This window comes from Silurus aristotelis (genome assembly GCF_946808225.1).
Source record: "Silurus aristotelis genome assembly, chromosome: 8".
Lineage (NCBI taxonomy): Eukaryota > Metazoa > Chordata > Actinopteri > Siluriformes > Siluridae > Silurus > Silurus aristotelis.
The window spans coordinates 22,454,705-22,598,883 of record NC_139581.1 but is presented as its reverse complement, the minus strand read 5'-3'; the positions used below and the strand labels follow the sequence as shown (position 1 = coordinate 22,598,883).

The following is a 144,179-nucleotide window of genomic DNA, read 5'->3' as shown; positions in this document are numbered from 1 at the left end:
CCGACTCCTTGTTTGCGTACCAGTGGGAAAGGTCCAAGTCTAGCACTTTTGGAAGACGAAATGCGAACTTATGTAACATATATGGTCAGCTTACATAAAAAGATATCCACATATGTTTTTGACAGGCAGAGGAAAGACGAGGCGCAGCAGAAACTTGATGAGCAAAAGAGCACCACAGTGCAACCCGGAGACAAGGTGTTTGTGAAAGTGTTTAGAAGAAAGTGGTATAACGAACGTCGGGAAGGACCATTTGAAGTGGTCCGCAGTACTGGAACAGCGGTCCAGGTCAAAGGGTCTCCAACGTGGTATCATTTATCACATTGTGTTAAAGCACCAAAAGAGGATATAACGTGTTCCCAGAGTCAGGATGTTGAAGGTTCAAGAGAATTGGAAGAAGGTATGGGTGAGCATGCAGCAGGAGAAGAGATGCATGACAATAACCAGAGTCAAATCCCAGAAGGGGAGATTGTCCGTGATATGGGCAATGGTGATGATGATGTGTACGCTTTTGATGATGTCGGAAATGACAGTACAGTTAACGGACAGGAAAGAACATTTGGGGACATTGATTTCCAGCAGATTCCCGAATCAGCAGAGCCTGTGGCGGTGGAGAGAAATGCGTCACAGGTTAAGAAGGACTGTAACTCAACTGCAGGAGAATCAAGAGAGACAGCTGACAGAAGGAGTCCGAGACTGGCTCTGAGAAGGGTTAGACCAAAACGATACGAGAACTAGAGCCCATGTGGCTATAGTTCCTCAGCAGATCGCTACAACACCCTCTCCTCCGAAGGTTGTTATCAGAGCTAAGTTAGGGAAAGCGGTTGTTCTTCCTTGTCAATGTGGAAGATGGAATGTTGGTAGTACTAATCCTCCTAAGTGGAGGAATAATCGTGGTGAAGATGTGTTGTTGACAGGACCTGAATTTGAAAGTGTGCCTCGCGATCAAAGAAAATTTTTTTTGTACAATGACATGAAGTTGGTGAAGATGCAGACGGATTGTTCACTAGTCTTGCGTAATGCTACATGGGAAGATGAAGGTGAATATGTGTGTACTTATTTAGAACCAGCATTTAAATTTGTGCCAATTCTTAATTATTGGGAGGATGATTATGTAACGCGTAAAGTGACACTTGTGATAAAAGGTTTGGAACCTAGTGGAAATGTCGCGGATATTACAAAGGTTCAAGATCAATCTAATGCAATGACTACTCCGAGAACGAATAATTCTCAAACGGAGCTTGTTACAGTAGTGCTGGGTACAACTAAGAATGTTGATACATCAACCCAGACTACTACTTTGTCACAGATAAAGCTTGTCACTACAGCTCTGGATACAACTACGAGTGTTATTACATTAACCCAGACTACTCCTACTTTATCTACGATTGTAAAAGAGTATAATGATACAATAGTGCCAATACCTTTGATGCCTGTGAAGTTTGTAAACGTAACACAGGCGCCGGACATAGTGACCTTAGAGTCGACAGAAGTGTTAAATATGACTCAGGAACCCATGTTAAAAACAAAGCCTACAGTAAATGGTAGTGAAGAGACCTTTGAAGCCGGGAAACAGATGTGGGATGAGCATGTTGTAGCCTCAGCTGAGATAACTCAGGAAAATATATCAGAAACAATGAGTGACTATTTTAATTCTACTCAAGTTCGTATTTTGCAAAAGAGAGACAGTGACTGGAAAGCATATGGTTTCGATTCATCGGTGTTACAGATTGCTGACCCCTGGGCAAGTAGGAACTTATGGTTCCAGCAGATAACTCATTCTGTTAGATCAGTTAGAAATTTGAATTGTCCATGTGTGGTGAAAGTTTCATCACCAGGCACATGGCCTTCAATTTTAGAAACGGTGCCAGAACCACTAACTATTAGGTGTCAGTCCTTTGCATTATCATGGTTGTTGTTTCAGCAGCAGGCATTGACGGATATAATAATGGCTTTGTCAAGTAGTCTGTTTAGGCCTAAATATGATTGTTCATGGTTGAAAGAATTACCTTATGTGAATCTACTGGATCAACATGAAAATATATTAACAGCAGTCCCTGAGCCGATGGAAGTGACACCTGTGAAAGCTGCTGGTTGTTTCTGTTCAAATGAAACGTATACTGGTTCGGGGATGTTTATGGGAGTATCTGATCGTGACAGCTATTTGATGAATTTGGGCCAACATGATAATAAAAATATTAGTAAGTTGTATGAAGTAAAGTTTTGTGCGCCACATCAGAAATATAGTAAAACTTTGATGGTAAGGAATCAAGATTTGCCTGGAAATGTGACAATAGGAAATTTTAGAGATATTTGGTGGGTTTGTGGTGATAAGGCATATATATTTCTGCCTTATGGATGGATAGGATTCTGTTACATGGCAAAACTGAAGCTCCCATATGAGGTTTTTACAGTACAGAAGGGAGACGGTCCTGATACAAATCAGTCAAATGTTGTTTCTGCTAATAGGAGGAAAAGAGCATTGGCACAGTTCCATAATTTGGAGTCATACCATTGGAGAATAAGCCTAGGAGAAAAGTGGGGTATAGGACTGTTCCCATGGTATGGTGTGACATTTTTAGCTGATCATATTGATAACATCACTTATACATTACAGGGTTTCGCCAATGAGACATTAAGGGGATTTGATTTTCTGTCTAATACTCAAAGGAGTCACAGATTGACCCTGCTAAAGCATGACATGGCGTTAGATTATATATTGGCCAAGCAAGGTGGCCTATGTGTGGCTTTGAACTTAACTGGTGACGCATGTTACACCTTGATCCCCAATTCTTCTGATAATATGACTAGTGTTATAGAGGCATTGCAAAACATACGAGATGCCTTCGGTCCAGCTGAAGGAGCCGGATGGTCTGCTAATTCTTGGCTGCAAGACAAATTAGTTCTTATTGTGATTCTTCATGTTATTTGGCTATAGGCTTACTTTTTAATAGTTTCCCCCTGTACTGTGTTCGGGTGAAAGGGGGGAATGGAATGTGATATGATTCATTTGTTGCCTGAGAAGACGATACTGGTTGTTTTTTTTTTCTTTTCTTCTCTCCAAGGAAACAATATTGGGGGAGATTTGAAGGCTCGGAACAAGGAATGCTGTGATTCTACACATCGGCGACCCCATACTGAGAATCAACGTAGCCGCGGATGGACATTTTCCCCCATACACACATATATATGTTTATTATAGGATTTTATGTGTTACAGTATATCCAGTGACATTGATAGAAAATGTTTATACTAGTAGTAATCATAGTATGTCATGATAGTTTTTAAGTTTCTTCTGATACATAACCAATGCATACGTATTACTTCTTGTTAAAATCTTGATTGGGCTGGAGTACAATTTGTGGCCACCTGGGGCAGAGGGGCCGTGAGAGCGGTTTTCCTGTCTTGATTGTTTGAAGGATATCTAAGGAGAAACGGCTGCCTGACAGGTTTTTTCTCTCTCACACTCAATAAATTCATTATATTGTTAAGGTTCTGTGACAGAATGTATTATTACTATTTCTGTAACCAATGATAACCATGTATGCTATATTTTTTTGTTTATCGTGGGATTATTGATCCCCCGAAGGGGGGAAATATGTAGTGTCTTAAACGTATAGTATCTTAAATGTGTAATATCTAAAAGCCTTAACTCATATAATTCTACAAATGGTGACAGTCCTGGAAAGGCCAAAGTTAATTACTGAACCATCTGGCCAGATGTTTTCCTTTAAGCCAAATGTATGAAAGGCCCATAGTGCTTATCTTATGAGCCGTGACTGGGAAAATGAGACGGGTGGTCGTCCTTAAATCAGTATAAGCCGAAGTATAGAATATGATCCAGGATGCATGTCCTCTTGGGAAAAGACCTCTGACCCGTTCTCACTGTATGTTAAGATGAATGGTCTGGGAAAGTGAGCGCTGGTACATTTGAGATATATTAAATCTGGACAAAGACAGGTTTTCTCTTTAAGATAAACATTATTGCACAGTAGGCTCATATACATCTGTTATACATTAAGAGGCGGACCCAGAGAATTATCAGAATATATAATGAGTGTGCAGCCATGGATCGGGAGTCAGACTTTGAATCAGAGCGTGCTGACTCCAGGCTTGACCGGAAGGCCTGTAAAGATGCTATATTTCTGTGCTGAATAAAAATCATTATTTACACGAAATAACTGCGTCTACGGAGATTCCTTCCAACCGACAGCTACACTCCATCAAGACGACGAAATACACAACACATGCTGGGCCCATAACCCAGAGGTTGATGGATCGAAACCATCCTCTGCTAACTGTAACCATTTTAATACCTCAGTCACATTCCTCAATGGCAATCTGAAGACATAATACCATTGAGGTATCAGAATTCTGTGTTCAACATCTTCCTATCTGCATGTGATGAGAACATGGGTGAAAAGGACAAATGCTGGATTCGAATGACCTGCCAACTTTGTGCACCAAACAGAAAGATTCCCATTGGATTCATTTTAATGCAGGCAAGCACCAGTTGACTCAATGATGAATGTGCAGGGGTCATGGAAAACCTTCCATAATCAAGACTGAGAGGATAAGGTGACGGACCTAATATCCGTTGGTGTCTCCCTGCGCCATGTTAAAATCATGCCTACTACATTAGTGATCTTAGTGTCTTACAAATTCCCCACAGATTGTTCCGTCAGAACACAGCTCTTTAACACTGCAGCAGAACTATTTAAAGTCATCCGCATAGATAATTAAACCGCGAACGAAAAACGTCTTCTACATTTGCGTGTTCAACAATGGTCACCAAGGCAAGAGGCATCAACCCCTGGCTGTCAGGATGGCCAAACGGTCTAAGGCGCTGCGTTCAGGTCACAGTCTCCACTGGAGGCGTGGGTTCGAATCCAACTTCTGACCGATGTTTACCTTGTTGGTCAGTTTTTCTGAACTGAGCCCGTGCAGGGGAGACTTGTTGAGTTGATACTGATACTGAGTTGATACTGAAGAAACATGAGAGAAAACTATTCAACATGCTGACTCTGTTCGATTCTACAGTTTGCTTGGATAATGCTCAAGTCCTCTGCTGCTTGTTTGATATTGAAATATTTTGGCAAAATTTCACTGAATATCGAAGACTCATCCGGATGCTTGAGCATGTCTTTGGACAAAAATAGTTGAAACCTCGCTGTGACACACCAGTCTAGCTTTCATTTGACATCACTGGCTTGAACACTTGTTTTGGTATCATGATAGCTAGGCATGGGCTCTCATTTGAACAGAATCTGGTTCCAGGAATGGCACAAAAGTGTGCAACTGTGTGGCTAAATCTGTGTGTAAATAAAGTGCAAAGGGAAAAGAATGCAATGTCTAATCTGCTAGTATCCTCAGATTCCTTCTTTTTTCGTTTCTATAGTGGCATTTTATCTTGATAATTCAATTAGGAGATGGATCATTGATGAACCATGACACTCTCTGATTTACAGCATTTGTGAAAGAAAAGGTGTCACCTACAAGTAAATCAGTGTATTGCAAAATGTGAACAAGTGAAAAGGACAGATATCACAACAATGCTGTACAGAGTACACTGATCTGCATAATCCAGTCCTTTATAGTTTTCTGAAAATAAGCTTAGTATGTGTGTTTTGGACCTATCTGGTTGTACGGAGGAATAAATACAAATCATTACTTTTTGACTAAAAAAGGCTAAACTTGACAAACTGAAAGAAAAACTGTGTGCAGTGCAGGATAACCTTTGTATTCTATTTGACAAGAGCTCGTGAGACTGTTTAACATAGAGCTAAAACGAGCACTTTTTGACTAGCATTTACAGCGACCCTGGATCTCGACGGATCTAGGCTTTGGACCCGCTGATCAACATCTGCAGTATTAACGGAAGGAGATCTACTGTATTTGACCAAAATTATAGAGTGGCAGCGGTGGGATTCGAACCCACGCCTCCAAAGAGACTGGAGCCTTAATCCAGCGCCTTAGACCGCTCGGCCACGCTACCAGTAGCAAAGCCGGGACATGAGACCGCCAGCTTGTGGAGGAGATGCTGTCGCAGCCGGCCATAACGTCAGCGGCATGCACGAAACACGCTTAACAAAAGACTTTTGCTCGAGATCAAAGAGATTTTAATCCAATTCTTCACAAAATCCCATGAAAGCGATTTCTTGTCTTTAATATACTGAGGCCATAATTGCCTGACAACCTTTAAATTACTCTGGTTTTAAGATGAACTTTCTGTAAATAGATTACAAAGAAACAAAAAGAACCTTGGACCTCAGGCTGTTTGGATTTCGCTTTCCGTCTGCTGCAGTGTTAAAGAGCTGTGTTCTGGTGAAACAATCTGCAGGGACTTTGTAAGAAACTAAGATCACAAACAGTGTAGGCAAGATTTTAACACAGCGCAGGGAGACCCAAACGGATTTCAGGTCCGTTGCCTTATCCACTCAGCCATGACTACGCAAGGATCTGCCTGAAGTCTGCACATCCATCAATGAGTCAGAGGCAGAGAGGAAAAAAACAGTTAATACAGACAAGCAGGCAGTCAGAAAAAAAATATAAGACTGACAGACAGATAGATAAAGACAAAAAAGCGGACAAATAGATGGTCTGATGGACAGACAGACAGACAGACAGATAGACAGATAGATAGATAGATAGATAGATAGATAGATAGATAGATAGATAGATAGATAGATAGATAGATAGATAGATAGATAGACAGACAGACAGACAGACAGACAGACAGACAGACAGACAGACAGACAGACAGGCAGGCAGACAGCCTTCATTTAACACTGTGATTAGAATTTTATAGTGCCTTCATCCTGTACAAACAACTGATGTTTTTTGGGAGTGTGGATGAGAGAGCTGGTCTCATATTGCTCCAGAAAATTATTATTAAGTTACTGAAAATAATTTGCATTGTTTAGTGTCTGTTCCTCTGATGTAGTGACTGACAGAGTAATGAAAATACTCCACCATGTACAGTAATTGGGTGACAGTAGGTGGCGCAATAATGGTCTTGTTTATTTATGACAATAAAATTAATGGTGCCAACTTTATGAAAAAAAAAAACACAAAGGTGAATGAGAGAGATCTCAAAGTGAGCTACCTAGTAGCTGAACTCGTAGCCTAATCTATAAAAAGCCCCACACTGTGGCAGAGACATTAATGCTACCTGCCTGCAAAGCCGCTGTCAACAAGATGCTCGGCCCTGACGCAGTTAAAGAAATAGCTAAAATTCCTCTCAGATTACACAATTACCAGACGTATTGATGAAACAAAAAACAGGGAGACACTGAGAGCTGCTGAGCAAAAGCTTTGTAAAGAAAATAAATTAAAAAACAGTTAAAATTAAAAAAGGGTAAAACAATTATTTTATGTTGTATATATGTAATGTAATGTTATTTAAAAAAGAGGAAAAATGTTTAAGATATTTTCTGACATTTTTCCCGTTGTTTACGCAAAATAATTTATCAATACATAAAAATACATAAATAAATAATTAATTCAGGCACGGATGCAAGGAAAAAAAAAAAAAAAACACCAACTGTACAGGACCTTGTTAAACACAGTAAACCGGTTATGACGTCAATCAAAAGGCCCCTACAGACACTATACAAGTCCAATGATTGGATAGAACCTTAAACCACCCCTGCATTGATTGGTCAGTTTACAGACATAATGGGCGTGGTCAACAAACAGCAGGCAATCTATCAACTCACTCTGGACTTTTTGTGTTGTGTATCTTAGCAACCGTATTAAACAAACCAGCGGCTAATATTCACGAGGCGAAAGGTTTATTCATTTTGATAAACCGTTCTCTCTCTCCTATAGATAGATAGATAGATAGATAGATAGATAGATAGATAGATAGATAGATAGATAGATAGATAGATAGATAGATAGATAGATAGATAGATAGATAGATAGATAGATAGATAGATGTTAAGTGTTAGATTTCAGTAAGTGTATTTAAGGGTTTTTATTTTTTCATGACGGCCCCTGGAACCCTACAGTAGAAAGGCATGTACGTGTGTGTGTGTGTGTGTGTGTGTGTGTGTGTGTGTGTGTGTGTGTGTGTGTGTGTGTGTGTGTGTGTGTTGACTACATGTGTATTATTTTAACAAAACCTTAGTTCCTTACCATCTCTCTCTCTCTCTCTCTCTCTCTCTCTCTCTCTCTCTCTCTCTCTCTCTCTCTCTATCTATCTTTCTCATAATACCCAGAAGGATAAATGAAATGGGAGATGCTCCCAGAATTAACAGAATTAAGGTTGATGCCATCAGACACAATAATATCATTGGACCCCCTCAGAATCCAGAACGAAGTTAGTTTCTCTTCAAATCAGATGCTGTTACAGAACCACTGTAAGCGAGTGTGTAAACGAGTGTGTGAATGAACGTGTTAGAAATCACACACTAAATGAGCTTGTAATCATGTATCATTTCATCATGTTGGAATTTATACATTTTAATTGTTTGTGTTAAATGCATTGTTTCTTTCTTTGCAGATAATGTTGTTCCTGTCAGGATCATTCAGAACAGACTTTAGAGTCCAGACACATGTACTTCTTCTTTCATTTTAATAGATTGTTCTAAGCATTCAGTCTTTTCAATTAATCATTTATTATGGTCCTGGAGACGCTTAGAACCTTGTGCTCGGCTAACTATACCTGCTCACGGAGGTAAACTAATATTCTTTAAGACGGCCGCTTAATGCTTGCTCATTCATAAAGAATCAGAAGTTCCCAGACGTGCTCTGTGCTCCATCCGTTCATAAGCCTTCAGTTTGTACAGATTTGTGGTAACGCCAGACTACATAATCAACTAGGTATAAATGATTTCAGGAAATTTTAGAGTTAATCAAGAATTTTACATTTATTTGCCAGGCAATAATCAATAAACAAATGTTACATATAAAACAAATAATAGAAAAAGTTACATAACATGATCAGCATAAAACTAAATATTTTAGCAATACAGTTTACTAAGGAAATGTTAAAGAAACACTATACCTGGCAATAGAGACACACAGAGACTGTGTGGGAAGTTCTGACTATTGAATGCTTCCCTGAGTGTTTCGCCAAATTTCCTTAAATACCCCAACCATCGTAAACACTTGTAAATTCAAAGTGATAAAAGCTTTGCACACCCTTTCTTGGGACAGGATGTGACCTAAAAACCAAATGTCACATAGACCACCTGATAAGGATCTTTTCCGGGGCAACCCTTATGTCAGTAGGACAGAATATCTCCAAACCTGGGTTCTGTTCTACTGATATGGGACTGAGATCATATTTCCAATCACACTGAGACCTTTAAAATGATACTAAACATGTGAAGGTAAAATGTATACATTCCTAAATTGTAATTATTACATTCCGGGATCTTCTCAGTCCCCAGGAGGGAAAGAGGGGGGCTCAAGGGTGGGTGACTGGGCAGCTAAACAAATAGCTTTCTCTCCTCAGATCAAAGAGATCCTCTCCTCAGATTAGAAGGTTTATTGTTTTGTTGCATGGTAGTTCTCGGGGTCTGGCCTCATGAAGTTGCATTGTAGTTCTCGGGGTCTGGTACAATGAACAGATCTGACCATCGCTACAGTTGGATGAATGGATGGATGGATGGATGAATGAATGGATGGACAGACAGACAGCATGGTAAATAGAAAAGACAAGTGTAATGGGTCAAAAAAGAAAAAAAAATGTAATTTATAAGTTTGATTCCCCAACTATTAATACGTGAATACATTTCCTCATGTTTATTTTTATTTATTATTACATTTACAAAATTAGAGCTTTCAGTAAAACATCTGTCATTACCCCGCCACACCACTAGATGGTGGATTGTGTACACATGAAACACGCGAGAGAGATACTTCCCCCTGTTCGGCGCGCTCAGTATTAAACGGACTGCCGCTGTGGAAACATCTAACTTTGGTTCTCTTGTGTTTCTCTCAGGTACGAACATAAATAACTCAAATCTTCATTTCATTGTACTTGGGTAAATCGGCAGATGTTATACAAAGAGTTTGAGTTTGTTTAGAATTATATTTTAACTCACAGAGGATTATAAAAACCAAATCATGAGTTTAATCGTGTTTCATGTATGGTTTGTGTTGTATGACATTAGAAAAATGTTTAAAATACTGAAATACTGAGTTTATGTTAGATATATATTGTTTAAAAGTGTTTTAGAAGCGTTTAAGAATTTAATTGCTTAGTGTATGTTGCATTCTAATTTCAATCGCCATTTTGGGATGTTTAGCACGTGTATTTTTTTCAGTGTGTGCACATGCATGAGTGAAATAGAGTGACAGACAAATTATATCAAGTGTAATGAAATCTAAAGCATTTCCCCAGAAATCTGGTCTTGAAGGTTTTCTGGTAAATGATAAATGTTTTTGTGCAGTTTTGACGCACTCTTTTTGTACTGTCATTGTAAATTCTAATTATTGTGAATTGATGTAAACTTCCAAATGTATATAAGGTGTACTTGCACATAACTGTATATGTATGTTTACACCTACAAGTATACATAATATATAGAATATGAGAATATTACATACCATGGAATGTTTTGCATACACTTAGCAAGTGTTTTAATGAATTAGTTTTTTCTGTTAAATTTCTGCCAAATGCACTTGAAGTTTAAAAAGTGTAATCTTTTTCAGAAGTTAACGCATTTAAAGAAAAAGTATTGCAGTAATAAACTGACTGCCGCTGTGGAAACATCTAACTTTGGTTCTCTTGAGTTTCTCTCAGTTTGTTCTCTGATCCACAGTGCACACTGCCTGTGTATCATTTGCTGCCAGCACAGATATCCCCTAGGTCTGAGGCCGGTAACAATTGGGGGCTCGTCCGGGATCCAGCACATCTCTTTTGGGAAGGTTGTCATAGTAACCGTGGTATCCTGTGACCAGTGTTTCAGGGAAGACTGCAGTGTCAAGGGTCATCCAGAGAACAGCTGCCACAGGTGATGCATCAAGATGACTACCTTAAGCCAAAGCCGAGTTCTGGTCTTCCTGATCCAAAAGAAACTTTCAGATTTAATCTTAGTCAGCTGCAGACTGTTGCCAGTTCAATAGATGATGGCTACGAAACTTACCGTGTTGCTGATCTCGGGGAACCCGAACTGTATGACCTAATCGTCGACTACATCAGAAGTGAGAAGCTAAAAGCTGCTGAAGATGAAGGCATGTTTCAACTTCTCCTCCTTTTCGACTTGCTCAATGATGTGTCATCAGCTTCAGATACCCAAGCCACTGAATCTGGTACTGTTGCACCTGACTTGGCTGTGGATTCACCAACACACCACCGTCGTCACACTCCGACCAATGATGATGGAGAAGATCGTCTACCATCATCCTCTATGGACAGAGTTACTCTTACACCAACATTACACATGAACAAAGACACTCGCTTGCACTCATCATCCCAGGGCAGAGACAGCTGTGTACTTACCAGGGAAGTCACTTCATCAGCACCAGGTATGCCCTTCCACGTCGGCGCTGCTCCTTTGGGTAGGATGAACTCATCATCTAACATTTCTGATCATGTTGTAAGATTGTCAGATGTTTCAGCTTTGTTACCACACAGAGAATTTAAGTTACATGGTGGTCAAATCTGTGATGCAGGGTGTGACATGTCTTTCAATTGTCTCTGTAAACAAATGGATGAAGGATTGCAGGAGGGTTTCAGTGAGTCTGAGATTATCAGAGCTGTCCTTTAAATAACAAAACCTGGTACATTCAAAGAGATGTTGGTTAATAAGCATGATCTCACTATTAATGGGTTGAAGAGATCCCACATTAGAGACAAAAATGTAACTGAACTTTTTCAAGAAATTGTTGTGGGCTTTCTTTGTCATTTTGTCTAGCACTAGCTAGACAAAATGACAAAGAAAGCCCACAACAATTTCTTTACAGAATAATGGGTCTATAGCAGCGTGTTCTCTTTGAGTCACAACAACCTGGTGTAGGTTTCAGCCATAACAAAGAGCTTGTTCAGGGCACTTTCCTTCACACACTTTACCAGGGGTTAAACGAAAGAAACAGCCATGTTAGACATGATCTTAAACACTTTCTCTCAGACATGCAGGTTAGCGATGACTTACTCTTGGAACAAATAACAAAATCAACAACTGCAGAAGAAAGGCGATTAAAAAGACTGGGTTCAGTAGGTAGACACAGACCAGTTACTGTAAATGCAGCTCAGCACTCCCAAAGTGAACTAAACACCCCGTCAAAAGTTGATGCTGATTTACAAGCAAACCGTGATGCTATCAAAGAATTAACTGTTCAAGTTTCTTCTCTAACCAAGCACCCAGCCCAGATGTCCACCTCCACTGAGACTGTGAACTTGAAAGACAGCCGCTCATCTACTGATCGCGCCCAACCACCATTATCTGAGACGAGGTAAATGCAAAAAACTATACAAACTGTGTTCACTGCTTTGTTTATGGCCAGGCAGGACATCGCGCCATTGGCTGTCTCCAACGAAAGATGTCGGGAAACGGAAGGAGGTCGCTGGAAAGGGGCAGCCAGCGATCCTAAACAGTGATAAGCCCCAATAAAAGGTCATAACACCTTAATGCTCACAGTTAAACTCGCAGTGCCAGTCGGATCCAAAGATAAGAGTAGCTCAACTCATTGGTAAGCGATATCTGGTCCCATGCTCAATCAATGGCACACCTCTTCAGATGCTCCTTGACTCAGGGACACAAGTGACAATGGTGAGCAAATCATGGATTGAACAAACACTTCCACACATCAAAATACAGCCATTTGGATTGTTGTTTCCTGATCAATCCCTTGACATTTCTTCTGATAATAACACTGGAGTTCCTCTTGATGGATGGGCTGAGATTGATCTTCAGATACATAGTCAGCATCATGGGCATGTAATGATCAGAGTGCCACTTCTTATCAGTCAAGACTGTAACTACCCCTTCTTAGGTAGTAATGTCATAGCAGAGATCATTAAAGAAAATGCCAATCAGAAAGAAAAAGTCGATGTCTCTACTATTCTGGAAGAAGCTTTAGGTGTCAGTGTATCTACGGTAGAAGCATTAGTGTTGGCCCTCCAGGAAGAAACTTTTACGGAGACACCACAGCTCTACGTTCGCATTGGTAAGAGAGGTGTAACCATACCTGCTGGACAGATTCGAGAAGTTAAGAGTCGGGTTCGAGGGTGGTCCGGTAATGGAACCCTGCTGTTTCAGCCTATTGCTGGAAATTACTGCATTGAGGGTTTAAAGCTGTTACCAGCATTAGTGGATGTTCCTGGTGGATTGTCAAAATGTGTCAAAATCCCAGTCCAGAACCCCACTAAACATGCTATTTATCTGCCACAGAGGACAATTCTTGGAAATCTCAAAGATATTGTCGAGCTCAGACCCGTCCAGCATTCCATTGTTTGCCCTGAGTCCAGATACCAAGATACTCCCCGATCATGTTCAGCTCAGTTGAGGACTGATGATCTGAAAAAAACAGAAAAAGACAGGAATCTTTCTGTGCATTCAAATAAAGAAAAACTTCTTGATCATGGGTGGATTCGGAAGTCTACATCACCTTACTTCTCCCCTGTGGTCTGTGTTAGTAAAAAAGATAAGAGCCTTCGACTTTGTGTTGACTTTCGCGGACTAAACAGTAAAACCATCCCGACCGCCATCGCCTGCCACGTATACAAGATCTATTAGAGAACCTTGGAGGTTACTCGTGGTTCTCCATACTAGACCAAGGCAGTGCATGTCACCAGGGCTTCGTTGAGGAGAACTCCAGGCACCTGACAGCTTTCAGCACGCCTTGGGGATTGTATGAGTGGATTCGCCTTCCCTTTGGCCTGACTAATGCGCCAGCAGCTTTCCAAAGATGCATGGAAGGTGTGCTAAATGGTTTGAGGGATGAATGCTGTTTTCCATACTTAGACGATGTTCTCTGTTTTTCGAAAACCTTTCAGGACCACGTCAAAGACCTGCAGAGGGCTCCGCTTACGGGAGCATAGTGTGAAATTACGTCCAAAAAAGTGTGAATTGTGTAAACATCAGGTGAGGTATGTGGGACGTCTAGTTTCAAGCGAGGGTATCCTGGTTGATCCCAAGGATCTGGAAGCAGTGCTGCAATGGAAGGAACAGAAACCATAGAATGTGGGAGAACTGGGCCAACCAAACAGAGTGTTAAAAAAAAGGTCAGTTGCCATCTAAGACACCAGTTCAGTGGACCCCCGAACACAGCGCTGTTGTTGCTCGCCTTGTTGACATGTTAACCTCCTCTCCTATCCTGGCCTACCCAGACTTTGATTTACCTTTTGTCCTCCACACCGATGCATCCAATGAAGGTCTGGGGGCTGTACTCTATCAGGAACAGAGGGGTAAACACGCTTTCTCGGTTCCCAGTGCAGCTTCATGACCAGATCAGAGTCTTTACCTCCAGATGTTATTTCTGCCATATGGCAGGGAGATAAAGCAGAGAGAGAAAAAGAAGTACCGTGGGTTGCGGCCCTTCAGCTTTGTTCCAGTGATGATGTTTTTGCTGCCAACCCACCCGTTATCACTCCTGAAGACATTCCAGCTGCCCAAAAAAAAAAGACGCTTCCATCTGTGACGTAATTACAATGAAGGAGAAAGGATGGAACCCCAATAACAAAGACAAGAGACAAATGGATCCAACCACACGACAACTGATACATGAATGGAACAGACTTAGACTTGACAAGGGAATTTTATACAGACAGACAGGGCAACGTAGACAGCTGGTTCTCCCTAACTCCCTCCGGTCTCTCGTGCTCAAACACCTTCATGATGACATGGGGCATATCGGGGCTGACAAAGTTATCCAGCTGGCAAGGCAAAGATTTTATTGGCCTTTCATGCAGCGTGACATAGAAGATTGTCATTCGTCAATTGCCATGTATCAAACAAAAGCGACCTGTTTCTCAGAAGGCACCAATGGGCTTGATTACAACTAGTGCCCCATTTGAGTTATTGCCTGTAGATAATTTGCACCAACGACTTGAGCAACTGGCTGGCATTACTCATTCTCGAACAACCCCCTATCGCCCACAGGGGAACCCTGTTGAGCGTCTGAATAGAGCATTGCTTCAAATGCTCAGAACACTCGCAGAGGAAAAGAAATCAGAGTGGAAATAACATTTACCACACATTGTCCATGCGTACAATTGTTCAAAGCACGAAGCTACGGGCTTTTTTCCACATTTTCTACTCTTTGTAGAAATGCATGAGCTACGCATGAACAGCCAGCATCAAATGTCTGACACCCTCGAGCCTGAAACCAGTGATTCTGGGGATGAGGAAGGATATGCATGTAATCCCAGATGAGTAATTCTCAAACAGTTCCAGGGTGAGCCACACAGTCATCTTCGTGTCGTAGCACCAGAGTTTCACCCTGTACACTACAGGGCAGAGTCAGATAACCTTGAGACATATGAGCAGCACCCTCAGGTTGTGACATCAGAACCATCGCAAGCACTGACAGACTCTTTGCCATATGGGGAACCTCAGGAACAATCGGATGACTGCATGGTTGGTAGTGATGAGGATACTGATCTGGGAGCACAGCAGGGTGCAATCCAGTGAATGACGAGGACGTCATCCTGCGCAGGTTTACCCGTGCAGTTAAGCCAAAGGAGATTTTAACGTACAATCAGATGGGCCAACCTAAATATCAAACTTGGAGGCCAACACGATGCATGCTTGTGTCCTTTACCCTGTCCAGACTTACCTTGTGCTACCTGACATACACCACTACCCAGTGGCAGCAGTATGGGCATTGGAAAAAAAAAGAGTCATGAAAGAATAGAAGATACTGGTCATTCTTAAACATGCATAAAAAACTCATACATTCTTTAAGTGGTAATCTCAGTTCTAGATGTCCGGAGACATCTCTAAAAGCAGGGGAGAGTGTAATGGGTCAAAAAAAAAAAAGAAAAAAAAAAAATTTATTTATAAGTTTGATTATATCGAGTGAATATATCAAGTGTAATAAAATCTAAAGCATTTCCCCAGAAATCTGGTCTTGAAGGTTTTCTGGTAAATGATAAATGTTTTTGTGCAGTTTTGACGCACTCTTTTTGTACTGTCATTGTAAATTCTAATTATTGTGAATTGATGAAAACTTCCAAATGTATATAAGGTGTACTTGCACATAACTGTATATGTATGTTTACACCAAGTATACATAATATATAGAATATGAGAATAGTACATACCATGGAATGTTTTGCATACACTTAGCAAGTGTTTTAATGAATTAGTTTTTTCTGTTAAATTGTATTTCACCAAATGCACTTTTAGAAAGTGTAATCTTTTTCAGAAGTTAACGCATTTAAAGAAAAAGTATTGCAGTAATAAACTGACTGCTGCTGTGGAAACATCTAACTTTGGTTTTCTTGTGTTTCTCTCAGTTTGTTCTCTGATCCACAGTGCACACTGCCTGTGTATCACCCTTGCCTTCACTGGAAACTCACACCAGGCCACGCAGGCGTCCCTCTATTTTGAGTTCGACCGAGAATCATCCTGAGTAAGTATATATTTTGTATTTTCTTAAATTATATTTAGTTTAAATCATTATTGCATTGTATGGCATATGCAAACAACTTTGACACAATGACACAATTAGTGATGTTCATGTGTCTGTGTGTGTGTGTGTTTCATAAACAGATGTGATCAAGCCCCTGCTCCAAAAAGGGCAAAGGCAGCACACAGACAGTCCACCATGTCATGGAAGGATCAGACAGATAACGACACAGTTCCACAGACTCTGCGATTCCTGTCCGCACATGAACCTGGACCTCAACTGAGGTCTTCTGACTCTCATTCTCCATTTAGTCTATTTAAAATGTTTTTCCCGGAGAGTGTTGTGTCAACTCTGTGCCACAACACACATGCTCAAGCTGCCAAGTCAATAGCCAAGGGACGCAAATACAAATGGAGAGATGTAACCGTGAGTGAAATGTATCGCTACATTGGGCTCTTATTTTACATGGCAATGGTAAAGTTGCCCTCCATCATAGACTACTGGCGACAGAGCAGTATTTTCACAGTTCCCTTTCCAGCAACAATTATGTCAAGGGACAGATACAGGACAATTTCGTGGAATGTACACGAGTCACCCAGATGCAGACAAAGAAAACGACAGAAAGAGGGGCACAACTGAACATGACCGTCTGTTCAGAGTGAAACCGCTTTTATGGACACAATCCGTAAGACATGCAAAGCAATTTATCATCCTAGAAGACATTTAGCCGTGGATGAGAGGATGGTAGCATGCAAAGCTAACACTGGGATGACACAGTACATGAAAGCCAAGCCAACTAAGTGGGGGTTCAAGTTTTGTTCTTGCCGATTCCTCAAATGGATACCCTATTATTATTATTTAATGCATAGTATTGTAGCCCTACAGGCTAGGATTTGCGGTACCCTACTGTAGTGTATTGTGTTATTGTTTTTGTTGCACTCTTTATTTTTTATACATACTGTACTGTATTGTTTTATTGTTACACAATTCCCTTTTTAATGCTGTCCCTGCTAATGTGTATTTTAAATAAACCACAAAGGAAACGCATTCCTTCTTGTAGTACTGTACTTCTCACTCAGATCCTGGCTCAGTGATCCACAGCTCATTATGTAATCGACAGCTCATTATGCGACCCATTGTCTACAAAGCTGTCAGTCACAGCATGTCGACGCCTCTTCACATATGGCCTTTCAAAGTAGAAAGGGTCTTTTAAATTTTAAATCAAAGTATTGTTTAATGTGAATGAGCAGGCAGGATGATTTTCACATGATTTAAAAAAAAAAAAGAAAAAATAAACCTACATTAGGTTTATTATTATTAAAGGTTATAAAACTACATCTATTCTCAAAAAGTCTTGTGAAAACATGTTTACTATAGGTTTTGTGGCCTTATTTTAGTGAGGGTTTTTTTTTTTTTTTTTTTTTTTTGCTTTTTCACAAACCACGCATAAACCTTATTTAGTCAAAAATGCAAACACACACATATACGTTGTTTACATATTATGGTAGCCCAGTTTGTGCTGAATACAGTGTAATAAGTCTTTTGTCAATAATATATTTTAAAAGAAACTAAAAAGAACCAAATGTAAGCGCATGTCAAACTCTCTCAAGGGGCCAAAAACACCGACTCCAGAGGGTTAAGCATTCTTTTGCTGCAGCAAAGAAACAGTTACAAAATGCTTTTAGACAGAAAGATGTTATTGCTTTTTTCCAAACATTTCCTAATTCATGCCATAAACTGCCAAATGAAGCTATGGAGGTGTATGCTGCAGACATTTGTAGGCTTGTCAAAGAGGCTTTTCCTGAATTTGAACAAAATGCCTCTGAATACATGAAACTGTCAAGATTTCTGGCTGGTCTGGATCAAGAACTCCAAATTAAGTGCCATGAGAGAGGAGTCAAAACATTTGAAGTTGCTGCTCAAGCAGAACATGCTCGACAAGCAGCCAGACTGGTACATCCAATTTCAGCTGCTAACACTGCCAGAGATGTTTCTGCAATGCAAACAGTCAATGCTGTGTCCAACACTGACAATCTTTTTCTAAAGCAAGCTGTACGCGAGTAAAGATTTGACCGCATTGAAATTACAATTTCATGATCAGTATGGTTGATCAAAGAGACCCTCATCACCATATCAACAAAGTCCAGCTGGACATGCCACTGCATGGAACACAGCTTTTGAATGTTCACCACCTAGGCATTCAGGTTCTCGACATTCGTCACCTGACCAGTCCCTCAACCATAGCAGAGATCATGACAGACATGGCAGAGACACATACTGGCAACGTGATCGAGGTGATTTTTCTACACACCGCAGGAAGGGGTCCAGGCCCTTTCATTCCTCAAGATATTCAGCTGATGACAGCCCATAATTGCTATGATGATGGCATGCAGAGACCACAGTATGTCACCAGGCCATACAATAGCTCTCCACTTCGACGCCGGAGCTAGAGTTCTTATCAGAAGCGCGTCGCCTTTGAGGAGTGCCAGAAACCTCAATACAGACATCGGCAACGCAGAATGGATCAACAGAATGGTTCACGGGTTATCTACAAAGATCATCACAGCCAGGACCAGGGAAACTTCCATTAGCTCGTGCTGCGGGGCACTCATCAGCTATTTCCCCATCTGATAACCTTGCTGAGGATGAACATTCATTTTCTGGTGACTGTAAGGACACTTTCACTTCACACATTTCCGGTATTGTTAAAGGTACTCATATGCACATACTGTTGGATACAGGCTCTAGTATTTCATTCATTAATGAAGCTATACGTATGTCAATTCCTTCATTGTGTAAGACACCTTTAAAAAGTAATTTCATTTTGTCAAAATCTGTGACTGGTTAGAGTTTTTTAGACAGTTTAGGGACTATGTCTGTCTCTATAAGACTGAGTTCTTTTACATTTCAACATGAAATGCAGGTTGTTAGAAATGCTAGTCAGGGTATCATACTTGGCTGGGATTCCTGAAGCAGCATTAGGTGGTTTTGGATCTAGGCAGAGGATTTTGTTGCCTCTAACCTTACCACTACTAAGCACAGCCCAGCTTGTCCCTGCTCACTGTACAGCCCAAATTTCGGTGGCTACAACCATTCCCCCTCAATGTGAAATGCATTGTACAGCCACGCTTATATCTTCTGCCCTAAAGCAGGTTTAGCAGATGGGTATAATGGATTACTTGAACCTTACTCATTTAAACTGGATGGTGTTGTTGTAGCACGCCCCCTTACAGTTGCTAAAAATGGTCTCACGGTGGTGCGTGTCATGAATCCTACTAACAGCCCTTTTGTGCTACAGCCTGGTATGCAACTAGGAAAATTCACCCCTATAGGCCAGGATGATGTTTTTGACAGCTCAGGTTCTGTGTGTAATGTTTCTACCCCACCGGCAGTGTCTCCTGCAATTGTGCTGGAGGTTAATAGTGGGCACCTATCTGATTCTCAGCTCTCTGAGATAAAATCACTGCTGCTTCGAAACAGTGACATATTTAGCACTAGTAACACAGATTATGGTAGGACGAACCTTGTCACCCACAAAATCAATACTTCCCATGCAGCCCCAGTTCGAAAACGGGCCTACCGCACCTCATCACAAATGCAGGATGTGATTTAATCACATGTAGATCTCACATTTTGACACCCACTGAGAAACGATGGTCAGCCTACGATAGGGAGTTTTGGGCCATTGTGTGGTCCATTCGTCATTTTCGCCAGTATCTGACGGGCAATTCTTTTCGCATTATTACAGACCAAAGGCCCCCGCTTAGTCTTAGGCAGATGGTTTTGGATGGTGATCCCTCAGGGTGGGCTCTGGAAATGTACTTGTACAATTGGACGATTGAGCACAGACACGGTCACAAACATGCAAATGCAGAAGCAATGTCTCGTCGGCCTGTCAGAAATGTTCCGATTGACTCTACACCTAAGGTTTAATGTGTGAACTTTGTTTCGGCTTGCACCCAGACTGATGTAGTTGAGTCACAGCTTACCATGCCTCCACCCGCGAACCAGTTGGCTAACACTGATACCACATCTCAACAGGTCTCACCCACTACAGCTTTTATGGCGAGGGTGGAACCGAATTGCTCAATCTCTGTTTTCCCTAACATTTCACTTTTGGAAATGGATAGGGAGGATATTGCTCAGGAACAAAAAGCTGACCCTTTATTGAGCACAGTGATTGATAGGGTGTTAGCTAAGTGCAGACCACCATATTCTGAGCTAAAAGGCGCCTTACCTTTGATTAAGCAATTTTGGAAAGAATTTCCCAGACTTGTGTTGGTTGGTTCTATTCTTTCCCACAAAGTTAGAGCCCCACCAGGTGATGTACATTTTCAAGTTGTGGTTCCACAGAACCTTCAGCTGAAGGTATTTGAGAATTTACATGGACACTCTCTCACTGGTCATTTCAGTGCACAGAAAACCTTCAGCGGGCCCAGGTTAGATGCTTCTGGCCTTACATGTCTAGAGACATTACAAAATGGTGTCTGCAGTGCCAGGCTTGTAAAGCAAGAGGGCTACAAACACCAAATCAGCAGGCCCCTATGCAAAACATAGTTACAAGCATGCCTTTTGAGAAAGTGGCAGCTGATTTGACAGAGTTGCCTGTTACACAACGAGGTAACCGGTACATTCTTATGTTAATGGATTATTTTACAAAGTTTTTGAATGTATATGCACTTTCTGATCAGCGAGCGACTACCGTGGCTAAATGTTTGTTTGAGGATTATATAAGCTGTCATGGTTTACCCCAAAAATTTGCACACAGAACAGGGTCGCGAATTTGACTCTGATCTAGTTAAAGAATTGTGCTCTCTGCTTGGAGTAAGCAAAACACGTACTTCACCCTATCATCCTATGTCTGACGGGCATGGTAGTACGTGCCAACAGGTCTGTCAAAGATCAACTTGCTTAATATCTGTACACAAAAGGTGGTGAATGGGATGAACACTTGAGGCAAGTTGAGTTTGCATACAATACAAGTGCACACTCTTCCACTAAAGATTCACCATTCTTTTTGGTTCATGGACGAGAAGCTCGTCTCCCTGCTGATTTTCTTCTTGGGGACTGATGTATATTTCGGGTTGTGTAGGAGTGTAGCTGTTGCTTGGAAGAAATCTCTGGCGACACCGTCTTTCTTGCAAACCAGGTTTATTCACAGAAGGTTCAGCATCTTGATACGAGCATCCAGGATCTGCTCGGAGGGGTTCAAAACCAAACGAACCGTCCTCCCGATCTAACGTCCTGTCTCGTCTATATATATCTAAACCGTTGCTATTGACCGCATCTCAAAACATGCAAGATGTAAGTGAGCTCATTTCTCCACAATGTTTAGCATAAGGAACATCACCACATATGGACAGTTGCTATTGTCTTGTTATACAGTCAGCTCGTAAGGGATTTCAGAAGCTGCACGTACACCCTCCAACATTAACTTTTGGCCCAGACTCTGCTATAAACACTATGGTCTTTCAACATCGTCTTGTAGGGAAAAGATCTGGCCTGCATTCCCGCAATACAGAATAAAGTCGAATAAAGGTACTACATATTTCAGATATTACATATTTCAGATACTACAGGACACTCCAACATTTTCCAAAGCTATGCCTGGATCCCCAAATGAGTATGCACATTCTATGCTCATGCGATTGCGCTCTGCCTTTAATTCAGTGGCAGACAATATAGAGACAGCAGGAGCACAGCAAAAACACTACTATGACCATAACTTAAAGCACACAGCTTATCAACCCAATGATCTTGTATGGGTTGATCTTCCAGATTTAACTAGACACAAACTTGCTCCCAAATGGGCTGGTCCATTTAAAGTTGTGGGAGTAGACTTACCTACAGGTGATATTGGTGTGACCTATGAAGTGCGGGATCAGGTAGATCCTAAGGCCAAGTCAAGAATACTACACTACAACCGTCTTGAGCCTTATCGGTCCATATTGCCACCAAACTCTGAAGGAAACAGTACTAATGTGCAACCCCCATCCATGATTGGAGCCCCACCACTCACTGTGCTTTCAGGCTCTCGTCCTTATGCGTACCAAGAACCTAGCATGCATGAACCTTTGATGCCACCTACACCTACTCAAACAACACCATTTCCTTCACCTGCTCCTAGTGTTGAGTCTCCGGGTCGGTATCGAACGAGGTATGGGCGTTTAGTGCATCTTCCTCAGCGCTTTAGAGTTGGGGTCTAAATGTGGACAATGGCGCTAACACTATTAGAACCATGCTAGTAATGAAGTTGACATATTCCACAGTATGGGTGTTTTATGCAGTTTAAATTATTTCGTTCTTAAAGTGTTAATGTTCACTGCATGATATTTGTTACGGTTGTGTTTACAATGACATGTTTATGATTACAGTTTGTGTAATGTATTTTTTTTTTATTACTCTTCTCTTTGTTTACTTTTTTTCCCCTTCAGTTTTGGAAACGAGGACGTTTCTTTTTCCTAAGATGTAGTGTAAGAGTGAAAATGTATATGCTTTGCCAGGTGCTTTGGGAGCGTGAGTAGAGGAGCACGAGAATTGTTTGGAAAAAAAGAATAAAGTTGGAAAGAAGAGCTCGTCGGTGTCCGTGAATGTTATTAGAGAAATAATATCACTTTAGTTTTGTTAGTGTTAAGATGTTTTTCACACTGTTTCACACACATTTCTTTGTCTGTTCAGTGTCTATAGAATATTTACGATGTTAGTCTGTAAGGTAAACAGGGAGTCCTTATCTGGGCTCACACATCTCCGGCTAGTATATCCTTTTGTCTAAACAGGAAACAAGTTTAGGACAGCCTTTTCTCTGTATGTGTATATATATATATATATATATATATATACGTTCTGTGTCTGCAGTAAACCAGAAGAGGAAGAACATTTGCTGCATTCTGTGTGCTGTGTATTTCTTCTTCTCTGATATCAGAACGGCACCACGGGCATAACAGGTCGTATGGAAAACCTCTCCAAGAACTAAGTTTCATTTGGGCATGATAAAAATCTAACAGTTTTGGTGTCAGAAGTGAGATACTTTCTGGCAATATCCGAAGGGAGATCACGCATCAAGGTAAGTTTTAGGATACTTCCTTGTTTGCAGGGATTGTCCCGTTTGCCAGCCAATAGGGCTGCATGTGTGTTCGTGTCTTGGTTATGCATTAATTGATTAATTAATGATAATGTCCTTTGGTGGGATGATTTCGTAGCGACATTGTTTTCCTCACCTTAGATGTTAAGATGCAAGATTAGAAGAAGTTTTTTACGGTCTGTCTAATATAGGCGATATTGTCTGAAGTCTCCAAAAGAATCCACGATAATTTTTATATGGCCGAAAAAAATAGATAAATTAAAAATTTATTGTTTAAAACAAAACAAAAAAAAAAAAGTGAGAGAAAAGAGAAAAGGAACTAAAGAAAAACTGACATTTTCAAAAGACTTTCAAATTTTTTAAAAGACTTTAATCTTGTTTTGGCTTTATAGTCTATTTTTTTCTCCTAACTTACAAAATTTGTGATCCAATTGGAGAGACTGGATTACCTTTTTTGTTTGAAGACTGCGATCCCCCTGGTGCCTAGCACAGCTGTATTGTCTGAGTGTTAAGTGTTGTGTGTCTGTTCTTTGTCCTGTGTAAAGAAGATGGGTCATGACATTTCTCGCTTACTGCCGGAAGAAAATCCCAAAGATTGGATGTATAGGAATAGTGCTCGTTATTGAACTAATCCTTATTTAGATCATTTGGCATTTTGGAGTGAAATTGTGTCACATCTAGGTTTCTACTATGCTCTAGGTTAAGTTAACCCGTTATGCTCCGCACTGCAACAGGAAGTGGTGCATTCCAGCCTCAGCACAAAACTCAAGGAGAAGGAAAAAGGGGAAGTTCATCTATTAGGGAATAGATAGAGTTCCAATTTCATGTCCTGTAACTCACCTTTTGCTTGTTGTGACACCGACTGGTACAAATTTTTATCATAGCTTTACAATAATTCCAAGTTCGCCTTTAAACCTTTTAGGAAGAGATATAATGCACAAAATGGGAATTGAGATTCTGTTTTTTGAAACCAATGTTTCACTGTCTTTTCCTTCTGTCCTCATGCTCTTAACCGAGCCACAGCCACATCCGGAAGATTTCTTACAGGGTAGTACAGAGGTCCTGCCTGATGAACCAAATTTAGGTGAAGTTAACCCTAAATTATGGGCCTCTCACAAAGATGAGGCAGGTTTAATCCAGGTAAAACCGTATCATGCACTCATGAAAACACACCATCCGATTTTCGTTAAACAATATCCATTGTCGAAAGAGAAGAATGTTGCCATTGCTCCAGTTATTGACAATTTATTGTCACAAGGTGTTTTGATCGAGACACATTCACCTTATAACACACTGATTAATCTCATCTTGAAGGCAGATAAAAAATGCTGGAGGTTAACACAAGATTTACGTGAGATTGATAAAATAGTTATTCCGTTAGCTCCTTAGGAGCCCGATTTAGCTACCATTGTTAACTCTATACCAGCGACTCACAGTTTTTTTTTACTGTGATTGATCTTTGTTCTGCTTTTTTTAGTGACCCTTTGGCCTCAGAGACGCAGACACTTTTCGCGTTTGCCATAAGGGGACGTCAATTCACCTGGACCCGTCTTCTTAGGGTTTCGTTGACTCGTCAGCCGAATTAAACTAAACCTTTTCACCTTCGTGTGCACGAACGTGGTGGTACGGCTGCGGGGATCCTAGCCCAGGAACACGGTGACAGATATCGCCCTGTTGCGTATCTTTCCAAATCTTTAGGCAACATAGCACAAGGGTTGCCTTCGTGCTTGCGTGCAGTGGCTGCTGCGGCTCTGATGGTCCGGGATGCTGAGAAAACGGTGCTGTCACATCCTTTAATACTGTACACCTCACATCAGGTAACAGCTATTTTAAACAACCTCAACACACAAGATATGATAGCACAACATAGATCTGGTTATGAAACCACACTCTTGGCAACGGAAAACTTAACTATTAAGCCTTCTTCTAAGCCACATTCAGCTGTAGTAGCTCTGCGTGATCTGCTAGACAATATTGACTTAGATGGTTTTGACGACGCACATGATTGCCTTAAACACATTGAACAAGAGACCTCTTGTAGGCCTGATCTTTTAGATACGGCCCTGGAAGTGGGGGATTGCCTATATGTACAAGGTTCATGTTCAAAACCTTCTGATGTGTATTTATGTTCAAAACCTTCTGATGTGTATTTATGTGGATATGCGGTTGTAAGATTACCTGATGTAATAGTTAAAGCTAAACCATTACCATACACATCAGTACAAGCTGCAGAGTTGGTGGCACTTACAAGAGCATGTCAGTTGTCTGAAGGTAAAGTAGTGACTATATACACTGATTCTAAGTATGCTTATGGTGTTGGGCATGATTTTGCCGAAACATGAAAGCAAAAAGACTTTAAAACAGCTGATGGAAAGCCCATAGCACATTTTAATCTCATAGGCGACTTTTTAAAAGCTGTTCAACTCCCTGCCAAAGTGGCCATAGTTACACATATGCCACCTGTAGGAAATTTTAGATACCTGTTGGTTATAGTTGACAGATTCAGCAAGTGGCCAGAAGCATTTGCATGTGCGACAGAGAATGCTAAAACGGTTGTCAAAATATTAACGAAAGAGATCATCTCTAGGTTTGGTATTCCTAGTGTGATTGAAAGTGATGACGGCACACCTTTTGCTTCGAAGGTAACACAACTTTTGTCTATAAGCTTAGCATTTTATTATTCCCTATCACCCACAGTCAGCTGGAGTGGTAGAGAGAACAAACAGAACCATTAAGGAACGTGTTACTAAAGCCTGCATTGAAACAGGCCGAAATTGGACTGTTGTTCTCCCGGTAGTACTCACAGAAATGAAAATGACCCCATCTTCAACAAAACTAAACCCTTTGAAAGTTTTATGTTCTAACCTTTCCCAACCCCATCGGTCAGGGGACGCACTGGCATTTCTTCCTTAGGTAACCTGGAAGTGATGGTGGAGGACTAAGTTTCTGCCCTGGTTGAGAAATTTAATTCTATCAGTGCTGATGTCTCACTAACTCTTCCTCTGCCTACAGATAAGCCAACACACCCTTTTGTGCCTAATCAGCAGGTCCTGATAAGAAGTCTGAAGCGTACCGAAGTCGTTGAGCCGAAGTATTTGGGTCCAGTGACTGTTCTAGCTGTAACCAGTACTGGAGTTCTGACTGATTATTAGCCACAGTGAATACACGGAAGCAGGATCAAAACAGCACCCACTTATTCTATGCACTTATTGGTCTGTTGGCCTAAGAAGCCTGCCTAAGTGAGTATTTAGTGCTGAAAAAATTGAGAGCCCACGGAAAGATCCTTTCTTTATAGTAGAAAGGGGGCCACCTCCGGGGTGAAGATCTGACTCACTTGACTGTTTAGCTTACCCTGATACCTGCTCTAGGTCTAAATTCTATAACAATATGTGCATAGTTGTAACTAGACTTATTTTCTTAAACACATCATTCAGAGAGTAAACTGTTACGTATAATTTATAATACTGCTTATAGACATATTGAACAAGCACTGAGAAACAATTGTCTCATGACGTCTTGGAGAACATGAAACAACTGCTGAACAAAGTTTTTTTGAGAAGATTAAGAGTTTGTTTACAAGTGTTGACCACTATTTTATTTTAGGAATGATTCTTTTATTGATTGTTGGAATTGTACTTTGTATGTTGCCATGTTTGATGACGATGGTAAGACAGGCCATAAAGGCCTCGATTGGAGTGGTGATGATGAAGGATTATATGCATGTTGGGAAATAATGAAATGGAATCTGTATGTTTTCTCTGTTCTGGCACCGAGGTGGTGGAATGAACTTCCCCTAAATGTCTGTACAGCATAGTCCCTGATTATCTTTAAGCGACGACTGAAGACCTACCTCTTCCTGAAATACCTAAATTAGCACTTTCCAAGTTTGTAGAATTCAAGTTATATTTATATTAATTTGTAATCTTGCGTACCAGTGTAGATTTATTCATTACTAGAGATTTAAAGCACTTTTGTACGTCGCTCTGGATAAGGGCGTCTGCTTAATGCCACAAATGTAAATGTAAATGTAAATGTTTTGTTTGTCTTTATCTTTTCCATTTGCAGTTTATGTCACCGATTCTATTCCCAGGATGAACATCCTATGTTTTGGTGTGTGATGCTAAATCATAAATGATTTAAAATGGCCATTGTTAGTGTTAAGATGTTTTTCACACTGTTTCACACACATTTCTTTGTCTGTTCAGTGTCTATAGAATATTTACGATGTTAGTCTGTAAGGTAAACAGGGAGTCCTTATCTGAGCTCACACATCTCCGTGTGTATAGTATAGTATATCCTCTTGTCTAAACAGGAAACAAGTTTAGGACAGCCTTTTCTCTGTATGTGTATATATACAGTGAGGAAAATAAGTATTTGAACACCCTGCTATTTTGCAAGTTCTTCCACTTATAAATCATGGAGGGGTCTGAAATTGTCATCGTAGGTGCATGTCCACTGTGAGAGACATAATCTAAAAAAAAAATCCAGAAATCACAATGTATGATTTTTTTAACTATTTATTTGTATGATACAGCTGCAAATAAGTATTTGAACACCTGAGAAAGTCAATGTTAATATTTGGTACAGTAGCCTTTGTTTGCAATTACAGAGGTCAAACGTTTCCTGTAGTTTTTCACCAGGTTTGCACACACTGCAGGAGGGATTTTGGCCCACTGCTCCACACAGATCTTCTCTAGATCAGTCAGGTTTCTGGCCTGTCGCTGAGAAACACGGAGTTTGAGCTCCCTCCAAAGATTCTCTATTGGGTTTAGGTCTGGAGACTGGCTAGGCCATGCCAGAACCTTGATATGCTTGGTTATCCTGGCTGTGTGCTTCGGGTCATTGTCATATTGGAAGACCCAGCCTCGACCCATCTTCAATGCTCTAACTGAGGGAAGGAGGTTGTTCCCCAAAATCTCGCAATACATGGCCGGTCATCCTCTCCTAAATACATTGCAGTCGCCCTGTCCCATGTGCAGGAAAACACCCCCAAAGCATGATGCTACCACCCCCATGCTTCACAGTAGGGATGGTGTTCTTGGGATGGTACTCATCATTCTTCTTCCTCCAAACACGTTTAGTGGAATTATGACCCAAAAGTTCTATTTTGGTCTCATCTGACCACATGACTTTCTCCCATGACTCCTCTGGATCATCCAAATGGAAAATGGCAAATTTAAGACGTGCCTGGACATGTGCTGGTTTAAGCAGGGGAACCTTTCATGCCATGCATGATTTCAAACCATGACGTCTTAGTGTATTACCAACAGTAACCTTGGAAACGGTGGTCCCAGCTCTTTTCAGGTCATTGACCAGCTCCTCCCGTGTAGTTCTGGGCTGATTTCTCACCTTCCTTAGGATCATTGAGACCCCATGAGGTGAGATCTTGCATGGAGCCCCAGTCCGAGGGAGATTGACAGTCATGTTTAGCTTCTTCCATTTTCTAATGATTGCTCCAACAGTGGACCTTTTTTCACCAAGCTGCTTGGCAATTTCCCCGTAGCCCTTTCCAGCCTTGTGGAGGTGTACAATTTTGTCTCTAGTGTCTTTGGACAGCTCTTTGGTCTTGGCAATGTTAGTAGTTGGATTCTTACTGATTGTATGGGATAGACAGGTGTCTTTATGCAGCTAACGACCTTAAACAGGTGCATCTAATTTAGGATAATAAATGTAGTGGAGGTGGACATTTTAAAGGCAGACTAACAAGTCTTTGAGGGTCAGAATTCTAGCTGATAGACATGTGTTTAAATACTTATTTGCAGCTTTATCATACAAATAAATAGTTTAAAAATCATATATTGTGATTTCTGGATTTTTTTTTTAGATTATGTCTCTCACAGTGGACATGCACCTACGATGACAATTTCAGAACCCTCCATGATTTCTAAGTGGGAGAACTTGCAAAAAAGCAGGGTGTTCAAATACTTATTTTCCTCACTGTATATGTTCTGTGTCTGCAATAAACCAGAAGAGGAAGAACATTTGCTGCATTATGTGTGCTGTGTATTTCTTCTTTCCTGATATCAGAAAGGCACCACGGGCATAACAGGTCGTATGGAAAACCTCTCCAAGAATTAAGTTTCGTTTGGGCATGATAAAAATCTAACAAGTATCCACGCACAATTCTTACACTAGCTTTATTGTGGCTGAAGAAATTGCCTGCGCTGCAAAATATTTTTTCAGAGGGTGCATTTTTGAAGCAGTGCATGCTAAAGGTCTGTGAGCAGGTGTGTCCTGACCAGATACAGACTTTTAAAAATGTCAGTTTATCAAGAAACACCATCGTGGACCGAGTTAAGGAACTAGCAGGAAACCTGGCAACACAGCTGGCCGAAGAGACACGCAGCTACATAGCTTTTTCATTAGCTCTTGATGAAAGCACAGACAACATGGATACAGCGTTTATCAGAGGCGTCAAGTCAGATCTTTCTGTCACTGAGGAGCTGTTGGATATAGCTGCCATGCATGGGACATTTTTGATGCGGTGGGGAAGTCCGTAAGTAAAAATGCATTGCCATGGGAAAAGTTGGTGGGATTAACTACAAACGGTGTACCTGCAATGTGTGGAGGAAAAGCGGGCTTTGTTGGACTAATGAAGGAGAAACTGCAAAAAAAGTAACTGTCACACACCTCTGATAACGTATCATTGCATTATCCATCAAGAAGCTTTGTGTGGAAGGGTGCTGGGGATGCATGATATAGTGACCACAGTCAGGAAAACAGTGAACTTCATTCGGTCTTGTGGCCTAAATCATCGTCAGTTTCAAATGTTCTTGCAGGAGATGGGCTTGGAGCATGGCGACGTGCCGTACCATACAGAAGTACGGTGGCTGAGTAGGAGCAAAGTCCTCAAATGATTTTTTTGAGCTTAGGGAAGATATTGCTCTTTTCATGCAGAGTAAAGGAAAACATTTGTCTGAACTGTCAGATCCAAACTGGCTGTGTGACTTTGCTATGTTGTGTGACATAACCAGAGGTGGCAAAAATACACACATCCTTTATTTAAGTAGAAGTACAGATACTCATGTTTTAAAATACTCGGGTAAAAGTTGAAGTACTGATTATACATTTTTACTAAAGTGAAAGTAAAGAAGTTTTGGCTCTGACATGTACTTAAGTAAAAAGTAGTTATTACTTCTACCTGTTTTAGCTGTTAACTGGAGCTCACATCATATTAGATAGATAGATAGATAGATAGATAGATAGATAGATAGATAGATAGATAGATAGATAGATAGATAGATAGATAGATAGATAGATAGATAGATAGATTAAGAATTAGATTTAGAATTAGAATTAGATTTAATTATCACTTTCATTAAAGTCAGAAGTATACATACACCTCCTTAGTACTTGGTGGAATTGCCCCGAAACTGTTTCACTTGGGCCAAACTTTTTGGGTATCCTTCCACAAGCTTTCTACAATAGTTTGCTGGAATTTTGGCCCACTCCTCTTGACAGAACTGGTGTAACTGGGTCAGGTTTGTAGGCCTTCTTGCTCGCACTCGCCTTTTCAGTGCCGTTGGAGTAGCCTTTGTGCCAATACCTTGACTTTGTGGTCCTTAAGCGACTTTGTAACTAATTTGGAGGTATGCTTGGGGTCATTGTCCATTTGGAAGACCCATTTGCACCCAAGCTTTAACTTCCTAGCTGATGTCTTCAGATGTTGCTTTAATATATCCAAATAATTTCCTTTTCTCATAATGCCATCTATTTTGTAAAGTGCACCAGACCCTTCTGCACCAAAGCAGCCCCACAACATTATACTACCAACCCCATACTTGACAGTTGGGATGGTGTTCTGAGGCTTTAAAGCTTCGCCCTTTTTTCTCCAAATATACCGTTTATCATTATGGCCGAACAGATCAATTTTGTTTCGTCAGAAAACAGGACATGTCTCCAAAAATTAAGATTTTTTTCCCTCATGTGCAGTTGCAAACTGTAGTCTGGCTTTTTTATGGTGGTTTTGAGGTAATGGCTTTCTTCTCCCAGAGTAACCTTTCAGCTCATGGCGGTACAGTATTCGTTTTACTGTGGATAATGACACTGTCTTACCAGTTCCAGCCAGCATCTTCACAAGATCTTTTGCTGTTGTCCTGGGGTTGATTTGCACATTTCGAAACAAAAAACGTTCCTCTCTGGGACTCAGAATCCGTCTCCCACCTGAGCGGTATGATGGTTGTACATTCCCATGTTTTTTATACTTGCGTATTATCGTCTGAACGGATGAACGTGGGACCTTCAGGCATCTGGAAATTGCACCTAAGACTGAGCCATGCTTGTGGAGGTCAACAATTCTTTTTCTGATGTCTTGGTGGATTTCTCTTGATTTTCCCATGATGTCAAAGAAAGAGGCTCTGTATTTGAGGTGTGGCTTTATATGCATCCACAGGTGTGCCACCAATTAACTCAAATGGAATCAATTAACCTATCAGAGGCTTCTTAAGCTCAGAATGGAATCATCTGGAGTTTTTTTTTTGTTTAAAGGCACGATAAACTTAGTGTATGTATACTTCTGAATTTGATGAAAGTGATAATAAAAATACATAAAAATTCTCCCTCGCTCGATTCTGACATTCAACAAATGCAAAAAATTTGATTTAAAACAGAAAAGGTTTACTCTGATTTAATGTATGACAGTAAAGATATAAAAGTTTTTGTGTTTTTTTCTGAAGTGTATGTAAATATCTGGTTTCAACTGTAGATAGATAGCCTAGTGGGTTAATGTCAGGGTCCCCACAAGGATGAGTTTGAGAGTTTGATTCCAGGGGGGTATTCCAGAAAGCTTGGTTAACTTACCATTTGATAAATCATAACCTCTGGGTTGATTTACCCCAAACAGGCATACTATGAGTATGTCGGTTCCAAAACACCTGAGAAGAGTTAGTTTAATCAACCTCCAACTGGTTACCCAGAGTTAATGCGCATGCACGGTGCATATATAAAGACATTTTCAATGGATCGCCGATTTCACGAGTCACCATGAAAACTCAAAGCAAAAAAAAGATAGCTGCGTATTTCACAGAGGCGGAGTTGGAGGTTTTAATGCATGCTTATGAGGAGTTATGAGGAGAAGCCAATAATATTAAAAAGAAGCAATACAGCTGCATCGGCTAAAGCAAGAGAGTTGGCTTGGCAAAAAATAACGGACAGAGTAAATGCGTGAGTGTATTAAATTACAAATTTGGTATTGGCTCCCGTTTTATTATAATGCAAAATAATGAAGTATGACTTATACATCCTTTTGAATATGTTATATCACTATGAAAGCATTTACTTTTCCTGCCATTTATTTCTTTAGTTTAAAATAATAATGTATATTTCTTATTTAACAAGGTATAATCCTTCTGGAGCCACAAGAACTTTAAGCCAAGTCAAAATAAAACACAAAAACATTCTGCAAAAAGGTAATATTTGATTACACAATTACTGAACTATTATTATAACAGGATTTAGTATATTCATTCTGTCATGTAGCTAATAGAAAGAAGACTGAAGCCCGTCTAACTGGCGGGGGCCCACCACCACCTCCCCTCACCCCATCTGAGGAGCTGGCTCTGTCCCTTAATAAAGGGCGACCAGTGGTTGCTGGCATTCCAGGGGGCAGTTCATCGCACACACCATGCACCACAAGTGATGGTGAAAAAATGGTGAAATGTAAGTTTACCTCTATGATTTTTTTCATTTTTTGTCCTAATAAATTACTCTCTCTGTCACTTAAAGGCTTTTTGAACAAGATTAATTTTTATGTAGGCTTATTTTATTTAACTGCATATGATGTATAGGCTACTGTGATCTTAGTCTGACATGTTACTCTTTTCATGTATTATTTTCTTTGATAATATTGAGAATTTAATGGGTTGTGTGTTCTTATAGATACTGATGGACGTATTGTATTATTGAACCCTCCAGAAAGAACACTGTCACAGTTGTAAGTGATTTGTTGTCAGGTACCTTTAGTTGCTTTTAGATATTTATTTTTTTTGGTCAGATAATGTATACTTGAATATTTCTCCTGTAGGATGAAGATGATGAAGATGACAATGAAGAGACCACATCTGCTGTGACAGAAGTGGACAATGCTGGTAGATCCACTGAGGTATGATGCATACCATTATAATGTATGGCCCCTTTTTGTATTAGAGTAACAAACTGTCATTGTCCTTTCACAGTACATACCTAGGGATTTGCCCACAGATGAGGGTCCTTCAACCTCAGCACACAATCTAAGCAGGGTAAGAATTTGTGTCCAGGTGTCCATATTTGAATTTTATTGTCTGACCAAACAATCTTATTGATTCAATTTTTTCCACCTTCCTAGTTGCCAGCAAAGGAGCTGTATAAGGTCCATCTTCAAAAACAAATAAGAAAAAGTGACATGGAGATGGACTTATACAGCTTCAAATGGAAGAGAAAAGGCTCCTCATTAAAAAAGCAGCACTTGAAATTGAATTACTGGAGCATCGCCTTAAGGTGACAACTTGTCTGAATATTAATCTGTTGCATGTTAAAAGTGTTGTGTGTGTGTGTGTGTGTGTGTGTGTGTGTGTGTGTGTGTGTGTGTGTATATATATGTATGTGTGTGTATATATATATATATATATATATATATATATATATATATATATATATATATATATATATAAAAATAATATGTTTGTGTGTGTGTGTGTGTGTGTGTGTGTGTGTGTGTGTGTGTGTGTGTGTGTGTAGTATGTGTAAAGCAATATAAAAAAACATTTTATTGAATTTTACTTTTATTGTTTTTCAGGAAATAAAGAAATAAACTGCCTGGCAGACCAGTGCCAAAAAATTTATAAAAGTAATTTTGACAGATCCTGTCTCTCAAAAGTCTTCCGTCTCTGTTGGCCTTTAAAATCTGTAGGTGTTCCTCTGGGCCATCTTCCTCAATACAAAGAGGGTGTCTCTCTCCTCTTATAGTTATATTGTGAAGCACAACACAAGCCACTATAATGTCACATGCCCTCTCTGGACTAACCTGGAGCCCACGCAGACACTGAAACCGAGATTTGAGGATCCCTATAGACATCTCCACCTTGGCCCGTGTTCGGCTGTGAGCCAGGTTAAACCGTGTCTGTGGTCCAGGCTCAGGTTCAGGGTAGGGTGTCATTAAAAAGGGCAGACAAGGGTATCCTCTGTCCCCCAGCAAGTAACCATTGTACTGTCCTGTAATGATTGAAGTGTATAACACAAATATAGTAAAAAGGAAAAAAAAAAACAATTGTATAAAGCAAAACATACCCTGCTGGCTGAAATATCTGGCATAATGATGTCTCGCGGAAAATTCTGGCATCATGCACAGATCCTGGCCATTTTGCCTCGAAATTGGTAATGATTTGGGTTGCCTCACATATTACCTGGTTAGTGGAAAAAGTAATGACTTTAATGATTTTAAGAAGGGAAAAAATTAAGTTGTTACCTGCACATTGATACTATGAATAGATTTCCTATTAACATAGTCTCCCTCATTTATTGGTGGAGCTTTAATAGGAATGTGAGTGCCATCAATGCACCCAATTACATTTGGAAACCCTGAAACAGAAAGTTATGGAAGTATGAAGTGTGTGTGCGCATAATGAATACATGTATAGATATAAATAATATGACTAAATATTAAATATGCGTCATAGATTTTACTACAAAGGACAAACCTGCCACTCTGTGGAATTCGTCTTTAAAAACAAGCAAAAGTTTATGGCCAGGGAACTGTACAAATGTGGGTAAGAACTGTTTAAGTGCCAGACATACTGTACGAACGGCTCTACACACAGTTGCCTTTCCCACATGCTCTAAATCGCCCACACTGTACAAAAAAGGCCAGACACACTCATTACTCATCTCAGCCCATTCCACCATCATCAGTCCTGCTTTCTGTCTGCTAGTTGCGATGTAGGTTATGTTCCTGCTTCCCAAATCTTTCTTTAGCTATATATTCTTGTGTTGATGGTTCAAAGGTAGATAGACCTGCTCTAAACAAACTTCTCAGCCTGTCTTCCCTGATGGTTCAGTGGGTTAAATCAGATTTCTTGCTTTTGGTGGGGTTCAGGGTTCGAATCCTGCTTTCTGCCTGCCAGTCGCGATTAGGATTCACTTCCTACATTTTTTTTAGCGATATATTTTTGTTTTTAATGGGTTGAAAAGAAATATAGACCTGCTCTAAACAAGCTTTCCAGCTTGTCCTTCCTGATGGTTCAGTGGGTTAATGCTGGTGCCTTGCTAATGGTATGAATCAGGATTCAAATCCTACTTTGTTCCTGCTAGTCACGATATGGGTTTGCTTCCTACCTCTGTCGTTAGCATTATATTCTTGTCTTGATGGATTGAAAGAAAAGATAGGACTGCTCTAAACAATCGTCGTAGCCGGTCCTTCCCAATGGTTCAGTGGGTTAAGACTGGTATTCGCTGTTGGTGGGGTTCAGGGTTCGAATCCTGCTGTCTGTGTTTTTGTCTGGTCTGAATTACTTGCTTTGAAGCACGAAACGAAGGATAAACCCCCCAAAAAAAGAAGGTGAGTTGTGGGACTTGATGGCTTTGTGATAAAAGCCTTACCTCTGCGCTCAGAGGTTGCTGTTTCGAATCTGGCTTGTCCCCACACTGGGTAAGTAGTGTGTGGTGATCAATGGAGTGGTTGACTATGAACAAAGGCTGTGAAGACCTGCTGCTTTACAGCCTCAGAAAAAGTCAAGGTGATAGGTTTTTGGCAGACTTTTTCCCTATATATGCAAAACTAAGTCGATACTTTTTTGGACGTTTTTGCTTCATAACCCTCTGTTTTCAGCTTCTCAAGCGCTGGGGGGGGCAGATGCCCGGATATTGCCCCCCTGCTTCAGGATACACCATCGGAAAACGTTCACATCCAACCTTCCACGCAGCCATACCTGACCAGCAGAACCTTCGACACTCTTAACTTTGAGCCCTGGCCGGGGTTTGAACCAGCAACCTCTCAATCCAGAGGTAAAGCTCTTCCATTTGAGCTACAGGATCTCCTGCAAGAGCCTGAATTTTAGGACCTTTTTTGGTTCTTTTTTAAAACTTTTTAAACAATTTAAAGGAAAGCTAAGCGGTAGGAATCGAACCGGGTCAGTCAGATAGCAGCGACCACTTCACTGACCATTACACTAACACAGGAGAGGCAAAGAAGCATTTGCTTATTAGACTCTTGGCTTTTCAATAATTAGGACACCACTGTTTTCTCTTAGATCATAATGGTAGATGGTCAAAACTTCTCCTCCCTGTACATTCTCTCAGTAACCAGAAGTCTATGAGAAGTGACTCAGGTACAAGAACCAGATCTCCAACACCTGCAGCACTACTATACCATGATTTACCAGTCCGATTTACCAACCAATTTTAATGACCTTTCATTGTTCTGTTTTTAAAAACTTCTTATTATGTTCAATATGAAACTAAAGGTAAGAGTCAAACAAGGAAAGTCTTACATTAGAGACCAAGACATTAACCGCTACAAAACCACCGGACAGGTAGCGAAGGGTTTGCTTATTATATATATTCCTTTGCTGCTATTCCAGTTCAACTTTTATCACACTTTATCCACCACTGTAGATGTTCATCCCAAATAAAGCATGAAAGCAAAGAAAAAAAAAAATTAAAGCTTACAGCACCTGGTATTCCCAGGCGGTCTCCCATCCAAGTACTAACCACGTCCGACTCTGCTTAGCTTCCTAGATCAGACGAGATCGAGCGTTCTCAGAGTGGTATGGCCGTAAGCGAGATTCGCTGTTCCAAATTGCCAATTTATTTTTGCTTGTCAGCGTGTTTGTTTGCTTATATGCCTTTCCTGCTATTCCAGTTCAACTTTTATCACACTTTATCCACCACGGTAAATGTTCATCCTTGAATTAAGCATGAAAGCAAAGAAAAAAAAAAAAAAAAGCTTTACAGCACCTGGTATTCCCAGGCGGACTCCCATTCAAGTACTAACCAGGCCCGACCCTGCTTAGTTTCCGAGATCAGACGAGATTGAGCGTTCTCAGAGTGGTATGTCCGTAAGCGAGAATCGCTCTTCCAAATTGGCAATTTATTTTTGCTTGTTTGTTTGCTTATATGCCTTTCCTGCTATTCAAGTTCAACTTTTATCACACTTTATCCACCACTGTAGATGTTCATCCCTAAATAAAGCATGAAAGCAAAGAACAAAAAAGTTAAGCTTACAGCACCTGGTATTCCCAGGTGGTCTCCCATCCAAGTTCTAACCAGGCCCGACCCTGCTTAGCTTCCGAGATCAGACGAGATTGAGCGTTACAAATTGCCAATTTATTTTTGCTTGTCAGCATGTTTGTTTGCTTATATGCCTTTCCTGCTATTCCAGTTCAACTTTTATCACACTTTATCCACCACGGTAAATAGTCATCCTTAAATTAAGCATGAAAGCAAAGAAAAAAAAATGTTAAAGCTTACAGCACCTGGTAGTCCCAGGCGGTCTCCCATCCAAGTACTAACCAGACCCGACCCTGCTTAGCTTCCGAGATCAGACGAGATTGAGCGTTCTTTTTTTTTTTTTTTTTTTTTTAATTGAAAATTGTCAATACAAACAATATACAACAATAACACTTTCCAGGTGATAAAACATCAGGTCAAAAGGTTGTCAAAATCCCAAAGCATAAACACAATAATCATTACATTTTCCTCATGTTTTAAAATGACATTCTTAAACCTGAAACTTCTAAAACATTGGTGACTTCCTGCGTAAAAACTCTGTAGAAATCATCCAAATTTCCATCTTCTTTAAAATAATAAAACAGGCATTTAACATACCTTTCCAATTTCCTTTTAAAAACAAACCAGACATCCATTAAAAATTTGTTCTCTCTTTGCCACCACCCGTCTTTCCCATATTGCACTCTTCATCAACATCACCTGTAAATTCAGAAGCGTTTTGTTTTTACTTTTCCCTTTAAAGCCCAACATCATCACCTTATTCCATTCTATCTCATCATCATCATCATCTTCCCCTCTCAATTGCGAAATCATACTTTTACATTTCCCATTAAAATGCTCTAATTCTTTACAGTATAGAAACAGGTGTAAAAATCCCTCAGCATGATCATTACAAACTTTGCATGAAGCGGACTGTTCCATTCCTATACTGTTTAAAATTGCATCTGTAAAAATAGCCTTATGTCTGATAAAGTATTCTAAGTCCTGCAACTTTGTCTGTATGAGTTTCCCCTTCATATTCGTCCATATGCTGTCTTCCTTTAAACCTTTAAACGTGCGCAACCAATATTCATTTGCAACAGGTCTCTTAAAAACAGCATCTCTAAAAAGGCAATACAACATTTTCACAGAACATGTTTTAAAAGCAAACAATTTTCCCCAAGAGTCACATTCACATCTTTTTCTTCTTTGCCCTCTTCCATGCTATTAATTCCTTCTAGCCATTCTCGAGGTATAGAGTTCTTGATTACATCAAATTTATTTTCTATTTCTTGTATGCCAAAATCCTCCTTTGCCTCCTCCATTATGTCTACAATGTATTGGGGTGGCAAAAACCCCTCCTTGAATTCATATAAAACATCTCTTACTTTCATAATACCCACATCCCACCATTTCTTAAAGAATATCTCGTTCCCCTGATTTAAAATGCCATTGTTTAAGAATAAAGGCTGATTTAAAATGTTCTCTCTTCCTCGTGGATTAAAATGTACATAAGTCAAAAATTTGCCCCAGGCCCTCAACAGTTCTCTATAAAAGCAACCCCTCTGACATCCAATTCTTTGTTCTCATCCACAGTATGTTGTCTCCAAGATTGAAGTTGCTACACTTATTAAAAAGCCCATTGTTGCTTTCCATGCCTTGTTTTCTTCATCCATGTATTTCTTTATCATTTTTACCCTCAGACTGGTTTTTCTTTGTTTCACATCCATTAACCCCAGTCCTCCCTTTTCTATTCCTCCTATTAAGGTGTTGTACGCAATCCTTGCAGGCTTCCCTTCCCATAAAAAATCTAAAAAACATTTTTTCAGCCTTTTTTCTGCCCACAACGGCATAGATGATGTGTACAAAATGTACCATAGTTTAGAAATCAGTAAAACGTTAAGAACTAAAACTTTCCTTTTTAGTGTTAATGTTCTCATTTTCCAAAATGTCAACCTCCTTTCAATCCCTCCTAACATTTCCTCCCACATTGTTTCCTCTGCTTTCTTTTCATCCCGCCCCATTAAAACTCCTAAAATCTTTATTTCTTTTGCTTCCATAAAAGTAAAATGCTCATTTAAAACCGCCGCCCTTCCGCATCTCATGTATACCGTTTTATCCTCGTTTATTTTGTCTCCTGATCCCCTACAAATCTGTTGTATGATTTCCATTGCTTTTTTCACCCCCCCTCCAGATCTTTGACCAATAGCGTTGTGTCATCCGCATACTGAAATATTTTATTCTTTTCTCCCTTGATGCCTAATCCTTTTATTCCTTGCTCTTGTTTTATAGTTAGTCCTAAAGGTTTCGCAACAAGAGAATATAAAAGTGCTGACAGCGGGCATCCTTGTCTTATTGATCTGGTTATTTTAAAACACTTTGTTAAAAACCCATTGCATTTAATTTTTGTTAATGCACCTTTGTATAAGATCCTTATCCATTTAATAAAATGTTCTCCAAATCCAAACCTCTTTAAAACGTCAAATAAGAAACTATGTTTCACCCTGTCGAATTCTTTCTCAAAGTCTAGACTGATAATAAAACCATCTTTATTCTGCTCACGCATGTATCTTATCGTATCTTTTATACCAATTGTTGTGTCTGCTATATCTCTACCCTTTACACCGTACACTTGGTTAGTTTTAATTATGCTCGGCATCACTTCCTTTAGTCTGTATATCAATTTTATTAAGCCCATTCCCATTCTTGGATTCAACTCTCCTTTCTAAAAAATATCTAAATATACTTCTTTTAAAATATCAGATAAAACGTCTTGAAAAACTATATAAAATTCACTCCCCAAACCATCTATTCCAGGACTCTTCTTTTTGTTTAATTCGCTTATTGCTCTTTTTATCTCTTCTTCTCTTATCTCTTCATCACATTCTTTTTTGTCCACTTCCCATACTGTTGTTTTTATTTATTTCAATAGATCCTGTTTTTCTTCATCCCTCACCCCTCCGCTCCAAACAAATTCTCATAGTATAACTTTATTTCTTTTAATATTTCATCATTTGTTCTTGCAACTGTTCCATTTTTTCCTTTTATTTCTTTATTTCTTCCAGATTCAAGAAAAACTTTGTACATTTTTCACCCTCCACAATGTATTTTGCTTTACTTCTTAGTCTTGCTCCATCATATTTCTTCTCTTCTATTTCCTTCAGAATTCCCTCTAATTCTTTTATCCTTTGTATATTGTTCCCATTCTCATTTATCTCCTTTTCCAATTTTGTTCTCATTTCTCTCTCCTTATTCCTCTTGTTTCTTTGTATTAGCTTGCAGTACTTTATAGTAAACTTTTTGATTAAATATTTAAAATTTTCCCTCCAAATTCTTATATCCTCAGTGTACATTTCGTCCTCCTTCTCTTCTTCAATGATTTCTTTGATACTTAAAACATAATCTTCATTCTTTAAAATTTCTGTATTTAAAACCCATACTCCCGGCCCTCTTTTTACAGAACTCCAGTCTATTACCATAAAAATAGGTTTATGATCACTTAAGCTTGATTCTTCGTATTTGATATTACCGATAAAACTTGCAATGTTTCTTGTACATAAGACAAAATCAATCCTAGTTTTGCACATAAAATTCCCTACCAATTGCCTTCTTGAGTATTCTTTTATCTTTTCATTTCTTTCTCTCCATATATCAATCATGTTTCGTTCTTCCATTAATAGCTTCAGTTCTTTTCTTCCTTTATCAGTCTTAAAAAACATTTCCTTACACATTTCAAACTTACTAAAAACAGTATTAAAATCCCGTATTTAACGGTATTAAAATAGTTAATCCTCTAGCATTAAAAGTCACAATTCTTAACAGCATAATGCATATTAGAGTAATAAAGGATCCCATTTTCTCAGCCCATCTCCTCCAAGTCCTTTAACGAGTAAAATCTGTTATCAGTTGTCACTATGTCCTGTTTAGGGACCTTCTCTCTGGCAACATCCACATTGGGGATTGATTTTACTAACCTCCTTCTTTTTGTAGGTTTTGCTTGTTTCTCCTCCTTTTCTTTTCCCTCTCCATCTTCCAATCCCGTTTCTCGTTCCTCGCATACTGGAATGTCTGATTCCATCGTGGCCAGATCAATCTGCAGGCTGTCCGTCAACTTCATTTGATTCCCGGGGTCTCCGTCCTGTTGAACGTCTACTGGTGTCTCTTTCCCTTGGTCCTCCATCTCTACCCCGTCCAAAACGTCTTGCAAACTTTCAGTCAGCGTTAGCTGGGTCCAGATTCCCCCGTCCTGTTGTAAGTGATCGTCCTGGTTGTTCTCTCTTAGTCCTTGTTCCACGCCCTCGTCCACCGATGTCTCTTTTCCTCGGACCTTATTCTCCACCCCATCCACCTGCTGTAAGAGATTGTCCTGTTTATCGTCCTCCATTCGTCCTTGGTCCAAGTCCTTGTTCACTTTTGTTCCCCCTTCTGGTGATAATGTTCCATCCTCTTCCTGCTGTTCACCGTCCCGTTCATGCACCTGCCCATCCACCTGCTGGCCATCCTCCTCCTCATTTCCCATCCAACACTCACACCTATTCAGAGGCAGATTGCAATCCAGGGCACGTTACTGCATTGCGGTCCCTCGCAAAGTGCCCTCTCTTCTCACACTTGAAGCATTTGAAGTCCGGGTAATCCTTCACCACGTGATCCGGGCTCATGCACAGCCGGCAGGTCTTCACCTGATGGCTGTGCATAACACGGAAGTACTGTGGACCTTCTGCCGTTTCCATCTTCGTGCTGTATGGTAGAGAGGCAACTTCTTTCGGGAAACGCGCTTTCACGAATCTTGTCCCATCCTCGATGCTGGTGCCCGGATACACTCTTCTTTTTAGCTTTGAGATAGGGAAAACTCCCCATCCCTCCAACTTTTTAACAATTTCATTGTCCACAATATAGACAGGCAGATGCACAAATGAGACCACATAGTCTCTGTTTTGCAGTCTCTTTACCTCACAGTTGCTACCATGGATCACCAGACCCTCCAAGAGAAACGCTGTGTCTTCTTCTTGTTCCAGGGTGACCTCATACTCCTTGTTCTGCTTAGGGTGCACAGCAAGAATCTTCCCCTCACCAATCCTTTCTGTTATTGCTTTTATCAGGTCAGATACTCTCATCTCGTTTAAATGTCCCGCCTCCACCGTCACTGTTGCTTCCTTCAGGTAAATCCTATCTGTAATTTCATTCCTTGCTTTTTTGTTATTTACTTTAGCAACTCGTCCAAATCAAACGTGCGGAGGATCCGCTGTGGCGACCCCTAACGGGAGAAGCTGAAAGAAAGTTTACTTTAGCAACTCGTTGTCGTTTAAACAGTCCCTCGTCAGTTACCGTGTGAACTTCCTCCGCCATAGCCATTTCCGTCAACGAAGATCCGTCCATTACAAACAAAGAAAAACGCGGAAAAAAACACCAAAAAAACAAAAAAACTAAACAAATAAGGCTAACCCAAAATCCCTCCCAAACAGCCAAAGCTGCTGGGAGGATGAGATCAACCAAAAAAATAAGATACACTGAACAAAATAAAGACAAGCACCAAAAAAACAACACAAACAAAAACAGGGTGTGGTAAGCCTCTCTCACCTACTGCAGCCAAACACTACCTCGAAAAAGCAGCTCTCTAGCGCCTCTCAGAGTGGTATGGCCGTAAGCGAGAATTGCTGTTCCACATTGCCAATTTATTTTTGCCTTTCAATTTGCTTATATGCCTTCTCTGCTATTCCAGTTCAACTTTTATCACACTTTATCCACCACAGTAGATGTTCATCTATAAATGAAGCATGAAAGCTAATAAAAGCCTACCAGCCTATAATTCGTGAAGCCTTCAGCGTTAGAAAAAAAAAAAAAAACTTAATTATCGATATTATTATGTTTTACTTTTTGTCCAAAAGATCTGTGTGCTTATGCTTGTTTTCTTTCCGGAAAGAAAACTGTTCTTTATACAGGAATATACTTTGCTATATGTTCTCTGTGAGTAATCATTTCCCCTCCACTAGTTCTAAACACACACATTTGTTTTTCAGGCGGTTAATCGAGATAAATCCGGAAAAGGGCACTAGGCTGTAGGAGTAACAAAGCGGACGTGTCTCCAGTCTATTTAAAAAATTAATAGATTTTAAGTGGGACTTTATATAAGTAATACACACCACAGACACACACAAACATTGCATACACACACTCACAACACACATCACACACATGCATAATCAATCAAAAATACTGTATATACTTGGGTGTTTTCTGTCATTCACTTTGTCTTTCTTTCCAGAGTAATTTTTTTTTTTTACATTTAGATGTATTTCCATGCATGTAATAAGCTTTGGGCTTTTGGTTGACCATTGTTTTTATTTTATACAAATGTTCTGTAAATAGGAATCTGTGTTATTTTCTTTAATGATATTTAGGTTTTATACTAAGGTTTATTAAAAAATTGTGTTTTGAAACAACTCTCTAAAGCTGATTTACTTCTGTTAAAGAGTACATTTGAACGGTGTTATGTTGTATTTGCAAAAACAGTAGCCAACTGTAAATTTCACCAACACTAAGCCACTGGTAATTTTACAGTAAGTTGCTGGCAACCGTGCTGCCAGTTCTTTACTGTTTTTTAATAAACAGAAGACAACTGTAATTTTACCCTACACTAAGACACTGGTAATTTTACAGTAAAATGCTGGCAACCGTGCTGCCAGTTCGTTACTGTTTTTAACGGAAAACAGTGTAGCCTTCGACAATAATATTGGATCACTGGAGCTGCTGCAGTCGTAAGAAGAATTGAAATTGAAAAATTGAAAAAGAATCAAAATGTGTAGTATGTAGGAGGTTCCATGAAACTGCAGGACATCAACGAATGGCAGATTTACCACCAGATCGAGTTCTACTAGATAAACCACCCTTTACTCATGTTGGAGTAGATTGTTTTGGTCCCTTTGAGATAAAACGGGGAAGAGTCACCCTAAAACGCTACGGGGTTATCTTTACTTGTCTTGCCATTAGAGCTGTTCACATTGAAATGACTGCATCATTAGATACAGATCCATTTACTCATGCATTAAGACGCTTCATTGCACGACTTGGACAAGTGGCTGAAAAATGGGACAAATCTTGTCGGAGCTGAACGTAAATTACGAGATGCAATACAAAATTGGAACCAAAATCAACGACGTTCTTCTTTAAAGGAAGATAAAATGGAGTTTCAATCCACCGACTGGTTCGCACCATGGAGGAATCTTGGAGAGACTTATTCGGCTCAATAAGAAAATTCTGAACGCTATTGTTCAAGGTCAGCGTTTGGATGAAAAAGGTCGTCTTACATTCTTTTGTGAAGTAAAGTCCATATTTAACAATCGACCTATAACAAGAGCTTCTTCTGATCCTAATGATTTAGAAGTTTTAACACCTAATCATCTTCTCCTATTAAAAACTAATTTGACATTACCTCCTGGAACATTCACTAAAGAGGACTTGTATACGCGTAGAAGATGGCGTCAAGTTCAGTACATGTCAAATCTCTTTTGGAAGCGATGGATAACTCTGTTACTTTGTTGATTACTTACACCAAAAAGTAATGCGTTACTGTTAAAAGTAACTTTTTAGTTACTTTTTTAAAGAACGTTCTTTCATGTTCCCATTAATGCCCTTTTATGCGTTATGGTCTACACAAACACAAAACTGACTTAAACACAAAGTAATTTTTAAACACTATTTTATTTAAGTCAGACCAACACAAACTGAATATATCAGTTGAGCTCTTAAAAATGTTCCTTTCACAGCTTAAGTATGAAAACTATCAACAATGTAGAACAGAACAACGGGTTAGCTTCTAGCTACTAGCTCCTTAGGCATGGAGGTCCTGGAGGAGCTTCCACAGATTGGAGTTGCTGTTTATCGCAGTAGATACGAGCTTCGAACAAGAAAGAAACAGCTAACATTTGCCTTAAAAGTTTTTGTCTTTATACTCAACTAAAGTGAAATAATGAGCATATTTCCACTTTGAGAAACTCGTCTTGCTCTGGCCTCGACTCGCCATTACTGCCGCACAGACTTGAATAAACGGATACACGCCCACAGCGCGTCTTCTTCGTGTATACAGAGGGTAATCCACCAATCCTACAATGCATCTTCATCGTGTTTACAGTGGTTTATCCACCAATCCTACAATGCGACGCTGCTGTAAGCAAGTTAGGCTGTAGTCTACACTTCAGCCGAAATTAATTCATTTATAAAAGTAACGGGTAACGCACCATACGGTAACGAAGTTACTTTATTTTTAAAAGTACAGTATTAGTTACTGTAAAAAGTAACGCGTTACTGCCCAACACTGGTAATAGGTTGCCGCTATAGGCCTAACAAAAAAGAAAAGCTTACAGCACCTGGTATTCCCAGGCGGTCTCCCATCCAAGTACTAACCAGGCCCGACCCTGCTTAGCTTCCGAGATCAGATGAGATCGAGCTTTTATTTATTTTTATTTTTTTTTTGAGAATTTTCAATACAAATAATATACAACAAACCATTTTTCAGGTGATAATACATCAGGTTAAAAGGTTTTCAACCTCACATAGCATAAAAACACAATCATTTTTACATTCTTTTCATTTTGTTAAAATTATATTCTTAAACCTGAATCTTCTAAAACATTGGTGACTTCCTGCGTAAAGACTTTGTAAAAATAATCTAAATTTCCATCTTCTTTGAAATAATAAAACAAGCATTCAACATACCTTTCAAATTTCGGCATTTTATCTTGATAATTCAATTAGGAGATGGATCATTGATGAACCATGACACTCTCTGATTTACAGCATTTGTGAAAGAAAAGGTGTCACCTACAAGTAAATCAGTGTATTGCATAATGTGAACAAGTGAAAAGGACAGATATCACAACAATGCTGTACAGAGTACACTGATCTGCATAATCCAGTCCTTTATTGTTTTCTGAAAATAAGCTTAGTATGTGTGTTTTAGACCTGTCTGGTTGTGCAGGTGTCATGGAAAACCTACCATAATCAAGGCTGAGAGGATAAGGTGACGGACCTAATATCCGTTGGTGTCTCCCTGCGCCATGTTAAAATCATGCCTACTATATTAGTGATCTTAGTGTCTTACAAATTCCCCACAGATTGTTCCGTCAGAACACAGCTCTTTAACACTGCAGCTGAACTATTTAAAGTCATCCGCATAGATAATTAAACCGCGAACGAAAAACGTCTTCTACATTTGCGTGTTCAACGTATGACCTAGACAATGGTCACCAAGGCACGAGGCATCAACCCCTGGCTGTCAGGATGGCCGAGCGGTCTAAGGCGCTGCGTTCAGGTCGCAGTCTCCTCTGGAGGCGTGGGTTCGAATCCCACGTCTGACAGATGTTTACCTTGTTGGTCAGTTTTTCTGAACTGAGCCCGTGCAGGGGAGACTTGTTGAGTTGATACTGATACTGAGTTGATACTGAAAAAACATGAGAGAAAACTATTCAACATGCTGACTCTGTTCGATTCTACAGTTTGCTTGGATAATGCTCAAGTCCTCTGCTGCTTGTGTGATATTGAAATATTTTGGCAAAATTTCACTGAATATCGAAGACTCATCCGAATGCTTGAACATGTCTTTGGACAAAAATAGTTGAAACCTCGCTGTGACCAACAGTCTAGCTCAGTCACACGCTTAACAAAAGACTTTTGCTCGAGATCAAAGTGATACAAAAACACACAACAGGCTGTGCAGAATTGGTCGTCATTTGCATTGCCCTCTGATTGTCAACAATCATCCACATATAATAACAGGATTCAGACGCAAGTTTTTTTTGCCACTGTCGTTTTGCCACAGCTGCGACGATCCATCATGGAAACAGACAACCTTTGCAAAATAGACAGCAACAAAAACAGCTTTGGAAATTCCTCTAAAGGTAACGGCACACTTGCGTCTTCTGCCAATGGTAAATTTTGGTTTGTTGTCTCAGGTGGCCTCTTGAGGCCACTGAAGGCATGTACGTGGACAGCAAGAAAGACGGGGGCCACAAGCCCTAGGGAAGCCTTTAGAAGCAAGAAGTCGCAATGCTTAGGCAAACCTAACAGCTTCAGAAATTCCTCTGAACAGTCAAGTATGGCTTTACTGAGTAGCATTATATCCTGAAGCCTTGTGATAGAAATAGCAAAAGAGCCAGAAGTTCTTGCAAATCTGCAACTAAGATACAGCCTTGCGAAGAGGGTGGGACTCGAACCCACGCGTGCAAAACACAATGGATTAGCAGTCCATCGCCTTAACCTCTCGGCCACCTCGTCCGATAAAGATGACTGACGGCACTGCTGAAGAAACGAGGGGCTTTTATTTTATCGCGCACAAAAGGGAGGTGCAGTTTGTTATGAGATGGGCCAAGGTTTATAAATAGCGGCACACTTGTGTCTTCTGCCGATGGTACGTTTTGCTTCTTTGTCTTAGTTGGGCTCTTGAGCCCACTGGAGGCACCTAAGTGGACAGTGAGAAAGAAGGGGAGCCACAATCCCTAGGAAACCTTTGAAGACAAAAAGTCACAATTCACACAACCTTTAAAATACTCCCTGGCAGCCGTGGGTAAACCCAGCACCTTAGTCTACTTGGCCAAGCTACCTGTCGCCCAAGGACCCCTTTGGCCCGTGAAAGAAAAAAAAATTTAACGTCCTTCCTGCTAGCATCCTCAGATTCCATTTTTTTCCATTTTCTACAGTGGCATGTTATCTTGATAATTTAATTAGGAGGTGGAACATTGTCTCCCAAGGTGTGAAGAGCATTATTCGCCATGAACCTTGACCCTTTCTCATGTACAGCCTTTGTAAAAGAAAAAGTGTCACATAAAAGCAAATCAGTGTATGGCTTTACACTGTACACTGCTCTGCATAATCCAGTCTTTTAATGTTTTCTGAAAATAAGCTTAGTATGTGTCATTTGGACCTTTTGAATATACAAAAAAAAATAATAAATCCTACCATTTTATTTCATATTGGTTCGGACAATTTTGCAGATTAAGAAAAAGCTCTACAAGGAAATTGTGAATAAGGATTCCTTCATGGCAATCTGAACACATAATGCCATGAAGGTATCAGATTTTTGTGTGCAATATCTACCTATATGCAAATTTTTAGCTGGCCTAAGAACACTTAGGCCAGAGTCATTTTTAATCATACATTCAATAAATGTCACAATTTTATATGAGCCACCTTTCATTGGGAATAAGTGTAAGAATGTAGTGCTTAAATGTGATTAGCAGAGAGGTGGACATTGATTAAGATCACAGATAAGGATGAGTATCGCTTCAGTGTGAAGAAAAGTAAAACCTATTTCAAAATCCTTTCACTTCAAGATCTGCATGTGGTCAGTACATGGTTGAGGAGAAGAAATGCTGGAACACAGCTCTTTAACACTGCAGCAGCACGTTTTGCAGTCAACCCCGTTGATAATTAAAACGCCAACAAAATACATCCATGACTTTTGAGCGTTCATTATTTGGCCTACACATGGTCACCAAAACAAAAGTCTAGGTTTCATTTGAGATCACTGGCTTGAACACTTGTTTTGTTATCATGATAGCTGAGCATGGTCTCTGACTGAATCCTTTACATTGTAATTAAAATTCAATTAAAACTTCATATGATATTGACAAGAACCCCACTGGGTTTCCCAGCACCGTTTGGAAGCTAGAAGAGTAGATCCGAGCCACTCTTTGCCACAAGATGTGAGTCTCGTCTTGGTTGCTCGCAGTGAGCAGAGTGGCGCAGCGGAAGCGTGCTGGGCCCATAACCCAGAGGTCGATGGATCAAAACCATCCTCTGCTAACTGGAACCTTTTTAATACCTCAGTCACATTCCTCAATGGCAATCTGAACACATAATACCATTGAGGTATCCGAATTCTGTGTTCAACATCTTCCCATATGCACATTTTCAGCTAGCCTAAGGACAGTTAGGCCAAAGTCATTTTTAATCATACATTTAATAAATGCCACATAATTTTATATGTGCCCCATTTCATTGGGAATAGGGGTAAGAATGTTTTGCTTGCATGTGATTAGCAGAGACGTGGACATAGATTGGGATCACATATAAGGATGAGTATCACTTCAGAGTGGGGAAAAGTAAAAACCTATTTCCAAATCCTATTACTTCACTATCTGCATGTGATGAGAACATGGGTGAAAAGGACAAATGCTGGATTCGAATGACCTGCCAACTTTGTGCACCAAACAGAAAGATTCCCATTGGTTTCCTTTTAATGCAGGCAAGCACCAGTTGACTATGGAACCTTCCATAATCAAGGCTGAGAGGATAAGGTGACGGACCTAATATCCGTTGGTGTCTCCCTGCGCCATGTTATAATCATGCCTACTACATTAGTGATCTTAGTGTCTTACAAATTCCCCACAGATTGTTCCGTCAGAACACAGCTCTTTAACACTGCAGCAGAACTATTTAAAGTCTTCCGCATAGATAATTAAACCGCGAACGAAAAACGTCTTCTACATTTGCGTGTTCAACGTATGACCTAGACAATGGTCACCAGGGAACGAGGCATCAACCCCTGGCTGTCAGGATGGCCGAGCGGTCCAAGGCGCTGCGTTCCTCTGGAGACGTGGGTTCGAATCCCACTTCTGACAAATGTTTACCTTGTTGGTCAGTTTTTCTGAACTGAGCCCGTGCAGGGGAGACTTGTTGAGTTGATACTGATACTGAGTTAATACTGAAAAAACATGAGAGAAAACTATTCAACATGCTGACTCTGTTCGATTCTACAGTTTGCTTGGATAATGCTCAAGTCCTCTGCTGCTTGTTTGATATTGAAATATTTTGGCAAAATTTCACTGAATATCGAAGACTCATCCGAATGCTTGAACATGTCTTTGGACAAAAATAGTTGAGACCTCGCTGTGACACACCAGTCTAGCTTTCATTTGACATCACTGGCTTGAACACTTGTTTTGGTATCATGATAGCTAGGCATGGGCTCTCATTTAAACAGAATCTGGTTCCAGTAATGGCACAAAAGTGTGCAACTGTGTGGCTAAATCTGTGTGTAAATAAAGTGCAAAGGGAAAAGAATGCAATGTCTTATCTGCTAGTATCCTCAGATTCCTTCTTTTTTCGTTTCTATAGTGGCATTTTATCTTGATAATTCAATTAGGAGATGGATCATTGATGAACCATGACACTCTCTGATTTACAGCATTTGTGAAAGAAAAGGTGTCACCTACAAGTAAATCAGTGTATTGCATAATGTGAACAAGTGAAAAGGACAGATATCACAACAATGCTGTACAGAGTACACTGAACTGCATAATCCAGTCCTTTATTGTTTTCTGAAAATAAGCTTAGTATGTGTGTTTTAGACCTGTCTGGTTGTGCAGGGGTCATGGAAAACCTTCCATAATCAAGGCTGAGAGGATAAGGTGACGGACCTAATATCCGTTGGTGTCTCCTTGCGCCATGTTAAAATCATGCCTACTACATTAGTGATCTTAGTGTCTTACAAATTCCCCACAGATTGTTCCGTCAGAACACAGCTCTTTAACACTGCAGCAGAACTATTTAAAGTCATCCGCATAGATAATTAAACCTCGAACGAAAAACGTCTTCTACATTTGCGTGTTCAACGTATGACCTAGACAATGGTCACCAAGGCACGAGGCATCAACCCCTGGCTGTCAGGATGGCCGAGCGGTCTAAGGCGCTGCGTTCAGGTCGCAGTCTCCCCTGGAGGCGTGGGTTCGAATCCCACTTCTGAGAGTACCTTGTTGGTCAGTTTTTCTGAACTGAGCCCGTGCAGGGGAGACTTGTTGAGTTGATACTGATACTGAGTTGATACTGAAAAAACATGAGAGAAAACTATTCAACATGCTGACTCTGTTCGATTCTACAGTTTGCTTGGATAATGCTCAAGTCCTCTGCTGCTTGTTTGATATTGAAATATTTTGGCAAAATTTCACTGAATATCGAAGACTCATCCGAATGCTTGAACATGTCTTTGGACAAAAATAGTTGAAACCTCGCTGTGACACACCAGTCTAGCTCAGTCACACGCTTAACAAAAGACTTTTGCTCGAGATCAAAGTGATACAAAAACACACAACAGGCTGTGCAGAATTGGTCGTCATTTGCATTGCCCTCTGATTGTCAACAATCATCCACATATAATAACAGGATTCAGACGCAAGTTTTTTTTGCCACTGTCGTTTTGCCACAGCTGCGACGATCCATCATGGAAACAGACAACCTTTGCAAAATAGACAGCAACAAAAACAGCTTCGGAAATTCCTCTAAAGGTAACGGCACACTTGCGTCTTCTGCCAATGGTAAATTTTGGTTTGTTGTCTCAGGTGGCCTCTTGAGGCCACTGAAGGCATGTACGTGGACAGCAAGAAAGACGGGGGCCACAAGCCCTAGGGAAGCCTTTGGAGGCAAGAAGTCGCAATGCTTAGGCAAACCTCACAGCTTCAGAAATTCCTCTAAACAGTCAAGTATGGCTTTACTGAGTAGCATTATATCCTGAAGCCTTGTGATAGAAATAGCAAAAGAGCCAGAAGTTCTTGCAAATCTGCAACTAAGATACAGCCTTGCGACAAGGGTGGGACTCGAACCCACGCGTGCAAAGCACAATGGATTAGCAGTCCATCGCCTTAACCTCTCGGCCACCTCGTCCGATAAAGATGAATGACGGCACTGCTGAAGAAACGAGGGGCTTTTATTTTATCGCGCACAAAAGGGAGGTGCAGTTTGTTATGAGATGGGCCAAGGTTTATAAATAGCGGCACACTTGTGTCTTCTGCCGATGGTACGTTTTGCTTCTTTGTCTTAGTTGGGCTCTTGAGCCCACTGGAGGCACGTAAGTGGACAGCGAGAAAGAAGGGGAGCCACAATCCCTAGGAAACCTTTGAAGACAAAAAGTCACAATTCACACAACCTTTAAAATACTCCCTGGCAGCCGTGGGTAAACCCAGCACCTTAGTCTACTTGGCCAAGCTACCTGTCGCCCAAGGACCCCTTTGGCCCGTGAAAGAAAAAAAAATTTAACGTCCTTCCTGCTAGCATCCTCAGATTCCATTTTTTTCCATTTTCTACAGTGGCATGTTATCTTGATAATTTAATTAGGAGGTGGAACATTGTCTTCCAAGGTGTGAAGAGCATTATTCGCCATGAACCTTGACACTTTCTCATGTACAGCCTTTGTAAAAGAAAAAGTGTCACATAAAAGCAAATCGGTGTATGGCTTTACACTGTACACTGCTCTGCATAATCCAGTCTTTTAATGTTTTCTGAAAATAAGCTTAGTATGTGTCATTTGGACCTTTTGAATATACAAAAAAAAATTATAAATCCTACCATTTTATTTCATATTGGTTCGGACAATTTTGCAGATTAAGAAAAAGCTCTACAAGGAAATTGTGAATAAGGATTTCTTCATGGCAATCTGAACACATAATGCCATGAAGGTATCAGATTTTTGTGTGCAATATCTACCTATATGCAAATTTTTAGCTGGCCTAAGAACACTTAGGCCAGAGTCATTTTTAATCATACATTCAATAAATGTCACAATTTTATATGAGCCACCTTTCATTGGGAATAAGTGTAAGAATGTAGTGCTTAAATGTGATTAGCAGAGAGGTGGACATTGATTAAGATCACAGATAAGGATGAGTATCGCTTCAGTGTGAAGAAAAGTAAAACCTATTTCAAAATCCTTTCACTTCAAGATCTGCATGTGGTCAGTACATGGTTGAGGAGAAGAAATGCTGGAACACAGCTCTTTAACACTGCAGCAGCATGTTTTGCAGTCAACCCCGTTGATAATTAAAACGCCAACAAAATACATCCATGACTTTTGAGCGTTCATTATTTGGCCTACACATGGTCACCAAAACAAAAGTCTAGGTTTCATTTGAGATCACTGGCTTGAACACTTGTTTTGTTATCATGATAGCTGAGCATGGTCTCTGACTGAATCCTTTACATTGTAATTAAAATTCAATTAAAACTTCATATGATATCGACAAGAACCCCACTGGGTTTCCCAGCACCGTTTGGAAGCTAGAAGAGTAGATCCGCGCCACTCTTTGCCACAAGATGTGAGTCTCGTCTTGGTTGCTCGCAGTGAGCAAAGTGGCGCAGCGGAAGCGTGCTGGGCCCATAACCCAGGGGTTGACGGATCGAAACCATCCTCTGTAACTGGAACCTTTTTAATACCTCAGTCACATTCCTCAATGGCAATCTGAACACATAATACCATTGAGGTATCCGAATTCTGTGCTCAACATCTTCCTATATGCACATTTTCAGCTAGCCTAAGGACAGTTAGGCCAAAGTCATTTTTAATCATACATTTAATAAATGCCACATAATTTTATATGTGCCCCATTTCATTGGGAATAGGGGTAAGAATGTTTTGCTTGCATGTGATTAGCAGAGAGGTGGACATAGATTGGGATCACATATAAGGATGAGTATCACTTCAGAGTGGGGAAAAGTAAAAACCTATTTCCAAATCCTATTACTTCACTATCTGCATGTGATGAGAACATGGGTGAAAAGGACAAATGCTGGATTCGAATGACCTGCCAACTTTGTGCACCAAACAGAAAGATTCCCATTGGTTTCCTTTTAATGCAGGCAAGCACCAGTTGACTCGATGATGAATGTGCAGGGGTCATGGAAAACCTTCCATAATCAAGGCTGAGAGGATAAGGTGACGGACCTAATATCCGTTGGTGTCTCCTTGCGCCATGTTAAAATCATGCCTACTACATTAGTGATCTTAGTGTCTTACAAATTCCCCACAGATTGTTCCGTCAGAACACAGCTCTTTAACACTGCAGCAGAACTATTTAAAGTCATCCGCATAGATAATTAAACCTCGAACGAAAAACGTCTTCTACATTTGCGTGTTCAACGTATGACCTAGACAATGGTCACCAAGGCACGAGGCATCAACCCCTGGCTGTCAGGATGGCCGAGCGGTCTAAGGCGCTGCGTTCAGGTCGCAGTCTCCCCTGGAGGCGTGGGTTCGAATCCCACTTCTGAGAGTACCTTGTTGGTCAGTTTTTCTGAACTGAGCCCGTGCAGGGGAGACTTGTTGAGTTGATACTGATACTGAGTTGATACTGAAAAAACATGAGAGAAAACTATTCAACATGCTGACTCTGTTCGATTCTACAGTTTGCTTGGATAATGCTCAAGTCCTCTGCTGCTTGTTTGATATTGAAATATTTTGGCAAAATTTCACTGAATATCGAAGACTCATCCGAATGCTTGAACATGTCTTTGGACAAAAATAGTTGAAACCTCGCTGTGACACACCAGTCTAGCTCAGTCACACGCTTAACAAAAGACTTTTGCTCGAGATCAAAGTGATACAAAAACACACAACAGGCTGTGCAGAATTGGTCGTCATTTGCATTGCCCTCTGATTGTCAACAATCATCCACATATAATAACAGGATTCAGACGCAAGTTTTTTTTGCCACTGTCGTTTTGCCACAGCTGCGACGATCCATCATGGAAACAGACAACCTTTGCAAAATAGACAGCAACAAAAACAGCTTCGGAAATTCCTCTAAAGGTAACGGCACACTTGCGTCTTCTGCCAATGGTAAATTTTGGTTTGTTGTCTCAGGTGGCCTCTTGAGGCCACTGAAGGCATGTACGTGGACAGCAAGAAAGACGGGGGCCACAAGCCCTAGGGAAGCCTTTGGAGGCAAGAAGTCGCAATGCTTAGGCAAACCTCACAGCTTCAGAAATTCCTCTAAACAGTCAAGTATGGCTTTACTGAGTAGCATTATATCCTGAAGCCTTGTGATAGAAATAGCAAAAGAGCCAGAAGTTCTTGCAAATCTGCAACTAAGATACAGCCTTGCGACAAGGGTGGGACTCGAACCCACGCGTGCAAAGCACAATGGATTAGCAGTCCATCGCCTTAACCTCTCGGCCACCTCGTCCGATAAAGATGAATGACGGCACTGCTGAAGAAACGAGGGGCTTTTATTTTATCGCGCACAAAAGGGAGGTGCAGTTTGTTATGAGATGGGCCAAGGTTTATAAATAGCGGCACACTTGTGTCTTCTGCCGATGGTACGTTTTGCTTCTTTGTCTTAGTTGGGCTCTTGAGCCCACTGGAGGCACGTAAGTGGACAGCGAGAAAGAAGGGGAGCCACAATCCCTAGGAAACCTTTGAAGACAAAAAGTCACAATTCACACAACCTTTAAAATACTCCCTGGCAGCCGTGGGTAAACCCAGCACCTTAGTCTACTTGGCCAAGCTACCTGTCGCCCAAGGACCCCTTTGGCCCGTGAAAGAAAAAAAAATTTAACGTCCTTCCTGCTAGCATCCTCAGATTCCATTTTTTTCCATTTTCTACAGTGGCATGTTATCTTGATAATTTAATTAGGAGGTGGAACATTGTCTTCCAAGGTGTGAAGAGCATTATTCGCCATGAACCTTGACACTTTCTCATGTACAGCCTTTGTAAAAGAAAAAGTGTCACATAAAAGCAAATCGGTGTATGGCTTTACACTGTACACTGCTCTGCATAATCCAGTCTTTTAATGTTTTCTGAAAATAAGCTTAGTATGTGTCATTTGGACTTTTTGAATATACAAAAAAAAATTATAAATCCTACCATTTTATTTCATATTGGTTCGGACAATTTTGCAGATTAAGAAAAAGCTCTACAAGGAAATTGTGAATAAGGATTTCTTCATGGCAATCTGAACACATAATGCCATGAAGGTATCAGATTTTTGTGTGCAATATCTACCTATATGCAAATTTTTAGCTGGCCTAAGAACACTTAGGCCAGAGTCATTTTTAATCATACATTCAATAAATGTCACAATTTTATATGAGCCACCTTTCATTGGGAATAAGTGTAAGAATGTAGTGCTTAAATGTGATTAGCAGAGAGGTGGACATTGATTAAGATCACAGATAAGGATGAGTATCGCTTCAGTGTGAAGAAAAGTAAAACCTATTTCAAAATCCTTTCACTTCAAGATCTGCATGTGGTCAGTACATGGTTGAGGAGAAGAAATGCTGGAACACAGCTCTTTAACACTGCAGCAGCACGTTTTGCAGTCAACCCCGTTGATAATTAAAACGCCAACAAAATACATCCATGACTTTTGAGCGTTCATTATTTGGCCTACACATGGTCACCAAAACAAAAGTCTAGGTTTCATTTGAGATCACTGGCTTGAACACTTGTTTTGTTATCATGATAGCTGAGCATGGTCTCTGACTGAATCCTTTACATTGTAATTAAAATTCAATTAAAACTTCATATGATATCGACAAGAACCCCACTGGGTTTCCCAGCACCGTTTGGAAGCTAGAAGAGTAGATCCGCGCCACTCTTTGCCACAAGATGTGAGTCTCGTCTTGGTTGCTCGCAGTGAGCAAAGTGGCGCAGCGGAAGCGTGCTGGGCCCATAACCCAGGGGTTGACGGATCGAAACCATCCTCTGTAACTGGAACCTTTTTAATACCTCAGTCACATTCCTCAATGGCAATCTGAACACATAATACCATTGAGGTATCCGAATTCTGTGTTCAACATCTTCCTATATGCACATTTTCAGCTAGCCTAAGGACAGTTAGGCCAAAGTCATTTTTAATCATACATTTAATAAATGCCACATAATTTTATATGTGCCCCATTTCATTGGGAATAGGGGTAAGAATGTTTTGCTTGCATGTGATTAGCAGAGAGGTGGACATAGATTGGGATCACATATAAGGATGAGTATCACTTCAGAGTGGGGAAAAGTAAAAACCTATTTTCAAATCCTATTACTTCACTATCTGCATGTGATGAGAACATGGGTGAAAAGGACAAATGCTGGATTCGAATGACCTGCCAACTTTGTGCACCAAACAGAAAGATTCCCATGGGTTTCCTTTTAATGCAGGCAAGCACCAGTTGACTCGATGATGAATGTGCAGGGGTCATGGAAAACCTTCCATAATCAAGGCTGAGAGGATAAGGTGACGGACCTAATATCCGTTGGTGTCTCCTTGCGCCATGTTAAAATCATGCCTACTACATTAGTGATCTTAGTGTCTTACAAATTCCCCACAGATTGTTCCGTCAGAACACAGCTCTTTAACACTGCAGCAGAACTATTTAAAGTCATCCGCATAGATAATTAAACCTCGAACGAAAAACGTCTTCTACATTTGCGTGTTCAACGTATGACCTAGACAATGGTCACCAAGGCACGAGGCATCAACCCCTGGCTGTCAGGATGGCCGAGCGGTCTAAGGCGCTGCGTTCAGGTCGCAGTCTCCCCTGGAGGCGTGGGTTCGAATCCCACTTCTGACAGTACCTTGTTGGTCAGTTTTTCTGAACTGAGCCCGTGCAGGGGAGACTTGTTGAGTTGATACTGATACTGAGTTGATACTGAAAAAACATGAGAGAAAACTATTCAACATGCTGACTCTGTTCGATTCTACAGTTTGCTTGGATAATGCTCAAGTCCTCTGCTGCTTGTTTGATATTGAAATATTTTGGCAAAATTTCACTGAATATCGAAGACTCATCCGAATGCTTGAACATGTCTTTGGACAAAAATAGTTGAAACCTCGCTGTGACACACCAGTCTAGCTCAGTCACACGCTTAACAAAAGACTTTTGCTCGAGATCAAAGTGATACAAAAACACACAACAGGCTGTGCAGAATTGGTCGTCATTTGCATTGCCCTCTGATTGTCAACAATCATCCACATATAATAACAGGATTCAGACGCAAGTTTTTTTTGCCACTGTCGTTTTGCCACAGCTGCGACGATCCATCATGGAAACAGACAACCTTTGCAAAATAGACAGCAACAAAAACAGCTTCGGAAATTCCTCTAAAGGTAACGGCACACTTGCGTCTTCTGCCAATGGTAAATTTTGGTTTGTTGTCTCAGGTGGCCTCTTGAGGCCACTGAAGGCATGTACGTGGACAGCAAGAAAGACGGGGGCCACAAGCCCTAGGGAAGCCTTTGGAGGCAAGAAGTCGCAATGCTTAGGCAAACCTCACAGCTTCAGAAATTCCTCTAAACAGTCAAGTATGGCTTTACTGAGTAGGATTATATCCTGAAGCCTTGTGATAGAAATAGCAAAAGAGCCAGAAGTTCTTGCAAATCTGCAACTAAGATACAGCCTTGCGACGAGGGTGGGACTCGAACCCACGCGTGCAAAGCACAATGGATTAGCAGTCCATCGCCTTAACCTCTCGGCCACCTCGTCCGATAAAGATGACTGACGGCACTGCTGAAGAAACGAGGGGCTTTTATTTTATCGCGCACAAAAGGGAGGTGCAGTTTGTTATGAGATGGGCCAAGGTTTATAAATAGCGGCACACTTGTGTCTTCTGCCGATGGTACGTTTTGCTTCTTTGTCTTAGTTGGGCTCTTGAGCCCACTGGAGGCACGTAAGTGGACAGCGAGAAAGAAGGGGAGCCACAATCCCTAGGAAACCTTTGAAGACAAAAAGTCACAATTCACACAACCTTTAAAATACTCCCTGGCAGCCGTGGGTAAACCCAGCACCTTAGTCTACTTGGCCAAGCTACCTGTCGCCCAAGGACCCCTTTGGCCCGTGAAAGAAAAAAAAATTTAACGTCCTTCCTGCTAGCATCCTCAGATTCCATTTTTTTCCATTTTCTACAGTGGCATGTTATCTTGATAATTTAATTAGGAGGTGGAACATTGTCTTCCAAGGTGTGAAGAGCATTATTCGCCATGAACCTTGACACTTTCTCATGTACAGCCTTTGTAAAAGAAAAAGTGTCACATAAAAGCAAATCGGTGTATGGCTTTACACTGTACACTGCTCTGCATAATCCAGTCTTTTAATGTTTTCTGAAAATAAGCTTAGTATGTGTCATTTGGACCTTTTGAATATACAAAAAAAAATTATAAATCCTACCATTTTATTTCATATTGGTTCGGACAATTTTGCAGATTAAGAAAAAGCTCTACAAGGAAATTGTGAATAAGGATTCCTTCATGGCAATCTGAACACATAATGCCATGAAGGTATCAGATTTTTGTGTGCAATATCTACCTATATGCAAATTTTTAGCTGGCCTAAGAACACTTAGGCCAGAGTCATTTTTAATCATACATTCAATAAATGTCACAATTTTATATGAGCCACCTTTCATTGGGAATAAGTGTAAGAATGTAGTGCTTAAATGTGATTAGCAGAGAGGTGGACATTGATTAAGATCACAGATAAGGATGAGTATCGCTTCAGTGTGAAGAAAAGTAAAACCTATTTCAAAATCCTTTCACTTCAAGATCTGCATGTGGTCAGTACATGGTTGAGGAGAAGAAATGCTGGAACACAGCTCTTTAACACTGCAGCAGCACGTTTTGCAGTCAACCCCGTTGATAATTAAAACGCCAACAAAATACATCCATGACTTTTGAGCGTTCATTATTTGGCCTACACATGGTCACCAAAACAAAAGTCTAGGTTTCATTTGAGATCACTGGCTTGAACACTTGTTTTGTTATCATGATAGCTGAGCATGGTCTCTGACTGAATCCTTTACATTGTAATTAAAATTCAATTAAAACTTCATATGATATCGACAAGAACCCCACTGGGTTTCCCAGCACCGTTTGGAAGCTAGAAGAGTAGATCCGAGCCACTCTTTGCCACAAGATGTGAGTCTCGTCTTGGTTGCTCGCAGTGAGCAGAGTGGCGCAGCGGAAGCGTGCTGGGCCCATAACCCAGGGGTTGACGGATCGAAACCATCCTCTGCTAACTGGAACCTTTTTAATACCTCAGTCACATTCCTCAATGGCAATCTGAACACATAATACCATTGAGGTATCCGAATTCTGTGTTCAACATCTTCCTATATGCACATTTTCAGCTAGCCTAAGGACAGTTAGGCCAAAGTCATTTTTAATCATACATTTAATAAATGCCACATAATTTTATATGTGCCCCATTTCATTGGGAATAGGGGTAAGAATGTTTTGCTTGCATGTGATTAGCAGAGAGGTGGACATAGATTGGGATCACATATAAGGATGAGTATCACTTCAGAGTGGGGAAAAGTAAAAACCTATTTCCAAATCCTATTACTTCACTATCTGCATGTGATGAGAACATGGGTGAAAAGGACAAATGCTGGATTCGAATGACCTGCCAACTTTGTGCACCAAACAGAAAGATTCCCATTGGTTTCCTTTTAATGCAGGCAAGCACCAGTTGACTCGATGATGAATGTGCAGGGGTCATGGAAAACCTTCCATAATCAAGGCTGAGAGGATAAGGTGACGGACCTAATATCCGTTGGTGTCTCCTTGCGCCATGTTAAAATCATGCCTACTACATTAGTGATCTTAGTGTCTTACAAATTCCCCACAGATTGTTCCGTCAGAACACAGCTCTTTAACACTGCAGCAGAACTATTTAAAGTCATCCGCATAGATAATTAAACCTCGAACGAAAAACGTCTTCTACATTTGCGTGTTCAACGTATGACCTAGACAATGGTCACCAAGGCACGAGGCATCAACCCCTGGCTGTCAGGATGGCCGAGCGGTCTAAGGCGCTGCGTTCAGGTCGCAGTCTCCCCTGGAGGCGTGGGTTCGAATCCCACTTCTGACAGTACCTTGTTGGTCAGTTTTTCTGAACTGAGCCCGTGCAGGGGAGACTTGTTGAGTTGATACTGATACTGAGTTGATACTGAAAAAACATGAGAGAAAACTATTCAACATGCTGACTCTGTTCGATTCTACAGTTTGCTTGGATAATGCTCAAGTCCTCTGCTGCTTGTTTGATATTGAAATATTTTGGCAAAATTTCACTGAATATCGAAGACTCATCCGAATGCTTGAACATGTCTTTGGACAAAAATAGTTGAAACCTCGCTGTGACACACCAGTCTAGCTCAGTCACACGCTTAACAAAAGACTTTTGCCCGAGATCAAAGTGATACAAAAACACACAACAGGCTGTGCAGAATTGGTCGTCATTTGCATTGCCCTCTGATTGTCAACAATCATCCACATATAATAACAGGATTCAGATGCAAGTTTTTTTTGCCACTGTCGTTTTGCCACAGCTGCGACGATCCATCATGGAAACAGACAACCTTTGCAAAATAGACAGCAACAAAAACAGCTTTGGAAATTCCTCTAAAGGTAACGGCACACTTGCGTCTTCTGCCAATGGTAAATTTTGGTTTGTTGTCTCAGGTGGCCTCTTGAGGCCACTGAAGGCATGTACGTGGACAGCAGGAAAGACGGGGGCCACAAGCCCTAGGGAAGCCTTTGGAGGCAAGAAGTCGCAATGCTTAGGCAAACCTCACAGCTTCAGAAATTCCTCTAAACAGTCAAGTATGGCTTTACTGAGTAGGATTATATCCTGAAGCCTTGTGATAGAAATAGCAAAAGAGCCAGAAGTTCTTGCAAATCTGCAACTAAGATACAGCCTTGCGACGAGGGTGGGACTCGAACCCACGCGTGCAAAGCACAATGTAGCCTAAGGACAGTTAGGCCAGGACAGTAGCCTAAGGACAGTTAGGCCAAAGTCATTTTTAATCATACATTTAATAAATGCCACATAATTTTATATGTGCCCCATTTCATTGGGAATAGGGGTAAGAATGTTTTGCTTGCATGTGATTAGCAGAGAGGTGGACATAGATTGGGATCACATATAAGGATGAGTATCACTTCAGAGTGGGGAAAAGTAAAAACCTATTTTCAAATCCTATTACTTCACTATCTGCATGTGATGAGAACATGGGTGAAAAGGACAAATGCTGGATTCGAATGACCTGCCAACTTTGTGCACCAAACAGAAAGATTCCCATTGGTTTCCTTTTAATGCAGGCAAGCACCAGTTGACTATGGAACCTTCCATAATCAAGGCTGAGAGGATAAGGTGACGGACCTAATATCCGTTGGTGTCTCCTTGCGCCATGTTAAAATCATGCCTACTACATTAGTGATCTTAGTGTCTTACAAATTCCCCACAGATTGTTCCGTCAGAACACAGCTCTTTAACACTGCAGCAGAACTATTTAAAGTCATCCGCATAGATAATTAAACCTCGAACGAAAAACGTCTTCTACATTTGCGTGTTCAACGTATGACCAAGACAATGGTCACCAAGGCACGAGGCATCAACCCCTGGCTGTCAGGATGGCCGAGCGGTCTAAGGCGCTGCGTTCAGGTCGCAGTCTCCCTTGGAGGCGTGGGTTCGAATCCCACTTCTGAGAGTACCTTGTTGGTCAGTTTTTCTGAACTGAGCCCGTGCAGGGGAGACTTGTTGAGTTGATACTGATACTGAGTTGATACTGAAAAAACATGAGAGAAAACTATTCAACATGCTGACTCTGTTCGATTCTACAGTTTGCTTGGATAATGCTCAAGTCCTCTGCTGCTTGTTTGATATTGAAATATTTTGGCAAAATTTCACTGAATATCGAAGACTCATCCGAATGCTTGAACATGTCTTTGGACAAAAATAGTTGAAACCTCGCTGTGACACACCAGTCTAGCTCAGTCACACGCTTAACAAAAGACTTTTGCTCGAGATCAAAGTGATACAAAAACACACAACAGGCTGTGCAGAATTGGTCGTCATTTGCATTGCCCTCTGATTGTCAACAATCATCCACATATAATAACAGGATTCAGACGCAAGTTTTTTTTGCCACTGTCGTTTTGCCACAGCTGCGACGATCCATCATGGAAACAGACAACCTTTGCAAAATAGACAGCAACAAAAACAGCTTCGGAAATTCCTCTAAAGGTAACGGCACACTTGCGTCTTCTGCCAATGGTAAATTTTGGTTTGTTGTCTCAGGTGGCCTCTTGAGGCCACTGAAGGCATGTACGTGGACAGCAAGAAAGACGGGGGCCACAAGCCCTAGGGAAGCCTTTGGAGGCAAGAAGTCGCAATGCTTAGGCAAACCTCACAGCTTCAGAAATTCCTCTAAACAGTCAAGTATGGCTTTACTGAGTAGGATTATATCCTGAAGCCTTGTGATAGAAATAGCAAAAGAGCCAGAAGTTCTTGCAAATCTGCAACTAAGATACAGCCTTGCGACGAGGGTGGGACTCGAACCCACGCGTGCAAAGCACAATGGATTAGCAGTCCATCGCCTTAACCTCTCGGCCACCTCGTCCGATAAAGATGACTGACGGCACTGCTGAAGAAACGAGGGGCTTTTATTTTATCGCGCACAAAAGGGAGGTGCAGTTTGTTATGAGATGGGCCAAGGTTTATAAATAGCGGCACACTTGTGTCTTCTGCCGATGGTACGTTTTGCTTCTTTGTCTTAGTTGGGCTCTTGAGCCCACTGGAGGCACGTAAGTGGACAGCGAGAAAGAAGGGGAGCCACAATCCCTAGGAAACCTTTGAAGACAAAAAGTCACAATTCACACAACCTTTAAAATACTCCCTGGCAGCCGTGGGTAAACCCAGCACCTTAGTCTACTTGGCCAAGCTACCTGTCGCCCAAGGACCCCTTTGGCCCGTGAAAGAAAAAAAAATTTAACGTCCTTCCTGCTAGCATCCTCAGATTCCATTTTTTTCCATTTTCTACAGTGGCATGTTATCTTGATAATTTAATTAGGAGGTGGAACATTGTCTTCCAAGGTGTGAAGAGCATTATTCGCCATGAACCTTGACACTTTCTCATGTACAGCCTTTGTAAAAGAAAAAGTGTCACATAAAAGCAAATCGGTGTATGGCTTTACACTGTACACTGCTCTGCATAATCCAGTCTTTTAATGTTTTCTGAAAATAAGCTTAGTATGTGTCATTTGGACCTTTTGAATATACAAAAAAAAAATAATAAATCCTACCATTTTATTTCATATTGGTTCGGACAATTTTGCAGATTAAGAAAAAGCTCTACAAGGAAATTGTGAATAAGGATTCCTTCATGGCAATCTGAACACATAATGCCATGAAGGTATCAGATTTTTGTGTGCAATATCTACCTATATGCAAATTTTTAGCTGGCCTAAGAACACTTAGGCCAGAGTCATTTTTAATCATACATTCAATAAATGTCACAATTTTATATGAGCCACCTTTCATTGGGAATAAGTGTAAGAATGTAGTGCTTAAATGTGATTAGCAGAGAGGTGGACATTGATTAAGATCACAGATAAGGATGAGTATCGCTTCAGTGTGAAGAAAAGTAAAACCTATTTCAAAATCCTTTCACTTCAAGATCTGCATGTGGTCAGTACATGGTTGAGGAGAAGAAATGCTGGAACACAGCTCTTTAACACTGCAGCAGCACGTTTTGCAGTCAACCCCGTTGATAATTAAAACGCCAACAAAATACATCCATGACTTTTGAGCGTTCATTATTTGGCCTACACATGGTCACCAAAACAAAAGTCTAGGTTTCATTTGAGATCACTGGCTTGAACACTTGTTTTGTTATCATGATAGCTGAGCATGGTCTCTGACTGAATCCTTTACATTGTAATTAAAATTCAATTAAAACTTCATATGATATCGACAAGAACCCCACTGGGTTTCCCAGCACCGTTTGGAAGCTAGAAGAGTAGATCCGAGCCACTCTTTGCCACAAGATGTGAGTCTCGTCTTGGTTGCTCGCAGTGAGCAGAGTGGCGCAGCGGAAGCGTGCTGGGCCCATAACCCAGGGGTCGACGGATCGAAACCATCCTCTGCTAACTGGAACCTTTTTAATACCTCAGTCACATTCCTCAATGGCAATCTGAACACATAATACCATTGAGGTATCCGAATTCTGTGTTCAACATCTTCCTATATGCACATTTTCAGCTAGCCTAAGGACAGTTAGGCCAAAGTCATTTTTAATCATACATTTAATAAATGCCACATAATTTTATATGTGCCCCATTTCATTGGGAATAGGGGTAAGAATGTTTTGCTTGCATGTGATTAGCAGAGAGGTGGACATAGATTGGGATCACATATAAGGATGAGTATCACTTCAGAGTGGGGAAAAGTAAAAACCTATTTCCAAATCCTATTACTTCACTATCTGCATGTGATGAGAACATGGGTGAAAAGGACAAATGCTGGATTCGAATGACCTGCCAACTTTGTGCACCAAACAGAAAGATTCCCATTGGTTTCCTTTTAATGCAGGCAAGCACCAGTTGACTCGATGATGAATGTGCAGGGGTCATGGAAAACCTTCCATAATCAAGGCTGAGAGGATAAGGTGACGGACCTAATATCCGTTGGTGTCTCCTTGCGCCATGTTAAAATCATGCCTACTACATTAGTGATCTTAGTGTCTTACAAATTCCCCACAGATTGTTCCGTCAGAACACAGCTCTTTAACACTGCAGCAGAACTATTTAAAGTCATCCGCATAGATAATTAAACCTCGAACGAAAAACGTCTTCTACATTTGCGTGTTCAACGTATGACCTAGACAATGGTCACCAAGGCACGAGGCATCAACCCCTGGCTGTCAGGATGGCCGAGCGGTCTAAGGCGCTGCGTTCAGGTCGCAGTCTCCCCTGGAGGCGTGGGTTCGAATCCCACTTCTGACAGTACCTTGTTGGTCAGTTTTTCTGAACTGAGCCCGTGCAGGGGAGACTTGTTGAGTTGATACTGATACTGAGTTGATACTGAAAAAACATGAGAGAAAACTATTCAACATGCTGACTCTGTTCGATTCTACAGTTTGCTTGGATAATGCTCAAGTCCTCTGCTGCTTGTTTGATATTGAAATATTTTGGCAAAATTTCACTGAATATCGAAGACTCATCCGAATGCTTGAACATGTCTTTGGACAAAAATAGTTGAAACCTCGCTGTGACACACCAGTCTAGCTCAGTCACACGCTTAACAAAAGACTTTTGCTCGAGATCAAAGTGATACAAAAACACACAACAGGCTGTGCAGAATTGGTCGTCATTTGCATTGCCCTCTGATTGTCAACAATCATCCACATATAATAACAGGATTCAGACGCAAGTTTTTTTTGCCACTGTCGTTTTGCCACAGCTGCGACGATCCATCATGGAAACAGACAACCTTTGCAAAATAGACAGCAACAAAAACAGCTTCGGAAATTCCTCTAAAGGTAACGGCACACTTGCGTCTTCTGCCAATGGTAAATTTTGGTTTGTTGTCTCAGGTGGCCTCTTGAGGCCACTGAAGGCATGTACGTGGACAGCAAGAAAGACGGGGGCCACAAGCCCTAGGGAAGCCTTTGGAGGCAAGAAGTCGCAATGCTTAGGCAAACCTCACAGCTTCAGAAATTCCTCTAAACAGTCAAGTATGGCTTTACTGAGTAGGATTATATCCTGAAGCCTTGTGATAGAAATAGCAAAAGAGCCAGAAGTTCTTGCAAATCTGCAACTAAGATACAGCCTTGCGACGAGGGTGGGACTCGAACCCACGCGTGCAAAGCACAATGGATTAGCAGTCCATCGCCTTAACCTCTCGGCCACCTCGTCCGATAAAGATGACTGACGGCACTGCTGAAGAAACGAGGGGCTTTTATTTTATCGCGCACAAAAGGGAGGTGCAGTTTGTTATGAGATGGGCCAAGGTTTATAAATAGCGGCACACTTGTGTCTTCTGCCGATGGTACGTTTTGCTTCTTTGTCTTAGTTGGGCTCTTGAGCCCACTGGAGGCACGTAAGTGGACAGCGAGAAAGAAGGGGAGCCACAATCCCTAGGAAACCTTTGAAGACAAAAAGTCACAATTCACACAACCTTTAAAATACTCCCTGGCAGCCGTGGGTAAACCCAGCACCTTAGTCTACTTGGCCAAGCTACCTGTCGCCCAAGGACCCCTTTGGCCCGTGAAAGAAAAAAAAATTTAACGTCCTTCCTGCTAGCATCCTCAGATTCCATTTTTTTCCATTTTCTACAGTGGCATGTTATCTTGATAATTTAATTAGGAGGTGGAACATTGTCTTCCAAGGTGTGAAGAGCATTATTCGCCATGAACCTTGACACTTTCTCATGTACAGCCTTTGTAAAAGAAAAAGTGTCACATAAAAGCAAATCGGTGTATGGCTTTACACTGTACACTGCTCTGCATAATCCAGTCTTTTAATGTTTTCTGAAAATAAGCTTAGTATGTGTCATTTGGACCTTTTGAATATACAAAAAAAAATTATAAATCCTACCATTTTATTTCATATTGGTTCGGACAATTTTGCAGATTAAGAAAAAGCTCTACAAGGAAATTGTGAATAAGGATTCCTTCATGGCAATCTGAACACATAATGCCATGAAGGTATCAGATTTTTGTGTGCAATATCTACCTATATGCAAATTTTTAGCTGGCCTAAGAACACTTAGGCCAGAGTCATTTTTAATCATACATTCAATAAATGTCACAATTTTATATGAGCCACCTTTCATTGGGAATAAGTGTAAGAATGTAGTGCTTAAATGTGATTAGCAGAGAGGTGGACATTGATTAAGATCACAGATAAGGATGAGTATCGCTTCAGTGTGAAGAAAAGTAAAACCTATTTCAAAATCCTTTCACTTCAAGATCTGCATGTGGTCAGTACATGGTTGAGGAGAAGAAATGCTGGAACACAGCTCTTTAACACTGCAGCAGCACGTTTTGCAGTCAACCCCGTTGATAATTAAAACGCCAACAAAATACATCCATGACTTTTGAGCGTTCATTATTTGGCCTACACATGGTCACCAAAACAAAAGTCTAGGTTTCATTTGAGATCACTGGCTTGAACACTTGTTTTGTTATCATGATAGCTGAGCATGGTCTCTGACTGAATCCTTTACATTGTAATTAAAATTCAATTAAAACTTCATATGATATCGACAAGAACCCCACTGGGTTTCCCAGCACCGTTTGGAAGCTAGAAGAGTAGATCCGAGCCACTCTTTGCCACAAGATGTGAGTCTCGTCTTGGTTGCTCGCAGTGAGCAGAGTGGCGCAGCGGAAGCGTGCTGGGCCCATAACCCAGGGGTCGACGGATCGAAACCATCCTCTGCTAACTGGAACCTTTTTAATACCTCAGTCACATTCCTCAATGGCAATCTGAACACATATTACCATTGAGGTATCCGAATTCTGTGTTCAACATCTTCCTATATGCACATTTTCAGCTAGCCTAAGGACAGTTAGGCCAAAGTCATTTTTAATCATACATTTAATAAATGCCACATAATTTTATATGTGCCCCATTTCATTGGGAATAGGGGTAAGAATGTTTTGCTTGCATGTGATTAGCAGAGAGGTGGACATAGATTGGGATCACATATAAGGATGAGTATCACTTCAGAGTGGGGAAAAGTAAAAACCTATTTCCAAATCCTATTACTTCACTATCTGCATGTGATGAGAACATGGGTGAAAAGGACAAATGCTGGATTCGAATGACCTGCCAACTTTGTGCACCAAACAGAAAGATTCCCATTGGTTTCCTTTTAATGCAGGCAAGCACCAGTTGACTCGATAATGAATGTGCAGGGGTCATGGAAAACCTTCCATAATCAAGGCTGAGAGGATAAGGTGACGGACCTAATATCCGTTGGTGTCTCCCTGCGCCATGTTAAAATCATGCCTACTACATTAGTGATCTTAGTGTCTTACAAATTCCCCACAGATTGTTCCGTCAGAACACAGCTCTTTAACACTGCAGCTGAACTATTTAAAGTCATCCGCATAGATAATTAAACCGCGAACGAAAAACGTCTTCTACATTTGCGTGTTCAACGTATGACCTAGACAATGGTCACCAAGGCACGAGGCATCAACCCCTGGCTGTCAGGATGGCCGAGCGGTCTAAGGCGCTGCGTTCAGGTCGCAGTCTCCTCTGGAGGCGTGGGTTCGAATCCCACTTCTGACAGTACCTTGTTGGTCAGTTTTTCTGAACTGAGCCCGTGCAGGGGAGACTTGTTGAGTTGATACTGATACTGAGTTGATACTGAAAAAACATGAGAGAAAACTATTCAACATGCTGACTCTGTTCGATTCTACAGTTTGCTTGGATAATGCTCAAGTCCTCTGCTGCTTGTTTGATATTGAAATATTTTGGCAAAATTTCACTGAATATCGAAGACTCATCCGAATGCCTTTGGACAAAAATAGTTGAAACCTCGCTGTGACACACCAGTCTAGCTCAGTCACACGCTTAACAAAAGACTTTTGCTCGAGATCAAAGTGATACAAAAACACACAACAGGCTGTGCAGAATTGGTCGTCATTTGCATTGCCCTCTGATTGTCAACAATCATCCACATATAATAACAGGATTCAGACGCAAGTTTTTTTTGCCACTGTCGTTTTGCCACAGCTGCGACGAACCATCATGGAAACAGACAACCTTTGCAAAATAGACAGCAACAAAAACAGCTTCGGAAATTCCTCTAAAGGTAACGGCACACTTGCGTCTTCTGCCAATGGTAAATTTTGGTTTGTTGTCTCAGGTGGCCTCTTGAGGCCACTGAAGGCATGTACGTGGACAGCAAGAAAGACGGGGGCCACAAGCCCTAGGGAAGCCTTTGGAGGCAAGAAGTCGCAATGCTTAGGCAAACCTCACAGCTTCAGAAATTCCTCTAAACAGTCAAGTATGGCTTTACTGAGTAGCATTATATCCTGAAGCCTTGTGATAGAAATAGCAAAAGAGCCAGAAGTTCTTGCAAATCTGCAACTAAGATACAGCCTTGCGACTCGAACCCACGCGTGCAAAGCACAATGGATTAGCAGTCCATCGCCTTAACCTCTCGGCCACCTCGTCCGATAAAGATGACTGACGGCACTGCTGAAGAAACGAGGGGCTTTTATTTTATCGCGCACAAAAGGAAGGTGCAGTTTGTTATGAGATGGGCCATGGTTTATAAATAGCGGCACACTTGTGTCTTCTGCCGATGGTACGTTTTGCTTCTTTGTCTTAGTTGGGCTCTTGAGCCCACTGGAGGCACGTAAGTGGACAGTGAGAAAGAAGGGGAGCCACAATCCCTAGGAAACCTTTGAAGACAAAAAGTCACAATTCACACAACCTTTAAAATACTCCCTGGCAGCCGTGGGTAAACCCAGCACCTTAGTCTACTTGGCCAAGCTACCTGTCGCCCAAGGACCCCTTTGGCCCGTGAAAGAAAAAAAAATTTAACGTCCTTCCTGCTAGCATCCTCAGATTCCATTTTTTTCCATTTTCTACAGTGGCATGTTATCTTGATAATTTAATTAGGAGGTGGAACATTGTCTTCCAAGGTGTGAAGAGCATTATTCGCCATGAACCTTGACACTTTCTCATGTACAGCCTTTGTAAAAGAAAAAGTGTCACATAAAAGCAAATCGGTGTATGGCTTTACACTGTACACTGCTCTGCATAATCCAGTCTTTTAATGTTTTCTGAAAATAAGCTTTAAGATTAAGATTAAGAAAAAGCTCTACAAGGAAATTGTGAATAAGGATTCCTTCATGGCAATCTGAACACATAATGCCATGAAGGTATCAGATTTTTGTGTGCAATATCTACCTATATGCAAATTTTTAGCTGGCCTAAGAACACTTAGGCCAGAGTCATTTTTAATCATACATTCAATAAATGTCACAATTTTATATGAGCCACCTTTCATTGGGAATAAGTGTAAGAATGTAGTGCTTAAATGTGATTAGCAGAGAGGTGGACATTGATTAAGATCACAGATAAGGATGAGTATCGCTTCAGTGTGAAGAAAAGTAAAACCTATTTCAAAATCCTTTCACTTCAAGATCTGCATGTGGTCAGTACATGGTTGAGGAGAAGAAATGCTGGAACACAGCTCTTTAACACTGCAGCAGCACGTTTTGCAGTCAACCCCGTTGATAATTAAAACGCCAACAAAATACATCCATGACTTTTGAGCGTTCATTATTTGGCCTACACATGGTCACCAAAACAAAAGTCTAGGTTTCATTTGAGATCACTGGCTTGAACACTTGTTTTGTTATCATGATAGCTGAGCATGGTCTCTGACTGAATCCTTTACATTGTAATTAAAATTCAATTAAAACTTAATATGATATCGACAAGAACCCCACTGGGTTTCCCAGCACCGTTTGGAAGCTAGAAGAGTAGATCCGAGCCACTCTTTGCCACAAGATGTGAGTCTCGTCTTGGTTGCTCGCAGTGAGCAGCGTGGCGCAGCGGAAGCGTGCTGGGCCCATAACCCAGGGGTCGACGGATCGAAACCATCCTCTGCTAACTGGAACCTTTTTAATACCTCAGTCACATTCCTCAATGGCAATCTGAACACATAATACCATTGAGGTATCCGAATTCTGTGTTCAACATCTTCCTATATGCACATTTTCAGCTAGCCTAAGGACAGTTAGGCCAAAGTCATTTTTAATCATACATTTAATAAATGCCACATAATTTTATATGTGCCCCATTTCATTGGGAATAGGGGTAAGAATGTTTTGCTTGCATGTGATTAGCAGAGAGGTGGACATAGATTGGGATCACATATAAGGATGAGTATCACTTCAGAGTGGGGAAAAGTAAAAACCTATTTCCAAATCCTATTACTTCACTATCTGCATGTGATGAGAACATGGGTGAAAAGGACAAATGCTGGATTCGAATGACCTGCCAACTTTGTGCACCAAACAGAAAGATTCCCATTGGTTTCCTTTTAATGCAGGCAAGCACCAGTTGACTCGATAATGAATGTGCAGGGGTCATGGAAAACCTTCCATAATCAAGGCTGAGAGGATAATGTGACGGACCTAATATCCGTTGGTGTCTCCCTGCGCCATGTTAAAATCATGCCTACTACATTAGTGATCTTAGTGTCTTACAAATTCCCCACAGATTGTTCCGTCAGAACACAGCTCTTTAACACTGCAGCTGAACTATTTAAAGTCATCCGCATAGATAATTAAACCGCGAACGAAAAACGTCTTCTACATTTGCGTGTTCAACGTATGACCTAGACAATGGTCACCAAGGCACGAGGCATCAAGCCCTGGCTGTCAGGATGGCCGAGCGGTCTAAGGCGCTGCGTTCAGGTCGCAGTCTCCTCTGGAGGCGTGGGTTCGAATCCCACTTCTGACAGTACCTTGTTGGTCAGTTTTTCTGAACTGAGCCTGTGCAGGGGAGACTTGTTGAGTTGATACTGATACTGAGTTGATACTGAAAAAACATGAGAGAAAACTATTCAACATGCTGACTCTGTTCGATTCTACAGTTTGCTTGGATAATGCTCAAGTCCTCTGCTGCTTGTTTGATATTGAAATATTTTGGCAAAATTTCACTGAATATCGAAGACTCATCCGAATGCTTGAACATGTCTTTGGACAAAAATAGTTGAAACCTCGCTGTGACACACCAGTCTAGCTCAGTCACACGCTTAACAAAAGACTTTTGCTCGAGATCAAAGTGATACAAAAACACACAACAGGCTGTGCAGAATTGGTCGTCATTTGCATTGCCCTCTGATTGTCAACAATCATCCACATATAATAACAGGATTCAGATGCAAGTTTTTTTTGCCACTGTCGTTTTGCCACAGCTGCGACGAACCATCATGGAAACAGACAACCTTTGCAAAATAGACAGCAACAAAAACAGCTTCGGAAATTCCTCTAAAGGTAACGGCACACTTGCGTCTTCTGCCAATGGTAAATTTTGGTTTGTTGTCTCAGGTGGCCTCTTGAGGCCACTGAAGGCATGTACGTGGACAGCAAGAAAGACGGGGGCCACAAGCCCTAGGGAAGCCTTTGGAGGCAAGAAGTCGCAATGCTTAGGCAAACCTCACAGCTTCAGAAATTCCTCTAAACAGTCAAGTATGGCTTTACTGAGTAGCATTATATCCTGAAGCCTTGTGATAGAAATAGCAAAAGAGCCAGAAGTTCTTGCAAATCTGCAACTAAGATACAGCCTTGCGACGGGGGTGGGACTCGAACCCATGCGTGCAAAGCACAATGGATTAGCAGTCCATCGCCTTAACCTCTCGGCCACCTCGTCCGATAAAGATGACTGACGGCACTGCTGAAGAAACGAGGGGCTTTTATTTTATCGCGCACAAAAGGGAGGTGCAGTTTGTTATGAGATGGGCCAAGGTTTATAAATAGCGGCACACTTGTGTCTTCTGCCGATGGTACGTTTTGCTTCTTTGTCTTAGTTGGGCTCTTGAGCCCACTGGAGGCACGTAAGTGGACAGTGAGAAAGAAGGGGAGCCACAATCCCTAGGAAACCTTTGAAGACAAAAAGTCACAATTCACACAACCTTTAAAATACTCCCTGGCAGCCGTGGGTAAACCCAGCACCTTAGTCTACTTGGCCAAGCTACCTGTCGCCCAAGGACCCCTTTGGCCCGTGAAAGAAAAAAAAATTTAACGTCCTTCCTGCTAGCATCCTCAGATTCCATTTTTTTCCATTTTCTACAGTGGCATGTTATCTTGATAATTTAATTAGGAGGTGGAACATTGTCTTCCAAGGTGTGAAGAGCATTATTCGCCATGAACCTTGACACTTTCTCATGTACAGCCTTTGTAAAAGAAAAAGTGTCACAAAAAGCAAATCAGTGTATGGCTTTACACTGTACACTGCTCTGCATAATCCAGTCTTTTAATGTTTTCTGAAAATAAGCTTAGTATGTGTCATTTGGACCTTTTGAATATACAAAAAAAAATAATAAATCCTACCATTTTATTTCATATTGGTTCGGACAATTTTGCAGATTAAGAAAAAGCTCTACAAGGAAATTGTGAATAAGGATTCCTTCATGGCAATCTGAACACATAATGCCATGAAGGTATCAGATTTTTGTGTGCAATATCTACCTATATGCAAATTTTTAGCTGGCCTAAGAACACTTAGGCCAGAGTCATTTTTAATCATACATTCAATAAATGTCACAATTTTATATGAGCCACCTTTCATTGGGAATAAGTGTAAGAATGTAGTGCTTAAATGTGATTAGCAGAGAGGTGGACATTGATTAAGATTACAGATAAGGATGAGTATCGCTTCAGTGTGAAGAAAAGTAAAACCTATTTCAAAATCCTTTCACTTCAAGATCTGCATGTGGTCAGTACATGGTTGAGGAGAAGAAATGCTGGAACACAGCTCTTTAACACTGCAGCAGCACGTTTTGCAGTCAACCCCGTTGATAATTAAAACGCCAACAAAATACATCCATGACTTTTGAGCGTTCATTATTTGGCCTACACATGGTCACCAAAACAAAAGTCTAGGTTTCATTTGAGATCACTGGCTTGAACACTTGTTTTGTTATCATGATAGCTGAGCATGGTCTCTGACTGAATCCTTTACATTGTAATTAAAATTCAATTAAAACTTCATATGATATCGACAAGAACCCCACTGGGTTTCCCAGCACCGTTTGGAAGCTAGAAGAGTAGATCCGAGCCACTCTTTGCCACAAGATGTGAGTCTCGTCTTGGTTGCTCGCAGTGAGCAGAGTGGCGCAGCGGAAGCGTGCTGGGCCCATAACCCAGGGGTCGACGGATCGAAACCATCCTCTGCTAACTGGAACCTTTTTAATACCTCAGTCACATTCCTCAATGGCAATCTGAACACATATTACCATTGAGGTATCCGAATTCTGTGTTCAACATCTTCCTATATGCACATTTTCAGCTAGCCTAAGGACAGTTAGGCCAAAGTCATTTTTAATCATACATTTAATAAATGCCACATAATTTTATATGTGCCCCATTTCATTGGGAATAGGGGTAAGAATGTTTTGCTTGCATGTGATTAGCAGAGAGGTGGACATAGATTGGGATCACATATAAGGATGAGTATCACTTCAGAGTGGGGAAAAGTAAAAACCTATTTCCAAATCCTATTACTTCACTATCTGCATGTGATGAGAACATGGGTGAAAAGGACAAATGCTGGATTCGAATGACCTGCCAACTTTGTGCACCAAACAGAAAGATTCCCATTAGTTTCCATTTAATGCAGGCAAGCACCAGTTGACTCGATAATGACTGTGCAGGGGTCATGGAAAACCTTCCATAATCAAGGCTGAGAGGATAAGGTGACGGACCTAATATCCGTTGGTGTCTCCCTGCGCCATGTTAAAATCATGCCTACTACATTAGTGATCTTAGTGTCTTACAAATTCCCCACAGATTGTTCCGTCAGAACACAGCTCTTTAACACTGCAGCTGAACTATTTAAAGTCATCCGCATAGATAATTAAACCGCGAACGAAAAACGTCTTCTACATTTGCGTGTTCAACGTATGACCTAGACAATGGTCACCAAGGCACGAGGCATCAACCCCTGGCTGTCAGGATGGCCGAGCGGTCTAAGGCGCTGCGTTCAGGTCGCAGTCTCCTCTGGAGGCGTGGGTTCGAATCCCACTTCTGACAGTACCTTGTTGGTCAGTTTTTCTGAACTGAGCCCGTGCAGGGGAGACTTGTTGAGTTGATACTGATACTGAGTTGATACTGAAAAAACATGAGAGAAAACTATTCAACATGCTGACTCTGTTCGATTCTACAGTTTGCTTGGATAATGCTCAAGTCCTCTGCTGCTTGTTTGATATTGAAATATTTTGGCAAAATTTCACTGAATATCGAAGACTCATCCGAATGCCTTTGGACAAAAATAGTTGAAACCTGGCTGTGACACACCAGTCTAGCTCAGTCACACGCTTAACAAAAGACTTTTGCTCGAGATCAAAGTGATACAAAAACACACAACAGGCTGTGCAGAATTGGTCGTCATTTGCATTGCCCTCTGATTGTCAACAATCATCCACATATAATAACAGGATTCAGACGCAAGTTTTTTTTGCCACTGTCGTTTTGCCACAGCTGCGACGAACCATCATGGAAACAGACAACCTTTGCAAAATAGACAGCAACAAAAACAGCTTCGGAAATTCCTCTAAAGGTAACGGCACACTTGCGTCTTCTGCCAATGGTAAATTTTGGTTTGTTGTCTCAGGTGGCCTCTTGAGGCCACTGAAGGCATGTACGTGGACAGCAAGAAAGACGGGGGCCACAAGCCCTAGGGAAGCCTTTGGAGGCAAGAAGTCGCAATGCTTAGGCAAACCTCACAGCTTCAGAAATTCCTCTAAACAGTCAAGTATGGCTTTACTGAGTAGCATTATATCCTGAAGCCTTGTGATAGAAATAGCAAAAGAGCCAGAAGTTCTTGCAAATCTGCAACTAAGATACAGCCTTGCGACTCGAACCCACGCGTGCAAAGCACAATGGATTAGCAGTCCATCGCCTTAACCTCTCGGCCACCTCGTCTGATAAAGATGACTGACGGCACTGCTGAAGAAACGAGGGGCTTTTATTTTATCGCGCACAAAAGGAAGGTGCAGTTTGTTATGAGATGGGCCAAGGTTTATAAATAGCGGCACACTTGTGTCTTCTGCCGATGGTACGTTTTGCTTCTTTGTCTTAGTTGGGCTCTTGAGCCCACTGGAGGCACGTAAGTGGACAGTGAGAAAGAAGGGGAGCCACAATCCCTAGGAAACCTTTGAAGACAAAAAGTCACAATTCACACAACCTTTAAAATACTCCCTGGCAGCCGTGGGTAAACCCAGCACCTTAGTCTACTTGGCCAAGCTACCTGTCGCCCAAGGACCCCTTTGGCCCGTGAAAGAAAAAAAAATTTAACGTCCTTCCTGCTAGCATCCTCAGATTCCATTTTTTTCCATTTTCTACAGTGGCATGTTATCTTGATAATTTAATTAGGAGGTGGAACATTGTCTTCCAAGGTGTGAAGAGCATTATTCGCCATGAACCTTGACACTTTCTCATGTACAGCCTTTGTAAAAGAAAAAGTGTCACATAAAAGCAAATCAGTGTATGGCTTTACACTGTACACTGCTCTGCATAATCCAGTCTTTTAATGTTTTTTTGAAAATAAGCTTTAAGATTAAGATTAAGAAAAAGCTCTACAAGGAAATTGTGAATAAGGATTCCTTCATGGCAATCTGAACACATAATGCCATGAAGGTATCAGATTTTTGTGTGCAATATCTACCTATATGCAAATTTTTAGCTGGCCTAAGAACACTTAGGCCAGAGTCATTTTTAATCATACATTCAATAAATGTCACAATTTTATATGAGCCACCTTTCATTGGGAATAAGTGTAAGAATGTAGTGCTTAAATGTGATTAGCAGAGAGGTGGACATTGATTAAGATCACAGATAAGGATGAGTATCGCTTCAGTGTGAAGAAAAGTAAAACCTATTTCAAAATCCTTTCACTTCAAGATCTGCATGTGGTCAGTACATGGTTGAGGAGAAGAAATGCTGGAACACAGCTCTTTAACACTGCAGCAGCACGTTTTGCAGTCAACCCCGTTGATAATTAAAACGCCAACAAAATACATCCATGACTTTTGAGCGTTCATTATTTGGCCTACACATGGTCACCAAAACAAAAGTCTAGGTTTCATTTGAGATCACTGGCTTGAACACTTGTTTTGTTATCATGATAGCTGAGCATGGTCTCTGACTGAATCCTTTACATTGTAATTAAAATTCAATTAAAACTTCATATGATATCGACAAGAACCCCACTGGGTTTCCCAGCACCGTTTGGAAGCTAGAAGAGTAGATCCGAGCCACTCTTTGCCACAAGATGTGAGTCTCGTCTTGGTTGCTCGCAGTGAGCAGCGTGGCACAGCGGAAGCGTGCTGGGCCCATAACCCAGGGGTCGACGGATCGAAACCATCCTCTGCTAACTGGAACCTTTTTAATACCTCAGTCACATTCCTCAATGGCAATCTGAACACATAATACCATTGAGGTATCCGAATTCTGTGTTCAACATCTTCCTATATGCACATTTTCAGCTAGCCTAAGGACAGTTAGGCCAAAGTCATTTTTAATCATACATTTAATAAATGCCACATAATTTTATATGTGCCCCATTTCATTGGGAATAGGGGTAAGAATGTTTTGCTTGCATGTGATTAGCAGAGAGGTGGACATAGATTGGGATCACATATAAGGATGAGTATCACTTCAGAGTGGGGAAAAGTAAAAACCTATTTCCAAATCCTATTACTTCACTATCTGCATGTGATGAGAACATGGGTGAAAAGGACAAATGCTGGATTCGAATGACCTGCCAACTTTGTGCACCAAACAGAAAGATTCCCATTGGTTTCCTTTTAATGCAGGCAAGCACCAGTTGACTCGATGATGAATGTGCAGGGGTCATGGAAAACCTTCCATAATCAAGGCTGAGAGGATAAGGTGACTGACCTAATATCCGTTGGTGTCTCCCTGCGCCATGTTAAAATCATGCCTACTACATTAGTGATCTTAGTGTCTTACAAATTCCCCACAGATTGTTCCGTCAGAACACAGCTCTTTAACACTGCAGCAGAACTATTTAAAGTCATCCGCATAGATAATTAAACCGCGAACGAAAAACGTCTTCTACATTTGCGTGTTCAACGTATGACCTAGACAATGGTCACCAAGGCACGAGGCATCAACCCCTGGCTGTCAGGATGGCCGAGCGGTCTAAGGCGCTGCATTCAGGTCGCAGTCTCCTCTGGGGGCGTGGGTTCGAATCCCACTTCTGACAGTACCTTGTTGGTCAGTTTTTCTGAACTGAGCCCGTGCAGGGGAGACTTGTTGAGTTGATACTGATACTGAGTTGATACTGAAAAAACATGAGAGAAAACTATTCAACATGCTGACTCTGTTCGATTCTACAGTTTGCTTGGATAATGCTCAAGTCCTCTGCTGCTTGTTTGATATTGAAATATTTTGGCAAAATTTCACTGAATATCGAAGACTCATCCGAATGCTTGAACATGTCTTTGGACAAAAATAGTTGAAACCTGGCTGTGACACACCAGTCTAGCTCAGTCACACGCTTAACAAAAGACTTTTGCTCGAGATCAAAGTGATACAAAAACACACAACAGGCTGTGCAGAATTGGTCGTCATTTGCATTGCCCTCTGATTGTCAACAATCATCCACATATAATAACAGGATTCAGACGCAAGTTTTTTTTGCCACTGTCGTTTTGCCACAGCTGCGACGATCCATCATGGAAACAGACAACCTTTGCAAAATAGACAGCAACAAAAACAGCTTTGGAAATTCCTCTAAAGGTAACGGCACACTTGCGTTTTCTGCCAATGGTAAATTTTGGTTTGTTGTCTCAGGTGGCCTCTTGAGGCCACTGAAGGCATGTACGTGGACAGCAAGAAAGACGGGGGCCACAAGCCCTAGGGAAGCCTTTGGAGGCAAGAAGTCGCAATGCTTAGGCAAACCTCACAGCTTCAGAAATTCCTCTAAACAGTCAAGTATCGCTTTACTGAGTAGCATTATATCCTGAAGCCTTGTGATAGAAATAGCAAAAGAGCCAGAAGTTCTTGCAAATCTGCAACTAAGATACAGCCTTGCGACGAGGGTGGGACTCGAACCCACGCGTGCAAAGCACAATGGATTAGCAGTCCATCGCCTTAACCTCTCGGCCACCTCGTCCGATAAAGATGACTGACGGCACTGCTGAAGAAACGAGGGGCTTTTATTTTATCGCGCACAAAAGGGAGGTGCAGTGTGTTATGAGATGGGCCAAGGTTTATAAATAGCGGCACACTTGTGTCTTCTGCCGATGGTACGTTTTGCTTCTTTGTCTTAGTTGGGCTCTTGAGCCCACTGGAGGCACGTAAGTGGACAGTGAGAAAGAAGGGGAGCCACAATCCCTAGGAAACCTTTGGAGACAAAAAGTCACAATTCACACAACCTTTAAAATACTCCCTGGCAGCCGTGGGTAAACCCAGCACCTTGGTCTACTTGACCAAGCTACCTGTCGCCCAAGGACCCCTTTGGCCCGTGAAAGAAAAAAAAATTTAACGTCCTTCCTGCTAGCATCCGCAGATTCCATTTTTTTCCATTTTCTACAGTGGCATGTTATCTTGATAATTTAATTAGGAGGTGGAACATTGTCTCCCAAGGTGTGAAGAGCATTATTCGCCATGAACCTTGACACTTTCTCATGTACAGCCTTTGTAAAAGAAAAAGTGTCACATAAAAGCAAATCAGTGTATGGCTTTACACTGTACACTGCTCTGCATAATCCAGTCTTTTAATGTTTTCTGAAAATAAGCTTAGTATGTGTCATTTGGACCTTTTGAATATACAAAAAAAAATAATAAATCCTACCATTTTATTTCATATTGGTTCGGACAATTTTGCAGATTAAGAAAAAGCTCTACAAGGAAATTGTGAATAAGGATTCCTTCATGGCAATCTGAACACATAATGCCATGAAGGTATCAGATTTTTGTGTGCAATATCTACCTATATGCACATTTTTAGCTGGCCTAAGAACACTTAGGCCAGAGTCATTTTTAATCATACATTCAATAAATGTCACAATTTTATATGAGCCACCTTTTATTGGGAATAAGTGTAAGAATGTAGTGCTTAAATGTGATTAGCAGAGAGGTGGACATTGATTAAGATCACAGATAAGGATGAGTATCGCTTCAGTGTGAAGAAAAGTAAAACCTATTTCAAAATCCTTTCACTTCAAGATCTGCATGTGGTCAGTACATGGTTGAGGAGAAGAAATGCTGGAACAAAGCTCTTTAACACTGCAGCAGCACGTTTTGCAGTCAACCCCGTTGATAATTAAAACGACAACAAAATACATCCATGACTTTTGAGCGTTCATTATTTGGCCTACACATGGTCACCAAAACAAAAGTCTAGGTTTCATTTGAGATCACTGGCTTGAACACTTGTTTTGTTATCATGATAGCTGAGCATGGTCTCTGACTGAATCCTTTACATTGTAATTAAAATTCAATTAAAACTTCATATGATATCGACAAGAACCCCACTGGGTTTCCCAGCACCGTTTGGAAGCTAGAAGAGTAGATCCAAGCCACTCTTTGCCACAAGATGTGAGTCTCGTCTTGGTTGCTCGCAGTGAGCAGAGTAGCGCAGCGGAAGCGTGCTGGGCCCATAACCCAGAGGTCGATGGATCAAAACCATCCTCTGCTAACTGGAACCTTTTTAATACCTCAGTCACATTCCTCAATGGCAATCTGAACACATAATACCATTGAGGTATCTGAATTCTGTGTTCAACATCTTCCTATATGCACCTTTTCAGCTAGCCTAAGGACAGTTAGGCCAAAGTCATTTTTAATCATACATTTAATAAATGCCACATAATTTTATATGTGCCCCATTTCATTGGGAATAGGGGTAAGAATGTTTTGCTTGCATGTGATTAGCAGAGACGTGGACATAGATTGGGATCACATATAAGGATGAGTATCACTTCAGAGTGGGGAAAAGTAAAAACCTATTTCCAAATCCTATTACTTCACTATCTGCATGTGATGAGAACATGGGTGAAAAGGACAAATGCTGGATTCGAATGACCTGCCAACTTTGTGCACCAAACAGAAAGATTCCCATTGGTTTCCTTTTAATGCAGGCAAGCACCAGTTGACTATGGAACCTTCCATAATCAAGGCTGAGAGGATAAGGTGACGGACCTAATATCCGTTGGTGTCTCCCTGCGCCATGTTAAAATCATGCCTACTACATTAGTGATCTTAGTGTCTTACAAATTCCCCACAGATTGTTCCGTCAGAACACAGCTCTTTAACACTGCAGCAGAACTATTTAAAGTCTTCCGCATAGATAATTAAACCGCGAACGAAAAACATCTTCTACATTTGCGTGTTCAACGTATGACCTAGACAATGGTCACCAAGGCACAAGGCATCAAACCCTGGCTGTCAGGATGGCCGAGCGGTCCAAGGCGCTGCGTTCCTCTGGAGACGTGGGTTCGAATCCCACTTCTGACAGATGTTTACCTTGTTGGTCAGTTTTTCTGAACTGAGCCCGTGCAGGGGAGACTTGTTGAGTTGATACTGATACTGAGTTGATACTGAAAAAACATGAGAGAAAACTATTCAACATGCTGACTCTGTTCGATTCTACAGTTTGCTTGGATAATGCTCAAGTCCTCTGCTGCTTGTTTGATATTGAAATATTTTGGCAAAATTTCACTGAATATCGAAGACTCATCCGAATGCTTGAACATGTCTTTGGACAAAAATAGTTGAAACCTCGCTGTGACACACCAGTCTAGCTTTCATTTGACATCACTGGCTTGAACACTTGTTTTGGTATCATGATAGCTAGGCATGGGCTCTCATTTAAACAGAATCTGGTTCCAGGAATGGCACAAAAGTGTGCAACTGTGTGGCTAAATCTGTGTGTAAATAAAGTGCAAAGGGAAAAGAATGCAATGTCTTATCTGCTAGTATCCTCAGATTCCTTCTTTTTTCGTTTCTATAGTGGCATTTTATCTTAATAATTCAATTAGGAGATGGATCATTGATGAACCATGACACTCTCTGATTTACAGCATTTGTGAAAGAAAAGGTGTCACCTACAAGTAAATCAGTGTATTGCATAATGTGAACAAGTGAAAAGGACAGATATCACAACAATGCTGTACAGAGTACACTGATCTGCATAATCCAGTCCTTTATTGTTTTCTGAAAATAAGCTTAGTATGTGTGTTTTAGACCTGTCTGGTTGTGCAGGGGTCATGGAAAACCTTCCATAATCAAGGCTGAGAGGATAAGGTGACGGACCTAATATCCGTTGGTGTCTCCCTGCGCCATGTTAAAATCATGCCTACTACATTAGTGATCTTAGTGTCTTACAAATTCCCCACAGATTGTTCCGTCAGAACACAGCTCTTTAACACTGCAGCTGAACTATTTAAAGTCATCCGCATAGATAATTAAACCGCGAACGAAAAACGTCTTCTACATTTGCGTGTTCAACGTATGACCAAGACAATGGTCACCAAGGCACGAGGCATCAACCCCTGGCTGTCAGGATGGCCGAGCGGTCTAAGGCGCTGCGTTCAGGTCGCAGTCTCCTCTGGAGGCGTCAGTCACACGCTTAACAAAAGACTTTTGCTCGAGATCAAAGTGATACAAAAACACACAACAGGCTGTGCAGAATTGGTCGTCATTTGCATTGCCCTCTGATTGTCAACAATCATCCACATATAATAACAGGATTCAGACGCAAGTTTTTTTTGCCACTGTCGTTTTGCCACAGCTGCGACGATCCATCATGGAAACAGACAACCTTTGCAAAATAGACAGCAACAAAAACAGCTTTGGAAATTCCTCTAAAGGTAACGGCACACTTGCGTTTTCTGCCAATGGTAAATTTTGGTTTGTTGTCTCAGGTGGCCTCTTGAGGCCACTGAAGGCATGTACGTGGACAGCAAGAAGGACGGGGGCCACAAGCCCTAGGGAAGCCTTTGGAGGCAAGAAGTCGCAATGCTTAGGCAAACCTCACAGCTTCAGAAATTCCTCTAAACAGTCAAGTATCGCTTTACTGAGTAGCATTATATCCTGAAGCCTTGTGATAGAAATAGCAAAAGAGCCAGAAGTTCTTGCAAATCTGCAACTAAGATACAGCCTTGCGACGAGGGTGGGACTCGAACCCACGCGTGCAAAGCACAATGGATTAGCAGTCCATCGCCTTAACCTCTCGGCCACCTCGTCCGATAAAGATGACTGATGGCACTGCTGAAGAAACGAGGGGCTTTTATTTTATCGCGCACAAAAGGGAGGTGCAGTGTGTTGTGAGATGGGCCAAGGTTTATAAATAGCGGCACACTTGTGTCTTCTGCCGATGGTACGTTTTGCTTCTTTGTCTTAGTTGGGCTCTTGAGCCCACTGGAGGCACGTAAGTGGACAGTGAGAAAGAAGGGGAGCCACAATCCCTAGGAAACCTTTGAAGACAAAAAGTCACAATTCACACAACCTTCAAAATACTCCCTGGCAGCCGTGGGTAAACCCAGCACCTTAGTCTACTTGGCCAAGCTACCTGTCGCCCAAGGACCCCTTTGGCCCGTGAAAGAAAAAAAATTTTTACGTCCTTCCTGCTAGCATTCGCAGATTCCATTTTTTTCCATTTTCTACAGTGGCATGTTATCTTGATAATTTAATTAGGAGGTGGAACATTGTCTCCCAAGGTGTGAAGAGCATTATTCGCCATGAACCTTGACACTTTCTCATGTACAGCCTTTGTAAAAGAAAAAGTGTCACATAAAAGCAAATCAGTGTATGGCTTTACACTGTACACTGCTCTGCATAATCCAGTCTTTTAATGTTTTCTGAAAATAAGCTTAGTATGTGTCATTTGGATCTTTTGAATATACAAAAAAAAAAAATAAATCCTACCATTTTATTTCATATTGGTTCGGACAATTTTGCAGATTAAGAAAAAGCTCTACAAGGAAATTGTGAATAAGGATTCCTTCATGGCAATCTGAACACATAATGCCATGAAGGTATCAGATTTTTGTGTGCAATATCTACCTATATGCAAATTTTTTGCTGGCCTAAGCACACTTAGTCCAGAGTCATTTTTAATCATACATTCAATAAATGTCACAATTTTATATGAGCCACCTTTTATTGGGAATAAGTGTAAGAATGTAGTGCTTAAATGTGATTAGCAGAGAGGAGGACATTGATTAAGATCACAGATAAGGATGAGTATCGCTTCAGTGTGAAGAAAAGTAAAACCTATTTCAAAATCCTTTCACTTCAAGATCTGCATGTGGTCAGTACATGGTTGAGGAGAAGAAATGCTGGAACACAGCTCTTTAACACTGCAGCAGCACGTTTTGCAGTCAACCCCGTTGATAATTAAAACGCCAACAAAATACATCCATGACTTTTGAGCGTTCATTATTTGGCCTACACATGATCACCAAAACAAAAGTCTAGGTTTCATTTGAGATCACTGGCTTGAACACTTGTTTTGTTATCATGATAGCTGAGCATGGTCTCTGACTGAATCCTTTACATTGTAATTAAAATTCAATTAAAACTTCATATGATATCGACAAGAACCCCACTGGGTTTCCCAGCACCGTTTGGAAGCTAGAAGAGTAGATCCGAGCCACTCTTTGCCACAAGATGTGAGTCTCGTCTTGGTTGCTCGCAGTGAGCAGAGTGGCGCAGCGGAAGCGTGCTGGGCCCATAACCCAGAGGTCGATGGATCGAAACCATCCTCTGCTAACTGGAACCTTTTTAATACCTCAGTCACATTCCTCAATGGCAATCTGAACACATAATACCATTGAGGTATCCGAATTCTGTGTTCAACATCTTCCTATATGCACCTTTTCAGCTAGCCTAAGGACAGTTAGGCCAAAGTCATTTTTAATCATACATTTAATAAATGCCACATAATTTTATATGTGCCCCATTTCATTGGGAATAGGGGTAAGAATGTTTTGCTTGCATGTGATTAGCAGAGACGTGGACATAGATTGGGATCACATATAAGGATGAGTATCACTTCAGAGTGGGGAAAAGTAAAAACCTATTTCCAAATCCTATTACTTCACTATCTGCATGTGATGAGAACATGGGTGAAAAGGACAAATGCTGGATTCGAATGACCTGCCAACTTTGTGCACCAAACAGAAAGATTCCCATTGGTTTCCTTTTAATGCAGGCAAGCACCAGTTGACTTGATGATGAATGTGCAGGGGTCATGGAAAACCTTCCATAATTAAGGCTGAGAGGATAAGGTGACGGACCTAATATCCGTTGGTGTCTCCCTGCGCCATGTTATAATCATGCCTACTACATTAGTGATCTTAGTGTCTTACAAATTCCCCACAGATTGTTCCGTCAGAACACAGCTCTTTAACACTGCAGCAGAACTATTTAAAGTCTTCCGCATAGATAATTAAACCGCGAACGAAAAACGTCTTCTACATTTGCGTGTTCAACGTATGACCTAGACAATGGTCACCAAGGAATGAGGCATCAACCCCTGGCTGTCAGGATGGCCGAGCGGTCCAAGGCGCTGCGTTCCTCTGGAGACGTGGTTTCGAATACCACTTCTGACAGATGTTTACCTTGTTGGTCAGTTTTTCTGAACTGAGCCCGTGCAGGGGAGACTTGTTGAGTTGATACTGATACTGAGTTAATACTGAAAAAACATGAGAGAAAACTATTCAACATGCTGACTCTGTTCGATTCTACAGTTTGCTTGGATAATGCTCAAGTCCTCTGCTGCTTGTTTGATATTGAAATATTTTGGCAAAATTTCACTGAATATCGAAGACTCATCCGAATGCTTGAACATGTCTTTGGACAAAAATAGTTGAAACCTCGCTGTGACACCCCAGTCTAGCTTTCATTTGACATCACTGGCTTGAACACTTGTTTTGGTATCATGATAGCTAGGCATGGGCTCTCATTTAAACAGAATCTGGTTCCAGGAATGGCACAAAAGTGTGCAACTGTGTGGCTAAATCTGTGTGTAAATAAAGTGCAAAGGGAAAAGAATGCAATGTCTTATCTGCTAGTATCCTCAGATTCCTTCTTTTTTCGTTTCTATAGTGGCATTTTATCTTGATAATTCAATTAGGAGATGGATCATTGATGAACCATGACACTCTCTGATTTACAGCATTTGTGAAAGAAAAGGTGTCACCTACAAGTAAATCAGTGTATTGCATAATGTGAACAAGTGAAAAGGACAGATATCACAACAATGCTGTACAGAGTACACTGATCTGCATAATCCAGTCCTTTATTGTTTTCTGAAAATAAGCTTAGTATGTGTGTTTTAGACCTGTCTGGTTGTGCAGGGGTCATGGAAAACCTTCCATAATCAAGGCTGAGAGGATAAGGTGACGGACCTAATATCCGTTGGTGTCTCCCTGCGCCATGTTAAAATCATGCCTACTACATTAGTGATCTTAGTGTCTTACAAATTCCCCACAGATTGTTCCGTCAGAACACAGCTCTTTAACACTGCAGCTGAACTATTTAAAGTCATCCGCATAGATAATTAAACCGCGAACGAAAAACGTCTTCTACATTTGCGTGTTCAACGTATGACCAAGACAATGGTCACCAAGGCACGAGGCATCAACCCCTGGCTGTCAGGATGGCCGAGCGGTCTAAGGCGCTGCGTTCAGGTCCCAGTCTCCTCTGGAGGCGTCAGTCACACGCTTAACAAAAGACTTTTGCTCGAGATCAAAGTGATACAACAACACACAACAGGCTGTGCAGAATTGGTCGTCATTTACATTGCCCTCTGATTGTCAACAATCATCCACATATAATAACAGGATTCAGACGCAAGTTTTTTTTGCCACTGTCGTTTTGCCACAGCTGCGACGATCCATCATGGAAACAGACAACCTTTGCAAAATAGACAGCAACAAAAACAGCTTCGGAAATTCCTCTAAAGGTAACGGCACACTTGCGTTTTCTGCCAATGGTAAATTTTGGTTTGTTGTCTCAGGTGGCCTCTTGAGGCCACTGAAGGCATGTACGTGGACAGCAAGAAAGACGGGGGCCACAAGCCCTAGGGAAGCCTTTGGAGGCAAGAAGTCGCAATGCTTAGGCAAACCTCACAGCTTCAGAAATTCCTCTAAACAGTCAAGTATGGCTTTACTGAGTAGCATTATATCCTGAAGCCTTGTGATAGAAATAGCAAAAGAGCCAGAAGTTCTTGCAAATCTGCAACTAAGATACAGCCTTGCGACGAGGGTGGGACTCGAACCCACGCGTGCAAAGCACAATGGATTAGCAGTCCATCGCCTTAACCTCTCGGCCACCTCGTCCGATAAAGATGACTGACGGCACTGCTGAAGAAACGAGGGGCTTTTATTTTATCGCGCACAAAAGGGAGGTGCAGTTTGTTATGAGATGGGCCAAGGTTTATAAATAGCGGCACACTTGTGTCTTCTGCCGATGGTACGTTTTGCTTCTTTGTCTTAGTTGGGCTCTTGAGCCCACTGGAGGCACGTAAGTGGACAGTGAGAAAGAAGGGGAGCCACAATCCCTAGGAAACCTTTGAAGACAAAAAGTCACAATTCACACAACCTTTAAAATACTCCCTGGCAGCCGTGTGTAAACCCAGCACCTTAGTCTACTTGGCCAAGCTACCTGTCGCCCAAGGACCCCTTTGGCCCGTGAAAGAAAAAAAAATTTAACGTCCTTCCTGCTAGCATCCTCAGATTCCATTTTTTCCATTTTCTACAGTGCCATGTTATCTTGATAATTTAATTAGGAGGTGGAACATTGTCTCCCAAGGTGTGAAGAGCATTATTCGCCATGAACCTTGACACTTTCTCATGTACAGCCTTTGTAAAAGAAAAAGTGTCACATAAAAGCAAATCAGTGTATGGCTTTACACTGTACACTGCTCTGCATAATCCAGTCTTTTAATGTTTTCTGAAAATAAGCTTAGTATGTGTCATTTGGACCTTTTGAATATACAAAAAAAAATAATAAATCCTACCATTTTATTTCATATTGGTTCGGACAATTTTGCAGATTAAGAAAAAGCTCTACAAGGAAATTGTGAATAAGGATTCCTTCATGGCAATCTGAACACATAATGCCATGAAGGTATCAGATTTTTGTGTGCAATATCTACCTATATGCAAATTTTTAGCTGGCCTAAGAACACTTAGGCCAGAGTCATTTTTAATCATACATTCAATAAATGTCACAATTTTATATGAGCCACCTTTCATTGGGAATAAGTGTAAGAATGTAGTGCTTAAATGTGATTAGCAGAGAGGTGGACATTGATTAAGATCACAGATAAGGATGAGTATCGCTTCAGTGTGAAGAAAAGTAAAACCTATTTCAAAATCCTTTCACTTCAAGATCTGCATGTGGTCAGTACATGGTTGAGGAGAAGAAATGCTGGAACACAGCTCTTTAACACTGCAGCAGCACGTTTTGCAGTCAACCCCGTTGATAATTAAAACGCCAACAAAATACATCCATGACTTTTGAGCGTTCATTATTTGGCCTACACATGGTCACCAAAACAAAAGTCTAGGTTTCATTTGAGATCACTGGCTTGAACACTTGTTTTGTTATCATGATAGCTGAGCATGGTCTCTGACTGAATCCTTTACATTGTAATTAAAATTCAATTAAAACTTCATATGATATCGACAAGAACCCCACTGGGTTTCCCAGCACCGTTTGGAAGCTAGAAGAGTAGATCCGAGCCACTCTTTGCCACAAGATGTGAGTCTCGTCTTGGTTGCTCACAGTGAGCAGAGTGGCGCAGCGGAAGCGTGCTGGGCCCATAACCCAGGGGTCGACGGATCGAAACCATCCTCTGCTAACTGGAACCTTTTTAATACCTCAGTCACATTCCTCAATGGCAATCTGAACACATAATACCATTGAGGTAATGAATTCTGTGTTCAACATCTTCCTATATGCACATTTTCAGCTAGCCTAAGGACAGTTAGGCCAAAGTCATTTTTAATTATACATTTAATAAATGCCACATAATTTTATATGTGCCCCATTTCATTGGGAATAGGGGTAAGAATGTTTTGCTTGCATGTGATTAGCAGAGAGGTGGACATAGATTGGGATCACATATAAGGATGAGTATCACTTCAGAGTGGGGAAAAGTAAAAACCTATTTCCAAATCCTATTACTTCACTATCTGCATGTGATGAGAACATGGGTGAAAAGGACAAATGCTGGATTCGAATGACCTGCCAACTTTGTGCACCAAACAGAAAGATTCCCATTGGTTTCCTTTTAATGCAGGCAAGCACCAGTTGACTTGATGATGAATGTGCAGGGGTCATGGAAAACCTTCCATAATTAAGGCTGAGAGGATAAGGTGACGGACCTAATATCCGTTGGTGTCTCCCTGCGCCATGTTATAATCATGCCTACTACATTAGTGATCTTAGTGTCTTACAAATTCCCCACAGATTGTTCCGTCAGAACACAGCTCTTTAACACTGCAGCAGAACTATTTAAAGTCTTCCGCATAGATAATTAAACCGCGAACGAAAAACGTCTTCTACATTTGCGTGTTCAACGTATGACCTAGACAATGGTCACCAAGGAATGAGGCATCAACCCCTGGCTGTCAGGATGGCCGAGCGGTCCAAGGCGCTGCGTTCCTCTGGAGACGTGGTTTCGAATACCACTTCTGACAGATGTTTACCTTGTTGGTCAGTTTTTCTGAACTGAGCCCGTGCAGGGGAGACTTGTTGAGTTGATACTGATACTGAGTTAATACTGAAAAAACATGAGAGAAAACTATTCAACATGCTGACTCTGTTCGATTCTACAGTTTGCTTGGATAATGCTCAAGTCCTCTGCTGCTTGTTTGATATTGAAATATTTTGGCAAAATTTCACTGAATATCGAAGACTCATCCGAATGCTTGAACATGTCTTTGGACAAAAATAGTTGAAACCTCGCTGTGACACCCCAGTCTAGCTTTCATTTGACATCACTGGCTTGAACACTTGTTTTGGTATCATGATAGCTAGGCATGGGCTCTCATTTAAACAGAATCTGGTTCCAGGAATGGCACAAAAGTGTGCAACTGTGTGGCTAAATCTGTGTGTAAATAAAGTGCAAAGGGAAAAGAATGCAATGTCTTATCTGCTAGTATCCTCAGATTCCTTCTTTTTTCGTTTCTATAGTGGCATTTTATCTTGATAATTCAATTAGGAGATGGATCATTGATGAACCATGACACTCTCTGATTTACAGCATTTGTGAAAGAAAAGGTGTCACCTACAAGTAAATCAGTGTATTGCATAATGTGAACAAGTGAAAAGGACAGATATCACAACAATGCTGTACAGAGTACACTGATCTGCATAATCCAGTCCTTTATTGTTTTCTGAAAATAAGCTTAGTATGTGTGTTTTAGACCTGTCTGGTTGTGCAGGGGTCATGGAAAACCTTCCATAATCAAGGCTGAGAGAATAAGGTGACGGACCTAATATCCGTTGGTGTCTCCCTGCGCCATGTTAAAATCATGCCTACTACATTAGTGATCTTAGTGTCTTACAAATTCCCCACAGATTGTTCCGTCAGAACACAGCTCTTTAACACTGCAGCTGAACTATTTAAAGTCATCCGCATAGATAATTAAACCGCGAATGAAAAACGTCTTCTACATTTGTGTGTTCAACGTATGACCTAGACAATGGTCACCAAGGCACGAGGCATCAACCCCTGGCTGTCAGGATGGCCGAGCGGTCTAAGGCGCTGCGTTCAGGTCGCAGTCTCCTCTGGGGGCGTGGGTTCGAATCCCACTTCTGACAGTACCTTGTTGGTCAGTTTTTCTGAACTGAGCCCGTGCAGGGGAGACTTGTTGAGTTGATACTGAGTTGATACTGAAAAAACATGAGAGAAAACTATTCAACATGCTGACTCTGTTCGATTCTACAGTTTGCTTGGATAATGCTCAAGTCCTCTGCTGCTTGTTTGATATTGAAATATTTTGGCAAAATTTCACTGAATATCGAAGACTCATCCGAATGCTTGAACATGTCTTTGGACAAAAATAGTTGAAACCTCGCTGTGACACACCAGTCTAGCTCAGTCACACGCTTAACAAAAGACTTTTGCTCGAGATCAAAGTGATACAAAAACACACAACAGGCTGTGCAGAATTGGTCGTCATTTGCATTGCCCTCTGATTGTCAACAATCATCCACATATAATAACAGGATTCAGACGCAAGTTTTTTTTGCCACTGTCGTTTTGCCACAGCTGCGACGAACCATCATGGAAACAGACAACCTTTGCAAAATAGACAGCAACAAAAACAGCTTCGGAAATTCCTCTAAAGGTAACGGCACACTTGCGTCTTCTGCCAATGGTAAATTTTGGTTTGTTGTCTCAGGTGGCCTCTTGAGGCCACTGAAGGCATGTACGTGGACAGCAAGAAAGACGGGGGCCACAAGCCCTAGGGAAGCCTTTGGAGGCAAGAAGTCGCAATGCTTAGGCAAACCTCACAGCTTCAGAAATTCCTCTAAACAGTCAAGTATGGCTTTACTGAGTAGCATTATATCCTGAAGCCTTGTGATAGAAATAGCAAAAGAGCCAGAAGTTCTTGCAAATCTGCAACTAAGATACAGCCTTGCGACTCGAACCCACGCGTGCAAAGCACAATGGATTAGCAGTCCATCGCCTTAACCTCTCGGCCACCTCGTCCGATAAAGATGACTGACGGCACTGCTGAAGAAACGAGGGGCTTTTATTTTATCGCGCACAAAAGGAAGGTGCAGTTTGTTATGAGATGGGCCAAGGTTTATAAATAGCGGCACACTTGTGTCTTCTGCCGATGGTACGTTTTGCTTCTTTGTCTTAGTTGGGCTCTTGAGCCCACTGGAGGCACGTAAGTGGACAGTGAGAAAGAAGGGGAGCCACAATCCCTAGGAAACCTTTGAAGACAAAAAGTCACAATTCACACAACCTTTAAAATACTCCCTGGCAGCCGTGGGTAAACCCAGCACCTTAGTCTACTTGGCCAAGCTACCTGTCGCCCAAGGACCCCTTTGGCCCGTGAAAGAAAAAAAAATTTAACGTCCTTCCTGCTAGCATCCTCAGATTCCATTTTTTTCCATTTTCTACAGTGGCATGTTATCTTGATAATTTAATTAGGAGGTGGAACATTGTCTTCCAAGGTGTGAAGAGCATTATTCGCCATGAACCTTGACACTTTCTCATGTACAGCCTTTGTAAAAGAAAAAGTGTCACATAAAAGCAAATCAGTGTATGGCTTTACACTGTACACTGCTCTGCATAATCCAGTCTTTTAATGTTTTTTTGAAAATAAGCTTTAAGATTAAGATTAAGAAAAAGCTCTACAAGGAAATTGTGAATAAGGATTCCTTCATGGCAATCTGAACACATAATGCCATGAAGGTATCAGATTTTTGTGTGCAATATCTACCTATATGCAAATTTTTAGCTGGCCTAAGCACACTTAGGCCAGAGTCATTTTTAATCATACATTCAATAAATGTCACAATTTTATATGAGCCACCTTTTATTGGGAATAAGTGTAAGAATGTAGTGCTTAAATGTGATTAGCAGAGAGGTGGACATTGATTAAGATCACAGATAAGGATGAGTATCGCTTCAGTGTGAAGAAAAGTAAAACCTATTTCAAAATCCTTTCACTTCAAGATCTGCATGTGGTCAGTACATGGTTGAGGAGAAGAAATGCTGGAACACAGCTCTTTAACACTGCAGCAGCACGTTTTGCAGTCAACCCCGTTGATAATTAAAACGCCAACAAAATACATCCATGACTTTTGAGCGTTCATTATTTGGCCTACACATGGTCACCAAAACAAAAGTCTAGGTTTCATTTGAGATCACTGGCTTGAACACTTGTTTTGTTATCATGATAGCTGAGCATGGTCTCTGACTGAATCCTTTACATTGTAATTAAAATTCAATTAAAACTTCATATGATATCGACAAGAACCCCACTGGGTTTCCCAGCACCGTTTGGAAGCTAGAAGAGTAGATCCGAGCCACTCTTTGCCACAAAATGTGAGTCTCGTCTTGGTTGCTCGCAGTGAGCAGAGTGGCGCAGCGGAAGCGTGCTGGGCCCATAACCCAGGGGTCGACGGATCGAAACCATCCTCTGCTAACTGGAACCTTTTTAATACCTCAGTCACATTCCTCAATGGCAATCTGAACACATAATACCATTGAGGTATCCGAATTCTGTGTTCAACATCTTCCTATATGCACATTTTCAGCTAGCCTAAGGACAGTTAGGCCAAAGTCATTTTTAATTATACATTTAATAAATGCCACATAATTTTATATGTGCCCCATTTCATTGGGAATAGGGGTAAGAATGTTTTGCTTGCATGTGATTAGCAGAGAGGTGGACATAGATTGGGATCACATATAAGGATGAGTATCACTTCAGAGTGGGGAAAAGTAAAAACCTATTTCCAAATCCTATTACTTCACTATCTGCATGTGATGAGAACATGGGTGAAAAGGACAAATGCTGGATTCGAATGACCTGCCAACTTTGTGCACCAAACAGAAAGATTCCCATTGGTTTCCTTTTAATGCAGGCAAGCACCAGTTGACTTGATGATGAATGTGCAGGGGTCATGGAAAACCTTCCATAATTAAGGCTGAGAGGATAAGGTGACGGACCTAATATCCGTTGGTGTCTCCCTGCGCCATGTTATAATCATGCCTACTACATTAGTGATCTTAGTGTCTTACAAATTCCCCACAGATTGTTCCGTCAGAACACAGCTCTTTAACACTGCAGCAGAACTATTTAAAGTCTTCCGCATAGATAATTAAACCGCGAACGAAAAACGTCTTCTACATTTGCGTGTTCAACGTATGACCTAGACAATGGTCACCAAGGAATGAGGCATCAACCCCTGGCTGTCAGGATGGCCGAGCGGTCCAAGGCGCTGCGTTCCTCTGGAGACGTGGTTTCGAATACCACTTCTGACAGATGTTTACCTTGTTGGTCAGTTTTTCTGAACTGAGCCCGTGCAGGGGAGACTTGTTGAGTTGATACTGATACTGAGTTAATACTGAAAAAACATGAGAGAAAACTATTCAACATGCTGACTCTGTTCGATTCTACAGTTTGCTTGGATAATGCTCAAGTCCTCTGCTGCTTGTTTGATATTGAAATATTTTGGCAAAATTTCACTGAATATCGAAGACTCATCCGAATGCTTGAACATGTCTTTGGACAAAAATAGTTGAAACCTCGCTGTGACACCCCAGTCTAGCTTTCATTTGACATCACTGGCTTGAACACTTGTTTTGGTATCATGATAGCTAGGCATGGGCTCTCATTTAAACAGAATCTGGTTCCAGGAATGGCACAAAAGTGTGCAACTGTGTGGCTAAATCTGTGTGTAAATAAAGTGCAAAGGGAAAAGAATGCAATGTCTTATCTGCTAGTATCCTCAGATTCCTTCTTTTTTCGTTTCTATAGTGGCATTTTATCTTGATAATTCAATTAGGAGATGGATCATTGATGAACCATGACACTCTCTGATTTACAGCATTTGTGAAAGAAAAGGTGTCACCTACAAGTAAATCAGTGTATTGCATAATGTGAACAAGTGAAAAGGACAGATATCACAACAATGCTGTACAGAGTACACTGATCTGCATAATCCAGTCCTTTATTGTTTTCTGAAAATAAGCTTAGTATGTGTGTTTTAGACCTGTCTGGTTGTGCAGGGGTCATGGAAAACCTTCCATAATCAAGGCTGAGAGAATAAGGTGACGGACCTAATATCCGTTGGTGTCTCCCTGCGCCATGTTAAAATCATGCCTACTACATTAGTGATCTTAGTGTCTTACAAATTCCCCACAGATTGTTCCGTCAGAACACAGCTCTTTAACACTGCAGCTGAACTATTTAAAGTCATCCGCATAGATAATTAAACCGCGAATGAAAAACGTCTTCTACATTTGTGTGTTCAACGTATGACCTAGACAATGGTCACCAAGGCACGAGGCATCAACCCCTGGCTGTCAGGATGGCCGAGCGGTCTAAGGCGCTGCGTTCAGGTCGCAGTCTCCTCTGGGGGCGTGGGTTCGAATCCCACTTCTGACAGTACCTTGTTGGTCAGTTTTTCTGAACTGAGCCCGTGCAGGGGAGACTTGTTGAGTTGATACTGAGTTGATACTGAAAAAACATGAGAGAAAACTATTCAACATGCTGACTCTGTTCGATTCTACAGTTTGCTTGGATAATGCTCAAGTCCTCTGCTGCTTGTTTGATATTGAAATATTTTGGCAAAATTTCACTGAATATCGAAGACTCATCCGAATGCTTGAACATGTCTTTGGACAAAAATAGTTGAAACCTCGCTGTGACACACCAGTCTAGCTCAGTCACACGCTTAACAAAAGACTTTTGCTCGAGATCAAAGTGATACAAAAACACACAACAGGCTGTGCAGAATTGGTCGTCATTTGCATTGCCCTCTGATTGTCAACAATCATCCACATATAATAACAGGATTCAGACGCAAGTTTTTTTTGCCACTGTCGTTTTGCCACAGCTGCGACGAACCATCATGGAAACAGACAACCTTTGCAAAATAGACAGCAACAAAAACAGCTTCGGAAATTCCTCTAAAGGTAACGGCACACTTGCGTCTTCTGCCAATGGTAAATTTTGGTTTGTTGTCTCATATAAGGATGAGTATCACTTCAGAGTGGGGAAAAGTAAAAACCTATTTCCAAATCCTATTACTTCACTATCTGCATGTGATGAGAACATGGGTGAAAAGGACAAATGCTGGATTCGAATGACCTGCCAACTTTGTGCACCAAACAGAAAGATTCCCATTGGTTTCCTTTTAATGCAGGCAAGCACCAGTTGACTCGATAATGAATGTGCAGGGGTCATGGAAAACCTTCCATAATCAAGGCTGAGAGGATAAGGTGACGGACCTAATATCCGTTGGTGTCTCCCTGCGCCATGTTAAAATCATGCCTACTACATTAGTGATCTTAGTGTCTTACAAATTCCCCACAGATTGTTCCGTCAGAACACAGCTCTTTAACACTGCAGCTGAACTATTTAAAGTCATCCGCATAGATAATTAAACCGCGAACGAAAAACGTCTTCTACATTTGCGTGTTCAACGTATGACCTAGACAATGGTCACCAAGGCACGAGGCATCAACCCCTGGCTGTCAGGATGGCCGAGCGGTCTAAGGCGCTGCGTTCAGGTCGCAGTCTCCTCTGGAGGCGTGGGTTCGAATCCCACTTCTGACAGTACCTTGTTGGTCAGTTTTTCTGAACTGAGCCCGTGCAGGGGAGACTTGTTGAGTTGATACTGATACTGAGTTGATACTGAAAAAACATGAGAGAAAACTATTCAACATGCTGACTCTGTTCGATTCTACAGTTTGCTTGGATAATGCTCAAGTCCTCTGCTGCTTGTTTGATATTGAAATATTTTGGCAAAATTTCACTGAATATCGAAGACTCATCCGAATGCCTTTGGACAAAAATAGTTGAAACCTCGCTGTGACACACCAGTCTAGCTCAGTCACACGCTTAACAAAAGACTTTTGCTCGAGATCAAAGTGATACAAAAACACACAACAGGCTGTGCAGAATTGGTCGTCATTTGCATTGCCCTCTGATTGTCAACAATCATCCACATATAATAACAGGATTCAGACGCAAGTTTTTTTTGCCACTGTCGTTTTGCCACAGCTGCGACGAACCATCATGGAAACAGACAACCTTTGCAAAATAGACAGCAACAAAAACAGCTTCGGAAATTCCTCTAAAGGTAACGGCACACTTGCGTCTTCTGCCAATGGTAAATTTTGGTTTGTTGTCTCAGGTGGCCTCTTGAGGCCACTGAAGGCATGTACGTGGACAGCAAGAAAGACGGGGGCCACAAGCCCTAGGGAAGCCTTTGGAGGCAAGAAGTCGCAATGCTTAGGCAAACCTCACAGCTTCAGAAATTCCTCTAAACAGTCAAGTATGGCTTTACTGAGTAGCATTATATCCTGAAGCCTTGTGATAGAAATAGCAAAAGAGCCAGAAGTTCTTGCAAATCTGCAACTAAGATACAGCCTTGCGACGAGGGTGGGACTCGAACCCACGCGTGCAAAGCACAATGGATTAGCAGTCCATCGCCTTAACCTCTCGGCCACCTCGTCCGATAAAGATGACTGACGGCACTGCTGAAGAAACGAGGGGCTTTTATTTTATCGCGCACAAAAGGGAGGTGCAGTGTGTTATGAGATGGGCCAAGGTTTATAAATAGCGGCACACTTGTGTCTTCTGCCGATGGTACGTTTTGCTTCTTTGTCTTAGTTGGGCTCTTGAGCCCACTGGAGGCACGTAAGTGGACAGTGAGAAAGAAGGGGAGCCACAATCCCTAGGAAACCTTTGGAGACAAAAAGTCACAATTCACACAACCTTTAAAATACTCCCTGGCAGCCGTGGGTAAACCCAGCACCTTAGTCTACTTGGCCAAGCTACCTGTCGCCCAAGGACCCCTTTGGCCCGTGAAAGAAAAAAAAATTTAACGTCCTTCCTGCTAGCATCCGCAGATTCCATTTTTTTCCATTTTCTACAGTGGCATGTTATCTTGATAATTTAATTAGGAGGTGGAACATTGTCTCCCAAGGTGTGAAGAGCATTATTCGCCATGAACCTTGACACTTTCTCATGTACAGCCTTTGTAAAAGAAAAAGTGTCACATAAAAGCAAATCAGTGTATGGCTTTACACTGTACACTGCTCTGCATAATCCAGTCTTTTAATGTTTTCTGAAAATAAGCTTAGTATGTGTCATTTGGACCTTTTGAATATACAAAAAAAAAAAAAACATCCTACCATTTTATTTCATATTGGTTCGGACAATTTTGCAGATTAAGAAAAAGCTCTACAAGGAAATTGTGAATAAGGATTCCTTCATGGCAATCTGAACACATAATGCCATGAAGGTATCAGATTTTTGTGTGCAATATCTACCTATATGCAAATTTTTAGCTGGCCTAAGAACACTTAGGCCAGAGTCATTTTTAATCATACATTCAATAAATGTCACAATTTTATATGAGCCACCTTTCATTGGGAATAAGTGTAAGAATGTAGTGCTTAAATGTGATTAGCAGAGAGGTGGACATTGATTAAGATCACAGATAAGGATGAGTATCGCTTCAGTGTGAAGAAAAGTAAAACCTATTTCAAAATCCTTTCACTTCAAGATCTGCATGTGGTCAGTACATGGTTGAGGAGAAGAAATGCTGGAACACAGCTCTTTAACACTGCAGCAGCACGTTTTGCAGTCAACCCCGTTGATAATTAAAACGCCAACAAAATACATCCATGACTTTTGAGCGTTCATTATTTGGCCTACACATGGTCACCAAAACAAAAGTCTAGGTTTCATTTGAGATCACTGGCTTGAACACTTGTTTTGTTATCATGATAGCTGAGCATGGTCTCTGACTGAATCCTTTACATTGTAATTAAAATTCAATTAAAACTTCATATGATATCGACAAGAACCCCACTGGGTTTCCCAGCACCGTTTGGAAGCTAGAAGAGTAGATCCGAGCCACTCTTTGCCACAAGATGTGAGTCTCGTCTTGGTTGCTCGCAGTGAGCAGAGTGGCGCAGCGGAAGCGTGCTGGGCCCATAACCCAGGGGTCGACGGATCGAAACCATCCTCTGCTAACTGGAACCTTTTTAATACCTCAGTCACATTCCTCAATGGCAATCTGAACACATAATACCATTGAGGTATCCGAATTCTGTGTTCAACATCTTCCTATATGCACATTTTCAGCTAGCCTAAGGACAGTTAGGCCAAAGTCATTTTTAATCATACATTTAATAAATGCCACATAATTTTATATGTGCCCCATTTCATTGGGAATAGGGGTAAGAATGTTTTGCTTGCATGTGATTAGCAGAGAGGTGGACATAGATTGGGATCACATATAAGGATGAGTATCACTTCAGAGTGGGGAAAAGTAAAAACCTATTTCCAAATCCTATTACTTCACTATCTGCATGTGATGAGAACATGGGTGAAAAGGACAAATGCTGGATTCGAATGACCTGCCAACTTTGTGCACCAAACAGAAAGATTCCCATTGGTTTCCTTTTAATGCAGGCAAGCACCAGTTGACTCGATGATGAATGTGCAGGGGTCATGGAAAACCTTCCATAATCAAGGCTGAGAGGATAAGGTGACTGACCTAATATCCGTTGGTGTCTCCCTGCGCCATGTTAAAATCATGCCTACTACATTAGTGATCTTAGTGTCTTACAAATTCCCCACAGATTGTTCCGTCAGAACACAGCTCTTTAACACTGCAGCAGAACTATTTAAAGTCATCCGCATAGATAATTAAACCGCGAACGAAAAACGTCTTCTACATTTGCGTGTTCAACGTATGACCTAGACAATGGTCACCAAGGCACGAGGCATCAACCCCTGGCTGTCAGGATGGCCGAGCGGTCTAAGGCACTGCGTTCAGGTCGCAGTCTCCTCTGGGGGCGTGGGTTCGAATCCCACTTCTGACAGTACCTTGTTGGTCAGTTTTTCTGAACTGAGCCCGTGCAGGGGAGACTTGTTGAGTTGATACTGATACTGAGTTGATACTGAAAAAACATGAGAGAAAACTATTCAACATGCTGACTCTGTTCGATTCTACAGTTTGCTTGGATAATGCTCAAGTCCTCTGCTGCTTCTTTGATATTGAAATATTTTGGCAAAATTTCACTGAATATCGAAGACTCATCCGAATGCTTGAACATGTCTTTGGACAAAAATAGTTGAAACCTCGCTGTGACACACCAGTCTAGCTCAGTCACACGCTTAACAAAAGACTTTTGCTCGAGATCAAAGTGATACAAAAACACACAACAGGCTGTGCAGAATTGGTCGTCATTTGCATTGCCCTCTGATTGTCAACAATCATCCACATATAATAACAGGATTCAGACGCAAGTTTTTTTTGCCACTGTCGTTTTGCCACAGCTGCGACGATCCATCATGGAAACAGACAACCTTTGCAAAATAGACAGCAACAAAAACAGCTTCGGAAATTCCTCTAAAGGTAACGGCACACTTGCGTCTTCTGCCAATGGTAAATTTTGGTTTGTTGTCTCAGGTGGCCTCTTGAGGCCACTGAAGGCATGTACGTGGACAGCAAGAAAGACGGGGGCCACAAGCCCTAGGGAAGCCTTTGGAGGCAAGAAGTCGCAATGCTTAGGCAAACCTCACAGCTTCAGAAATTCCTCTAAACAGTCAAGTATGGCTTTACTGAGTAGCATTATATCCTGAAGCCTTGTGATAGAAATAGCAAAAGAGCCAGAAGTTCTTGCAAATCTGCAACTAAGATACAGCCTTGCGACGAGACTCGAACCCACGCGTGCAAAGCACAATGGATTAGCAGTCCATCGCCTTAACCTCTCGGCCACCTCGTCCGATAAAGATGACTGACGGCACTGCTGAAGAAACGAGGGGCTTTTATTTTATCGCGCACAAAAGGGAGGTGCAGTTTGTTATGAGATGGGCCAAGGTTTATAAATAGCGGCACACTTGTGTCTTCTGCCGATGGTACGTTTTGCTTCTTTGTCTTAGTTGGGCTCTTGAGCCCACTGGAGGCACCTAAGTGGACAGTGAGAAAGAAGGGGAGCCACAATCCCTAGGAAACCTTTGAAGACAAAAAGTCACAATTCACACAACCTTTAAAATACTCCCTGGCAGCCGTGGGTAAACCCAGCACCTTAGTCTACTTGGCCAAGCTACCTGTCGCCCAAGGACCCCTTTGGCCCGTGAAAGAAAAAAAAATTTAACGTCCTTCCTGCTAGCATCCTCAGATTCCATTTTTTTCCATTTTCTACAGTGGCATGTTATCTTGATAATTTAATTAGGAGGTGGAACATTGTCTTCCAAGGTGTGAAGAGCACTATTCGCCATGAACCTTGACACTTTCTCATGTACAGCCTTTGTAAAAGAAAAAGTGTCACATAAAAGCAAATCAGTGTATGGCTTTACACTGTACACTGCTCTGCATAATCCAGTCTTTTAATGTTTTCTGAAAATAAGCTTAGTATGTGTCATTTGGACCTTTTGAATATACAAAAAAAAAAAAAACATCCTACCATTTTATTTCATATTGGTTCGGACAATTTTGCAGATTAAGAAAAAGCTCTACAAGGAAATTGTGAATAAGGATTCCTTCATGGCAATCTGAACACATAATGCCATGAAGGTATCAGATTTTTGTGTGCAATATCTACCTATATGCAAATTTTTAGCTGGCCTAAGAACACTTAGGCCAGAGTCATTTTTAATCATACATTCAATAAATGTCACAATTTTATATGAGCCACCTTTCATTGGGAATAAGTGTAAGAATGTAGTGCTTAAATGTGATTAGCAGAGAGGTGGACATTGATTAAGATCACAGATAAGGATGAGTATCGCTTCAGTGTGAAGAAAAGTAAAACCTATTTCAAAATCCTTTCACTTCAAGATCTGCATGTGGTCAGTACATGGTTGAGGAGAAGAAATGCTGGAACACAGCTCTTTAACACTGCAGCAGCACGTTTTGCAGTCAACCCCGTTGATAATTAAAACGCCAACAAAATACATCCATGACTTTTGAGCGTTCATTATTTGGCCTACACATGGTCACCAAAACAAAAGTCTAGGTTTCATTTGAGATCACTGGCTTGAACACTTGTTTTGTTATCATGATAGCTGAGCATGGTCTCTGACTGAATCCTTTACATTGTAATTAAAATTCAATTAAAACTTCATATTATATCGACAAGAACCCCACTGGGTTTCCCAGCACCGTTTGGAAGCTAGAAGAGTAGATCCGAGCCACTCTTTGCCACAAGATGTGAGTCTCGTCTTGGTTGCTCGCAGTGAGCAGAGTGGCGCAGCGGAAGCGTGCTGGGCCCATAACCCAGGGGTCGACGGATCGAAACCATCCTCTGCTAACTGGAACCTTTTTAATACCTCAGTCACATTCCTCAATGGCAATCTGAACACATAATACCATTGAGGTATCCGAATTCTGTGTTCAACATCTTCCTATATGCACATTTTCAGCTAGCCTAAGGACAGTTAGGCCAAAGTCATTTTTAATCATACATTTAATAAATGCCACATAATTTTATATGTGCCCCATTTCATTGGGAATAGGGGTAAGAATGTTTTGCTTGCATGTGATTAGCAGAGAGGTGGACATAGATTGGGATCACATATAAGGATGAGTATCACTTCAGAGTGGGGAAAAGTAAAAACCTATTTCCAAATCCTATTACTTCACTATCTGCATGTGATGAGAACATGGGTGAAAAGGACAAATGCTGGATTCGAATGACCTGCCAACTTTGTGCACCAAACAGAAAGATTCCCATTGGTTTCCTTTTAATGCAGGCAAGCACCAGTTGACTCGATGATGAATGTGCAGGGGTCATGGAAAACCTTCCATAATCAAGGCTGAGAGGATAAGGTGACTGACCTAATATCCGTTGGTGTCTCCCTGCGCCATGTTAAAATCATGCCTACTACATTAGTGATCTTAGTGTCTTACAAATTCCCCACAGATTGTTCCGTCAGAACACAGCTCTTTAACACTGCAGCAGAACTATTTAAAGTCATCCGCATAGATAATTAAACCGCGAACGAAAAACGTCTTCTACATTTGCGTGTTCAACGTATGACCTAGACAATGGTCACCAAGGCACGAGGCATCAACCCCTGGCTGTCAGGATGGCCGAGCGGTCTAAGGCGCTGCGTTCAGGTCGCAGTCTCCTCTGGGGGCGTGGGTTCGAATCCCACTTCTGACAGTACCTTGTTGGTCAGTTTTTCTGAACTGAGCCCGTGCAGGGGAGACTTGTTGAGTTGATACTGATACTGAGTTGATACTGAAAAAACATGAGAGAAAACTATTCAACATGCTGACTCTGTTCGATTCTACAGTTTGCTTGGATAATGCTCAAGTCCTCTGCTGCTTGTTTGATATTGAAATATTTTGGCAAAATTTCACTGAATATCGAAGACTCATCCGAATGCTTGAACATGTCTTTGGACAAAAATAGTTGAAACCTCGCTGTGACACACCAGTCTAGCTCAGTCACACGCTTAACAAAAGACTTTTGCTCGAGATCAAAGTGATACAAAAACACACAACAGGCTGTGCAGAATTGGTCGTCATTTGCATTGCCCTCTGATTGTCAACAATCATCCACATATAATAACAGGATTCAGACGCAATTTTTTTTGCCACTGTCGTTTTGCCACAGCTGCGACGATCCATCATGGAAACAGACAACCTTTGCAAAATAGACAGCAACAAAAACAGCTTCGGAAATTCCTCTAAAGGTAACGGCACACTTGCGTCTTCTGCCAATGGTAAATTTTGGTTTGTTGTCTCAGGTGGCCTCTTGAGGCCACTGAAGGCATGTACGTGGACAGCAAGAAAGACGGGGGCCACAAGCCCTAGGGAAGCCTTTGGAGGCAAGAAGTCGCAATGCTTAGGCAAACCTCACAGCTTCAGAAATTCCTCTAAACAGTCAAGTATCGCTTTACTGAGTAGCATTATATCCTGAAGCCTTGTGATAGAAATAGCAAAAGAGCCAGAAGTTCTTGCAAATCTGCAACTAAGATACAGCCTTGCGACGAGGGTGGGACTCGAACCCACGCGTGCAAAGCACAATGGATTAGCAGTCCATCGCCTTAACCTCTCGGCCACCTCGTCCGATAAAGATGACTGACGGCACTGCTGAAGAAACGAGGGGCTTTTATTTTATCGCGCACAAAAGGGAGGTGCAGTTTGTTATGAGATGGGCCAAGGTTTATAAATAGCGGCACACTTGTGTCTTCTGCCGATGGTACGTTTTGCTTCTTTGTCTTAGTTGGGCTCTTGAGCCCACTGGAGGCACCTAAGTGGACAGTGAGAAAGAAGGGGAGCCACAATCCCTAGGAAACCTTTGAAGACAAAAAGTCACAATTCACACAACCTTTAAAATACTCCCTGGCAGCCGTGGGTAAACCCAGCACCTTAGTCTACTTGGCCAAGCTACCTGTCGCCCAAGGACCCCTTTGGCCCGTGAAAGAAAAAAAAATTTAACGTCCTTCCTGCTAGCATCCTCAGATTCCATTTTTTTCCATTTTCTACAGTGGCATGTTATCTTGATAATTTAATTAGGAGGTGGAACATTGTCTTCCAAGGTGTGAAGAGCACTATTCGCCATGAACCTTGACACTTTCTCATGTACAGCCTTTGTAAAAGAAAAAGTGTCACATAAAAGCAAATCAGTGTATGGCTTTACACTGTACACTGCTCTGCATAATCCAGTCTTTTAATGTTTTCTGAAAATAAGCTTAGTATGTGTCATTTGGACCTTTTGAATATACAAAAAAAAAAAAAAACATCCTACCATTTTATTTCATATTGGTTCGGACAATTTTGCAGATTAAGAAAAAGCTCTACAAGGAAATTGTGAATAAGGATTCCTTCATGGCAATCTGAACACATAATGCCATGAAGGTATCAGATTTTTGTGTGCAATATCTACCTATATGCAAATTTTTAGCTGGCCTAAGAACACTTAGGCCAGAGTCATTTTTAATCATACATTCAATAAATGTCACAATTTTATATGAGCCACCTTTCATTGGGAATAAGTGTAAGAATGTAGTGCTTAAATGTGATTAGCAGAGAGGTGGACATTGATTAAGATCACAGATAAGGATGAGTATCGCTTTAGTGTGAAGAAAAGTAAAACCTATTTCAAAATCCTTTCACTTCAAGATCTGCATGTGGTCAGTACATGGTTGAGGAGAAGAAATGCTGGAACACAGCTCTTTAACACTGCAGCAGCACGTTTTGCAGTCAACCCCGTTGATAATTAAAACGCCAACAAAATACATCCATGACTTTTGAGCGTTCATTATTTGGCCTACACATGGTCACCAAAACAAAAGTCTAGGTTTCATTTGAGATCACTGGCTTGAACACTTGTTTTGTTATCATGATAGCTGAGCATGGTCTCTGACTGAATCCTTTACATTGTAATTAAAATTCAATTAAAACTTCATATGATATCGACAAGAACCCCACTGGGTTTCCCAGCACCGTTTGGAAGCTAGAAGAGTAGATCCGAGCCACTCTTTGCCACAAGATGTGAGTCTCGTCTTGGTTGCTCGCAGTGAGCAGAGTGGCGCAGCGGAAGCGTGCTGGGCCCATAACCCAGGGGTCGACGGATCGAAACCATCCTCTGCTAACTGGAACCTTTTTAATACCTCAGTCACATTCCTCAATGGCAATCTGAACACATAATACCATTGAGGTATCCGAATTCTGTGTTCAACATCTTCCTATATGCACATTTTCAGCTAGCCTAAGGACAGTTAGGCCAAAGTCATTTTTAATCATACATTTAATAAATGCCACATAATTTTATATGTGCCCCATTTCATTGGGAATAGGGGTAAGAATGTTTTGCTTGCATGTGATTAGCAGAGAGGTGGACATAGATTGGGATCACATATAAGGATGAGTATCACTTCAGAGTGGGGAAAAGTAAAAACCTATTTCCAAATCCTATTACTTCACTATCTGCATGTGATGAGAACATGGGTGAAAAGGACAAATGCTGGATTCGAATGACCTGCCAACTTTGTGCACCAAACAGAAAGATTCCCATTGGTTTCCTTTTAATGCAGGCAAGCACCAGTTGACTCGATGATGAATGTGCAGGGGTCATGGAAAACCTTCCATAATCAAGGCTGAGAGGATAAGGTGACTGACCTAATATCCGTTGGTGTCTCCCTGCGCCATGTTAAAATCATGCCTACTACATTAGTGATCTTAGTGTCTTACAAATTCCCCACAGATTGTTCCGTCAGAACACAGCTCTTTAACACTGCAGCAGAACTATTTAAAGTCATCCGCATAGATAATTAAACCGCGAACGAAAAACGTCTTCTACATTTGCGTGTTCAACGTATGACCTAGACAATGGTCACCAAGGCACGAGGCATCAACCCCTGGCTGTCAGGATGGCCGAGCGGTCTAAGGCGCTGCGTTCAGGTCGCAGTCTCCTCTGGGGGCGTGGGTTCGAATCCCACTTCTGACAGTACCTTGTTGGTCAGTTTTTCTGAACTGAGCCCGTGCAGGGGAGACTTGTTGAGTTGATACTGATACTGAGTTGATACTGAAAAAACATGAGAGAAAACTATTCAACATGCTGACTCTGTTCGATTCTACAGTTTGCTTGGATAATGCTCAAGTCCTCTGCTGCTTCTTTGATATTGAAATATTTTGGCAAAATTTCACTGAATATCGAAGACTCATCCGAATGCTTGAACATGTCTTTGGACAAAAATAGTTGAAACCTCGCTGTGACACACCAGTCTAGCTCAGTCACACGCTTAACAAAAGACTTTTGCTCGAGATCAAAGTGATACAAAAACACACAACAGGCTGTGCAGAATTGGTCGTCATTTGCATTGCCCTCTGATTGTCAACAATCATCCACATATAATAACAGGATTCAGACGCAAGTTTTTTTTGCCACTGTCGTTTTGCCACAGCTGCGACGATCCATCATGGAAACAGACAACCTTTGCAAAATAGACAGCAACAAAAACAGCTTCGGAAATTCCTCTAAAGGTAACGGCACACTTGCGTCTTCTGCCAATGGTAAATTTTGGTTTGTTGTCTCAGGTGGCCTCTTGAGGCCACTGAAGGCATGTACGTGGACAGCAAGAAAGACGGGGGCCACAAGCCCTAGGGAAGCCTTTGGAGGCAAGAAGTCGCAATGCTTAGGCAAACCTCACAGCTTCAGAAATTCCTCTAAACAGTCAAGTATGGCTTTACTGAGTAGCATTATATCCTGAAGCCTTGTGATAGAAATAGCAAAAGAGCCAGAAGTTCTTGCAAATCTGCAACTAAGATACAGCCTTGCGACGAGACTCGAACCCACGCGTGCAAAGCACAATGGATTAGCAGTCCATCGCCTTAACCTCTCGGCCACCTCGTCCGATAAAGATGACTGACGGCACTGCTGAAGAAACGAGGGGCTTTTATTTTATCGCGCACAAAAGGGAGGTGCAGTTTGTTATGAGATGGGCCAAGGTTTATAAATAGCGGCACACTTGTGTCTTCTGCCGATGGTACGTTTTGCTTCTTTGTCTTAGTTGGGCTCTTGAGCCCACTGGAGGCACCTAAGTGGACAGTGAGAAAGAAGGGGAGCCACAATCCCTAGGAAACCTTTGAAGACAAAAAGTCACAATTCACACAACCTTTAAAATACTCCCTGGCAGCCGTGGGTAAACCCAGCACCTTAGTCTACTTGGCCAAGCTACCTGTCGCCCAAGGACCCCTTTGGCCCGTGAAAGAAAAAAAAATTTAACGTCCTTCCTGCTAGCATCCTCAGATTCAATTTTTTTCCATTTTCTACAGTGGCATGTTATCTTGATAATTTAATTAGGAGGTGGAACATTGTCTTCCAAGGTGTGAAGAGCACTATTCGCCATGAACCTTGACACTTTCTCATGTACAGCCTTTGTAAAAGAAAAAGTGTCACAAAAAAGCAAATCAGTGTATGGCTTTACACTGTACACTGCTCTGCATAATCCAGTCTTTTAATGTTTTCTGAAAATAAGCTTAGTATGTGTCATTTGGACCTTTTGAATATACAAAAAAAAAAAAAACATCCTACCATTTTATTTCATATTGGTTCGGACAATTTTGCAGATTAAGAAAAAGCTCTACAAGGAAATTGTGAATAAGGATTCCTTCATGGCAATCTGAACACATAATGCCATGAAGGTATCAGATTTTTGTGTGCAATATCTACCTATATGCAAATTTTTAGCTGGCCTAAGAACACTTAGGCCAGAGTCATTTTTAATCATACATTCAATAAATGTCACAATTTTATATGAGCCACCTTTCATTGGGAATAAGTGTAAGAATGTAGTGCTTAAATGTGATTAGCAGAGAGGTGGACATTGATTAAGATCACAGATAAGGATGAGTATCGCTTCAGTGTGAAGAAAAGTAAAACCTATTTCAAAATCCTTTCACTTCAAGATCTGCATGTGGTCAGTACATGGTTGAGGAGAAGAAATGCTGGAACACAGCTCTTTAACACTGCAGCAGCACGTTTTGCAGTCAACCCCGTTGATAATTAAAACGCCAACAAAATACATCCATGACTTTTGAGCGTTCATTATTTGGCCTACACATGGTCACCAAAACAAAAGTCTAGGTTTCATTTGAGATCACTGGCTTGAACACTTGTTTTGTTATCATGATAGCTGAGCATGGTCTCTGACTGAATCCTTTACATTGTAATTAAAATTCAATTAAAACTTCATATTATATCGACAAGAACCCCACTGGGTTTCCCAGCACCGTTTGGAAGCTAGAAGAGTAGATCCGAGCCACTCTTTGCCACAAGATGTGAGTCTCGTCTTGGTTGCTCGCAGTGAGCAGAGTGGCGCAGCGGAAGCGTGCTGGGCCCATAACCCAGGGGTCGACGGATCGAAACCATCCTCTGCTAACTGGAACCTTTTTAATACCTCAGTCACATTCCTCAATGGCAATCTGAACACATAATACCATTGAGGTATCCGAATTCTGTGTTCAACATCTTCCTATATGCACATTTTCAGCTAGCCTAAGGACAGTTAGGCCAAAGTCATTTTTAATCATACATTTAATAAATGCCACATAATTTTATATGTGCCCCATTTCATTGGGAATAGGGGTAAGAATGTTTTGCTTGCATGTGATTAGCAGAGAGGTGGACATAGATTGGGATCACATATAAGGATGAGTATCACTTCAGAGTGGGGAAAAGTAAAAACCTATTTCCAAATCCTATTACTTCACTATCTGCATGTGATGAGAACATGGGTGAAAAGGACAAATGCTGGATTCGAATGACCTGCCAACTTTGTGCACCAAACAGAAAGATTCCCATTGGTTTCCTTTTAATGCAGGCAAGCACCAGTTGACTCGATGATGAATGTGCAGGGGTCATGGAAAACCTTCCATAATCAAGGCTGAGAGGATAAGGTGACTGACCTAATATCCGTTGGTGTCTCCCTGCGCCATGTTAAAATCATGCCTACTACATTAGTGATCTTAGTGTCTTACAAATTCCCCACAGATTGTTCCGTCAGAACACAGCTCTTTAACACTGCAGCAGAACTATTTAAAGTCATCCGCATAGATAATTAAACCGCGAACGAAAAACGTCTTCTACATTTGCGTGTTCAACGTATGACCTAGACAATGGTCACCAAGGCACGAGGCATCAACCCCTGGCTGTCAGGATGGCCGAGCGGTCTAAGGCGCTGCGTTCAGGTCGCAGGCTCCTCTGGGGGCGTGGGTTCGAATCCCACTTCTGACAGTACCTTGTTGGTCAGTTTTTCTGAACTGAGCCCGTGCAGGGGAGACTTGTTGAGTTGATACTGATACTGAGTTGATACTGAAAAAACATGAGAGAAAACTATTCAACATGCTGACTCTGTTCGATTCTACAGTTTGCTTGGATAATGCTCAAGTCCTCTGCTGCTTGTTTGATATTGAAATATTTTGGCAAAATTTCACTGAATATCGAAGACTCATCCGAATGCTTGAACATGTCTTTGGACAAAAATAGTTGAAACCTCGCTGTGACACACCAGTCTAGCTCAGTCACACGCTTAACAAAAGACTTTTGCTCGAGATCAAAGTGATACAAAAACACACAACAGGCTGTGCAGAATTGGTCGTCATTTGCATTGCCCTCTGATTGTCAACAATCATCCACATATAATAACAGGATTCAGACGCAATTTTTTTTGCCACTGTCGTTTTGCCACAGCTGCGACGATCCATCATGGAAACAGACAACCTTTGCAAAATAGACAGCAACAAAAACAGCTTCGGAAATTCCTCTAAAGGTAACGGCACACTTGCGTCTTCTGCCAATGGTAAATTTTGGTTTGTTGTCTCAGGTGGCCTCTTGAGGCCACTGAAGGCATGTACGTGGACAGCAAGAAAGACGGGGGCCACAAGCCCTAGGGAAGCCTTTGGAGGCAAGAAGTCGCAATGCTTAGGCAAACCTCACAGCTTCAGAAATTCCTCTAAACAGTCAAGTATCGCTTTACTGAGTAGCATTATATCCTGAAGCCTTGTGATAGAAATAGCAAAAGAGCCAGAAGTTCTTGCAAATCTGCAACTAAGATACAGCCTTGCGACGAGGGTGGGACTAGAACCCACGCGTGCAAAGCACAATGGATTAGCAGTCCATCGCCTTAACCTCTCGGCCACCTCGTCCGATAAAGATGACTGACGGCACTGCTGAAGAAACGAGGGGCTTTTATTTTATCGCGCACAAAAGGGAGGTGCAGTGTGTTATGAGATGGGCCAAGGTTTATAAATAGCGGCACACTTGTGTCTTCTGCCGATGGTACGTTTTGCTTCTTTGTCTTAGTTGGGCTCTTGAGCCCACTGGAGGCACGTAAGTGGACAGTGAGAAAGAAGGGGAGCCACAATCCCTAGGAAACCTTTGGAGACAAAAAGTCACAATTCACACAACCTTTAAAATACTCCCTGGCAGCCGTGGGTAAACCCAGCACCTTAGTCTACTTGACCAAGCTACCTGTCGCCCAAGGACCCCTTTGGCCCGTGAAAGAAAAAAAAATTTAACGTCCTTCCTGCTAGCATCCGCAGATTCCATTTTTTTCCATTTTCTACAGTGGCATGTTATCTTGATAATTTAATTAGGAGGTGGAACATTGTCTCCTAAGGTGTGAAGAGCATTATTCGCCATGAACCTTGACACTTTCTCATGTACAGCCTTTGTAAAAGAAAAAGTGTCACATAAAAGCAAATCAGTGTATGGCTTTACACTGTACACTGCTCTGCATAATCCAGTCTTTTAATGTTTTCTGAAAATAAGCTTAGTATGTGTCATTTGGACCTTTTGAATATACAAAAAAAAATAATAAATCCTACCATTTTATTTCATATTGGTTCGGACAATTTTGCAGATTAAGAAAAAGCTCTACAAGGAAATTGTGAATAAGGATTCCTTCATGGCAATCTGAACACATAATGCCATGAAGGTATCAGATTTTTGTGTGCAATATCTACCTATATGCACATTTTTAGCTGGCCTAAGAACACTTAGGCCAGAGTCATTTTTAATCATACATTCAATAAATGTCACAATTTTATATGAGCCACCTTTTATTGGGAATAAGTGTAAGAATGTAGTGCTTAAATGTGATTAGCAGAGAGGTGGACATTGATTAAGATCACAGATAAGGATGAGTATCGCTTCAGTGTGAAGAAAAGTAAAACCTATTTCAAAATCCTTTCACTTCAAGATCTGCATGTGGTCAGTACATGGTTGAGGAGAAGAAATGCTGGAACAAAGCTCTTTAACACTGCAGCAGCACGTTTTGCAGTCAACCCCGTTGATAATTAAAACGCCAACAAAATACATCCATGACTTTTGAGCGTTCATTATTTGGCCTACACATGGTCACCAAAACAAAAGTCTAGGTTTCATTTGAGATCACTGGCTTGAACACTTGTTTTGTTATCATGATAGCTGAGCATGGTCTCTGACTGAATCCTTTACATTGTAATTAAAATTCAATTAAAACTTCATATGATATCGACAAGAACCCCACTGGGTTTCCCAGCACCGTTTGGAAGCTAGAAGAGTAGATCCGAGCCACTCTTTGCCACAAGATGTGAGTCTCGTCTTGGTTGCTCGCAGTGAGCAGAGTGGCGCAGCGGAAGCGTGCTGGGCCCATAACCCAGAGGTCGATGGATCAAAACCATCCTCTGCTAACTGGAACCTTTTTAATACCTCAGTCACATTCCTCAATGGCAATCTGAACACATAATACCATTGAGGTATCCGAATTCTGTGTTCAACATCTTCCTATATGCACCTTTTCAGCTAGCCTAAGGACAGTTAGGCCAAAGTCATTTTTAATCATACATTTAATAAATGCCACATAATTTTATATGTGCCCCATTTCATTGGGAATAGGGGTAAGAATGTTTTGCTTGCATGTGATTAGCAGAGACGTGGACATAGATTGGGATCACATATAAGGATGAGTATCACTTCAGAGTGGGGAAAAGTAAAAACCTATTTCCAAATCCTATTACTTCACTATCTGCATGTGATGAGAACATGGGTGAAAAGGACAAATGCTGGATTCGAATGACCTGCCAACTTTGTGCACCAAACAGAAAGATTCCCATTGGTTTCCTTTTAATGCAGGCAAGCACCCGTTGACTATGGAACCTTCCATAATCAAGGCTGAGAGGATAAGGTGACGGACCTAATATCCATTGGTGTCTCCCTGCGCCATGTTAAAATCATGCCTACTACATTAGTGATCTTAGTGTCTTACAAATTCCCCACAGATTGTTCCGTCAGAACACAGCTCTTTAACACTGCAGCAGAACTATTTAAAGTCTTCCGCATAGATAATTAAACCGCGAACGAAAAACGTCTTCTACATTTGCGTGTTCAACGTATGACCTAGACAATGGTCACCAAGGCACGAGGCATCAACCCCTGGCTGTCAGGATGGCCGAGCGGTCGAAGGCGCTGTGTTCCTCTGGAGACGTGGGTTCGAATCCCACTTCTGACAGATGTTTACCTTGTTGGTCAGTTTTTCTGAACTGAGCCCGTGCAGGGGAGACTTGTTGAGTTGATACTGATACTGAGTTGATACTGAAAAAACATGAGAGAAAACTATTCAACATGCTGACTCTGTTCGATTCTACAGTTTGCTTGGATAATGCTCAAGTCCTCTGCTGCTTGTTTGATATTGAAATATTTTGGCAAAATTTCACTGAATATCGAAGACTCATCCGAATGCTTGAACATGTCTTTGGACAAAAATAGTTGAAACCTCGCTGTGACACACCAGTCTAGCTTTCATTTGACATCACTGGCTTGAACACTTGTTTTGGTATCATGATAGCTAGGCATGGGCTCTCATTTAAACAGAATCTGGTTCCAGGAATGGCACAAAAGTGTGCAACTGTGTGGCTAAATCTGTGTGTAAATAAAGTGCAAAGGGAAAAGAATGCAATGTCTTATCTGCTAGTATCCTCAGATTCCTTCTTTTTTCGTTTCTATAGTGGCATTTTATCTTGATAATTCAATTAGGAGATGGATCATTGATGAACCATGACACTCTCTGATTTACAGCATTTGTGAAAGAAAAGGTGTCACCTACAAGTAAATCAGTGTATTGCATAATGTGAACAAGTGAAAAGGACAGATATCACAACAATGCTGTACAGAGTACACTGATCTGCATAATCCAGTCCTTTATTGTTTTCTGAAAATAAGCTTAGTATGTGTGTTTTAGACCTGTCTGGTTGTGCATGGGTCATTGAAAACCTTCCATAATCAAGGCTGAGAGGATAAGGTGACGGACCTAATATCCGTTGGTGTCTCCCTGCGCCATGTTAAAATCATGCCTACTACATTAGTGATCTTAGTGTCTTACAAATTCCCCACAGATTGTTCCGTCAGAACACAGCTCTTTAACACTGCAGCTGAACTATTTAAAGTCATCCGCATAGATAATTAAACCGCGAACGAAAAACGTCTTCTACATTTGCGTGTTCAACGTATGACCTAGACAATGGTCACCAAGGCACGAGGCATCAACCCCGGGTTGTCAGGATGGCCGAGCGGTCTAAGGCGCCGCGTTCAGGTCGCGGTCTCCTCTGGAGGCGTGGGTTCGAATCCCACTTCTGACAGATGTTTACCTTGTTGGTCAGTTTTTCTGAACTGAGCCCGTGCAGGGGAGACTTGTTGAGTTGATACTGATACTGAGTTGATACTGAAAAAACATGAGAGAAAACTATTCAACATGCTGACTCTGTTCGATTCTACAGTTTGCTTGGATAATGCTCAAGTCCTCTGCTGCTTGTTTGATATTGAAATATTTTGGCAAAATTTCACTGAATATCGAAGACTCATCCGAATGCTTGAACATGTCTTTGGACAAAAATAGTTGAAACCTCGCTGTGACACACCAGTCTAGCTCAGTCACACGCTTAACAAAAGACTTTTGCTCGAGATCAAAGTGATACAAAAACACACAATAGGCTGTGCAGAATTGGTCGTCATTTGCATTGCCCTCTGATTGTCAACAATCATCCACATATAATAACAGGATTCAGACGCAAGTTTTTTTTGCCACTGTCGTTTTGCCACAGCTGCGACGATCCATCATGGAAACAGACAACCTTTGCAAAATAGACAGCAACAAAAACAGCTTAGGAAATTCCTCTAAAGGTAACGGCACACTTGCGTCTTCTGCCAATGGTAAATTTTGGTTTGTTGTCTCAGGTGGCCTCTTGAGGCCACTGAAGGCATGTACGTGGACAGCAAGAAAGACGGGGGCCACAAGCCCTAGGGAAGCCTTTGGAGGCAAGAAGTCGCAATGCTTAGGCAAACCTCACAGCTTCAGAAATTCCTCTAAACAGTCAAGTATGGCATTACTGAGTAGCATTATATCCTGAAGCCTTGTGATAGAAATAGCAAAAGAGCCAGAAGTTCTTGCAAATCTGCAACTAAGATACAGCCTTGCGACGAGGGTGGGACTCGAACCCACGCGTGCAAAGCACAATGGATTAGCAGTCCATCGCTTTAACCTCTCGGCCACCTCGTCCGATAAAGATGACTGACGGCACTGCTGAAGAAACGAGGGGCTTTTATTTTATCGCGCACAAAAGGGAGGTGCAGTGTGTTATAAGATGGGCCAAGGTTTATAAATAGCGGCACACTTGTGTCTTCTGCCGATGGTACGTTTTGCTTCTTTGTCTTAGTTGGGCTCTTGAGCCCACTGGAGGCACGTAAGTGGACAGTGAGAAAGAAGGGGAGCCACAATCCCTAGGAAACCTTTGAAGACAAAAAGTCACAATTCACACAACCTTTAAAATACTCCCTGGCAGCCGTGGGTAAACCCAGCACCTTAGTCTACTTGGCCAAGCTACCTGTCGCCCAAGGACCCCTTTGGCCCGTGAAAGAAAAAAAAATTTTACGTCCTTCCTGCTAGCATCCGCAGATTCCATTTTTTTCCATTTTCTACAGTGGCATGTTATCTTGATAATTTAATTAGGAGGTGGAACATTGTCTCCCAAGGTGTGAAGAGCATTATTCGCCATGAACCTTGACACTTTCTCATGTACAGCCTTTGTAACAGAAAAAGTGTCACATAAAAGCAAATCAGTGTATGGCTTTACACTGTACACTGCTCTGCATAATCCAGTCTTTTAATGTTTTCTGAAAATAAGCTTAGTATGTGTCATTTGGACCTTTTGAATATACAAAAAAAAAAAATAAATCCTACCATTTTATTTCATATTGGTTCGGACAATTTTGCAGATTAAGAAAAAGCTCTACAAGGAAATTGTGAATAAGGATTCCTTCATGGCAATCTGAACACATAATGCCATGAAGGTATCAGATTTTTGTGTGCAATATCTACATATATGCAAATTTTTAGCTGGCCTAAGAACACTTAGGCCAGAGTCATTTTTAATCATACATTCAATAAATGTCACAATTTTATATGAGCCACCTTTCATTGGGAATAAGTGTAAGAATTTAGTGCTTAAATGTGATTAGCAGAGAGGTGGACATTGATTAAGATCACAGATAAGGATGAGTATCGCTTCAGTGTGAAGAAAAGTAAAACCTATTTCAAAATCCTTTCACTTCAAGATCTGCATGTGGTCAGTACATGGTTGAGGAGAAGAAATGCTGGAACACAGCTCTTTAACACTGCAGCAGCACGTTTTGCAGTCAACCCCGTTGATAATTAAAACGCCAACAAAATACATCCATGACTTTTGAGCGTTCATTATTTGGCCTACACATGGTCACCAAAACAAAAGTCTATGTTTCAATTTAGATCACTGGCTTGAACACTTGTTTTGTTATCATGATAGCTGAGCATGGTCTCTGACTGAATCCTTTACATTGTAATTAAAATTCAATTAAAACTTCATATGATATCGACAAGAACCCCACTGGGTTTCCCAGCACCGTTTGGAAGCTAGAAGAGTAGATCCGAGCCACTCTTTGCCACAAGATGTGAGTCTCGTCTTGGTTGCTCGCAGTGAGCAGAGTGGCGCAGCGGAAGCGTGCTGGGCCCATAACCCAGAGGTCGATGGATCAAAACCATCCTCTGCTAACTGGAACCTTTTTAATACCTCAGTCACATTCCTCAATGGCAATCTGAACACATAATACCATTGAGGTATCCGAATTCTGTGTTCAACATCTTCCTATATGCACCTTTTCAGCTAGCCTAAGGACAGTTAGGCCAAAGTCATTTTTAATCATACATTTAATAAATGCCACATAATTTTATATGTGCCCCATTTCATTGGGAATAGGGGTAAGAATGTTTTGCTTGCATGTGATTAGCAGAGACGTGGACATAGATTGGGATCACATATAAGGATGAGTATCACTTCAGAGTGGGGAAAAGTAAAAACCTATTTCCAAATCCTATTACTTCACTATCTGCATGTGATGAGAACATGGGTGAAAAGGACAAATGCTGGATTCGAATGACCTGCCAACTTTGTGCACCAAACAGAAAGATTCCCATTGGTTTCCTTTTAATGCAGGCAAGCACCCGTTGACTATGGAACCTTCCATAATCAAGGCTGAGAGGATAAGGTGACGGACCTAATATCCGTTGGTGTCTCCCTGTGCCATGTTAAAATCATGCCTACTACATTAGTGATCTTAGTGTCTTACAAATTCCCCACAGATTGTTCCGTCAGAACACAGCTCTTTAACACTGCAGCAGAACTATTTAAAGTCTTCTGCATAGATAATTAAACCGCGAACGAAAAACGTCTTCTACATTTGCGTGTTTAACGTATGACCTAGACAATGGTCACCAAGGCACGAGGCATCAACCCCTGGCTGTCAGGATGGCCGAGCGGTCCAAGGCGCTGCGTTCCTCTGGAGACGTGGGTTCGAATCCCACTTCTGACAGATGTTTACCTTGTTGGTCAGTTTTTCTGAACTGAGCCCGTGCAGGGGAGACTTGTTGAGTTGATACTGATACTGAGTTGATACTGAAAAAACATGAGAGAAAACTATTCAACATGCTGACTCTGTTCGATTCTACAGTTTGCTTGGATAATGCTCAAGTCCTCTGCTGCTTGTTTGATATTGAAATATTTTGGCAAAATTTCACTGAATATCGAAGACTCATCCGAATGCTTGAACATGTCTTTGGACAAAAATAGTTGAAACCTCGCTGTGACACACCAGTCTAGCTTTCATTTGACATCACTGGCTTGAACACTTGTTTTGGTATCATGATAGCTAGGCATGGGCTCTCATTTAAACAGAATCTGGTTCCAGGAATGGCACAAAAGTGTGCAACTGTGTGGCTAAATCTGTGTGTAAATACAGTGCAAAGGGAAAAGAATGCAATGTCTTATCTGCTAGTATCCTCAGATTCCTTCTTTTTTCGTTTCTATAGTGGCATTTTATCTTGATAATTCAATTAGGAGATGGATCATTGATGAACCATGACACTCTCTGATTTACAGCATTTGTGAAAGAAAAGGTGTCACCTACAAGTAAATCAGTGTATTGCATAATGTGAACAAGTGAAAAGGACAGATATCACAACAATGCTGTACAGAGTACACTGATCTGCATAATCCAGTCCTTTATTGTTTTCTGAAAATAAGCTTAGTATGTGTGTTTTAGACCTGTCTGGTTGTGCAGGGGTCATGGAAAACCTTCCATAATCAAGGCTGAGAGGATAAGGTGACGGACCTAATATCCGTTGGTGTCTCCCTGCGCCATGTTAAAATCATGCCTACTACATTAGTGATCTTAGTGTCTTACAAATTCCCCACAGATTGTTCCGTCAGAACACAGCTCTTTAACACTGCAGCTGAACTATTTAAAGTCATCCGCATAGATAATTAAACCGCGAACGAAAAATGTCTTCTACATTTGCGTGTTCAACGTATGACCTAGACAATGGTCACCAAGGCACGAGGCATCATCCCCGGGCTGTCAGGATGGCCGAGCGGTCTAAGGCGCTGCGTTCAGGTCGCAGTCTCCTCTGGAGGCGTGGGTTCGAATCCCACTTCTGACAGATGTTTACCTTGTTGGTCAGTTTTTCTGAACTGAGCCCGTGCAGGGGAGGCTTGTTGAGTTGATACTGATACTGAGTTGATACTGAAAAAACATGAGAGAAAACTATTCAACATGCTGACTCTGTTCGATTCTACAGTTTGCTTGGATAATGCTCAAGTCCTCTGCTGCTTGTTTGATATTGAAATATTTTGGCAAAATTTCACTGAATATCGAAGACTCATCCGAATGCTTGAACATGTCTTTGGACAAAAATAGTTGAAACCTCGCTGTGACACACCAGTCTAGCTCAGTCACACGCTTAACAAAAGACTTTTGCTCGAGATCAAAGTGATACAAAAACACACAACAGGCTGTGCAGAATTGGTCTTCATTTGCATTGCCCTCTAAATGTCAACAATCATCCACATATAATAACAGGATTCAGACGCAAGTTTTTTTTGCCACTGTCGTTTTGCCACAGCTGCGACGATCCATCATGGAAACAGACAACCTTTGCAAAATAGACAGCAACAAAAACAGCTTCGGAAATTCCTCTAAAGGTAACGGCACACTTGCGTCTTCTGCCAATGGTAAATTTTGGTTTGTTGTCTCAGGTGGCCTCTTGAGGCCACTGAAGGCATGTACGTGGACAGCAAGAAAGACGGGGGCCACAAGCCCTAGGGAAGCCTTTGGAGGCAAGAAGTCGCAATGCTTAGGCAAACCTCACAGCTTCAGAAATTCCTCTAAACAGTCAAGTATGGCTTTACTGAGTAGCATTATATCCTGAAGCCTTGTGATAGAAATAGCAAAAGAGCCAGAAGTTCTTGCAAATCTGCAACTAAGATACAGCCTTGCGACGAGGGTGGGACTCGAACCCACGCGTGCAAAGCACAATGGATTAGCAGTCCATCGCCTTAACCTCTCGGCCACCTCGTCCGATAAAGATGACTGACGGCACTGCTGAAGAAACGAGGGGCTTTTATTTTATCGCGCACAAAAGGGAGGTGCAGTGTGTTATGAGATGGGCCAAGGTTTATAAATAGCGGCACACTTGTGTCTTCTGCCGATGGTACGTTTTGCTTCTTTGTCTTAGTTGGGCTCTTGAGCCCACTGGAGGCACGTAAGTGGACAGTGAGAAAGAAGGGGAGCCACAATCCCTAGGAAACCTTTGAAGACAAAAAGTCACAATTCACACAACCTTTAAAATACTCCCTGGCAGCCGTGGGTAAACCCAGCACCTTAGTCTACTTGGCCAAGCTACCTGTCGCCCAAGGAATCCTTTGGCCCGTGAAAGAAAAAAAAAATTAACGTCCTTCCTGCTAGCATCCTCAGATTCCATTTTTTTCCATTTTCTACAGTGGCATGTTATCTTGATAATTTAATTAGGAGGTGGAACATTGTCTCCCAAGGTGTGAAGAGCATTATTCGCCATGAACCTTGACACTTTCTCATGTACAGCCTTTGTAAAAGAAAAAGTGTCACATAAAAGCAAATCAGTGTATGGCTTTACACTGTACACTGCTCTGCATAATCCAGTCTTTTAATGTTTTCTGAAAATAAGCTTAGTATGTGTCATTTGGACCTTTTGAATATACAAAAAAAATAATAAATCCTACCATTTTATTTCATATTGGTTCGGACAATTTTGCAGATTAAGAAAAAGCTCTACAAGGAAATTGTGAATAAGGATTCCTTCATGGCAATCTGAACACATAATGCCATAAAGGTATCAGATTTTTGTGTGCAATATCTACCTATATGCAAATTTTTAGCTGGCCTAAGAACACTTAGGCCAGAGTCATTTTTAATCATACATTCAATAAATGTCACAATTTTATATGAGCCACCTTTCATTGGGAATAAGTGTAAGAATGTAGTGCTTAAATGTGATTAGCAGAGAGGTGGACATTGATTAAGATCACAGATAAGGATGAGTATCGCTTCAGTGTGAAGAAAAGTAAAACCTATTTCAAAATCCTTTCACTTCAAGATCTGCATGTGGTCAGTACATGGTTGAGGAGAAGAAATGCTGGAACACAGCTCTTTAACACTGCAGCAGCACGTTTTGCAGTCAACCCCGTTGATAATTAAAACGCCAACAAAATACATCCATGACTTTTGAGCGTTCATTATTTGGCCTACACATGGTCACCAAAACAAAAGTCTAGGTTTTATTTGAGATCACTGGCTTGAACACTTGTTTTGTTATCATGATAGCTGAGCATGGTCTCTGACTGAATCCTTTACATTGTAATTAAAATTCAATTAAAACTTCATATGATATTGACAAGAACCCCACTGGGTTTCCCAGCACCGTTTGGAAGCTAGAAGAGTAGATCCGAGCCACTCTTTGCCACAAGATGTGAGTCTCGTCTTGGTTGCTCGCAGTGAGCAGAGTGGCGCAGCGGAAGCGTGCTGGGCCCATAACCCAGAGGTCGATGGATCGAAACCATCCTCTGCTAACGGGAACCTTTTTAATACCTCAGTCACATTCCTCAATGGCAATCTGAACACATAATACCATTGAGGTATCCGAATTCTGTGTTCAACATCTTCCTATATGCACCTTTTCAGCTAGCCTAAGGACAGTTAGGCCAAAGTCATTTTTAATCATACATTTAATAAATGCCACATAATTTTATATGTGCCCCATTTCATTGGGAATAGGGGTAAGAATGTTTTGCTTGCATGTGATTAGCAGAGACGTGGACATAGATTGGGATCACATATAAGGATGAGTATCACTTCAGAGTGGGGAAAAGTAAAAACCTATTTCCAAATCCTATTACTTCACTATCTGCATGTGATGAGAACATGGGTGAAAAGGACAAATGCTGGATTCGAATGACCTGCCAACTTTGTGCACCAAACAGAAAGATTCCCATTGGTTTCCTTTTAATGCAGGCAAGCACCCGTTGACTATGGAACCTTCCATAATCAAGGCTGAGAGGATAAGGTGACGGACCTAATATCCGTTGGTGTCTCCCTGCGCCATGTTAAAATCATGCCTACTACATTAGTGATCTTAGTGTCTTACAAATTCCCCACAGATTGTTCCGTCAGAACACAGCTCTTTAACACTGCAGCAGAACTATTTAAAGTCTTCCGCATAGATAATTAAACCGCGAACGAAAAACGTCTTCTACATTTGCGTGTTTAACGTATGACCTAGACAATGGTCACCAAGGCACGAGGCATCAACCCCTGGCTGTCAGGATGGCCGAGCGGTCCAAGGCGCTGCGTTCCTCTGGAGACGTGGGTTCGAATCCCACTTCTGACAGATGTTTACCTTGTTGGTCAGTTTTTCTGAACTGAGCCCGTGCAGGGGAGACTTGTTGAGTTGATACTGATACTGAGTTGATACTGAAAAAACATGAGAGAAAACTATTCAACATGCTGACTCTGTTCGATTCTACAGTTTGCTTGGATAATGCTCAAGTCCTCTGCTGCTTGTTTGATATTGAAATATTTTGGCAAAATTTCACTGAATATCGAAGACTCATCCGAATGCTTGAACATGTCTTTGGACAAAAATAGTTGAAACCTCGCTGTGACACACCAGTCTAGCTTTCATTTGACATCACTGGCTTGAACACTTGTTTTGGTATCATGATAGCTAGGCATGGGCTCTCATTTAAACAGAATCTGGTTCCAGGAATGGCACAAAAGTGTGCAACTGTGTGGCTAAATCTGTGTGTAAATAAAGTGCAAAGGGAAAAGAATGCAATGTCTTATCTGCTAGTATCCTCAGATTCCTTCTTTTTTCGTTTCTATAGTGGCATTTTATCTTGATAATTCAATTAGGAGATGGATCATTGATGAACCATGACACTCTCTGATTTACAGCATTTGTGAAAGAAAAGGTGTCACCTACAAGTAAATCAGTGTATTGCATAATGTGAACAAGTGAAAAGGACAGATATCACAACAATGCTGTACAGAGTACACTGATCTGCATAATCCAGTCCTTTATTGTTTTCTGAAAATAAGCATAGTATGTGTGTTTTGGACCTATCTGGTGGTACGGAGGAATAAATACAAATCATTACTTTTTGACTAAAAAAGGTTAAACTTGACAAACTGAAAGAAAAACTGTGTGCAGTGCAGGATAACCTTTGTATTCTATTTGACAAGAGCTCGTGAGACTGTTTAACATAGAGCTAAAACGAGCACTTTTTGACTAGCATTTACAGCAACCCTCGAACTCGACGGATCTAGGCTTTGGACCCGCTGATCAACATCTGCAGTATTAACGGAAGGAGATCTACTGTATTTGACCAAAATTATAGAGTGGCAGCGGTGGGATTCGAACCCACGCCTCCAAAGAGACTGGAGCCTTAATCCAGCGCCTTAGACCGCTCGGCCACGCTACCAGTAGCGAGGCCGGGAGATGAGACCACCAGCTTGTGGAGGAGATGCTGTCGCAGCCGGCCATAACGTCAGCGGCATGCACGAAACACGCTTAACAAAAGACTTTTGCTCGAGATCAAAGTGATACAAAAACACACAACAGGCTGTGAAGAATTGAATTAAAATCAGATTAAAATCCCATGAAAGCGATTTCTTGTCTTTAATATACTGAGGCCATAATTGCCTGACAACCTTTAAATTACTCTGGTTTTAAGATTAACTTTCTGTAAATAGATTACAAAGAAACAAAACGAACCTTGGACCTCAGGCTGTTTGGATTTCGCTTTCCTGTCTGCTGCAGTGTTAAAGAGCTGTGTTCTGGTGAAACAATCTGCAGGGACTTTGTAAGAAACTAAGATCACAAACAGTGTAGGCAAGATTTCAACACAGCGCAGGGAGACCCAAACGGATTTCAGGTCCGTTGCCTTATCCACTCAGCCATGACTACGCAAGGATCTGCCTGAGGTCTGCACATCCATCAATCAGTCAGAGGCAGAGAGGAAAAAAACAGTTAATACAGACAAGCAGGCAGTAAGAAAAAAAATATAAGACTGACAGACAGATAGATAAAGACAAAAAAGCGGACAAATAGATGGTCTGATGGACAGACAGACAGACAGACAGACAGACAGACAGACAGACAGACAGACAGACAGACAGACAGACAGACAGACAGACAGACAGACAGATAGACAGGCAGGCAGACAGCCTTCATTTAACACTGTGATTAGAATTTTATAGTGCCTTCATGAAAAAAAAAAACACAAAGGTGAATGAGAGAGATCTCAAAGTGAGCTACCTAGTAGCTGAACTCGTAGCCTAATTTATAAAAAGCCCCACACTGTGGCAGAGACATTAATGCTACCTGCCTGCAAAGCCGCTGTCAACAAGATGCTCGGCCCTGACGCAGTTAAAGAAATAGCTAAAATTCCTCTCAGATTACACAATTACCAGACGTATTGATGAAACAAAAAACAGAGAGACACTGAGAGCTGCTGAGCAAAAGCTTTGTAAAGAAAATAAATTAAAAAACAGTTAAAATTAAAAAAGGGTAAAACAATTATTTTATGTTGTATATATGTAATGTAATGTTATTTAAAAAAGAGGAAAAATGTTTAAGATATTTTCTGTCATTTTTCCCGTTGTTTACGCAAAATAATTTATCAATACATAAAAATACATAAATAAATTAATTAATTTAGGCACGGATGCAAGGAAAAAAAAAAAAAAAACACCAACTGTACAGGACCTTGTTAAACACAGTAAACCGGTTATGACGTCAATCAAAAGGCCCCTACAGACACTATACAAGTCCAATGATTGGATAGAACCTTAAACCACCCCTGCATTGATTGGTCAGTTTACAGACATAATGGGCGTGGTCAACAAACAGCAGGCAATCTATCAACTCACTCTGGACTTTTTGTGTTGTGTATCTTAGCAACTGTATTAAACAAACCAGCGGCTAATATTCACGAGGCGAAAGGTTTATTCATTTTGATAAACCGTTCTCTCTCTCCTATAGATAGATAGATAGATAGATAGATAGATAGATAGATAGATAGATAGATAGATAGATAGATAGATAGATAGATAGATAGATAGATAGATAGATAGATAGATAGATAGATAGATAGATAGATAGATAGATAGATAGATAGATGTTAAGTGTTAGATTTCAGTAAGTGTATTTAAAGGTTTTTATTTTTTCATGACGGCCCCTGGAACCCTACAGTAGAAAGGCATGTACGTGTGTGTGTGTGTGTGTGTGTGTGTGTGTGTGTGTGTGTGTGTGTTGACTACATGTGTATTATTTTAACAAAACCTTAGTTCCTTACCATCTCTCTCTCTCTCTCTCTCTCTCTCTCTCTCTCTCTCTCTCTCTCTCTCTCTCTCCTCTCTCTCTCTCTATCTTTCTCATAATACCCAGAATGACAAATGAAATGGGAGATGCTCCCAGAATTAACAGAATTAAGGTTGATGCCATCAGACACAATAATATCATTGGACCCCCTCAGAATCCAGAACGAAGTTAGTTTCTCTTCAAATCAGATGCTGTTACAGAACCACTGTAAGCGAGTGTGTAAACGAGTGTGTGAATGAACGTGTTAGAGATCACACACTAAATGAGCTTGTAATCATGTATCATTTCATCATGTTGGAATTTATACATTTTAATTTTTTGTGTTAAATGCATCGTTTCTTTCTTTGCAGTTAATGTTGTTCCTGTCAGGATCATTCAGAACAGACTTTAGAGTCCAGACACATGTACTTCTTCTTTCATTTTAATAGATTGTTCTAAGCATTCAGTCTTTTCAATTAATCATTTATTATGGTCCTGGAGACGCTTAGAACCTTGTGCTCGGCTAACTATACCTGCTCACGGAGGTAAACTAATATTCTTTAAGACGGCCGCTTAATGCTTGCTCATTCATAAAGAATCAGAAGTTCCCAGACGTGCTCTATGCTCCATCCGTTCATAAGCCTTCAGTTTGTACAGATTTGTGGTAACGCCAGACTACATAATCAACTAGGTATAAATGATTTCAGGAAATTTTAGAGTTAATCAAGAATTTTACATTTATTTGCCAGGCAATAATCAATAAACAAATGTTACATATAAAACAAATAATAGAAAAAGTTACATAACATGATCAGCATAAAACAAAATATTTTAGCAATACAGTTTACTAAGGAAATGTTAAAGAAACACTATACCTGGCAATAGAGACATACAGAGACTGTGTGGGAAGTTCTGACTATTGAATGCTTCCCTGAGTGTTTCGCCAAATTTCCTTAAATACCCCAACCATCGTAAACACTTGTAAAATCAAAGTGATAAAAGCTTTGCACACCCTTTCTTGGGACAGGATGTGACCTAAAAACCAAATGTCACATAGACCACCTGATAAGGATCTTTTCCGGGGCAACCCTTATGTCAGTAGGACAGAATATCTCCAAACCTGGGTTCTGTTCTACTGATATGGGACTGAGATCATATTTCCAATCACACTGAGACCTTTAAAATGATACTAAACATGTGAAGGTAAAATGTATACATTCCTAAATTGTAATTATTACATTCCGGGATCTTCTCAGTCCCCAGGAGGGAAAGAGGGGGGCTCAAGGGTGGGTGACTGGGCAGCTAAACAAATGGCTTTCTCTCCTCAGATCAAAGAGATCCTCTCCTCAGATTAGAAGGTTTATTGTTTTGTTGCATGGTAGTTCTCGGGGTCTGGCCTCATGAAGTTGCATTGTAGTTCTCGGGGTCTGGTACAATGAACAGATCTGACCATCGTTACAGTTGGATGAATGGATGGATGGATGGATGAATGAATGGATGGACAGACAGACAGCATGGTAAATAGAAAAGACAAGTGTAATGGGTCAAAAAAGAAAAAAAAATGTAATTTATAAGTTTGATTCCCCAACTATTAATACGTGAATACATTTCCTCATGTTTATTTTTATTTATTATTACATTTACAAAATTAGAGCTTTCAGTAAAACATCTGTCATTACCCCGCCACACCACTAGATTGTGGATTGTGTACACATGAAACACGCGAGAGAGATACTTCCCCCTGTTCGGCGCGCTCAGTATTAAACGGACTGCCGCTGTGGAAACATCTAACTTTGGTTCTCTTGTGTTTCTCTCAGGTACGAACATAAATAACTAAAATCTTCATTTCATTGTACTTGGGTAAATCGGCAGATGTTATACAAAGAGTTTGAGTTTGTTTAGTATTATATTTTAACTCACAGAGGATTATAAAAACCAAATCATGAGTTTAATCGTGTTTCATGTATGGTTTGTGTTGTATGACATTAGAAAAATGTTTAAAATACTGAAATACTGAGTTTATGTTAGATATATATTGTTTAAAAGTGTTTTTAGAAGCGTTTAAGAATTTCATTGCTTAGTGCATGTTGCATTCTAATTTCAATCGAATATATCAAGTGTAATGAAATCTAAAGCATTTCCCCAGAAATCTGGTCTTGAAGGTTTTCTGGTAAATGATAAATGTTTTTGTGCAGTTTTGACGCACTCTTTTTGTACTGTCATTGTAAATTCTAATTATTGTGAATTTATGTAAACTTCCAAATGCATATAAGGTGTACTTGCACATAACTGTATATGTATGTTTACACCTACAAGTATACATAATATATAGAATATGAGAATATTACATACCATGGAATGTTTTGCATACACTTAGCAAGTGTTTTTAATTTCTGCCAAATGCACTTGAAGTTTAGAAAGTGTAATCTTTTTCAGAAGTTAACGCATTTAAAGAAAAAGTATTGCAGTAATAAACTGACTGCCGCTGTGGAAACATCTAACTTTGGTTCTCTTGTGTTTCTCTCAGTTTGTTCTCTGATCCACAGTGCACACTGCCTGTGTATCATTTGCTGACAGCACAGATATCCCCTAGGTCTGAGGCCGGTAACAATTGGGGGCTCGTCCGGGATCCAGCACATCTCGTTTGGGAAGGTTGTCATAGTAACCGTGGTATCCTGTGACCAGTGTTTCAGGGAAGACTGCAGTGTCAAGGGTCATCCAGAGAACAGCTGCCACAGGTGATGCATCAAGATGACTACCTTAAGCCAAAGCCGAGTGCTGATCTTCAAGATCCAAAAGAAACTTTCAGATTTGAATCTTAGTCAGCTGCAGACTGTTGCCAGTTCAATAGATGATGGCTACGAAACTTACCGTTTTGCTGATCTCGGGGAACCCGAACTGTATGACCTAATCGTCGACTACATCAGAAGTGAGAAGCTAAAAGCTGCTGAAGATGAAGGCATGTTTCAACTTCTCCTCCTTTTCGACTTGCTCAATGATGTGTCATCAGCTTCAGATACCCAAGCCACTGAATCTGGTACTGTTGCACCTGACTTGGCTGTGGATTCACCAACACACCACCGTCGTCACACTCCGACCAATGATGATGGAGAAGATCGTCTACCACCATCCTCTATGGACAGAGTTACTCTTACACCAACATTACACATGAACAAAAACACTCGCTTGCACTCATCATCCCAGGGCAGAGACAGCTGTGTACTTACCAGGGAAGTCACTTCATCAGCACCAGGTATGCCCTCCCACGTCGGCGCTGCTCCTTTGGGTAGGATGAACTCATCATCTAACATTTCTGATCATGTTGTAAGATTGTCAGATGTTTCAGCTTTGTTACCACACAGAGAATTTAAGTTACATGGTGGTCAAATCTGTGATGCAGGGTGTGACATGTCTTTCAATTGTCTCTGTAAACAAATGGATGAAGGGTTGCAGGAGGGTTTCAGTGAGTCTGAGATTATCAGAGCTGTCCTTTAAATAACAAAACCTGGTACATTCAAAGAGATGTTGGTTAATAAGCATGATCTCACTATTAATGGGTTGAAGAGATCCCACATTAGAGACAAAAATGTAACTATACTTTTTCAAGAACTAGCTAGTGCTAAACAAAATGACAAAGAAAGCCCACAACAATTTCTTTACAGAATAATGGGTCTATAGCAGCGTGTTCTCTTTGAGTCACAACAACCTGGTGTAGGTTTCAGCTATAACAAAGAGCTTGTTCAGGGCACTTTCCTTCACACACTTTACCAGGGGTTAAACGAAAGAAACAGCCATGTTAGACATGATCTTAAACACTTTCTCTCAGACATGCAGGTTAGCGATGACTTACTCTTGGAACAAATAACAAAATCAACAACTGAAGAAGAAAGGCGATTAAAAAGACTGGGTTCAGTAGGTAGACACAGACCAGTTACTGTAAATGCAGCTCAGCACTCCCAAAGTGAACTAAACACCCCGTCAAAAGTTGATGCTGATTTACAAGCAAACCGTGATGCTATCAAAGAATTAACTGTTCAAGTTTCTTCTCTAACCAAGCACCCAGCCCAGATGTCCACCTCCACTGAGACTGTGAACTTAAAAGACAGCCGCTCATCTACAGATCGCGCCCAACCACCATTATCTGAGACGAGGTAAATGCAACGACTGTGTACAAAAAAACTATACAAACTGTGTTCACTGCTTTGTTTATGGCCAGGCAGGACATCGCGCCATTGGCTGTCTCCAACGAAAGATGTCGGGAAACGGGAGGAGGTCGCTGGAAAGGGGCAGCCAGCGTTCCTAAACAGTGATAAACCCCAATAAAAGGTCATAACACCTAAATGCTCACAGTTAAACTCGCAGTGCCAGTCGGATCCAAAGATAAGAGTAGCTCAACTCATTGGTAAGCGATATCTGGTCCCATGCTCAATCAATGGCACACCTCTTCAGATGCTCCTTGACTCAGGGGCACAAGTGACAATGGTGAGCAAATCATGGATTGAACAAACACTTCCACACATCAAAATACAGCCATTTGGATTGTTGTTTCCTGATCAATCCCTTGAAATTTCTTCTGCTAATAACACTGGAGTTCCTCTTGATGGATGGGCTGAGATTGATCTTCAGATACATAGTCAGCATCATGGGCATGTAATGATCAGAGTGCCACTTCTTATCAGTCAAGACTGTAACTACCCCTTCTTAGGTAGTAATGTCATAGCAGAGATCATTAAAGAAAATGCCAATCAGAAAGAAAAAGTCGATGTCTCTACTATTCTGGAAGAAGCTTTAGGTATCAGTGTATCTACGGTAGAAGCATTAGTGTTGGCCCTCCAGGAAGTAACTTTTACGGAGACACCACAGCTCTACGTTCGCATTGGTAAGAGAGGTGTAACCATACCTGCTGGACAGATTCGAGACGTTAAGAGTCGGGTTCGAGGGTGGTCCGGTAATGGAACCCTGCTGTTTCAGCCTATTGTTGGAAATTACTGCATTGAGGGTTTAGAGCTGTTACCAGCATTAGTGGATGTTCCTGGTGGATTGTCAAAATGTGTCAAAATCCCAGTCCAGAACCCCACTAAACATGCTATTTATCTGCCACAGAGGACAATTCTTGGAAATCTCAAAGATATTGTCGAGCTCAGACCCGTCCAGCATTCCATTGTTTGCCCTTAGTCCAGATACCAAGATACTCCCCGATCATGCTCAGCTCAGTTGAGGACTGATGATCTGAAAAAAACAGAAAAAGACAGGAATCTTTCTGTGCATTCAAATAAAGAAAAACTTTGTGATCATGGGTGGATTCGGAAGTCTACATCACCTTACTCCTCCCCTGTGGTCTGTGTTAGGAAAAAAGATAAGAGCCTTCGACTTTGTGTTGACTTTCGCGGACTAAACAGTAAAACCATCCCGACCGCCATCCCCTGCCACGTATACAAGATCTATTAGAGAACCTTGGAGGTTACTCGTGGTTCTCCATACTAGACCAAGGCAGTGCATGTCACCAGGGCTTCGTTGAGGAGAACTCCAGGCACCTGACAGCTTTCAGCACGCCTTGGGGATTGTATGAGTGGATTCGCCTTCCCTTTGGCCTGACTAATGCACCAGCAGCTTTCCAAAGGTGCATGGAAGGTGTGCTAAATGGTTTGAGGGATGAATGCTGTTTTCCATACTTAGACGATGGTCTCTGTTTTTCGAAAACCTTTCAGGACCACGTCAAAGACCTGCAGAGGGCTCCGCTTACCGGAGCATAGTGTGAAATTCCGTCCAAAAAAGTGTGAATTGTGTAAACATCAGGTGAGGTATGTGGGACGTCTAGTTTCAACGAGGGTATCCTGGTTGATCCCAAGGATCTGGAAGCAGTGCTGCAATGGAAGGAACAGAAACCAAAGAATGGGGGAGAACTGGGCCAACCAAACAGAGTGTTAAAAAAAAGGTCAGTTGCCATCTAAGACACCAGTTCAGTGGACCCCCGAACACAGCGCTGTTGTTGCTCGCCTTGTTGACATGTTAACCTCCTCTCCTATCCTGGCCTACCCAGACTTTGATTTACCTTTTGTCCTCCACACCGATGCATCCAATGAAGGTCTGGGGGCTGTACTCTATCAGGAACAGAGGGGTAAACACGCTTTTCCCAGTGCAGCTTCAGGACCAGATCAGAGTCTTTACCTCCAGATGTTATTTCTGCCATATGGCGGGGAGATAAAGCAGAGAGAGAAAAAGAAGTACCGTGGGTTGCGGCCCTTCAGCTTTGTTCCAGTGATGATGTTTTTGCTGCCAACCCACCCGTTATCACTCCTGAAGACATTCCAGCTGCCCAAAAAAAAAAGACGCTTCCATCTGTGACGTAATTACAATGAAGGAGAAAGGATGGAACCCCAATAACAAAGACAAGAGACAAATGGATCCAACCACATGACAACTGATACATGAATGGAACAGACTTAGACTTGACAAGGGAATTTTATACAGAAAGACAGGGCAAAGTAGACAGCTGGTTCTCCCTAAGTCCCTCCGGTCTCTCGTGCTCAAACACCTTCATGATGACATGGGGCATATCGGGGCTGACAAAGTTATCCAGCTGGCAAGGCAAAGATTTTATTGTCCTTTCATGCAGCGTGACATAGAAGATTGTCATTCGTCAATTGCCATGTATCAAACAAAAGCGACCTGTTCCTCAGAAGGCACCAATGGGCTTGATTACAACTAGTGCCCCATTTGAGTTATTGCCTGTAGATAATCTGCACCAATGACTTGAGCAACTGGCTGGCATTACTCATTCTCGAACAACCCCCTATCGCCCACAGGGGAACCCTGTTGAGCGTCTGAATAGAGCATTGCTTCAAATGCTCAGAACACTCGCAGAGGAAAAGAAATCAGAGTGGAAATAACATTTACCACACATTGTCCATGCGTACAATTGTTCAAAGCACGAAGCTACGGGCTTTTTTCCACATTTTCTACTCTTTGGGAGAGCCCCCCGGATACCCATCGATTTGCTCTTTAACCTTTAATCTGAGCCACAGACTGAGACCTGTCTGGAATATGCACAGAAGTGGGCATCTCGGATGCAGGAGGCATATTAGATTGCCTCTGAAAATAGTAAAAGGTGTTCTGCAAAAGGGAAAAAATAATCGTGCTTCAGCCAGGTGATCGTGTGCTTGTCCGCAACCTATCGGAGAGAGGTGGGCCTGGTAAACTCCGCCCTTACTGGGAGAACAAAGTTCACCGTGTCGTTGAAAGGATGGGAGATAGTCCTGTATATCGAATTCAAGCTGAAACCGGTGACCGCACTCTTCGTGTACTGCACCGCAATCTTCTTTTGTCTGTGAACGATCTGCCACTCGAACATGATGGTCAGGACAATCAGACACAAAAACGACAAAGACAAAATCTACACCGCATGAACAGCCAGCATCAAATGTCTGACACCCTCGAGCCTGAAACCAGTGATTCTGGGGATGAGGAAGGATATGCATGTAATCCCAGATGAGTAATTCTCAAACAGTTCCAGGGTGAGCCACACAGTCATCTTCGTTTTGTAGCACCAGAGTTTCACCCTGTACACTACAGGGCAGAGTCAGATAACCTTGAGACATATGAGCAGCACCCTCAGGTTGTGACATCAGAACCATCGCAAGCACTGACAGACTCTTTGCCATATGGGGAACCTCAGGAACAATCGGATGACTGCATGGTTGGTAGTGATGAGGATACTGATCTGGGAGCACAGCAGGGTGCAATCCAGTGAATGACGAGGACGTCATCCTGCGCAGGTCTACCCGTGCAGTTAAGCCAAAGGAGATTTTAACGTACAATCAGATGGGCCAACCTAAATATCAAACTTGGAGGCCAACACGATGCATGCTTCTGTCCTTTACCCTGTCCAGACTTACCTTGTGCTACCTGACATACACCACTACCCAGTGCCAGCAGTATGGGTATTCGAAAAAAAAAAAAAAAAGAGTCATGAAAGAATAGAAGATACTGGTCATTCTTAAACATGCATAAAAAAACTCATACATTCTTTAAGTGGTAATCTCAGTTCTAGATGTCCGGAGACATCTCTAAAAGCAGGGAGAGTGTAATGGGTCGTAAAAAAAAAAATTTATTTATAAGTTTGATTATATCGAGTGAATATATCAAGTGTAATGAAATCTAAAGCATTTCCCCAGAAATCTGGTCTTGAAGGTTTTCTGGTAAATGATAAATGTTTTTGTGCAGTTTTGACGCACTCTTTTTGTACTGTCATTGTAAATTCTAATTATTGTGAATTGATGTAAACTTCCAAATGTATATAAGGTGTACTTGCACATAACTGTATATGTATGTTTACACCTACAAGTATACTTAATATATAGAATATGAGAATATTACATACCATGGAATGTTTTGCATACACTTAGCAAGTGTTTTAATGAATTAGTTTTTTCTGTTAAATTGTATTTCACCAAATGCACTTGAAGTTTAGAAAGTGTAATCTTTTTCAGAAGTTAACGCATTTAAAGAAAAAGTATTGCAGTAATAAACTGACTGCTGCTGTGGAAACATCTAACTTTGGTTTTCTTGTGTTTCTCTCAGTTTGTTCTCTGATCCACAGTGCACACTGCCTGTGTATCACCCTTGCCTTCACTGGAAACTCACACCAGGCCACGCAGGCGTCCCTCTATTTTGAGTTCGACCGAGAATCATCCTGAGTAAGTATATATTTTGTATTTTCTTAAATTATATTTAGTTTAAGTCATTATTGCATTGTATGACATATGCAAACAATGAAGATGTTGAGGTTTTCGTTGGGAGTGACGAGGATGGACAAGATTAGAAATGAGTTTATTAGAGGGACAGCACATGTAGGATGTTTTGGTGACAAGGTGAGGGAGGCGAGATTGAGATGGTTTGGACATGTGCAGAGAAGGGACATGAATTATATTGGTAGAAAAATGCTGAAGATGGAGCCACCAGGTAGGAGGAAAAGAGGAAGGCCAAGGAGGAGGTTCATGGATGTGGTGAGGGAAGACATGCAGGTAGTTGGTGTGAAAGAGGCAGATATAGAGGACAGGGTGGTATGGAGACGGATGATCCGCTGTGGCGACCCCTAATGGGAGCAGCCGAAAGAAGAAGAAGAAGAAGAAGATGACATATGCAAACAACTTTGACACAATGACACAATTAGTGATGTTCATGTGTCTGTGTGTGTGTGTGTGTGTGTGTGTTTCATAAACAGATGTGATCAAGCACCTGCTCCAAAAAGGGCAAAGGCAGCACACAGACAGTCCACCATGTCATGGAAGGATCAGACAGATAACGACACAGTTCCACAGACTCTGCGATTCCTGTCCGCACATGAACCTGGACCTCAACTGAGGTCTTCTGACTCTCATTCTCCATTTAGTCTATTTAAAATGTTTTTCCCGGAGAGTGTTGTCAACTCTGTGCCACAACACAAATGCTCAAGCTGCCAAGTCAATAGCCAAGGGACGCAAATACAAATGGAGAGATGTAACCGTGAGTGAGATGTATCGCTATATTGGGCTCTTATTTTACATGGCAATGGTAAAGTTGCCCTCCATCATAGACTACTGGCGACAGAGCAGTATTTTCACAGTTCCCTTTCCAGCAACAATTATGTCAAGGGACAGATACAGGACAATTTCGTGGAATGTACACGAGTCACCCAGATGCAGACAAAGAAAACGACAGAAAGAGGGGCACAACTGAACATGACCGTCTGTTCAGAGTGAAACCGCTTTTATGGACACAATCCGTAAGACATGCAAAGCAATTTATCATCCTAGAAGACATTTAGCCGTGGATGAGAGGATGGTAGCATGCAAAGCTAACACTGGGATGACACAGTACATGAAAGCCAAGCCAACTAAGTGGGGGTTCAAGTTGTTTGTTCTTGCCGATTCCTCAAATGGATACCCTATTATTATTATTTAATGCATAGTATTGTAGCCCTACAGGCTAGGATTTACGGAACCCTACTGTAGTGTATTGTGTTATTGTTTTTGTTGCACTCTTTATTTTTTATACATACTGTACTGTATTGTTTTATTGTTACACAATTCCCTTTTTAATGCTGTCCCTGCTAATGTGTATTTTAAATAAACCACAAAGGAAACGCATTCCTTCTTGTAGTACTGTACTTACTCAGATCCTGGCTCAGTGATCCACAGCTCATTATGTAATCGACAGCTCATTATGCGACCCATTGTCTACAAAGCTGTCAGTCACAGCATGTCGACGCCTCTACACATATGGCCTTTCAAAGTAGAACGTGTCTTTTAAATTTTAAATCAAAGTATTGTTTAATGTGAATGAGCAGGCAGGATGATTTTCACATGATTTAAAAAAAAAATAAAAAATAAACCTACATTAGGTTTATTATTATTATTATTATAGGTTATAAAACTACATCTATTCTCAAAAAGTCTTGTGAAAACATGTTTACTATAGGTTTTGTGGCCTTATTTCAGTGAGGGTTTTTTTTTTTTTTTGCTTTTTCACAAACCACGCATAAACCTTATTTAGTCAAAAATACAAACACACACATATATGTTGTTTACATATTATGGTAGCCCAGTTTGTGCTGAATACAGTGTAATAAGTCTTTTGTCAATAATATATTTTAAAAGCAACTAAAAAGAACCAAATGTAAGCGCATGTCAAACTCTCTCAAGGGGCCAAAAACACCGACTCCAGAGGGTTAAGCATTCTTTTGCTGCAGCAAAGAAACAGTTACAAAATGCTTTTAGACAGAAAGATGTTATTGCTTTTTTCCAAACATTTCCTAATTCATGCCATAAACTGCCAAATGAAGCTATGGAGGTGTATGCTGCAGACATTTGTAGGCTTGTCAAAGAGGCTTTTCCTGAATTTGAACAAAATGCCTCTGAATACATGAAACTGTCAAGATTTCTGGCTGGTCTGGATCAAGAACTCCAAATTAAGTGCCATGAGAGAGGAGTCAAAACATTTGAAGTTGCTGCTCAAGCAGAACATGCTCGACAAGCAGCCAGACTGGTACATCCAATTTCAGCTGCTAACACTGCCAGAGATGTTTCTGCAATGCAAACAGTCAATGCTGTGTCCAACACTGACAATCTTTTTCTAAAGCAAGCTGTACGCGAGTAAAGATTTGACCGCATTGAAATTACAATTTCATGATCAGTATGGTCGATCAAAGAGACCCTCATCACCATATCAACAAAGTCCAGCTGGACATGCCACTGCATGGAACACAGCTTTTGAATGTTCACCACCTAGGCATTCAGGTTCTCGACATTCGTCACCTGACCAGTCCCTCAACCATAGCAGAGATCATGACAGACATGGCAGAGACACATACTGGCAACGTGATCGAGGTGATTTTTCTACACACCGCAGGAAGGGGTCCAGGCCCTTTCATTCCTCAAGATATTCAGCTGATGACAGCCCATAATTGCTATGATGATGGCATGCAGAGACCACAGTATGTCACCAGGCCATACAATAGCTCTCCACTTCGACGCCGGAGCTAGAGTTCTTATCAGAAGCGCGTCGCCTTTGAGGAGTGCCAGAAACCTCAATACAGACATCGGCAACGCAGAATGGATCAGCAGAATGGTTCACGGGTTATCTACAAAGATCATCACAGCCAGGACCAGGGAAACTTCCATTAGCTCGTGCTGCGGGGCACTCATCAGCTATTTCCCCATCTGATAACCTTGCTGAGGATGAACATTCATTTTCTGGTGACTGTAAGGACACTTTTACTTCACACATTTCCGGTATTGTTAACGGTACTCATATGCACATACTGTTGGATACAGGCTCTAGTATTTCATTCATTAATGAAGCTATACGTATGTCAATTCCTTCATTGTGTAAGACACCTTTAAAAAGTAATTTCATTTTGTCAAAATCTGTGACTGGTTAGAGTTTTTTAGACAGTTTAGGGACTATGTCTGTCTCTATAAGACTGAGTTCTTTTACATTTCAACATGAAATGCAGGTTGTTAGAAATGCTAGTCAGGGTATCATACTTGGCTGGGATTCCTGAAGCAGCATTAGGTGGTTTTGGATCTAGGCAGAGGATTTTGTTGCCTCTAACCTTACCACTACTAAGCACAGCCCAGCTTGTCCCTGCTCACTGTACAGCCCAAATTTCGGTGGCTACAACCATTCCCCCTCAATGTGAAATGCATTGTACAGCCACGCTTATATCTTCTGCCCTAAAGCAGGTTTAGCAGATGGGTATAATGGATTACTTGAACCTTACTCATTTAAACTGGATGGTGTTGTTGTAGCACGCCCCCTTACAGTTGCTAAAAATGGTCTCACGGTGGTGCGTGTCATGAATCCTACTAACAGCCCTTTTGTGCTACAGCCTGGTATGCAACTAGGAAAATTCACCCCTATAGGCCAGGATGATGTTTTTGACAGCTCAGGTTCTGTGTGTAATGTTTCTACCCCACCGGCAGTGTCTCCTGCAATTGTGTTGGAGGTTAATAGTGGGCACCTATCTGATTCTCAGCTCTCTGAGATAAAATCACTGCTGCTTCGAAACAGTGACATATTTAGCACTAGTAACACAGATTATGGTAGGACGAACCTTGTCACCCACAAAATCAATACTTCCCATGCAGCCCCAGTTCGAAAACGGGCCTACCGCACCTCATCACAAATGCAGGATGTGATTTAATCACATGTAGATCTCACATTTTGACACCCACTGAGAAACGATGGTCAGCCTATGATAGGGAGTTTTGGGCCATTGTGTGGTCCATTCGTCATTTTCGCCAGTATCTGACGGGCAATTCTTTTCGCATTATTACAGACCAAAGGCCCCCGCTTAGTCTTAGGCAGATGGTTTTGGATGGTGATCCCTCAGGGTGGGCTCTGGAAATTTACTTGTACAATTGGACGATTGAGCACAGACACGGTCACAAACATGCAAATGCAGAAGCAATGTCTCGTCGGCCTGTCAGAAATGTTCCGATTGACTCTACACCTAAGGTTTAATGTGTGAACTTTGTTTCGGCTTGCACCCAGACTGATGTAGTTGAGTCACAGCTTACCATGCCTCCACCCGCGAACCAGTTGGCTAACACTGATACCACATCTCAACAGGTCTCACCCACTACAGCTTTTATGGCGAGGGTGGAACCGCATTGCTCAATCTCTGTTTTCCCTAACATTTCACTTTTGGAAATGGATAGGGAGGATATTGCTCAGGAACAAAAAGCTGACCCTTTATTGAGCACAGTGATTGATAGGGTGTTAGCTAAGTGCAGACCACCATATTCTGAGCTAAAAGGCGCCTTACCTTTGATTAAGCAATTTTGGAAAGAATTTCCCAGACTTGTGTTGGTTGGTTCTATTCTTTCCCACAAAGTTAGAGCCCCACCAGGTGATGTACATTTTCAAGTTGTGGTTCCACAGAACCTTCAGCTGAAGGTATTTGAGAATTTACATGGACACTCTCTCACTGGTCATTTCAGTGCACAGAAAACCTTCAGCGGGCCCAGGTTAGATGCTTCTGGCCTTACATGTCTAGAGACATTACAAAATGGTGTCTGCAGTGCCAGGCTTGTAAAGCAAGAGGGCTACAAACACCAAATCAGCAGGCCCCTATGCAAAACATAGTTACAAGCATGCCTTTTGAGAAAGTGGCAGCTGATTTGACAGAGTTGCCTGTTACACAACGAGGTAACCGGTACATTCTTATGTTAATGGATTATTTTACAAAGTTTTTGAATGTATATGCACTTCCTGATCAGCGAGCGACTACCGTGGCTAAATGTTTGTTTGAGGATTATATAAGCCGTCATGGTTTACCCCAAAAATTTGCACACAGAACAGGGTCGCGAATTTGACTCTGATCTAGTTAAAGAATTGTGCTCTCTGCTTGGAGTAAGCAAAACACGTACTTCACCCTATCATCCTATGTCTGACGGGCATGGTAGAACGTGCCAACAGGTCTGTCAAAGATCAACTTGCTTAATATCTGTACACAAAAGGTGGTGAATGGGATGAACACTTTGAGTTTGAGCAAGTTGAGTTTGCATACAATACAAGTGCACACTCTTCCACTAAAGATTCACCATTCTTTTTGGTTCATGGACGAGAAGCTCGTCTCCCTGCTGATTTTCTTCTTGGGGACTGATGTATATTTCGGGTTGTGTAGGAGTGTAGCTGTTGCTTGGAAGAAATCTCTGGCGACACCGTCTTTCTTGCAAACCAGGTTTATTCACAGAAGGTTCAGCATCTTGATACGAGCATCCAGGATCTGCTCGGAGGGGTTCAAAACCAAACGAACCGTCCTCCCGATCTAACGTCCTGTCTCGTCTATATATATCTAAACCGTTGCTATTGACCGCATCTCAAAACATGCAAGATGTAAGTGAGCTCATTTCTCCACAATGTTTAGCATAAGGAACATCACCACATATGGACAGTTGCTATTGTCTTGTTATACAGTCAGCTCGTAAGGGATTTCAGAAGCTGCACGTACACCCTCCAACATTAACTTTTGGCCCAGACTCTGCTATAAACACTATGGTCTTTCAACATCGTCTTGTAGGGAAAAGATCTGGCCTGCATTCCCGCAATACAGAATAAAGTCGAATAAAGGTACTACATATTTCAGATATTACATATTTCAGATACTACAGGACACTCCAACATTTTCCAAAGCTATGCCTGGATCCCCAAATGAGTATGCACATTCTATGCTCATGCGATTGCGCTCTGCCTTTAATTCAGTGGCAGACAATATAGAGACAGCAGGAGCACAGCAAAAACACTACTATGACCATAACTTAAAGCACACAGCTTATCAACCCAATGATCTTGTATGGGTTGATCTTCCAGATTTAACTAGACACAAACTTGCTCCCAAATGGGCTGGTCCATTTAAAGTTGTGGGAGTAGACTTACCTACAGGTGATATTGGTGTGACCTATGAAGTGCGGGATCAGGTAGATCCTAAGGCCAAGTCAAGAATACTACACTACAACCGCCTTGAGCCTTATCGGTCCATATTGCCACCAAACTCTGAAGGAAACAGTACTAATGTGCAACCCCCATCTATGATTGGAGCCCCACCACTCACTGTGCTTTCAGGCTCTCGTCCTTATGCGTACCAAGAACCTAGCATGCATGAACCTTTGATGCCACCTACACCTACTCAAACAACACCATTTCCTTCACCTGCTCCTAGTGTTGAGTCTCCGGGTCGGTATCGAACGAGGTATGGGCGTTTAGTGCATCTTCCTCAGCGCTTTAGAGTTGGGGTCTAAATGTGGACAATGGCGCTAACACTATTAGAACCATGCTAGTAATGAAGTTGACATATTCCACAGTATGGGTGTTTTATGCAGTTTAAATTATTTCGTTCTTAAAGTGTTAATGTTCACTGCATGATATTTGTTACGGTTGTGTTTACAATGACATGTTTATGATTACAGTTTGTGTAATGTATTTTTTTTTTCTTACTCTTCTCTTTGTTTACTTTTTTTCCCCTTCAGTTTTGGAAACGAGGACGTTTCTTTTTCCTAAGATGTAGTGTAAGAGTGAAAATGTATATGCTTTGCCAGGTGCTTTGGGAGCGTGAGTAGAGGAGCACGAGAATTGTTTGGAAAAAAAGAATAAAGTTGGAAAGAAGAGCTCGTCGGTGTCCGTGAATGTTATTAGAGAAATAATATCACTTTAGTTTTGTTAGTGTTAAGATGTTTTTCACACTGTTTCACACACATTTCTTTGTCTGTTCAGTGTCTATAGAATATTTACGATGTTAGTCTGTAAGGTAAACAGGGAGTCCTTATCTGGGCTCACACATCTCCGGCTAGTATATCCTTTTGTCTAAACAGGAAACAAGTTTAGGACAGCCTTTTCTCTGTATGTGTATATATATATATATATATACGTTCTGTGTCTGCAATAAACCAGAAGAGGAAGAACATTTGCTGCATTCTGTGTGCTGTGTATTTCTTCTTCTCTGGTATCAGAACGGCACCACGGGCATAACAGGTCGTATGGAAAACCTCTCCAAGAACTAAGTTTCATTTGGGCATGATAAAAATCTAACAGTTTTGGTGTCAGAAGTGAGATACTTTCTGGCAATATCCGAAGGGAGATCACGCATTAAGGTAAGTTTTAGGATACATCCTTGTTTGCAGGGATTGTCCCGTTTGCCAGCCAATAGGGCTGCATGTGTGTTCGTGTCTTGGTTATGCATTAATTGATTAATTAATGATAATGTCCTTTGGTGGGATGATTTCGTAGCGACATTGTTTTCCTCACCTTAGATGTTAAGATGCAAGATTAGAAGAAGTTTTTTACGGTCTGTCTAATATAGGCGATATTGTCTGAAGTATCCAAAAGAATCCACGATAATTTTTATATGGCCGAAAAAAATAGATAAATTAAAAATGTATTGTTTAAAACAAAACAAAAAAAAAAAGTGAGAGAAAAGAGAAAAGGAACTAAAGAAAAACTGACATTTTCAAAAGACTTTCAAATTTTTTAAAAGACTTAAATCTTGTTTTGGCTTTATAGTCTATTTTTTTCTCCTAACTTACAAAATTTGTGATCCAATTGGAGAGACTGGATTACCTTTTTTGTTTGAAGACTGCGATCCCCCTGGTGCCTAGCACAGCTGTGTTGTCTGAGTGTTAAGTGTTGTGTGTCTGTTCTTTGTTCTTTGTAAAGAAGATGGGTCATGACATTTCTCGCTTACTGCCGGAAGAAAATCTCAAAGATTGGATGTATAGGAATAGTGCTCGTTATTGAACTAATCCTTATTTAGATCATTTGGCATTTTGGAGTGAAATTGTGTCACATCTAGGTTTCTACTATGGTCTAGGTTAAGTTAACCCGTTATGCTCCGCACTGCAACAGGAAGTGGTGCATTCCAGCCTCAGCACAAAACTCAAGGAGAAGGAAAAAGGGGAAGTTCATCTATTAGGGAATAGATAGAGTTCCAATTTCATGTCCTGTAACTCACCTTTTGCTTGTTGTGACACCGACTGGTACAATTTTTTATCATAGCTTTACAATAATTCCAAATTCGCCTTTAAACCTTTTAGGAAGAGATATAATGCACAAAATGGGAATTGAGATTCTGTTTTTTGAAACCAATGTTTCACTGTCTTTTCCTTCTGTCCTCATGCTCTCAACCGAGCCACAGCCACATCCGGAAGATTTCTTACAGGGTAGTACAGAGGTCCTGCCTGATGAACCAAATTTAGGTAAAGTTAACCCTAAATTATGGGCCTCCCACAAAGATGAGGCAGGTTTAATCCAGGTAAAACCAAATCATGCACTCATGAAAACACACCATTCGATTTTCGTTAAACAATATCCATTGTCAAAAGAGAAGAATGTTGCCATTGCTCCAGTTATTGACAATTTATTGTCACAAGGTGTTTTGATCGAGACACATTCACCTTATAACACACTGATTAATCTCATCTTGAAGGCAGATAAAAAATGCTGGAGGTTAACACAAGATTTACGTGAGATTGATAAAATAGTTTTTCCGTTAGCTCCTTAGGAGCCCGATGTAGCTACCATTGTTAATTATATACAAGCGACTCACAGTTTTTTACTGTGATTGATCTTTGTTCTGCTTTTTTCAGTGTCCCTTTGGCCTCAGAGACGCAGACACTTTTCGCGTTTGCCTATAGGGGACGTCAATTCACCTGGACCCGTCTTCTTAGGGTTTCGTTGACTCGTCAGCCGAATTATACTAAACCTTTTCACCTTCGTGTGCACGAACGTGGTGGTACGGCTGCGGGGATCCTAGCCCAGGAACACGGTGACTGATATCGCCCTGTTGCGTATCTTTCCAAATCTTTAGACAACATAGCACAAGGGTTGCCTTCGTGCTTGCGTGCAGTGGCTGCTGCGGCTCTGATGGTCCGGGATGCTGAGAAAACGGTGCTGTCACATCCTTTAATACTGTACACCTCACATCAGGTAACAGCTATTTTAAACAACCTCAACACACAAGATATGATAGCACAACGTAGATCTGGTTATGAAACCACACTCTTGGCAACGGAAAACTTAACTATTAAGCCTTCTTCTAAGCCACATTCAGCTGTAGTAGCTCAGCGTGATCTGCTAGACAATATTGACTTAGATGGTTTTGACGACGCACATGATTGCCTTAAACACATTGAACAAGAGACCTCTTGTAGGCCTGATCTTTAAGATACGGCCCTGGAAGTGGGGGATTGCCTATATGTACAAGGTTCATGTTCAAAACCTTCTGATGTGTATTTATGTTCAAAACCTTCTGATGTGTATTTATGTGGATATGCGGTTGTAAGATTATCTGATGTAATAGTTAAAGCTAAACCATTACCATACACATCAGTACAAGCTGCAGAGTTGGTGGCACTTACAAGAGCATGTCAGTTGTCTGAAGGTAAAGTAGTGACTATATACACTGATTCTAAGTATGCTTATGGTGTTGGGCATGATTTTGCCGAAACATGGAAGCAAAAAGACTTTAAAACAGCTGATGGAAAGCCCATAGCACATTTTAATCTCATAGGCGACTTTTTAAAAGCTGTTCAACTCCCTGCCAAAGTGGCCATAGTTACACATATGCCACCTGTAGGAAATTTTAGATACCTGTTGGTTATAGTTGACAGATTCAGCAAGTGG

At 41.3% G+C, this 144,179-nt stretch overlaps 1 long non-coding RNA gene across 2 annotated transcripts; it reads left to right on the top strand.

The window, feature by feature from the left end:
* Positions 1–33,403: 33,403 nt before the first annotated feature.
* On the top strand, positions 33,404–141,598 carry LOC310730331. 2 transcript variants are annotated; one of them, XR_014534811.1, is made up of 5 exons: positions 33,404–33,704; positions 33,778–33,840; positions 33,927–34,151; positions 34,319–35,334; positions 141,217–141,598. It is a non-coding gene; the product is annotated as an uncharacterized lncRNA (long non-coding RNA). The 2 variants fall into 2 exon arrangements; XR_014534812.1 differs by lacking the exon at positions 141,217–141,598 and having other exon boundaries at positions 33,927–34,078; positions 34,377–34,463.
* Positions 141,599–144,179: the final 2,581 nt, after the last annotated feature.